This window comes from Homarus americanus, unplaced genomic scaffold (assembly GCF_018991925.1).
Source record: "Homarus americanus isolate GMGI-L3 unplaced genomic scaffold, GMGI_Hamer_2.0 scaffold40047, whole genome shotgun sequence".
Lineage (NCBI taxonomy): Eukaryota > Metazoa > Arthropoda > Malacostraca > Decapoda > Nephropidae > Homarus > Homarus americanus.
Window position 1 is genome coordinate 371,343 of NW_024741731.1, and position 144,179 is coordinate 515,521.

Here is a 144,179-nt window from a genome sequence, read left to right on the forward strand (position 1 = left end):
CCAAAATTTGATATCTTGATTATAACTTGTTCAAATGGCTTTTAGAAAGTGTTCAAATGATTTTTAGAATATTTTAATTACTTTTGCAATGCTAATTACTCGCCACTTATGGGTTTTCGAAGTCATTTCTTGGTGCTTGTGTATTATTCTGGATGTACTTAAATAGTTAGGCACATTAAATTTTAGTTCAGAGAGAAAAAGTATTTTTGGCCAAAAATCCTTTAAGGCATAAGACTTACAATTTCTGTCATTTTCGGCCAAAAAACGGATTTTGTTCAAAATTTCAGTATAGGTACTCCTGAATGTGCTGCTTAAGGATCTGTTAACCAAAATTTGATATCTTGATTATAACTTGTTCAAATGGCTTTTAGAAAGTGTTCAAATGATTTTTAGAATATTTTAATTTCTTTTGCAATGCTAATTACTCGCCACTTATGGGTTTTCGAAGTCATTTCTTGGTGCTTGTGTATTATTCTGGATGTACTTAAATAGTTAGGCACATTAAATTTTAGTTCAGAGAGAGAAAGTATTTTTGGCCAAAAATCCTTTAAGGCATAAGACTTACAATTTCTGTCATTTTCGGCCAAAAAATGGATTTTGTTCAAAATTTCAGTATAGGTACTCCTGAATGTGCTGCTTAAGGATCTGTTAACCAAAATTTGATATCTTGATTATAACTTGTTCAAATGGCTTTTAGAAAATGTTCAAATGATTTTTAGAATATTTTAATTACTATTGCAATGCTAATTACTCGCCACTTATGGCTTTTCGAGGTCATTTCTTGGTGCTTGTGTATTATTCTGCATGTACTTAAATAGATAGGCACATTAAATTTTAGTTCAGAGAGAAAAAGTATTTTGGCCAAAAATCCTTTAAGGCATAAGACTTACAATTTTTGTCAATTTCGGCCAAAAAAATAGATTTTGTTCAAAATCTCAGTATTGGTACTCCTGAATGTGCTGCTTAAGGATCTGTTAACCAAAATTTGATATCTTGATTATAACTTGTTCAAATGGCTTTTAGAAAATGTTCAAATGATTTTTAGAATATTTTAATTACTTTTGCACCACTGCCCCTGGGAGGGTTCTTGGTAGTGTCCCTTGGGGTCCATAGGAGCGCCGCCTGTCCTCGGAGGTTCCCTGGGGGTTGCTGCTGTACCCTGGGAGCGCCATTGTACCTGCGACTCCCTGGATGCGCCGCTGTCCATGGGAGGACCCTTAGGGGCTCTGCCGCTTTTAGGAGGGTCCCCTGGGGGCGCCACCTCCCCTGGGAGGGCCCTTGGGGATGCCGCCCCACCTGGGATGGCCCCTTTGGGCGCCGCCGCCCTTGGAAGGGTTCTTGGCGGCGTTGGCGCCCCTGAGAGGGTTCCTGGAGGCGCCGCCGCCCCTGGGATGGTCGCTGGGGGCGCCGCCGCCCCTAGGAGGGCTCCTGGTCGCGCCAAACCTATAGGGCCCCTGGGTGCAGTTGTTATTGCACTATGTAGAACACTGGCAGATGCAAAGTTAAATAGATACACCGTCCATCACATTTCCAGTATCATCGCATTCTGTAGAAGGTAACGGAGAATAATATGCAACAGGAAAACATAAGTTGTGGTGTTGTGTTGACTAACTGCTCATTTCTCCTATTAGCTGTAATTTGGTTGGTTAATAGAATATTCCACCAATCACAGTTCAGTAAGGGCTTGCTGGAAGTATGTAATATATATATGATGCAACGAGCAAGCATGCCATAGGTTCCCTGTGGACCCCTGGGGGCGTCATCACCCATGGGAAGCCCCCAGGGGGCGCCGCCATCTTTGTGAGGGATTCAGGGGGAATCTCCGCCCCCGAGAGGACCCCTGGGGGCGTCACAGCCGGTGGGATGGCTCCTGGAGGTGTTGTCGCCCCTGGGTGGCACCCTGGGGACGCCGCCGCCCGTGAGAGGCCCCCGAAGGGAGCCACCACCTATGGGAGGGTCCCTGGGTCACCACTGCCTCTGAGTGGGCCCCTGGGGATGTCACTACCCCTGGGAGGGCAGCTGGAGGTGCCACCAACCCTGGGAGGGCCAACTGGGCCATTACATTTTTATGTGCAGTACAATACAATAGTACTTCTGAACGAGTCTTGAATATTTCCATAGCTATGTATTACCTGTATCTAGTAAATTTGTCCTAGGAGAATGAAATACATATTGGCTTTGATATCATTTATATTAATAGAATGAAATCTTACACTTCTATGCATAAAAATGGTTAAGTAGATATGCTATGAACTGATGATTCCCATGTAACAGATTTTCCCCCTTGCATCATGTCCCTGTGGAATCACATGGGAAACCAAGATCATCATTATGATTTTATATCCCTTTGTCCCAGGATCATCAGACTGATAATCAACTAATGGACTTACTGCACTTCACAAAAGAACATTCTTGCATATATTCAGGAAATTCAGAAATACTCTTTGATGCTCAATTCCATTAGATTCTGACCTTTAAGCTGTCATTATAAAATTTAAATTGCGAATATTTATGTTCTTCAAATAAAAGTTTTAAATTCATAAAATAAATATACTGTACATATGTGTGTATGTGTGTGTTATTGAATATATATATATATATATATATATATATATATATATATATATATATATATATATATATATATATATATATATATATATATATATATATATATATATATATATATATATATATTTATTTATTTATTTTCATGCTTATTAGGGATATACACTTGATTAAACTTTATAATACTGTACCTGTAATAGAATATGGTACAAATGAAGTTTTTGCCAAAAGTTCGCTTTTCAATTTTATTGCTACAGCATGTAAGGTTAGCTAGACTAATATGATGCTACAGTATTCAGATATACATAGTCTATATTATGATTATCTATGTGATCGCCCCCTCTATAGTGTATACACCAGTTTGAAGAATTTTATCAGAAAAAATTAACTAAAAAACTGAAGTCAATCTATCTACTGAATCTACCTATATCTATTACCATAGATCTTGTTTTTTAGGGAAATCATCTGATTAAGCAATATTGTACCTGCACAGTACTGTACTGTACTACAGATTGGACTCCATTACAAAATAAGAATAACACTTTGTGGTTACAGAATCATTCTAATTCTATGAAAAATTGTGCATATACAGTATATGATAAAACCGACTTAATACATTTGAGATATTCTTTAAATATCTTAACATAACTGAACTTTACCTAAATTAGGTTAGATTAAGTTAGGATAGGTCAGGGTAGCATAGCACTGATACTGTGTTCATTTTCAATTTGTATTTTGTTTATTTATATGACTTATATATTTTATACACCATTTTAAGTGATAAAATCATAAACACTATGATGCAATTACAGTACTGTATCCCTAAAAGCTAATATATATATATATATATATATATATATATATATATATATATATATATATATATATATATATATATATATATATATATATATATATATATATATATATATATATATATATAAAGTACTGTATATATATGCTGGTTTATATAGTCCTGTTTTTGTGATGGAAGTGCTTCAGTCATGGAGTGAAGTACATTGCCTTACCATGTGCATATGTGTATCTTTTCACACAAACACACATAAACATACACATGTAATGTACATTCATATGCATTAATACAAGTAAATGCACATACACTAATGTACAAACATGTACATAGGCAAATTGTACACACAAACACACACATACATTGAATACAAACAGACTTGAACATATACTGTATGAATGGATACACTGTCTGTATTAAAAATAAAATTATATAGTATGCTGAATTTTTGTAATCTTATAAAAAAAAAGAGCTTGCAAAGTTCCTCGATCAAGTACTGTATTTAAATTTACAAATGAATGACAAAGAAGCATCAAATCAATATTATGTATACTGTACCTTCCTCCACATAGCGGAGAAAATGCATCGAAGTCAGTAGGAAGGTCCTATTACTTCAAATTAATAAGAATGAAAGTACTTATGCCCCAATAACAGTGTGCAAGAATGAGGTAGTCCGTCTTGTAATCATTAACCATGAATGTGACTAACTGCTTGTAAAGGTCAGTATCTGTGGGCTTCGGCCACCGACACCCAGGAGCCTGTGCCACCAACAGGCATTACAACAAGTGTGTGTTTCTCCCTAAGAGCTTCAAGTGCAAACCTTCACACTATGTTGATGAATCTGAATTTATCTATTGTGGCAACAGTAATTTAATTATCAAACGGCTGTGATTCAATTTTTCTAGTACAAGGTCAGATAAATGTTAATTCAATTTAATTCCATTCAATTTGTAGTTTCGATTATTTTGCCTCACATCTTTTGACAAATTATCTCTTATCTTATTTTTGTGGTTTGAGATGTGTAAGTAACATAGGTAAGAACTGTTTCATTACCATTTTAATTCATGGTCAACACCAATTAGTCTAAGTCATCAGTCTTAGATTCAAAACTACTGAAGTATTATTAATATTATGTACAGTACCTTTTATATACTTTTTTGATGATCCAAGTACTGATGGCTCACCAATGATGGACCACGGTGGCTACACTGTTCAGTTAACAGGAGACAAGTACAGGTCATCCAAGATAAGTTCACTATTTCACTGTCAAATTTACAGACTCTTTAAAAAATAATTAAGATGTCAGAATTTTATTTTACAGATATTTCATACTGCAATCCATCTGATCGTCTTATGGCTCTCACATTCAAATTCTCACAAAAGTACATATTAGCAGATGTGGTAGCTTTTATTTTAGTATATCAAACTAATGTAACAGTATATTCAACAGGAGAGATAATCTTATCTTAGTTTAACCTGCACATTATGACCTGGATTCACTGAAGACTGTAGGGGGGAAAGGGGAGCTGTAAGAGAGATGGGGCCGCCATTACCAATGTCAACAACCACTATTGTTCTAATCATTGAGGCAGATTTTATAACTTGCATCTGTTATATGTGTAAATTCCCTAGTAGTTTAACTATCGTTCTAAAAAGTTCTAAGAAAATGTATAATTCATTTAATTACACTATCTGGCCAGTGATCGGGATCATCAAGTTTGCACCTAACCTGGACGAAAATCCCCAACCCCGATAACTGGTGTTTTCCCTATGTCTGATGTGATGAAGCAGCCGGGAGGAAAGTGGTTGCTGCCTCACGCGTGCCCCTGAGTATGCGGTGAATGGTTATGGCAAAAGTACAAATTGGAAAGCAGAGATGAGAGATCAACAATAAAGAGAACAACCAATGCATCAGCGCACAAACTACTCTTGTGTAAACATCATTGACACCCCTATTATGCAACACCTTAAAAAGCGTAGTTACTGAAATATATGAAATGCACCAACATTTCAGTTTCACATGTCATAGTAACATTCTAATGAACCACACAAATTCACTTTTGAGTTAATACATCATCGTACTATTGATTCATTTTAATAGTTCTTTACAAAACCTATCTTCCCCAAGCTTTCAATGTATCTAAAATAAGGCTAATTTACAATAAATGTTGGTGTTTTTGGGTGCACAGAAACCAAGGATCATACACTGCTAGATATAGTCGTTATATAAGTGGCAAATTTTCCAGACCATAGAAAATTTGCCCCTAAGTTACTTTCTTCAGCAAGTATTTAGCAAGAAATATCCAGCAATTAGAATTGTTATTTTATGATCATGGAACGTTTTGGTCAACCCAGGCACATATTGATGAGGGGGCTGCTGATGAGTTTAGTAATATAAGTAGTTATTCTTGGAGTAATAGATTAATGCAGTACAGTATTTTAATAAAGTTTACCAAACATTTGTATAACAAAATACAATTGTCTTCTTTTTTGCTTTTGTTGCTTTACTAACTGTGCTCATAGGTTCAGCTCACCCCTGTCCAGGAACTGAAAGCCATAAATGGCCTTTAAAACATTTATAATGTGCATAAGGGAATACAATTTAAATTTTGCTCTTCTTTTAAAGTGGGTGTGTATTTTGCAGAATAACTTAATTTCTAGTTAGTGTACAGTACTGCTTATAGTCCGGTGAACATGTTGGACACCCAAAAAACAGTCAACAATAACATTAACTTTAAACAATTTAGTATAAAAAATCAGGCAAAATTTTGATAATGTGTACTGTTATTGATATACAGTATAATTGTAATGAATCATACTGAGGTTTTTGAATGATAATTAATATAGAAGGAGATCTTACAGTTGAGCTTTATGTGGCCATTCAATGGAAAACCTTAGCTGTACAGCACTGCAGATGCAATAATCTCATTTACACACTATCAGATTCTCTCTAGAACTTGACAGAAGACAGTTCTGAAAATGAAACATATAAATCACTATCATCATTATTTTGATCTATAATATCACTGCCTAAGAAGCCCCCTTACATCAATTAAAGTATATGACAACCTCTACTTTCAGTCAATGAAAAGAATCCGTATCTTAATACAGAATTTCATATAACAGTTTCAACATTGTAGCAAAAACTACTTTCTCATGGGAAAAACAATATATTCTAGCTATGTACTGTACCCATATTATGCCCCTTTGCATAATACAGGGTAACTTTATGCTTGCTTGCATGTCCAGAGCCAATAGAGGCCATGGACCAGGTCAACCATACTATGGTTTATACAAAATGACCTGTTTTCTGCAATATTCAGTTTCTAACATTAATTAACCATAGTGGTATATTAACTAAACTACAACAAACTCAATGCCCTAAAATTTATAAATTTTACATTACTAAAGGTATTCAATCATTATAACTAATTTGAGTAGTCTGTGACCAACTGCCCAAGCGGCTAGTGAAGCCGACAGGTGGTGAAGATGATAAAAGTAATAAGTTTTATGCATCTAGTTTGTTTGAGGTGTGGTACATACTAACCACCTGTGTGTCATATGCTGTAAAAAATAATTTATTCAATTTACTACCTCAGATAATGATATTTAGGTACGGTGACCCGACCTTACTCCTCCTTGGAGAATTCACAGAACAGTGTTCCCTGGCAACCACAATTTCCCACCCTCCCTGTGTAGCATCTAACTTTGGTTTGGTCCCGTAAGTTCTAACATGCAGGGTGTGAAGGAGAGTAGAGGCACCAGCACTAGTCTCCCAGCCTTGCTGTCAGTCAAATTACAATTCATACAATCCAGATTAACAATGTCAGGCAGTTATATTATTTTATATACAACAGAAGGTTACCGTAGCTTATTGTGTTAGTATACCATATATTGTAAAAAGCCTGACTGAAAATAGTCTAATTTAAAAGTATAGTAATTTTACAATGTACAGTACTGTAGTTAATTAAAAACTGTCATTACCTTTTTTGGTCACAGCTTTCACCTACATGCAAAACATGGATGAAATCTTAAAAGCATTAATGAAATAATTAATTCGCTGAAATCATGTTGCGTTGATGAGGCTGCTCCAAGGTGGGAAGCGGTACAGTACTGCGCAAGACTGACCACTTGCGTGCTTCAGGGGGCAGCACCCACCCGGAAGGGCTAGGCAATCTCCAACAAGAAACTCTTTTGCAACCTCTTAGGAAAAGGAGATTAACAATGGGTGTGTATATAAGATCATATGTAGCTTCTCTACAACTTACATTTGCCATTCATCACATACTGTATTAATGTTGCAATTATACTGTACACGAAACATTTATGCAAATATCAAGCTACAAATTGAAAACATTGATTTATGTTCATTAAAATGATGTGCAAGTCAAGGAAGAAGGTGAGCTAAATTTTAGATGTTGGAGTGAAGCTTACAGTTACCAGGTAAAGGAGGCTGCCCATAGTAGGGCTGGGTTTTGCCGCCCCCTGTATGCTCGCCCAGTGCTGCTGCCAAGGTGATATCTAGAGGGAAATTAAATCTCTACGTTATGGAGAGATAATAATCAACAATGCTGTGGTGGGCTGAAGTGATGACTTCATGGCTGACATAGAAGCCCTGAAGTGCCATCACTTCTTGAGTCGGCATATTATGGATACAGTTGTACCTGGCTTATCCAAACACCTCTTCCAATGTCAAATAATATCAGTAACTTTGAGATGAGGGAGTATAGTTCAATGATTCATAAAGAAATCTCTGATGATGGAAAACACCACAAGAGATCTTTTGGATAAGCAAGGCTTCACTACAGCCATAACTTCTCCGCTCCTGACCCTATGTACACATGCGACTTACAGTATGTACTATATAGTCATATGATGACCAGACAAGGCAATATCTAAACTATATTTAGTAACTCAAACCTAGTGTCTATCAGAGACTAACAGGAAAATGTTAATTGAGTGAAAATATAGTTTGGCTACAGTGATGATAATTACAACAAGCAAATAGTTACAATAATCAATGCATTTTAACAGTTGCTTTCTTCTACAAGCTTAAGAACTTTGCATTAACCATCAATATCTCTGTAACCTCACCTTAAAAAATACTCACCAAGCACATTATACACCCCAAACTTGTTAATTTTGTTATACTGTATATAAAACATGCATAAAAATTCATCCTTAATGTATATTTGTAATTACTGGTATAATTTTATAAATGATGAGATTAATTAATAATATATCTTCAATCACATTTCAAAATTAGACAGCTTAGTGTAGAGAGGAGAGGGGGCCGGCAGGCTGAACCTGGCTCATGTGCTGCCCCTATATGTACTGTAGTTAAGAATACTGAATCTTATTTCTTAAATATTATGTTTAATTTATATTATGTTTAATTTATAATAAACCTTATCAAAATATTGTTGTGAGTGGGCTAAGCCTGCTTTCAAAGAATGTACACTCTAGCACCATTCAAGACAAGACTATTTTAATCCAATGTAACTGTAAATCTTATTTTTTTACAGTAGGAATAAAGACAAAACTGAAAATTCGTTTCTATAGAGCCTTTTCTCTTTCAGTGATAAAAATATAAGCTTTATTACTTTGCCAATTAACGCTCCAATATTTGACTATAGATGTCTGATTAATGAACAGATTTTTACTTTACTTTACGAGCAATAATCACTATGATCAGAGGCACACTTTGCCACATACCCACCCTGTACCCTACCATGTCTTCCACTATAAAGCAAAAATACAATGCCATCTGAACTAAATTCTATCACCTTATGATTTGCAATTCTACTGTAGATCTATTATGTTATTATGGACTTGCATAATGCACTGATGCTTCAATAAAATATTTCACTTACTACTATGAATCCCAAGTTGCTGCTGATGCTATACTTAAATCCTTTCTATACATTAAAAGATTGCAAGTAATAAGTGGGACGAGTACAGCACAGAACAAAAGGACTTGAAAGTCAAATGTTTGTACAAACTACAACATTAAGTTTCATACAAATATTTGGCTTCATTTTTTTGCCGACTCACCCTCAGAACACCACAAGTTGAACAATGAGACAAGATGTGGAGATTTTTGTGTCAGATGTTACATTATGAAAAAGTGTAAATATGAAAGCATCACATAACTCTACTTCCAGTTTGGTCCTTTATGGGAGAGGAAACAATAGTGCTAATATTATGTGTCAACAAGCATGCAGACAAAAGGTGCTGTAAAAGTTTTGCATTCGAAGATTCATTGTCTTCTGAACACCAAAATAAAGAAATAATGTATAATAATTATACAGTACAGGTAACACTCAAGGATCACAGTACAACGTCTGTCACACAGCGTCCACACTGGTCGAAGGACGCATTTTCAAGTGTCAAGTTTCACAATTCTGTCAGCTGAATCACTTACATGTCTGAGAAATGATTCATAAACACTGTCTAGTCACATATGTTGCCAGTCTTTCCTCAACTCACACGGTGGTAACAAGTGCCTGTCTTGTCTGTCACCTGACAGATGTTAATACCACTAACGCTGGAAGGCCACTGGGCGCGTTTGGCCAGGAGTCCCCCAAGAACATGGCGAAGATGTTGAGATGTTCTCATTGTTGTAGATGCTGGGGGCTAGACGGTGCTAGGGGTGAGTTCAGGGGAATCCGGCCCTTGGGAACTGCTATCCCCAGTGTCTGCATTCTGCCCATTATCTGGTCCACGAAGGCCCCCAATGGAGCCTGAAGATGACCCCAGGAGAGGGCGTGTTGGGGAAGGAGGTGGTGATGGGGAATGATGGGGATGGGAGGTGGGCGGAGGCTGTTGAAGGGGAACCTGGGAGGGAGCAGAAGTGGGCTGCACCAGAGCCACTTGCGCCATGGTAGCAATGGGGAAGAGTGGCTGGAGGGGGACCGTGGGACCCCCACCCACCCCCGACTGGGATAATAAGGGGGCCTTGAGGGCCGTCTCTAAGCCTACGCCATTGGGGTTCAAGGTAACAGATAGACCCATGCCCATGCCGACTGTAAGAGAGAGGGAGATAGAGTGGTGTTAGCGCTACAAACATTGCAGCCGCGCCGCCAGCATGCCACAATTGCTACATCTAAACATACATGAGCAAAATGGCTGTTAAATCAAGAGTACATCAATTTCCACCAAAACAAATACATATAATCTAAGTCTGAGAGGTGTACTGCACCCACATGCCACATCTACACTAGAAGCAATACTGTATCATGGCAGGGAGCCTTTGAAGTCACTCACTGGAGAACACTACCAGTTACAGGTACGGTATATCATTTTTGTTATACTGTACAGTATATATATATATATATATATATATATATATATATATATATATATATATATATATATATATATATATATATATATATATATATATATATATATATATATATATATATATATATATATATAATCTGCCCGTTTTTGCTGAATTATACATCTGAAACTTGTCAACAATAAAACCTTTAATCTTACACTATAAGTGATATGCTTTTTAATGACACAATCATCGTTGATCTGGTGTTATGGAAAATTTTTTTAATCATTATCTAAGTTATTGGCAGTCTTCCCTTGTTCAGTCAATATCAAATCTAACTAAGGAGATTTATTGTTGTATGGAAGTAAAAACAAAATTAGCTGGGAGAGAAGAATTTTACTTGTGTTTATTGAGTGAATGTATTAATGGATGTTTACAGTACTGTATATATACATTACCTAACTGTAATACTGTATACAGTACTTGTAATACATGATATAATTTTCTTAGTGGGTGTTTTTACTATAATAAGCTGTAACCAGCAGGGTAGAGACCTCAGTTATAAGGTACATCATGGTTTTGGATATTGATACCAACATTTTAATGACACAATGCTAAGATTTAATAAAAGTTATGTTCACTCATTCCAAGCTTCAAATTATGAGGGGTAGTTGGTTAATCTTGATTTACTGTTAACAATGACTTAAATATATGTTTGTTTAGCTAAATAGGGATAATACTGAAGTGCCATTCCAAGGTAATGGACAACAAATATGAAGACTTGGAAGACAAAATGATAAAGTGAATCCTGGTGGGGTTAATAAAGCCAGACAGTGTATCATCAGATTTAGAACACTTTACTCCACTCCCTTGATGATGCACTATGGTGTTACTGTACTGCTGCTTCATAACAGCTTCATTAATTTTAAAACCAACATCACCACTGAATTTCAGGGATCTAAATTAGGAAGCTTGGGTTCATCAATTTATCCTGTTGTGCTGTATAACTGACGGCATGAGGTGAAGAGTCTAAGTGACCAAAACGTGGAACATCAGAAATGCAAATTATATCCTTAGATAGTTTTGCCTTACACCCTAAATCCTGTAATTTTTTGGTAGGGCATTAATAAGGCTGTTTCCAGTGGAGGGGAGTTAGGGGACAGTTCATTTTGGGGACTGCTTATACACTTCCCATGGTAGTGTACTGTACTGTTTAACATTATGTCTCTGCAATAATTTCATAAATATATACTGCACAGTAAAAGGATTCCTTGGCAATGCCCCAGCAGCCACTGCCTACTGGATATTATTTATGATCTACAGTATTACAATTTTCCAATCCTTTTTATCTATTTATTTATACATTACTTTACTTGCAAGTATTGTATGCATGAACCATATATGAAATTTTCTGGGTTATTCAACAATGAATACAGTGAGTGTTAGATAATAGTTTAAGATGTTGTTCAGGAACATGTTGCATGATAATGTATACCAAGAGTCCAGTTTTGCATGTACTGTATATCCCAAAAGTCAAATCAAACCAAGAAGGTAAAGAGTTAGTACTAAAGGAATTTTAGAAATAATAAGTTGTGACTAATCCATACAAAAAAGCAATGAAACACTAAATTATCAACTGAGTTGGAGTGGAAAGTTTCCTTAAAACATCTTCCTGTGTTTCACCTGACAACACCTAATATTAGATGAACTAATTGTAATTTATATAATATACAATATCTATCTCTAGGTTGGCAGGTGTGTAAACTGTTAGTGGACTAGCATGTCTAATACATGTAAACGTATTCCCTAAGTTTCAATTCCAATACATCGAGCCACTACTACTGTACTACGAGAGTTGTAAGAAAATTCTAAAATATGCATAGTCAACCCTCATTTTACGCGGTTAATGTAACCCACAGGGTACCGCGGAAAGTGAGAAACGCGTAAAGTGAATAACATAACATATGGGATTAATTGAAATAGAGACCGGGCCGACCCCCAAACTCCACTTTTTGACGACACACAACTATGTTGTAGTAAAAATATTATCTTAACTTTATGATGGTATGCACACACAATTAATAATTAAGAGAAATATCAAGAATATTAGGTTTTTTAACACTTACATTAGTAAAAAAGATTGCTGGGCACACGGGGATGGGCGGTTGGTTCCAAGGCAGAGGGCAGATTATTGGCCCTCACCTGTATCACTTGTATCAATTGTATCACTATCCACCACAGAGGCTTGCAGGGCCTCTTTGTCAAACCCCCCAAAGTCCATACAAGTCCATATCCTCACCATAATTATCACTATCACTGACTTGGGCCGGCTGTGGTGGGTGGCGGGTGAAGAACTGGTAATGTTTTGATGACTGGGCGACCTTGTGCGCACCATGTTCTCGCCACTTACGCAACATGGCAGATGGCGGGAGGTTTGGATCCAAAAATGGCGCGGCTCGCCAGCCGCTCTCCGCGTAAAGGGGTACACGCACCGCGGAATGTGAGCATCCTGGGTTCCGGCAGGGCACCACGTAAACGTGGAAACGCGGAATGTGGGACCGCGTAAAGTGAGGGTTGACTGTACTGTACTGTACTGTACTTGTACAGTTGCAGAAATGTGTTCTTATACCCATTGTGGTAACCCATGTCTCTACACGGCAACATTGCAGTAGTAGTATAACTATTTATGAATGAATGGGTATTGGCTGTGCAACAACGGATGTGATTAGTGGATTAGGTTTGCTATAGGTCATATAGGTTGGCAGTTTGGAGACACAGGTTACCACAGGATGTGGAGGAACACATTTCTGCAACTGTACAAGTAATATTGGGAAAGACTTTATCTCTAATCTCTACATGGGAATGCTCAAATAAAAGACCAGTCCATCGATTACTACATTAATCAAATTAATAGGGTCAATACTAATGGTCACACTTGCCTGGCCAGTAGTGACCTAAATTCCACATTTCATTCCTTCTCAGTCTTATCATACTATTTTTTTTTAATTTATATTACTCAAGCAAATACAGTCCTAGTGATTATTTTTTCAACAAATTAACCTTTGCTTTTGTTCAAATTACGAAAACATTAGTGCCTTCTGTCATTGGGCTCTTCAAACATTCATACAGGAGTTTACAATAACAAAGTGACATAAAAGGGAAGACTGCCTGATTTCAGCACTACATACAGTACATTAATAACTGATCCTCAAAACATCAGTTACAGATTTCATTTGGCACTTTATAACTTGTATCTCATTTTTAGTTTGGTGCATTCCCTCTAGCTAAGGGTAGCGAGAGATACTTTTTCATGAAAACAGGTTGGTTATATTATGTGTTCCATTTAAAGCTCAAAACTCATATCATGACGTGCATAAAACAAATAAATACACAATAAAAACCTGATTTATTTACAAGGAAAAAAATTTATATACTCTGCAATTGTGGCCATGGCAGGACAGTACTTTAATAATATGAAAGTAAATCTTCATACAATATTTCTCTTTTAGTATAAAGTGGAGAATGGTTAACATTCCCTCACAATACTGTAATTACTTCTTTTGTAATGACTTTGTACAAGATACAGTACTTAATTTGATTAAGGTACAGAGGTATTTAAAATATGGTACTGTATTGAAGAATGACATCCCATAATGAAGCCAAAGTCTGAGGTGAGATCTCAACCACTGAACACCCATGACAGCCCCTACCAGTTGTCATTGGCATGATCATGCAGGGCCTAATGCACTATTCAAAAGAATAATGCAATAGCTGCCTGTCCAACTCTTCCCCATTATTATGAATCGTTCAAAATATCCAGCAGTATTGTAATTGCCTTTCTTGCCTTATGAAGCTTGTAGGTCAGAATTAAACTCCTTAACAATTCACTACAATTTATACCCTTGGATGTTGGACCTAGATCTCCAGTCCTAGCCTTGACAGAGTTCAATCCTTGAGAGGTAGGAAGAAATCCAAGATAATTACCATGACCATAAAGTGAATTCCAAGCTTTTATTTTTCATATATGACCTACAGTTCTGGTGCGAGTGATCTGAGAGATTAAAACCAGCTCAAGATGTTAAGAGGTTTGTTGAACGTTCCCAAACAAGGAGACTGATAAATAATTCTATGTGCTATGCCTTATAAAACTATGTACAGTCCTAACACTATCTACCTCCTAGACCAATGAAGTTTGTGTTAAGAAACTTATATCTCTATGACATCTTGAAATAATGAACATCACTCTCTGCAACGCTGAAGAAAAGACAGAACCTCTATACTCATGTACTCTCTTTGAAATTACTAAAGTACAGTATTATGCTGGTAGTCATGTACAGTATTATGCTGGTAGGCATGTACAGTATTATGCTGGTAGTCATGTACAGTATTATGGTGGAAGTCATGTACAGTATTATGCTGGTAGTCATGTACAGTATTATGCTGGTAGTCATGTACATACAGTATTATGTTGGTACAATACTAGTTTTGTTTAGTATCATTCTACAGTGTAATTTACTTATAAAGAAACTACAGCACCGAAATACTTTTTATCCCATTGTATTTCACTTGTACAACACTTCCCACCTCATGCAGAGTGGTGGTAGACCAGGTGTGAACAGTGACCTGAAGAGTGTGTGTGTGTGTGATGATTTCAGCAGCAGGACTGAAGGTGTACCTCCCAGAATCCGTCAGTATAGCAATGAGGACATAAAGTGAAGTGATTTGCTAAATTCAATGCCTGACCTAAACATTTCACTAGCCAATAGGACCACGACCACATCTCTGGATACCTTAAAATGTTCCTGATGTTACTGGGTAAAGAGCCACTAAGGCAACACTGATTGTACTCTTGTAGTATGATATTTACCAGACTAAAATATGATAAGAATGTCATGTTCTTATAGCTGTAAGTTTTAAATCACAAGCAATTACATACAGGTATTATAATTTGTAGTACAGTACTGTAATGCATTTGGTTTAAGTTTGTGATTTAGATATTATAATTAACATTATTTTGCGATGCTACTTCTTCTGGAATTAAAGTTAACTCAGGTATAATTGTATTTATTTCATTTCAAAGAATAATTTTAGAATAATCTTACAAAATTTCATAGTTTCTTCTCAACCTATGTATTCTCCAATTCAAAATACTTAAAATGACACGAAAGTTTAAATTTATAGCATGAAATAGTCCAACTTAGTACCTGCCATGGTTTTTTGAGGTACAAGGAAGCTCATAAACAGTAACTAAAAATGTAAAACTTAAAATGCGTTGAAGAGAATAATGGTCTGGATGTCAAAATGCGTGGATAATCAAGTAATACAGTACAAGCATAATTGGTTTTTAAGGGGTGTATGAAAGATATATAAACTGAATTTAAATGTAAATACAATAATACAACCAGGAATATTTTTACTGAAGAAAAGTAGATAAAAAAAAAATGGCTGCATGTACAGAAGACAGAAAGGCTTCAAGATCTAAGTATTTGGACAGGAATTTTAGCAAGGATGGAAGGGTGAGACCTGAGATATGGTTAAGAGGTCAAAAAGGTATGAAAGTTACCTAAGAATTAAAAGGTAGAATGCAAGGAAGAAGTGAGCTTACAAGTGTGTACAGTAGCTACCTTTGTTATGGATAGTACAGTACAACCCTATTGAAACAACAGGCAGATGACACAGATTTTGTGAGTTACTGTATTGTGGCGTTTATTGAGGAGACAGTGAAGGAGCAATGTGTGAAATGTGTCAAGAAAACCTGCAGAAATGTGATGATATCACTGTACTGTATGTAAAGGAGCTGCTACACTGACCTACTATAAAGTGGAAGAAAATTCTAAAGATAGTGTATAGATAAACAAACAGTAATTTACTGTTAGGCCATCTACAGAGAATACTGTATTGTGTATTTTACCAAACCCTACATGGACTGCCTTCAACCTAGCAAAGTCAACCAATTACTTCAGAACATTGTAATCAGTATTTATTCCTATTTTCATCTCTGAACTGCAGGTAAAGAAGGTGAGCAACACTGATAAAAGTATCAGTAAGAAGCAATGTTAGCAGAGATGGGTTAAGCTTCAAGCTGCTGTTTTTGATATTGGTGTTTATATGAATTACCTGTATACTGTACACAACTCTTAACACCTTCACTATGGTTTTGTCACTTTCAATATTTTATTTAGCTAATGCCAAACAATTTTATTCAGCACAGAGAGGACCCCATATACAGTACTGTACTGTACAAAGAAAACTCAACAAAGGAATGACTGAATTAAATTACGTACAAAGGAAGCCAGAAATCCTAAAAATGGAATGAAGGACATTTTGGCTGTGTCTGGTCAGTGAGTATGTATTCCATTTTATTTACTTTCAATTGTGACTTTAAAGTTACTAAAATTCGTCCAACATGACTGCAAGCTTTCCATCTCCACCACACTGATTAATAGTTGGGTGAGGTTTAAATATCCTGTACAGTACTACATTTTGTAACTTTTTATAACTTTTGCTTTATATATTACAATATTACAGTACAGTATACTTGGCTTTTAATAAAAGTTTCATCACGTCTGAAATTTATTTCACTCTATTAAATAAAACCTATATTGCATCATTAGGGAAAGATTTAGACGTACGGTACAGTACTACAGTATTAACATACTGCTCTAAGTCTCAAACTACTATGAGACAACTTTTGTCGGGCAAATTATATACTGTATTACACCAAAATTTTCACTGCTGATTTGATCATGTTTTCAATTGCCATGTAGAAGATTTAAAACATTATTAAATTATTAACAAAGAAGAGTAAATATATTTCCACAATACTTTTATGATAAAATTACAGTACCTAGTACATATTCCTGATTGTTCGTCATTAGGTGTCACCAAACTTCTTATGTGCCTACATAAGTAGCTTTATTCAGTAGGCCTATTGTGTTCTGGTAACTAAACACTGTACAGTACAGTATTTCTAGAGCTTGTTTCTTGCTAACAAAAAGATAATGCAGTATAAAAATTGCTGCTTGGAAGATATTCTGTGTGAGCCAGACTCCTGTATAGCAAGAAAGAACATGAAATATAGATACCGTATATAGAAAATGGAACTTTTAATTCTTTTATGAAACAAATTTAAGAATATTATGAAAGGATATGTAAAACCTGAAAAAAATAGTGTGTAAAGGAATGTAATAATGCAAGATTATGAAGAAGTTCAGGAGAAAAAATCTGTAAATAGGTATTATTAGAAAATATAATACATGGACAACATTACACGAACAAGATTGAGAAAATATATAAAGTAATGTAATTAACAGCGAGAAAAATATATTGAAAAAATAAAATAATGGAAGGACAAATATATACATAGAACTGGAAAGTGTTAAAAAGAAACAAATAACGATAGAGAAGAAGTATACTGTATAAGAAAGTAATACAATTAGGATAAATGTATCAAAAATATAAAAATAATGACAATTACAGTACAATATGATATCAGTTTATGTAAAAACTACACAGTTATTTATGACTGACTTGAACTTAATGAGCTGTAAAGACTATATGTATGTACAAAGATTATGCCATGAAATTTATGCCTCGAGATGAATTTACTTTTCCATCAGATGTTTGCAATTACAGTACTCTTAATTTTCATGCTCAGTAATGACAACAGCCCTTTTTCTCTCTTCCTGCACAGTACAAAACATTAAATGGCAAGTGTTGAGTTGGTATTGGTCTGCCAATGGTATACTTACTTGGAAATGACAGGAAATTTTGTCAGTTGAATTGATTTATCTAAGCTGAAGACCACAAGACTTGGAACAAGGGGACGGCCATCATCAACATCACATTACAGCGCAGTATTCCAGCAAAGAGTGTTAAGCTCACTTCATGAGTACAGTACAGTACTCTTATGAATATTATAGCACTGTACTCACATGAACATCACAGTACTCACGTGAATATTACAGAACCCTCAGCAAATGATTAATTCTTACCTATGATTGCAATAATCATGTGTAAATCATAATATCCACGGGGTGGAACAGTGTAACCACGTGAACAGCACACTACTTCTGCAAGATCAAACTGTACTCCCAAATATGAGCAGAGTCCACACTACTTCCAAATGACGAGAACCCTGTACAGGTGCTTCCAAGGAGGAGCACATTGTACTGCTGATAAAGTGCACACTATACCTGTGACCAGGAGCACAGTAAAGTTGAGTACACTATAGCATTTCAGACGAGGACGACACCCAACTCAAAATGAGAGACTGTGGTGAACACGCTGTAGTGCAAATGGGGGAACAACTCTCCACAACAGGATCATATTGTACCCCATAATGAGATGCATATTATATCCATAGAAGGATCATATTGTACTCTATATAAGGAGAATATATCTACTCATATAATGCGTATATTATATGCCATACAGAGAGATGTACTATATAGGTTATTATACCCCCATACAAGGAGATTAATATACCCTAAACATATTATACCCTTTATAAGGAGAATACCATACCAAACATTAATCAGGAGCATATTATACTCCTATATAAAGAGCATGCAGTCATACCCCAATTTTCGGAAATTAATTTTACGGAAACTCACTACTCTGTATAATGGAAATTATTAATTTACGAATAAAATTTGATAAACAGAAAGCAAAACTCGCTATACTGGAAATTTTGGTTAAAAATTTGAATACATTTTAAAAGAAAATTAAAATATACAGTAGTTACGATTCCCCTCCTCCCTCCCTCCAAAAATGAAAAAAAAAACCGGTATTTGTGTGGTTGCAACAGCACTGTGCTATGTGCATGCTGTGATGTCATATCAGGAGAGGCAGCGAGAGACTCTGGACTGGCAAAGCTGTTACAGCTCACTGTCTCCACACATACAGTACATTCACTTCCCACACATACACACCCATACTCTTAATTTTTCTTAATTTGCACTTTTATATTACATTTTCCTTATTTCTAAGTCACATTAGAGTACAGCACTGAAATAATTTTTCCACAACTTTAATAGTTTCATTACATGTAACAATGGCACATGCGTAGCCATCTCACAGCTGACTGCCGATATGTTATGGTGATTTCTACAGTATTATTACTCATGCACATGCACACGCGCATGCACACACACACGCACACACACACACACACGCACACACACACATCTCTCTTCAAATAGTTTAACTGCTGCATTATTATGTTTGTTTTTGATCTGGATAGTATTAATAAATTTTGTTGCTGTGTTATTACGGTATGTGTATTCATTATATCATAGTCAAGATTTTGTTGTGTAGTAGCTATCTCCACTTATATAATAGGAGTACAGTATAGCTATGGGGGAATTGGATTCAATATACAGTACAGTGGTCCCTCGATTAACGAACGGTCCAACTAACAAAATTTCGGTTAACGAATTAGCTCCCATAAGGATTTTCAATTCCATTAACGAACAAAACTTTGATTAACAACAGGCTTACGAGAAACACTCTTTGTTGTTTCAGCTGATCGGCTAGTCCACCAATACAGTAATTAGTTCTATGTTTACATTCGTTTCCAGTGGAATAAATATCAAGAAAGTTGTGCTCTAGAATATTTTTGCATTTTTTATATTAAAATGGTACTGGTCATTCTGAAATTTAGTTTAGATATTGATAATATACAGTGCAGAAATTATTATGAAACATGAAGAAGGCATTAGAACCAATGCACTCTGTAAAGAATATGGCATGTCATCATTGACTGCCTCTACAATCAACCGTTTGATATGTAAATAAAGCTGCCGGGAATACGACATACACACCTCAAATAAGTTAAAATTCAGTATTCTACTGTTTTTTATTTATTATTGTACAGTATACTGTACAGTACATGGCCGGATTCAGGGACTGGGCAAAGTGGGCAGCTGCCCAGGGGCCTCCACAATCTGGGGGCCTCCACATGTGAGGTAGTAGCTATATCAGGGCTGGTCGACTTGAAACCACATTAATGACTCCAGTCATGTCTCACTTTTGTGTGTGTGTGTGTGTGTGTGTTGGGAATTTGTACACTATCAATAAATATACAGTTAATTAAAAATTTCTCAATGTTCTAATTTCCTCAATATAACAGCATATGGCTTCAAAATTCTCCAAAGAAGTGTTCAAATTTCAAAATTTTCCCGGGGGGCTTACAGCGCCCCCCGGAACTCCCAGATGTTTAGGCTCGTTTCACTCGCCACCCCACCCTCTTGGGTAGTTACAATGAGGGTGGCCTCCACAAAGAGGCTGCCCATGGGCCTCCACAGGTTTAAATCCAGCACTGACAGTACAGTACTGTATTTAGTTTATATTTAATGTTTTGTTAATTCTATTACCAGTATGTATACAGTACTTTGTATGTATACTTTTTCTGTGAGTTGGAACCAATTACCCAATATCCCATTGAAATAATAGATTCAGTTAACAAAATTTTCGGTTAATGAACGACTGTGGAACCAATTGTGTTCGTTAATCGAGGGACAACTGTACTGTATGGACTTTTGATTTACGGAAAGATTTAATGGAACCTAACCCTTCCATATATCGGGGGATGACTGTATTATAACCCGTACAAGAAGAGTATTGTACCCATATCAGGAACGTAGTATATGCTGTACAATGACTGTTATCTGCAATATAATGAGAATATGATACTCTATACAGTATAAGCAAAAATTACTCTATAATGAGCATAGTATACCCAATATAAGAAGCATATTATGCCCCATACAAGGAGTATGATATATTTCATATAAGAAGCATATCATACCCCTATATAAGTCACATATCATACCCATATAAGGAGCATATCATAATTTATATAAGGAGCACCTTAATCCCCAAATAAGGAGCATATTATACCCTATATAAGGTACAGATTATACCCATATAAGGAGCATGTTATACCACATAGAAGGAATATAATATGTCTCATATACAGGTTCATATCATATCCAATATGTGGTGCATATTATAATCTACATAATGAGCATATAATGCCACATATAAAGAGCATATCATACTCCTAATTCAATGCACAATGCACCCTCAGTCAAGACCACAATGTTGTATCAGTTCAGTGCACATTTTTCATGAACACCACAATGAGGTGGCAGTCACCATGTACAGCACAGCATTCCCAGGTATAAACTCCTACAGCACTTTCATCTACCAGCATTCAATTTACCATCTAAATGCACCCAGGACATAAAAAGAATACAATTAAGAGAACAGAGTTTTCTGAATCATGGGTCATCACATTCCTGATTATGAATGTGTACTCCTAATTCAGAGTAAAACATACTGCCAATTAGGAAACATTGTAATTCCAATTACAAGTACACTGAATATGTACTCCTAATTAAGAGCACATTATAATTCCAATTAAAGTATACATTGTACATCCAATTAAAAACATATTGCATTTACCATTACAAGCATAATGTACATCTACTCTCAAATACATGTAGTACTCTGTACATTATACTCCCAATTACAAGTATATACAATATACTTCCATTTACAAGCACATTACATTATACTCTAAATTAAAAGTATAATATACTCTACAGCACTCTCAATCAGCAGTTGATAATCCCAACCGAGAGCAGATGGTACTCCCTAATAAGAGCTCCCTAATTAGGAGCTCAGAATTATCCCAATTAAAAGTACAAAAAACTCCCAATTAAGACCAAATAACACTCCCAATTATGGCTACACATTATGCACAGTTTAGAGCACACACTACTTCAAATCAAGACAACCTATACAGGACTCTCAACCTTGAGTACACTGCACTTCTGGTCAGGAGTGCACTGTCCTCCCAATTAAGAGCATACCACTCTATTAAGAGCACACATAACCTCCTTACTGTGAGCACACTATACTCCCGACTGAGAGCACATCACAACAACAAACAGAGTGCAGTACTCCTACTTAGTTGAGCCGTTGACCAAGGAGAACAGTGCTCGCCAATACTAAGAACAGTACTTGCCTCACAAACACAATTCTCACAGAGTACAATACTCACATGAAAGCACAGTACTCACACACTTCTTACATTTCTCATGCAGATTACTGTACTCACACGAGGAGTACAGTATTTGTAAGACTGAGAACAATACTTACAACAGCATGGTACTCATATGAATCGTCAAGTTCTGACAAGAAAAGTAAAATACTCGAGAAGTGATTGACTGAGTGGAAAGAAAACATGACGGCGCAAGATTCATATGAATATAGCACTAACACAAGAAGTACAGTACTTACAGGAAGAAAAGTATGCAGGGGAAGAGAAAGATAGATAGAGTCCTTACAACAGATGCAGTACTCACATGATGACTACAGTACTCAGAAGGAGATTACAATACTCATAAGAATAGTCCACAAGAGTACTCATAGAAATGGTATAGTACTCTTATAAAGAGTATATACCAAGAGATGAGCGTAAAGTACTCTTATGAAGAGTACATACTAACAGACAAGTGTACAGTACTTATAAGACAAGCAATGAAATTACTAGAAAAGTGTGGGACTTCTATAGAGACTGTAGTTCATCTAAGGAGAGTAAAGCACATTGAGCCTACAGTTATTCTAGGAAAAGTACAATACTTCTAAGAAACACAATCCCTCTAGGGCGAGTACAGTACTTCTTTTAAGTACAATAACTCTGGTAGAGTCGAGTACTTTTAAAGCAAGGATAGCACATTTACAGGAATCATGGTACTTTTAGAGTAAACACAGTACTTGGTAGGGTTGTAGGTTCACGGTGGGAAACAGTGGTACGGGTATGAAGAGTTCGTCAATGAATATTACTTCCACGCTCACTTGCAAGCCACCGTTGTGAACAGACAGTGTCCTTGGATGAGCACATGGAAAGCTCTCCACAAGGGAATCTTACATAAACGAACTCAAGTCCAAGAAGGGAGTGATATGGGAAGTCTTGTGGAGTCAAAAATACAACACCATATGGTACAAAACAACCATTTACTTTCCCTTGTGAAGCCCACAACACATGACACACAGACAACAGCTGGTCATGGTGGGTTGGTGGCTGCTGGACCTCTAGAACCCAGTTATTTTGTTTGAGGGCCTGTCACTACCTTTAGATGTACCATTAGTCGTGGAATTAGGGGCATCGTTGCCTGAAAAAAGTAATATTAGTGAATGTCAGTAAAAACAGGAGAAAAAAGACAGGCTCACTTATAATCTACCAATGGCTTGGCAAGAGAAGTCTAGCTGCAATTAAAAATCCTTTATATTAGAGGATGCAGAGAGAACTCATAGCCGATTGCTTGATTAGATTACAGTGTGAGCCAGTTGACAGATGCAGATGAGTGGTCAAAGACACCCAAGAAGTCATGTGCAGGAAACAGTCCTAGATGCTCAGTGACGTTTTGTGGAGGAAGCGAGTGAGTAAGACTTGTGAACAAGTTCAGTAGAAGCAAGGAAGTTTGAGAAAACTAGAGTTTGTCTTAGGTTCTCAGGAAACAATTGTCATGCCAACATTTGATATTTTATGCTGTGAATGGTTGAGGTCTGACAGAGATAGATAGATCCTTTAATAATTTTAATAATGAATAATGATTTAATAAGTGTTGTAATTTTTATAAACTGTACTGTAAATAAAATTATACATTATTTGTTAAAATATAATGGATCTGTAATGAAATTTCTAGCATATGCCATTCTCAACACCCTCAGCAAGGCAGATATGGCCAGACTTCAAAGAACATAAAACAAACCCAAGAAGTGGTTAGTTTATAAGATTGCAAAGGATTTTAGCACAGATAAGGATGTCACTTATGGTAATAAGGACTGACTCAATTCACCAAAATTAAGTGAAGAAAAGAGTTTACTAAGTAAAAAATTAGTCACACTGTCACTTTGCTGTCCTGATGAAAGTTCTAAAAAATAATGTGACAATTAGCAGTCCTTCAGCAAGTGAAAATTCTAAAAGTAGCAAAAGTGGTTTCATCACGAGCATGTCAACATATGAATGTCAGGAGATATGAGTGTTGAAGATGAGGAGAATGTGCTAAACGTTGGAATGGACTGAGGGAAGGGGAGGAAGGTAGGAGGGCACTCACTTAGAACTGGCTGATACACATCCATACTCAAGCATGTTTAAACCAACATACACATTTTTAAAACAAATGCACACACACACATATATACTACACATACACAAAAATGCACACATACAAACACACACACAGACATACACACACAGACATACACACACAGGTAAAATATGAATACAGTATATTATATTCAGACCCCTGTACACTTAGGTAAAGGGGCCCCGTGCATACTAAGGAAAAGGAAACAAAACAATAACTTTTGATCACTTTTTGAGCTACAGTTATATCCACACAGCATTGATTGCTGTCTTAGAAATGTTGATATAGTTAAGCAGGCACTACTCTAGTGTGTGTTGGGGCTACAGCAGAATATATTGAATCATCTACTGCATGAGAGGTTATGTGGAGGGCAATGAACACAACTACTGAGTTTTAGATAGTTTTGGAAATCAGAAGAAAATAGCTGCAAATTTAGGCTGATAACTTATGTGATTCTCAATACAGTTGTATGGAAACTAGACCGCATAATCTTTAGTACTGTACAACTACAAATTTCCACAAAATACTATGCAGGTAGGTAGATTCAAATATCATCCAATACTATTTGCAAATGAAGATTAAGGAAGACATAGGATGGTGACAAAATGAGAGCAAAATACACCTTTTCACATATCCATTGAGACATTGTTACATAACTATTTGACAAATTTCATAACCGAATGACAATCTAAAATAACTGTTCGTTCATGCTAACGGAAGTGATTGACATAAGGTATGAAGTTGACAGACGTGAACAATAAACCGACAGTCTACATATAGTTTGAGAATGTAACAATTGGAGAATGACATACCACCAACAGTTATTTTAGAATGTCATTCAATATGTGTTCTGTCATTCGGTTATGAGGTTTGTCAAATAGTTATGTAACAATGTCTCAACGGATATGTGAAAAGGTGTAGTATTTAGGCTTAAGTTTGAGATTAACAACAATGATGTAAGGATGAATGAACCACATAGCCTTAAAATGGTAATAGATCGATGGGGTAAAAATGGGGAATAATGAGACAAGGATGTAAGTGACAAACGTTTGGACTTTAATGGAAGAAAGGTTGTGTGATAAAATGAAGCAAGATTCAAAATGGAAGATAGATTGGGGCAACACTGTAAGGCATTAGCATGTGGGCGCCAGGTTACCGTGCTATGTGTGTTGAGAGGACAGGAGCTGTTTGAGGTCGCTCATGGGTGTTAGTAGAGGTAGGGTTCATCTGTGTGGGGTAGGCAATTTTGGGGGGTAGCATGACCTCTGAAAATCGCCCTCGATCTATATCCTGGAAATCTGGCTTTTGTGGGACAGCTTGCAAATCTTCTACATAGGTGCAGCTTCTAATTGGAAAGCTTTCCCCAACACTGCTCTGACTGCCATGATAATGAGATGTTTGTGATACACGTACTGGGGAAGCCTGAGACCCACGTAAGGGGGATGTTTGGGATCCACGTAGTGTGATAGCTTGGGGCCCATGTAAAGAGGATACTTGGGAGCCGCTTATTGGGGGAGTGGTCCGAGGGTGTGGTGGTACCCCGATGGGTGCAGCACTGTAATTGTTGGGTAGGGCAGCGGTGGGCACCGGGAGAGTGTTGAGGGTGGTAGGGGGCGCCGTATGAATGTTGGAGCGGGCAGTTGGTTCCGCCACATAAGTGTTGGAGAGGGCGGTGGTTGGGGTTTCCACTGTAGGGGTGGGTGGTGGAGGTGGGCAGTACCCCCCACTCAATTGCAGGTGGTTGTTAAGACTCAACATGGGGATGACCTCATCACCATTGCCTACCAAACAAATGGACATTGTGAGATCACTTGGGTCTTATTCAAATTTTCTGTTGCTGATTCACTCACCTCAAGCTAACTCTTTGAAACATATGTATTGTTATCCATAATAACTACTTCAACATTCAATTCTAGCAGTAGTAAAAAAAAATGCTCACACAAACTTTAAAATGCTCACTGACAAGATAAACATGTGATTTTAGCTATTCAATAACTCTGATATAACTTTATATTACCACAATTCTCTGTAAATTATTATTAAACATGTCTTATTTTTATGATCTCCAACCCCAATAAATATGATTCACTATAACTCATCAGTGTTCAGCAGGCACAGTACTGTATTTACATTAAAACTGCCTCCAAACAAAAATTAAAGCTGAAGTAGATAATAATGGAATATGAGAGAGCATTTATTTTAATCTATTGCAAGGTTCTGTCATCCTTGTTTTACAAGAATCCACTAACAATTAATATGTGTTTGAATACAAAAATTACTTCGTTTCATATTGTCATAAAAAATCCCATCTACTGTTGTCTGAATTTTTTAGTGGTACTGATATAACTCATACTGTACTATAATATAAATTAAAGGATCAAGTACTCACTTAACATTTTTTGTCAAGTCATTTACCAGTAATGTACAGTAGAATATAACCTTCACTTGAAATATAAGGTACTACTTATTTTATTTACATTATCTACTGTATTGATATATATCCCTAACAGATTCAATTATTCCCAATATGACTTGCTGTGTATCTAATGTTAGTATACAGTACAGTACAGTACAGTACAAAATATGTTTCACAAATGCTTTTTAAAAAACTACTACTGCACTTATAATTAATAATACAGTATAGTTAATCACAAGTAAGATTCTAAACTAACACTTTACTGTATATCCCCTTTAAAACTTTTAGTTGGAGGTCTTATGTTTGAAAACACTGATGGTCACTATAATAAATTAACAGTATAAATGCAGTGTACAGTAAAGACTTGGAGCCAAGACAGTATATCTAAGTGGTTTAGGAAGAGGATCCTTTTGTCCTTTATTTCCTTTCAGTGCCAAGTAAACCAAAGGGTAACAAGTGTTATGGATTATACTCTCAAACACCATCATATCTCACTAACATTCCTATTTCCCATTTTCTAATTTCAACTAATATCTATTTTAAAATTTTTTCTCTCATCCATATGGGTACCTCATAAAGGTGCAATACTGTGAATTTAAGTTGTGAATATAAGCAGCTGGCCACTACTGCACTTTTGTGGAACTAAACTTTCAATCACTTTTGTGTGTTGAGGTGTATGATGGCTCAAACCCTCAACAATACTGCTTCAATGTTCACAAACACCCATATAACATACTTGCTTTCCACCAGCATGGTTTAAACCTATGCTCCTAGTGCCAGAGCTTAGGAGTGCTTATTGACCTGAAGGTAGCACCCCCGGCACTCGTGCTGGGGGCCTGGGTTCAAGCCTTGCTCATGGTCAAATCTTGGGTTTCAAATTTCAGCTAATTTTGTCTTTTCTATAACAATGTAATAAAACAAAATTCCTATAGAAAGTTAGCACAAAATATTTTACAACAACAAATTAACACTATCCTGTCCAGATACACTTACCGGTATACAGTACTGCTGCTTAAACATCTGGCAATATCATAAGTGTCAGCCACACCCACTCCTGCACTCACTCATCAACACACTCCAGTCTTACCATACACTCCTCTTTCACACCACCAATGGCTTGTGGTCTGGGGATATCATCATTAGTTATTTGATAGCTTAAGGAATTATGATGTGAGCAGAAAATATTCCCCCAAATGAATGTCTTGGACCCTTCTCACTCTAACTTCCCTGTAACTAATGTTGGTCAAATCAGAACAAATACCGTAAGACTTTTATCAACAGTAGTTTCAAAGTCCTCCTTATAGCACTATAATATCATCAAACTCCAGCAAAAAACTGAGAACAAACAAGTGAATAACATGCTACCTTCAAAAGGAGTTTTTAATCACTGAAAATTGATTGATGTTTTCCTGGGTCTAAAATTACTTTTGATAAAACTGATAATCTTTATTTACTCTACAAAGCACACATTTTATTTATATATATATATATAGATATATAAATGGAAGTGATGTATGTGGGAAGGACCGTTGAAGGCCTCGATTAGAAAAGTACTTCAAAATACCAATAATGCATAAATTAATTCATGACTATGATTGGCTCAAAAGTCAAGCATCCAAAGATTTGAACCAAACACAAGACTGAATAATTACAAGCAAGACTGGCCTCATATTAACAGTTGATAGGGGAAGATATGACCCAAGAAAAGGAAATTTAACAGCACCATGAACAACTGTACTGTACTGTACTGCAATATCATGAAGCTATTAGTAAAACATAAAATACTACAACAGGGTGTCATTACTGCTTTTACAAGGATTTTGCAGATCTGGCACTTTAACAGCACAATAAACACAGAGACAGGGGGAATTGAAAATGTAATCTAGAAGCTCAAGGGGCAGACAGCTAACAGCAGCTACTTTGCTAACAAATAGCCTCAGTAACAAGTTTGAGGACAGTAGAGTTAAGTGAGAGTCCAAGATCTGGGGAAACTGCAACTGAAAATACATTTAAGTAACTTTAACCAGAAAAACTAATAAGTTGAGGGGTGATTCACACCAAATTTCTGAATACTACAGAGTATTTTGTAGGTGAATGTAAGATATTTAAATGAATGAAGATAAATCAGCCAGTTCTACTAGATAAGTGGGGTTAGTGCAGGGTCACCACAAAGGTTCACACTAACTGGGGATACTGTACTGTACTATGCAGGACAAAACACCATGGTCTATGAAGGGTCATTAACAAGAGTCAATGCTAGATAGTTGTAAACGAAGATTGACAACAAGGGTCAACATACATCTGGTATAGTCAGGATAGAACAGATCTGTGTCTACGGGTCTGAGGTCTAAGAAAAGAAATGTGTTAATGATACCATCGTTATCTAGGTGCACATAGCATTGGGTGATTCAGTAAATATTATGAAGCTTTTGAAATATCGTGTGATGCTGTTTCATCTTGTATGAATCTGTACAACGTGAGATTTCTAAAGGTTCAAAGTAAGTACTGTAGTCATATTATTTAATTCACTATGTACACTTAAGTCATGTGATCTGACTTTAGGACATTTCAATGTACGTATCCTTAAAATTCAAGTAGCCTTACTGTCGAGGATAAGAACAGTATCATTAGCATCCACCCAGAGAACAACAAATGACAGCATAACATACAGTAGTGATGAGGGTGATGAAAACACAGTTATCAGCCAACACTGAGCATTCAAACCATCTTTGAGCCCACCAGAATACACTAACATATCAACACATCCCACACTAATCACACAGAAAATTTATATCATTTCCCGGACTGAGGGCCACTTGTCCTCCTGAGCTTGATGACCCTGTGCTCTGTTGGGAAGTAGGTGGTGGGATCAAGGATAGGGCAAATAGCCGGTTAACTCATGCAAGACAAGGAACAGGACTGCAAACTGTGGTGATGGTTTACAGGCAGAGAAGTGGGTGGTTACCACGCACCGAGGACAGAGCAACAAACAGAATATTGGAGTCAGACAAGGGAGACAAATAAGAAGAAAGGTGTAAGGAGTTTGGGCCATACAAACAAGCATTTGGACAGGGGGAGGAGGATGCTTGAAATGCTGGACTTGTAACTATGATGTTGTAGGAAACATCAGCAAGTTATTAGTTCATTTGTGGAAGCATAAATATGCTACTGTTAAATATCTTCATGAGCTGGTTGTGTAAAAGTTGACTCTGAAAGAGCTCCTAACTTAAAATGTGTTCTGTGGACATAACAAACAGTGAGTTGTTAATACAGTACTGTACTGTATATGTCTTCTGTGTTGTGGTAGAAATAATGTAATGAACTGTCAGTATCTAATCTGGATGTGTTAACATTTGTTCTAGGAGTGAATATTAGTATTACCTGTATTTTTCTTATAGTAGTATCAATATGTTCATAATTATGAATTTATTGTCCACATATTCACATTAATGCAATTCTTATTTTTACTACACTATCTCATTCCTTATATACGGTACTGTACTTACTGATACTGGCCATAGTTTTTTCACATTTCCCCCTAATGAGGCATGCACTATAACGAAGCATAGCATTAATACCATAATTTCCCAATGTGTGCAATACTGCCTTTAATATTTAGCTTGTAAAATACAAGTACAGTACTATTTTACTGTACTGTACTATGATTCTTTATTACTTTTCATAATAAATTGCACGAATACATTGGAAAATAAGACTTACCCCGGTGTCTACTTTTTGGTCAAGAAAAGAAAGCTCTTCAGAGATCTATTACTTAGTCAAGGATACCATAGTTTACATTATAGGTATAGTACCTGAATAAGTAATGGGCAGGTTGTTTCTCACCTGTTGTACTGTATAATTACTACATGGAATATAATGATGGTTCTTTTCTCATCCCATTTCTTTATTCATATTACAAAACCAGCCGGTTATCTCTCACTCAACAGTAGGATTCAGAATTGTAGTTTTCCTGTTTCTTTACTGTCTGTTGTTTCTTCCAGCCTTTACTGATCCTTGTCTCTTCATGCTTTACTTATTCTTCCCTGATCAATGAGGTGTGCTTCATTCTTTTCACATATTAATATCAACTAGTTTAGCCAAATGGTTATCATATCACTTGTCACAAAACACCAAGCAGAAGCTCTTGCAATATTTATTTTGTTCCTTCTAGTTTTGTTAACATGAAAAATGCCAATAAAGTGATAGGTGTTTCAAATATGAACACAGGAGACACTTTTCTAAATACAGGCCATGTACTGTACAATACCATCATTTGATTACTGGATTATATTATATTCATCATTTCACATTTATCAGCTTACTAGCCATTTGGATGATTAGTCTGTTCTTTGTTATTTTATTATGACCTTCATTGGCCAGTGTTAGTACAGAAGGAATACTGGAGTACCCAGAGAAAACCTGTAATATTTGGTAGAGTTACATTGGATAACACCTTTCTTACATCTGTCTCGGGCCTAGGATTGAATGCAGGACACAGTACCGAGAGATGTGTGTGTTACCACTGTACAGTAGACTCTTCCCATTCGTGGGTTTGCGATTCGCGATTTCGACAATTAGTGGTAAGCAGATGGTGGCTATGGTGGCTAGCTTACAAGCTTTATCCCGCAGCACAACTAGTCACCCCACGCAGCATCTCGTGTTGTGCTCTCAAAACTTTAGTGTTTCTGTGTGAAATGGCTCCTAAAAGACTGCCTAGTGTCAGTGCTAGTGATGCTAGTGGAGTGAAATGTAAAAGGCAGAAGAAAGTTGAAAGTTAAAGGAGGGGATGGGTGGTGCCGCAGCTGATTGGTTGTTTGGTATAGGTATACAGTAGTGCTCTAAGGCAGTTTAAGTTGCTATTCACGGTTTTGCCTATTCGCACCCTTCCTTGGAACCTATCCCTCATGAATAACAAGGATTTACTATACTGTACCACCACCACCCCAAGATCATTCTTTTCTATAAAGTCAATCACATTATCACACCATTAGTGCTCAATCAAGTAATTCCATCCTATATACAGTAAGTAACATTTAAATTTTACTGAATTCACTAGAAAATGACACCATAAACAAACTATGATTGACAATTGCAGTCCATAAGCACAGTGGTCACAACAGCGTTATAATCGTATGTAACAGGTGGTCACGTGGCACAAGAGTGGTGAGTGAACAAAAACTCTTCTCATGCACGTTGGTACGAGCTCAATAAGATAGACAGATCATAGCAGCGGCATGCGGGTAGTCCCTCCCTATACAGAGGACAACGAATACAGGTATGTTTCTGCACAGATGGCCATTTTGGGATGACAAATGTAGAAGCACACAGCAATTGATTGCTAAACCCCAAAAGTTCAATCGTATAGCAATTTTTTTTTAATAATTGAAATCATAAAAAAGAAGAACTGTAAATCAAAAGATGATATGTGGAGGGATGCCTGTACCAAGTTCTCCTCCTGTACTAACACTTGGACAATAAAGGTCATAAAAAAGTAACAAAGAACAGACCACCTGCCAGAATAGGCAATACTGTATGCTGATTAAGTGGTGATATGATGAGGTAGTGATCGTCTTTATTAAGTAATGGCACTAACTGTAAGCGAACCTGTAGAGTGTGGACTCACTAGCTGCAGGTGAGCTGTTTGGAGCACCGTACACTAGTAAAAATTTTCGTCCCCCTATTATTGACATACCGTACCCTTTGTTAATTTCTATCAATGGTGATATTTCTTTTACCTAGGTATTCAATGCTGATAATGAAGAAGAGTAAATATTCATTGAATGCAAAACTGTAAATTCTGTTGTGGAGGGGGAGACCCTGAGATAACAATGAATTAAAACACTTCTGATTTAGTAAGAACATGTTATTACTGTGAATATTTTTGTAAAATAAAAGTAGTTATACTGTATATATATATATATATATATATATATATATATAAATATATATATATATATATATATATATATATATATATATATATATATATATATATATATATATATATATATATATATATATATATATATATATATATATATATATATATATATATATATATATATATATATATATATATATATATATATATATATATATATATATATATACACACACTACAGTATAACTGTGTGTGTGTGTGTGTGTAATGTTAATTGTACTAGCAAGCGTGCTGATGTAACTGGGATGACTACTGGTTAACTAGGAAGGTTGTTGTTCACAAAGGAAGGTAGGGTAAGCAGGCTGAGAGCAGGATGGTATGTAAGAGGACTGATGGTGACGATGGTAATGAATGAAGATCTCGAGATGATATGACATGATCACGATAAATTTGAACTGAAATAACTTACCCATCTTGGGTCCTGGACCGCGATTCATGTCATTGGGTCCCCCTCCGCGCTTGGGTTGGGGAGCAATAGGTCCCACACGGACGTGCTCCACGGGCAGGACTCGCCGCCGTTTCTTGGGAAGTTTGGCTCGTGCTTGTGTGTGGCTGTAGTACATGGCAAAGTTGGACACGATGACAGGAACTGGCAGTGCAATCGTTAACACACCAGCCAGGGCACACAGGGCACCAACAAACATGCCCACATAAGTCTTGGGTGCCATATCTCCATAACCTACGGTGGTCATGGTGACTAACGCCCACCATAGACCAAGAGGGATACTGTTGAAATCATTGTGTGGGTTTGCTTGTATCCTCTCAGCATAGTATACTAAGGAGGCAAAGATTACAATACCCAGCACCAGGAAAAATACAAGCAAGGTCAACTCTTTCGCTGATGCTCGGAAAGTCTGTATCAGGATCTTGAGACCTGAGGAGTGTCGCGTTAATTTGAATAACCTCATGATTCGAATGATGCTAAAGAACTCAAGGATGTCTGCATTTTCCAAGTGTGATGCAAACTTCTGGAGTAGGATGTCCACATAGAAGCTTAATGTAGCAATGAAGTCTATCATGTTCACTGATGCTTTAAGAAACATGAACTTGTTGGGTGATGCAATTAACCTAATTAATATTTCAAAGGTAAACCATGTGTTACACACACACTCTATATAGAAGAATGCCTCATGAGCATTAGTAGCCTTCTTGTCAAGTGTCCAAGCTGTTGTATTCTCTGCTGTTTGCACTGTCACATTCTCTATGACTGGCACTCGCATATCTGGGTGCGTCTTCAAACAGAACGATAGGATAGACACGCAGATGAAGAACACTGAGATGACACCAATCACCTGTACCAAAATACAAAAATTAGTTCAACTCAAACGTGAAAAAAATATAAATTTTTTCAAAAGAAGATATTGTTGATACAGGAATTAATCAGGAAAACATCAGGGTAAATTATAGAAATGACTGAGGAAAATGCCAGTAACATTGTTTATATAAAATGACAGAACCAACAAACCTGTCAAAATACCGTACTCAGTATAGTATTCAAAAGCAATGATTCAAAGCTCCAGTTATCAAATACATATGTACTAGCACCTTATGATTTATCCAAACACTCACTTTGCATACAGATTAAGTTTTGTCTGTGTAGTGCCTCAATTACCAATCATTACTTCTCCCTTGATAAGTGCCTGGCATAATATTCTGAAGAACTTTGACTTTGGAACAACATTCAAACTTTAACATAATAAAGTTTCTACTCATCAGCAACATTCATAAATTATTATCAATCCATGCAGATTTCTATAATTACAGTATCATGTTGACAAGGTTATTATGTGCATTTCCTTGAGCAGTTAAGGGACATATGGGTTATGTGGTACTGTACTGTAAGTGGTTTTACTAATGAATTCTATGCAATAAAGTAATGTACAGTAAATGTACTGGAAATAATAAAATATGGTTACAAATATCAGCAAAATGTTTCAGAAATAAAAATTGGTTGCGAAGCCTAGAAAAGCTGGTACTGTACTGTACTGTAAAGGAATTAAATAAATTTGGTCACTACCATATAGATGCTTCAGTTAATAAGCTTGTAAGTATGAATATGAAATTAACAATGGAGACCAAAGTTTTGAGTATCTTTTTTTTTCAGTATGGATATGTTGCTGATGAATGATTTTCGGTTAATTCATGCAATGGATAAACCATATACTGTAGATATCCAGGGGCCTTATTGCAGCAGTAAGTGAATGAATGACAAAAAGAGGGTGTCTATGTTTGCTCGTATATCCAACCACCTTACAATGTGTACGTATAGTAGGAAAGGGCTTTGCAAGAATAAAAAAATTCCTAAAAAAAATATTTTCAAATTTATGAAATGACATTAACAGATGATACAACAGTAAATCTTCAATAAAAAATGAAAACGTATATTTCAGCATTACTTGGCCAAATAATCTACGGTGGATCCAGGGTTTTTCCACAGGGGTCTGACATGTAAGCTGCATACGTATGCATATGAACAACATCTCAGTAAATTGACAGCTCTGATCTCTTTAATGCACAGCATGAACCATATTTATGGTCTGCAGTGTTTGCATTTTCAAGCAAACATTGTATCAGTTAAAAAATAGTTATAAAATGACAATAATGTTAACCTGGTGGTTGGTAGGGACGTGATGTAATCATCATGAGGGAACCAGGCAAGCTCTCCCCTGGATGTCAGTGTAAATAAAGTACTGTATAGTACAATACTGTATACAGTACAGTACTGAACAAAAAAAAGACTACTGTTAAGACTTACTGTATCACATGTTAGGTATACAGTACCTATCAGATATACAGTAATTATATTATTCAAAAGTATTGTACACATTTATTAATACAGTACAGTACTGTACAGGTATTAAACAAATGAGAAATACATAGAGTGTCTTATACACTTAAAAGATACAATTATACAAAATTCTGCAACTATACAATTAATTCAGGTAAAGGACTGTTGACATATTTTCATTGTAGGGTGTTAAAAATGGATTTATCAACAAACCAATTACAAGTGCCAACAATATGACACTAAAGTCAGTGAAAACCTTTAGTGCAGGACCGGCACACTGGCCACATGCTGGGTGTATGAACATCATTATGAGGAACAAGCTTAGCCTAAACATTATGTTTTGTATCATACATCAAATTCTGCACATTAATTAACAGGTATAATATTCCAAGCATCAGAATTAATAAATGTAATTCATGTTGTTTTCACTAATTTATTGTACAGTACAATATCTTGATCTGAAATATGCTTAAAAGGTATAAGAAATATTAAAATATCATTCACATCATAAACATTAAAATATTAAGGTGTACTGTACTGTATACAGGTACTCTTCTTAGTCTTTATGTATGGTAGTCCAGTCAAATAAACAGGCAAGATTTATAAAGAATTATACTAAACTAAAAATAAAGCTTTTGTTGTGTTTCTCACTTTTTTTAAATTCTGAGATCTGCCTTTTTTCTATCTGGTCACTTCTGGACTACCACATGGCTGTTAAGACATTGTCACACTCATATCCTTTTTCACTTTTGTGTAAAACACATTCTTCATCAATAAATAATTCATTAGAATAAAATCTAAAACCACAGTACAGTATACATAACATCATCACACTGGGATGAAGAAACTGCACTATTTGAGACTGAATGTGAGAAGGACCGAGGTGTGTATGATGACAATGAGCTGAAGTTCTTGGTCCATTGCGAGAAGAAAGTAAATCAGGCAAATAAATTATTGGGTCTTATAAGAAGGTCGTTCAGATATCTAGACGGTCCGTCCCTCATAACGATCTTCAAGAGTGAAGTGCTTCCCCATCTGGAGTACTGTCACCCCATCTGGTCCCCAAGATATGCTAGGGACTGTCAGTTGGTTGAAAATGTTCAAAGGAGGGCCACCAAACTGGTGCCTGCACTTCGGCACCTAAACTATCCTGAGAGATTGGAGCACCTGAACTTGCCTAGCTTATATACTACAGACGGGCAAGGGGCGACCTAATTGAGGTGTATAAGCATCTCAAAGGGCACTACTCAGTCGAGAGTCCTTACTTGGAGCTGGCGGATGCTCGCCCCACAAGGGGTCACAGCTCAAGATTGAAGAAGCCGCAAGTCCAGAAAATTGTGAGGGCAAACTTTTTCGGAGTGAGAGTTGTGAACTCTTGGAACAATCTTCCAAAAAGTGTTGTGACGGCACCGGGTGTGAGCTCTTTCAAGACCATACTTGACCAACACTGGAGCAGGTTCAGGTACATTCAGGAGCCGGTGCATGCCCAGTACTTGCCAACAGTGCATAACAGAGACGTGACCGATCGCTCAAGCGGCTAACGAGCCAATCATTTGGTGAAGAGGATAAAAGAAAGAGAAAAGTAACAGAGACGTGACCGATTGCCCAAGCGGCTAACGAGCCGATCAATGGTGAAGAGGATAAAAGCAAAAAGTATTATGAAGGAGTACAGATAAACAACTCAGCAAGGTATTCAAACACTCAGACCTTATTAATAATGCTATCTAAAGTAAGTTTCCTAATACATGTACTCTATTCCCTCTTCTGACTCCATCTTCTAAACTATTTTCTTTCCACATTCTTTCTTACAGTAATTCAAACGTCATCTAGGTTTACAAGCTTCTCAACTTTCTTTAGACAAACGGTTTGCTTCTTCAATCATATTAAAAAATTTATAGTTTTTTTTCTTCCTCCTGTTACCTGCATCTTTCTAACCACAAAATGTACCCTCGCTGCATTAAGTATCTGCAAGGTGGGGTTCAATGGATGTCAAAATGAACACCGTGACTCCTGTTGTCTCGGTAGAGTTGTCAAAACCCTTTGTCCGTTGAGTCATATTGTCTCACCAAAAATGTTGCAGATACTTTTTGTAGCGAGTGTAGATGTTCAGGTACACTCTAAAGCCAATGGAGACCAGTACTTGTCAACAGTGTGTGACAGAAATGACCAACTGCCTGACCAGCTTGAGAGCCAACCTGGCAAAGTTAACAATGACATCATATGTTATATTATTAATGTACTGTGCTTCAACAACTATGGTTTATAAGTACCTCACAATGTTAGTAATTACAGTAGTCCATCAACAATAAAAATTATGAGAAAAACTCTGGAGGAAGATAAGGTGAAATATTGTGATCTACCTAAATTTAATTATTTCATGTAATGAGAATACCTGTACTGTACAATTAATATAAAATGAGAAGTAAAAATTTCACACTCTTTTTTTTCTAATTGAGAAGACTTAATTAAATTCAAATTACAGTACTGTATCGTGTTTTCTGCTCCTTTTTGCTTTAAATGTGCTCAGTTCTAAAACCTCATTAGAAACATTTCCTAGTTTTCCTAATTTCTTCATTCAGTCCTCTTAAGCTTTCAATCACAAGCAACATGTAAAACACAAACTTCTCACAATGTTTACAAGATTTTACCTTGGCAGCTTGAGAGGAATAAGGTTCATCAAAGAGCGACCATAATTTAGGTTTCAGCTTCTGCCACCATGAGAGGTTCCCAGAAAAGTAGTCATCCTCGAAACCAAACTTTCTGGCGAGCTCCTCCTCACTGGGCTTGTCTGTGTCCAGATCAAGGCGGTCTAACACAGCCAATGTTTCTTGTGTGTCTCGATGCTGTGGACACAACAAACAATCAATATACTGTAAAGGTATCAGATCCTTAAAAATTAATTTCATATTCTGAAACATCTCAAATAAAATAAACACTTTTCTGAAGACATGACTGTATTGCCTTCAATTGGCTATCTCCCACTCATTTCATCATATTTTAAGAAAATCTTGAATATAGCAAGTGGTCAAAAGCGCCCCCAAAAATATTTGGTATCCCAAGTGTGAGATACCTAGATGGTAACCAACTATATACTGTATACAGTACTGTACTGTACATACTGTGCCAGAACAGGAAGATGCAGGGGTTAATGTATGGTTTATAATAACAGATTCTTTCAATCTTCATCAACAATAAATCACCAATTTAAACAATATTAAGACACTTGAATGTTTGGCAGATGAAACAAGATTGAATATTAAGCCATGATACTTTTATAGTACAGTACAAGGATAGTGTAATACTGCACAGTACTGTATACTGCACAGACAAAAACAATTTAAATGAACCCCTTATCACATAAAACATTAAAAAAAAAAACATTGCTGGACAAATACCACAAAATATTTAACCTAGGGGATACAGCTCCAGTTTGAAGAAGCTGCAAGTTTGGAAAATTGTCGGGGCAAACTTGCTTGCAGTGAGAATTGTAAACTCTTGGAACAATCTGCCAAACAGTGTTGTGACAGCACCGAGCATGGGCGCTTTCAAGACCAGACTTAATCAACACTGGAGCCGGTATAAATACATTCTGGTGCCAGTGCATGCCCAGTACTTACCAACTGTGTGTAACAGAGATGTGACTGACCACCCAAGCGGGTAACAAGCCGATAAGTGGCAAAGAGGATAAAAGTAAAGTAAAACTCTTATAGGCCTGTATCCAAGGCATGTAAATTGGGAGGGGGGGGGAGGGATGAGGGTACAATGTTGAACAAAATTCTAGGGGACCCATCCATTCATAGAAATATATTAGTCATATAACGTTTAATTAGTGTAGAAAACATATACTGTACTGTACATATACAGTAGTATGTAATTAGGCTATACCTTTAATTGGTTCTGCATCCTGAGGTAGTTTTGTCACCCTCATGCATAATATAAGATTTTTCTAGAGAGTGGCTAAGGGCAAACTATAATATTATATAGCACAACTACTAAACAACTGAAAGCAAAAGTAGCAGTTGAAAAAGAATGCAAGTACGTACGGTACTAACTGATGGGAGCTACGAAGGTTGGCCGAGTGGACACTTCATAACTTTATGTACCCATCACCAACTTTACTCCGTTTTCTTTTTCTACAGTTATGCGAAGTGGCAAACCTCCAACAGTCCACCCTTCAGCGTCCTTCCCATTGCCATTTCGATATCAACCATCTCCTTGCCTCCCGCATTTTTCCCATAATTTGTATTATCATTTCCTTCTGTGCCTTCTGTGTCAGTACAACCATGGATGATTTTATTGTGATTATTAAGTTAGATGGATGACTCACGATGATGGTGTCCTATATAGATTGCCAGGATCAACAACAAACTACTATAGCAGCCACTCAAGGATAACTTTTGAGCTGACACCATCCTGCTATACCTGACTCCAAACACAAGATGCTCAAAGATCTCTGATGGACCAGAGAAGTTGCACGACTAGATGCTTTTGAGGTCTTCATCAAGCTGCTTTCATCCATGGCACACTGCTTCAAGATTATCACAGAAAAGGGAAACCTGTCGTGGTTAAAGGATTCCCTTACAGAGGCCAACCAATTTCTGCTTGCCATCACACAGTCTGCGTAAATCACCAACTTCACAATGACCTCCAACATCTTGTCATATATCTGGGGCATAACAGGACTTTTGTGGGTGACCGTACACATAGTCCTGAGAGTGTTCATTAATGTGAGACAACATGAATACCTACCATGATTAATGGTTCGTTGTGAGCCATATTGAGGAATCAAACCCTGAATAGCCATGAACGCTTTACATCTTTGTTGGTAGTTAGTCTGATAACCCGATTACCTGCCATTGTACAGTAAGTCTTCATTTAACGTTGCCCCCGATAATGTTGTTTCGTTATAACACCGCTACTCTTTAGATACCAATAATTTGGTTAACGTCCCAACGTTTTGTTCTCATGTTCTTATACACTGTGTGGCTAAACATTGGTTCATCATCCATGTTACACTTTTCTCAACATCCTTTTTTATACCCACTTCCAAGTCATCATTCCACTTATACATCATAATAATAGCTTTATTACAGAACATTGAAATTAGTGCATTACCATACAGTAATAATAGAATTATGGAAAAATCAATTAAAACATCTGTGAATTCAAATACTTTATGCTTTTCATCTGAATCGTGTCGGAACTTTCGATATCTCAAAATAAATTAATTCTAATATACAATAACGTACCAGCAAGTAACCTAACAACTGTGTTGGCTCTTTCTTGTACTGTACTCTATTTACTGTATCATAAAAAGAACTTAATAAATTTACAAACTCTTTACTCTTAATAAAATTGTGTAAATTCAAGCATGCAGTAATAAAATCTCTATAAAAAAATCGGCCTAAATGAAGAAAAGTACTATACAGTACATGAATATATTCGATAATAATTCTAGTTATAACAACCAATATTACCTTTTACTACCCATACTACATTTAGCCAGGCAATAACACCTACCGCAGTATACGTCATCCAGCAACAGGGCTCCACCTGATTGGAGTCAAGACCCCAGTACTCCAACTCCTCCTCAAACAGTGGACCGCAAACATCGGTCGGGTAATGTAGCTTTCCAGTGCGGTAGTAGTTCAACACCTGCAATGACATACAATATTGTTTAAGGTACCTACTTGCCATTGGGTTGTCAAGCATACCATAGATGAAGGATTGTCCCTTATTTCATTACCTTGGCACAACACTAAAGAGACGTTATGTTATTGTAAAATTGTGACAGTTCGACACAGTAATTAAACAGCCAACATAATATAAGACCGGAACAATATACTGTATATACAATATGCCGCCCCCCCCTCCCAAGTTCGCGGATTTTTACTTCGCGGTTCTCGGTTATTCGCGGATGACACCCTGGATGTACCCAAGAATGTCTGTGGTAGTTTTAAAGTTGCCGTCATTTTCGCGGCTGGGACAGGGAGCCATTCGTTTTAGAGACAGTAATTTCCTTTACCTGTATTGTAAAAATATATATGTGTGTGTGTGTAGACACACTCAAAACACACAAATAAATAATAATGAGAAACACTCTCACAAACAATCAAACAAATTTATTAAAAATGTGACAGTCTACCCTCAAGTTCGTGCTCTATTACTTTATTAATAGAGCACGAACTTGAGGGTAGACTATCACATTTTTAAGAAATTTGTTTATGATTATTTGTGAGAGGATTTTCCAATTATTATTTATTTGTATGTGTTTTGTGTGTGTGTATGTGTGTGTCTACACACACACACACACACACAAACATATTCAATACTAAAGGTAAAAGAAATAATTGTCCAAAGGGCAAATCCAACAACTTTAGTGAATCTTTTCATCCCCAATAGGTAAGTAAAATTTCTACAATGTTTCAAGAGAGTAAATCAAAAGCTAAAGAAAGTTGTGCTTAGAAAGTGAACAACAGAGAGCATGTGGGGATTTTGGGATGTTTGGTTCACACTCAGGATGGGATGGAGAAAGGAAACTCATGATGTGCTCTCATGTATACATGTTGTATTGGATGTTCAGTGCAGCTTGGTGCTGGGAAGGCAGCATGGTTACAAGCTGGTTGGTGAGGATGCTCAGAGGAGGACCAGCTTGTGGGTCGCCATGCTCGCCGGCGGGAGCGAGGACCGCCAGGCAGCGGAGGAGGAGGAGGTGTTGCTGGCTGGTTGGTGTAGGTATTAAAAGGCAGGTCACCACGAGGTCAGGTCTTAAATAGCGGGGGTAGGCGTGGCTTAGTAGTTGACCCCCGCTCCGTGATGTATGGCGGCGCTGGTTGACCTAGACCACGAGGCATACACTGGGGAATTCGTGGGGTCGGCTACGCAGCGACAAACAGCGTTTGCAGGGGAGAAATCCACTACAAGCATAACATATATCCAGAGGGAAGGACAGACGGACAAACATTTTTATCTACATCCAGGAGGGGCATAAAATTAGGGGAAAATTTTGTTCTTACTTATAACTACAAGGTTCCTAAAAATATCTTGTGAATTAAGATGGCACAATATATTTATTTCCTGACCTGAGCAAACACTCCTGGATGCCTGTCAAAGAAGTACTCGTTGAGGATGGGGTCGTAGTTCGCCAGTGCCTCCGTCAGGCGGGAGAGACGTGTTGCTGGGATCTTTTTCAAGGTCGCCTGAAAAAGATCAAACTACATTAAGACCAAACGCACTGGTGGAACAGTGTGACACCTCCCCACAAAAAGAAACGATTCTGATAAGATTTATTCTGATGTTCTAGTTACTAAGAGCAGCCAGAGTTTCTTTACAATGGTGAGTAAATTAGGATGTACAGAAATTACTCTACATTTTTGTCTACCTATTATTTGCACCACTAGTATGTCATCACTGTATCACCGACTTTAAAAAAAAAGAATAACGAGTATTAAGCCTGATTTTATTCTGCATATTTAGCGATCATTCATAAGAACATAAGAACATAAGGAGTCTGCAATAGGCCGGTTGGCCTGTGCATGGCAGCTCCTGTCGAGAGTTACTGCCACTCTCTATCATCCATGAATCTATCTAGCCTCATTTTGAAAGTTTCCAGAGTTCCCGCACTTACTACAAAGTTGCTAAGCTTGTTCCACTCGTCCACCACCCTATTTGTGAACCAGTTTCTTCCTATCTCCCTCCTAAACCTAAACTTATCCAACTTGAATCCGTTGCTCCGAGTCCTATCCTGCTCGGATATTATAAGAACTTTATCTATAGCCCCTTTATTGATTCCTTTCACCCACTTAAATACTTCTATCATATCTCCCCGCACTCTTCGTCTTTCTAGGGAATGCAAGTTAAGTTTCTTTAACCTATCCTGATATGGAAGGTTTCTAAGTCCCGGAATCATTTTTGTCATTCTTCGCTGCACCGACTCTAGTGAATTTATATCCATTCTATAATAGGGGCACCAGAACTGGACCGCATAATCGAGGTGCGGCCTGACTAGCGCAAGATATAGTTGCAATAAGACCTCTGCACTCTTGTTACTTACACTTCTAGATATAAAACCCAATACTCTGTTTGCCTTATTTCGAACATTAACGCACTGTTTTCTAGGCCGTAGGTCCGGGCTTACAAGTACCCCTAGGTCTCTTTCACAAGTCGACTTCTCTAGGTTGATGTTGTTAAGGCTGAATACATTATAAATGTATGTTCTTCCAATATTAAGTACGCTACACTTGCTGGTGTTGAATTTCATTTGCCATTTTTCAGACCACCCCTGCAGTTTATTTAGATCCTCCTGTAATGCATTTGCATCCTGCCCTGAATTAATTTGCCGCCCTATTTTGGTGTCATCCGCAAACTTGCTTATGTCACTGCTGATCCCAGTATCTAAATCGTTAATGTAGATTATGAACAAGAGTGGGCCTAGTACTGACCCCTGGGGAACCCCACTGGTTACACGGCCCCACTCAGATTTAACACCATCTACGCTGACCCTCTGCGTTCTATCGGTGAGCCATGATTTTATCCAATTTAAAACTTTCCCCTCGATACCATGAGCCTTAATTTTTCTCAGAAGCCTCTGATGCGGTACTCTGTCAAATGCTTTGCTAAAGTCTAAGTAAATAACATCGTAATTTTCGCCATTATCTACTACCTCGAAGACTTTCCTAAAAAACGTTAGCAGATTTGTTAGACAAGATTTTCCCTTTGTAAACCCATGTTGAGAGTCGTAGATTAATTTGCCTTTTCTCTAGATACGATCGGATGCTATCTGCTATAATTGATTCAAGAAATTTCCCCACTACTGACGTCAAACTGATCGGCCGGTAACTTGACCTATAGTTGTGTCAATGAATGTACTCTGACAACAACACTGAGTAGAATTTGACAGCAAAAGTGGAAAATCAAATGTAAACTCATTATGTAGAATTTTAACTGGAACTATAACAGCGTTAAATTATTAGGAAACAAATCTGTTACGGACGAGAGAAAGAAGCAAGTAAATTTGTATAATGTGACCCCTCCTCCCGAGTAATGTCAACATAATGCTTGTCTCTCTCTACTGAATAAAATCGTATGGCGTTACCCAAATAAAATATTAAACGTGTCGTCCCTGTAATGAAGGTGTTACAATACGTTTCATATGTCTTTTAGCGAAGACAGTAATGGCATTTTGCATTTTAACTGAAGTGCCACAATCACACACCTGTTGCCGCCACCATTCACGGGGCGTCAGCTTCAAGTGAGCGTCAATAAGCACTATCGTGGCAGAGATACTCACTCACCTTCAGGACGTCTCATTGATTATTCTCAAATGAGTTTGGAAATTCCGTTTGTTTTGGTTCTTTTCACCTCAAAAATTGGAACATGAGAAACAACTTGCCAACGGGGAAAAAGTTAGTAGAGAAGTTATTTTTTTTACTATTCATTTTAAACCAAGTTAAGCAGTGTATGCAAGTTGAAGTTACTAAATAGTCGAACTTTAAATATGCATATCTAAGTTCTTCAAGTTTAATAATAGTTATAAACATCCAGTAAAAACTTACTTATACCAATCATCCTAATAAACACGTCACACGAGTATCAAACTTATATCCATAACACCACACTCCTAGTTTTACATAATGCAGTGAGACAGTTGTTAGTATATTTGGTAAGCTACGGATGCCTTGCCTAAACTGTCTAACCAGTGAAAATTTCTTGTCAATATCAGGACCACATTTGATTGTGTAAAAAAAAAAAAATAACAAACTAACAATTTGGTCGACATACAAATATTATGGAGGGATTATTTACCTCGTGTATTCCCATTATTTATGGAAATCGGTTGGATAGCAGACCAAGCATGATGTTATGAGAAGCTACACCAGAAAACACATGTCCAAAACACACGAACGTCGAATACAGTCTCGTCCAAAACACACGAATGTCGAATACACACTCTCGTCCATAACACATGAACGTGGAATCAACTCTCGTCCATAACACACGAAAATCGATTACACACTCGTCCAAAACACACGAACGTCAAATACAGTCCCGTCCAAAACACACGAAAGCCGAATACACTCGTTCAATCTAGTCTCGTCCAAAGCACACGAATAGCCGAGAACACATGGCAACTGGACACAAATTAGGTGGTGCTCCAAGTCAGAGGAAATAATTCAACACAACACGGAACTCCACAGCATCCTGCGTTAGTCAACACAGGATTTAACAACACCGTGGCAGTGTGTTTATTTAGCACCTTGTATCCAGGGCCCAAGCATCGAGGAGTCCAGAACTGCTGTTGTCTCGGGGCCTGGAATGCTGAAGAGCCCGAGAGACAGGGTATAGTGGACTTTGTCTATGAGGTTGGTCAAGAACAGGGCAGGTGTCTGATGACCGCCAGGGCCCCACGTATAGGTATGTCTTATCCTGTATGTTTTATGTCTTACCTCATGTTTTATGTCTTGCCTCATTTTATGTCTTACCTTGGATGTCTCATGTTATACGGTGACTTTTGTTTCACAGCTTACCTTATATGTTTCATGTCTTATGCCGCCCACGTTGAGGACCACCCTGTTCTCGGAGTCCATGGCTGGGTGGGCGGGCCTTCGCGGTGGTCAGTAGAGACGGTGTGGGCGTGGTGGTGGCGTGGCGTGGACGTGGTGGTGGTGGAGTGGGTGTGGCGCGGGTGTAGCGAAGAGGGGGGGGAGAGGGTCAGGTGGTGGAGACCTCGCTGCTCCCCCACCGCCCGTTCCCTTCCTGCCGGGGAAACAACACACACCATTAATAGTTACCCATCGTCACGGGGAAATATGTATAGTTATGTTGATAATGTCAATAAAATTTAGTATGGATATAGAAAGGCTGGGGGGTCCTCCTAGAGAAAACACGAGTAATCATTAACAAAAGCTCTTCAAACACGACAATATTTTTCAGGCGAGTCACATGAATGGGGAAAAAATAAAAGCAAACCCATTGAGAAACACGTTCTAACTTAACAAAACCTAATCTAACTAAACCTAACTTAATCACCCACCCTCACTAAAGGTAGCGTTTCAGTGGTTAATCTTAAGAGTGAAACAAGATTGGGTGCCTACTCTTCATGTGATTTCATATCTCAAAAATAAAAATATTTTTTTTTTGCATAAGCTGCTATTTCCGTATTTTTCCACAAGTAATACACAGAAAGAGTATTCCCAGCCAGTCACTGTAACCTTCAGACACTAGTAACGCCATCGTGTACGTCTCAAGTTTCCAGTCGAAGAGCCTAGTGACTGGCGCCAACAGTTGCCTCACACTCAGGATAAATACAGTTACCTCCTGGAGCCCTCGCACAGTTGACACGGCCAAACATCCTCACACTTGACACTTGAATAATGACTGTGTGTATGTATGTGTGTGTGTATTAATTACGTTATGTGGTAGTATGCCTGTATGCAAAGTTAAGTGGATTTAAGTACAGTATAGTATAGTATATTAGGTACTGTACATTTATCTGGGGAACTAGAATTTAACCATGGCATGCATATATAGACAAGCCTGGAGCTGTGTACTGGATAACACCCGTCATACAAACAGGCGTGTGTATGTGTGTATCATCGTAAGGCCTTTCATACAGGATTTACAAACAGTACACATACACCACTATACCCACACACCAACACCAAAGCCATAACCGTGACACCGTTCTCGAAAATCAAATTACAAACGTAGTTCCAATTCTGCTTTACAGGGTTTTTAATATTTCAAACTCTGTTGACAGTATAAACTCCAGTGGCTTGTGAAAGTCAATTTAAACCAGCCTTTGTTGTAGCCTCGTCTCCTATTATGGTAGCCAGTGTGTTCCCGGCGCCGTAACAGCAAATTAAAATACTACCATACATGGCCTCCAAATATTGCCAATCACCTGAGTGAAATATTCCGGTAAAAAACACTAACACAACACAAAGTAATTGACTTGAATGGTATTACGTTCTAAATCAACGACAATATATTAACAATCTATTTTTTTTTGGGGGGTTATTGTAGAATAGTGTGTGTGTGTGTGTGTGTGTTTCTTTTAATATTGCCAATCCCTTGAATGAAATATTCCCACGAAACTGATCATCCTAAATGGTGTTATGTTCTAAACCAACGACAATACTTATTTTAGTTGATTTTATTGTAACCAAATGGCGTGTGTTCTTCTTTTAAAGGGCGAGGGACATTACGGGATAATAACAAGATAAGGAACTAAAACATGAGTGTCATGAGTGAACTGAACGCTAAAGTATTCAGTAGACGACCATAAAATACGCATCCAAATATTTCACGGACAAATATGTTAATATGTAATATTTATGTATATATGTAAATTGTAAAATTTTAAATAAAAGAAAAATCATTTCCACTCGTGATGGCGAACACATCAGTGACCTAACAAGTGTAAACAATAGCGGCAAAAAGAGCAATGCTGAAGTACAGTTTGTCTACTTTAAGCATTATTTCCCATCACGGATACCAAGTTCACGGTGGAATTAGAATATTTTAATAAGATGTTTTGTGTTTTTTAAAGGAAAATCCGTTACCCTGTCCGACCTATGCTCCCGGTGTCACTCTCATTTCTTTCTCAACCACACCTCTCATTCTTTCTGTCTCTACTTCTTGGTCTCTACAGTTCTCGGTCAGCCGCTTACTCTCTTGTTTCTCCCGAACTCTCAACCACCTCTCTCGGCGTGTTCTTTGTCTCCCGTACAACAATGGCACGCTAAGATGGTTGGCGTCGACCCGATATTCATATTTAGAAACCTGTTGATGCCACTGTAGTGAACGTCTCCCCTACAACTGCTTACAACTGCGTAGCCACAGCCACCACCTGTTACCGCATTCCGACGTGCCGTCGCCTAGCAACCAAGCGAGAGCTGTCCCCAGATGTTACCGTATCTTAGCAACGGAACTAGTGACCGGCGACTTCTCGGGTTTTCCTAACATGACTCATAGCGGCTGCTGCTGGGTATATAAGCTCTGTCTCTCCATTGAGATTCATTCTGCCCATCTTCCTGAACAAGCAACACCTCCTCCTCCGCCGCTGCCTGGCAGCCCTCGCATCTCCTCGCCTGCCTGGCGGTCCTCGCTCCCGCCAGCGAGCATGGCGACCCACCAGCTGTCCTTCTCTGAGCTTCCTCACCAACCAACTCTCATTCTGCCCATCTTCCTGAACAAGCACCTCCAGCACCAGACTGTCTATCATATAACATATATTATACAAGAAAACCACCATTAGAGTTTCCTTCCATCCTGAGTGCTAGACAACATTAATATCTCAATACCCCTACACCACCATTAAAGGTATATTGTCAAGATTACGGCCACTCATGTAGTTTTGAAATATGTCTTTTGTAAAATATTATTTGTTTTGTGACTGACTTAACATGACGTTTTTAACCTAACCTAACCTAACCTGTTTCCTCCTCACAATCCCGTCGTGAACTCCCGAGCTTGTTAAGGTGTTATCAATATCTCCGCTATAACGAGGTGCAGCATTCAGACATTTGTTGTGATTACCTTCTCCATCTACCATGATGTAAACATCTATAAAGGTGTGTGTGTGTGTGGTGTTTATTATACAAAAAAAAAAAATATTCATCAGCGTCATGGTTGTTGTTCTTGGTTAGTAAACATCAGCAGGTAAGACAGTCAACAGAGGTGGAGGGGATGGCGGGTGTTCATACAGCAAAGCACAAGAGACGCAGAGCTAAAAATAATATTTGGTTTATTCCAGCACACGGGGGGCCGCAGCAGCCTGCCTCCCGCTCTCAACACTCTCACTTCATGTAAGTTTAAATAAACTGCAGAACTTCACAGCTTGCACTAGAACGTTCAAAAATTAATTCCCGTGATATAAAAGAATGTGATTAAAATATATATACTGTATAATATAAACTCTTTCAGATACATAGACTATATTAAAAACAAGCGTAATGTGTTAGTGCCGGATAGTCGTACGTCCGGCATACTAAAAGCGTTTGAAAAATACTTGCATTGGAGGGAGTATCTACACCATAGCTGAGAAACACAGTTAGCATGTTTCTTAGCCGATTTTATTTGAATTATTAGTTACGACAGGATAACGTTACGACATCAGAACACGAACGACTTAGAACTAGAAAAAATTTCGCTGTTATTCGTATTTCAACTTTTATCACCATTTTGTTCCGATATTGTAACATTTACCACTTCGTAAAACAGGAAAACGTTTCGATATTAATGGGGATGCTTAACGTCTACAGTAATTGAAAATTAGCCTCTACCAGCTTATTTTACCTAATGATTAAGCACCCTATCGTTACCTGGAGTGGGTGGGTGGGGTAGGGTTAGGTTGGCTTGATAAGGTTAGGTTAACGTTGGGATATTTATTCATCAGGTGAAATAAGCTGGTGGGGCAAATCTATACGCGATTATTTGTTTCCTTCATCTTATTTAGTACTGCAGAACATATATTATGTCTGCCAGAGTGAAGGAAAGATAGCGAGAAAACAGAAAAAAAGCCTGCATACGCTATTCATTTCGGCTCTCTTGTTTTCATAACTGATAATAATAATAATGGCGAAACACTCGAGAAACACAAACGAATAAATACAAAAACCAGAGTATGTTACAGACGTCAAAATACAGGATGGCGAGTGTGTGTAGTGCGTGGCGGGAGACTGAGAGTGTAAGCGAACACGTCATGAAACAACACCGGAATGCCAAGAGGAGGCAGAGCGTCACTTATTGAACACTGGCACACACAGCCCGTAGATCTGTGCCACACGCCCTCCTTCATCCACTAGCATAGGAGGGGAATTGAATTTTGAATTTACCTCGAACAGCAGCTAGTATATTGTGCACCTTATACTCACACACACCCCTCCCTCCCTCACCAGGACACACACACACACCCTCTATCACCCGGTAAGTATGTATGTATGTATCAAAGCTTCTCGCCCGAGGGAGTAGTGAGTGTCTACCTAAGATTGGTGTCGTCACAGGGCTCAGTTACACATCAACCAGAAGTGATTTGCTCTGACGTGAGATGTGACAACCTTATCCAACACATCTCATTCCCGAGACTTAAAAGACTAACTGGAAAAGACACTGAACTTTGATCTTATACGTGCACCTGAAGATTAGACACCCCCCATTCTATTTTCCTTGACGATTAATCAACACCTTAATGCTAATACCTGAGTTGGGGGTAAATTAGGTTAGGTTAGATTAGCTTTAGAGTGATTAATCTTCAGGTGAAATAAGCTGGGGTGTCTAATCTTCAGGTGATCCGTTAGTTGTGACCGAAAGTTGGAGATAAGAGGCGTGTATGTGTGTGTGTGTGTGTATGTGTGTGTGTGTGTGTGTGAATTATTTATACCTGTTACCTTACTACTTTCCTCTCACATTTTTTCACTCCCCTACTCACTCTCTTCATTCGTTAACATTTCCTATACCCCCTTCTTCTATCCCACACACAAGAGAAATAAACATAAATACGTAGAAACAGACATAAAACAAAAGAAAAAAAAAAGGTTATATAATCGTGATATAAGTCAGTGAGGGACGTGTTGAGGAATTATTAAAGTCGCTGTGTTATGAATTGAGACCAGTAATCTTAGCGACCGTGTAGAGGGACTGTGTGTGTGTGTGTGTCACCGCTGCCCTCCTGTGATAACCTGAGTCGGGTTTATTGGCTGAGACGATGGACTGACTGTGACCACCAGGAACCAGCTGTCTCACAAACACATCCTACTCTTCTTTCTCCTCCTGTTCTTCCTTTTCATTCTTCTTCTTCCTCTTCTCCTCCTCCCCCTTTGTTCCTCCCCCCTTTTTCTTCTTCTCCTCCTCCTTTTACTCTTCCTTCTATTCCTCTTTCTTCTCCTTCTGTAGGTTAGGTTAGGTTAGACTAAATAAGCTTACGTTAATATTGAGGAGGTGGTGTTGGTTCATTACATATCCATACATCACGTTGCAACCTCCACATCACCCTGCACGTCACACTTCACGCTCCACATCACCCTGCACGTCACACTTCACGCTCCACATCACCCTGCACGTCACACTTCACGCTCCACATCACCCTGCACGTCACACTTCACGCTCCACATCACCCTGCACGCTCCGCATCACCCTGCACGTCACACTTCACCCTGCACGTCACACTTCACGCTCCACATCACCCTGCACATCACCTTGCGCCTTCCACAACTGGTCTTTGTCAAGGCACAAGTGGCCTCCCCGACGCTCAATGGCATTGTCTTAGGAACCGCCTTTTGTTGGTGGCACCACAATGGTTAAGTGTGGCCCTTACTCTTGTTTATGTGTGGCCCTTACTCTTGTTTACGTATGGCCCTTACTCTTGTTTGTGTGTGGCCCTTAATTTAACACCCCCAACACCACCACTATTGCTACTACCTACTGCCACCACCACTATTACTACTACTATCTATCTCCTTCTCCAACACTACTACTACTACTTCTATTACAACTACCATCTCCAACACTATTACACCTACATCTACTACCGACACCACCAACATCACCACCAATAGTAACACCACCATCACTAATAGTATAACTTTCACCATTCACACCGATATCAATGCCACTACCACCATCACCACCACTTAGAAGGAGGAGGAGAGGTGGAAGTATTACCAGTCACATGAACTAGGATTTACAAACACGTCCCTCAGCACCTCCCCGCTTAATGCTAGTTTTAGTTTGGCACTCCAAGCATCTATCTATTCACAGGTGTAGCGATCCCAGCACCTTCTCTCACAGCAGTCAAGGTTACAGAGCCTTTTGGTACATCAAACACGGCAGCCAAACCCACGATCGTTTGAAGACCAAGTCGAGGACAGAAAACTGAAGGATGCTGCACTGGCCGGGGTTAAACGATCAAGTTTCATCCTTTTCCCTCTAATTTCACTTTTTCGATCCCGCCATACGTGTCCTGTGTGTACTCGATGCACTATGCATATACTTTTGTACGTGAAATCATGGTAATGGAGGAATAAAAGCGATGTTTATTGATTACGACAAAGATGAGAAAGACTAAAGTCACACTAAAGTGGGGATCAATGATTGGTTGTCGATGCACTAACCCGGAGGGAATGTTCATTTGACAGCGACAAACATTCAGTTCATCTCCTCTTTCACAACACTCTGGGGAGTATATATTCAAAATAAGTGAGTAAATATCGACAAAAATATGGTTTACTTACTAGTTGAAACACGTAACGACTATGTTGTGTTAGTGTTAACGGTGGTGCATCTTGGGTAGTGTTGACGGGATATCCACATTACTGTTGGAGGGAAAGTCTTTCAGTTGGAAGTTGTGATACTAATCGGAGACAAGAGTATGAGCTATAAAAGTAGCTTTGAAGCGTATCTCTTAAAAAAATAAGCTTTGTGAGTAAATATGAACAACGAGTGACGATGTCGTGTATAATATCATAACATGTTATGGCGACTCGACCTGGCTAGGCTGCTGTTGCTATCACTATCGCTCTCAGGCGGAAACACTAGCGTCAAGCATTATTATAAATCGCTTCCAGTAGCGTCTTCTTGCGACGAGAAGTTGTCTCATATAATGCAGTAATCCAGCAGGTGGCCGCCCTCACCATGGCCACCCCAGTAATTACTTAAGTTACCCTACTGGAAATCTGTACTACTGGAATCGGCTTGCGAGGTTTGACATGTTTATTATTTGTTCATTTTTGGGGTAGAGACCTATAGGTGTTACTGAATCTCCTCATCTGAGTAATCTATGAATACCTGAGCTAATTCAATCCGTAAATAGCTGGCGAGTTTAACTTACTCAATATGCCTAGGCTAGAGGTGACTTACAGTTGCCTCGCGCTAAGTGACGTGACTGAACAAAATCCTCCAGCACTGCTAAATCCTGCTACTGGAGGATTTAGACCATATTATAAACTATTACTGAGGGTTAAATTCCACAACGCCCCATGATTTTCAAGTAAACAACTGTATTCTGAGATGATAAACACTTATATTCGACAGTCTTGCTTAACCTGTTATAAATGGAAAAATTTACCTAATTTTATCTATCCTAGTGCAGTGAGAGAGGGAAGAGAGACGACCAGGTTGGTGATGAAACTCTATCAGGTATAGTCTGGCTAAGGTTATGGCGTCTTGTCAGCTGCTGTACTCACTAGGGAAGTAATTTATCTATTCACTACCTTTTTTGTATAGGCCTCGTACTAGTTTACTCTAATCAGTGTAGGATGATCAGGTGATAAAGGATATATATTTTTATATCTCCGAGCGTTGTAAATAATAACAGGTTGAAACTCCTCCCGCAAAATGCACAGTAATGAGCAACACTGGTCTTGTAAAGTACTCCTGTGCGTCCAAATGACTAACTGGAGCACAAAAGAATTAAATAAAACATGAAGCCAAAACTTATATCCTGGAGTTTATATCCTGGAGTAGTTTATAATATGAGAGGGACACCACTTGTTGATGTTATGAAAACCTTACACGCAACGGAGCTGAAAATGTGAGGAAGGGCGACGTGCTGGAGGCTATCAACGGTTATATAAGAGGTGTTGGCCTTTATCTTGAGTCATTGACAGAAAGTATGTGGGTTGTAGGATGGCAACTGCGGCATTCTCGGCTACCTGAGCAAAAAATATGAGTCATTAGTGTGTGTGTGTCCCGCAGGTAAGAGGGAGATGAGGACACAGGAGGGGGTGTAGGTGGTAGAGGAAATCCAGGAAATAAATCCACTGTGATGGGTGTCAATGGATAGATAGTCGAGAGTTGGATGAGGTTTCGTCTGGCGTCCTGAATTGACCAACAACACAGATAGGTTATGGTTAAAGTTGTATAGAACAACGAGTGAAAGCCATAATGTTTTTAATAAATACATAACATATAAATAGAGAAAAGAAGTAATAAATTAACACATGATTAGTCTATTTTGGATGAATTATTCCAAGTAGCGTGTGCACTAAAGGCATTCTGAGGCATTTAAGCGGGAGTTTATGCGAGGTGTATTTAGTTGTATCAAATATCCTAATGTCATTGTCGCCGCCGCTACTGATACAAAGTCCACCACAAACTTAAAGAATCTAAGGCGAGGCAACCTAAAAAAAAAACTTTCCCTAAAGAAATTAGATGAGAAATTGAATGTTGACGAAATAACTGGACAAAAATAAAGTGAAAGTGTTGCGGTGGGATCCGAAAAATGCATTAGTGGAAGCGACCATCGAGGAGCGTGGAAATGTAAGGATCGAGGAGTGGAAAGACGCCGACAGCAGAGTAATGTTGAGTTGGAAAGCCACGCTGAGATAAAAAAAGGTCCTGGAAAACGTAAACTGGCTAAAAGTTCAACAAAATTGTGAGGAGCGAAAAGCGAAAGATATAATAACTCGAGTAAAAGGCATAAAAAAGAGAAGAAGGAAATACTGGTGACGTACAAAAGGCGAAGTTCGTAAGGAGGAGTAACCTGAGGAAGGAAGGAAGGATGGCTGGCTCAGGGATACATTTAACCTGTGCCGATCTGTAAAAGCAAGGCGTCACTCATTTACATACACTCTTCTATATTAGTTACCCGGTGACGTAGGGAGAACAACAACACGAGACTAATCGTGACAGGAATTTTCGTTGGATGAGTCGTTTGACTACCACAAGAGGCTATGGAGAGAGAGAGAGAGAGAGAGGTGAAGAGGGGGGGGGAGGACAGGAAAAGAGGGAAAAGGAGTGGGAGGAGGAGGAACCATCAACCATTCTCCTGTATTATGATTCAAGAAAACATTTATCAACAAACTGTATGGTAGCGGGCGGGGAGCGTAGTGATGGGAGAATGACAAAATGTTCCCCCGCGCCTTCCTGCCTACAGAGGGAATGAAAGGTAAACAAAAACGATGATATTTTCTACTCTGCGACCTAAATTCTTTCAACTTTCTGTAATAAACGATTTTTTTTCGCCTAACCTAACCTCACCCTACCCACTTAAGGTAGTTTAATTATCAGGTAAAAATAAGCTAGGGTGTCTAACCATCATGAGATCACCACATTTGACCAGACAGACACACGTACATACTTGTCAGATCAATGAACTGTACAGCGTTGGCAGGTGGAGAGGTGGAGAGGTGGACTAGGTGGAGTGGAGGGTTTGAGAGGTGGATGGGGTAACAAGGAGGTGAAGGAGACCGTAGGAAGGTAGAGGAGATAGTAGGGAGGTGGAGGGAAGAGGAAGGGAGAGGAAGAAAGGAAGGGGAGGGAAGGGAGGGGCGGCAAGCTAAGGTACGGATGCTAGTAGAGGAAGGCAGTGTGTGTGTGTGTGTGTGTGCCATGTTAAGTCAGGCCTCAGTGATCTCAGTGGACGTCAGCCAAGGGACAAGAGTGTTGGCGAGTCAGCTACTGTAGTGTGGGTGTCAGCTACTGTAGTGTGGGTGTCAGCTACTGCAGTGTGGGTGTCAGCTACTGCAGTGTGGGTGTCAGCTACTGTAGTGTGGGTGTCAGCTACTGTAGTGTGGGTGTCAGCTACTGCAGGGATGTAAGTGTCAGCTCCCACTGTCCTGGTCGGCATACAAACAGCTATAAGAACTCAGTTGAAATTACACATACATCAACAATGACATACTTGATATCACTTAAAAGGGAATCAACTGAAGAATAGACACCCTAGCTTATATCACCTGAAGATTAACCACCCTATCGCTATCTGGGGTGACCATTCTTTGTATGTTGTTATCTCGCCACCCCCTGAGCCACACTCAATGGTTTACCGCAAAGGAACAAACAACCGTGTCATTTTTTGTTTTTTCTTCTTCAGTGAACAAATACATAACAAAAACATACGTGAATCAATTACCATAACAATTATTATTTATCTATTGTATTTAATTATCATTAATTTAAAGGTCAAATCTAGACCCAATTATTTTTTTTCCAGTGTTATTGTTTGTAGAATTAATAAAATACCGAAGCACTTAACCTAACCTAACTTAACCTAACCTAAACACTTGAAAAACATAAGAAGAACGGATAGAGCTCTTCTTCAGTTTAAACCACTACTTCTTGAGAGACTGGGGCGAACACTGGGCATAATTAAAAAAAAAATAATAATGATAATCCAGGTGACAGTCTTTGACCTTTACCTCACAAGATTAAAAAACAGAAATCGTTAAATAACCTTAGAATAAAATTGTTTTTTATAAAGAGTGAGTGAGAAAACCCCCCACTAATTGGGCTTCAGGCGCGTGACAACCTACCGAGAGCCTTGACGTCTTATTTGGCTCAGTAAACATTGACGTCAGAAATAATTTTGAAAGTGACATCAATATAAAAATTCAACAAAAGTGAGGAAGAAATTTAGGTAGTATTTATTTATGGGTTCACGTTAAGGGTTCAAACTGTGTGTGTGAGAGAGAGAGAAATTTTCACAGTTTAGAATGGCTTACAATTGGTCCAAACCCTCGTGCCCATCGCTATTCAGGGCTAAAGTGAACATTAACGCCATCTTCAAGTCAATTTTTACTATCAACTAAACAAAGTAATTAACACACAAGCCAACAGTATGTCCGGAGTTTTTCTTAACGGCCGCTTCAGCAATTAATACCTCCTGTGACGTCATTAACCACCAGGAACACATTGGACCGCATTTATTCTTAGTTAAATTTAGTATGAGAGGTTCGTAATGTTATGATTTTACTACTCATAACAATTTAACATCAAACATTCTTTAATTCGAGTCACTTACATATCTATGGTCGTGTAAAGAAGTAAATGTGTAAATAGTATAATCCAGATAGTTCAGCAGTTAGTCAGTCCACAGTAAGATAAACTAAAGGACAATACTAAGACACTGTAAACGCCTTGTACCATACACCTCCTTATCTTATTCTGAAGGAGTTATTAACATTAAAGTAAATCCGATTGTTATCAGATTAAATCACACTGGGTTACATCATGATAGCTAGCGGTTAAGTGAGACACAACTGAACAAATAAACTCTTGGCTGAACACTGCATAGTCACCCCGAATACCTGCACCCCACCTACGGAAACTCACAATGCTTTAAGTTAGTTATGGCTGAAGTGTTCCTTTATACCAGCACAATACAAAAACCAGCCAATGTTCATATATTCACCCAACTACTTTCTTCCCAGCACAACGGAACGCCTAATTTAATGGGTTTAATTCTGACTGACTCACTTACTCACTGACTGAACTCGTTTCTATAAAAGCTCGCGAGGTTCAATGCTCCGTGAGATTTATAAAAGCATCTGGACGGCAGTGTGGTGCAGTAGGTGTGACGGTGTAAGTAGTGGTGTGGGTGTAAGTGGTGGAAGGTGCGAGTTTGTAGGTAGTGGTGTAAATAGTAGTTGTCGGGGAGTAGGTGGTGGTAGGTGTTACGGGGTGTAGGTGTACGGGGGAGAGCCAGTGTGGAATAGTGTCAAGGGTGGACCCAGGTAATCCCCCGGGGCCGACTGAAAAGAGGACCTAGTCTTAGGCACTACCTCGCCTGATTAATGTTACACCGCCGTCAGCACTGCCGTCAGGCCTGGGGGCTTCCTAGCGTCGACAACCTCCTCTAAGAAACCGTGTGTGTGTGTGTGTGTGTGCAGCAGGGCAGATAGTAAAGGCAGGAAGACAGGCGAACAGGGTCCAAACACAACCTTCGCCCTCAGCTCCTACACGACAAATTAAACTCTGACACGTTGGCGCCAGGGTACAGAAACTGGCACTGTGAATATTGTTCTCCTTGGTACAGTAGACATAAACCGAATCTTAGTGGAGAGACACATATAGGCGAAGAAGGGAGTGCTGGGGTGACGGGGGGGCTGGGGTAATGGAGATAGTAAAGTAAGGGGTGTTGTGGTAAGGAGGAGGGGTAGGGAGAGGTAAGGGGAGCTGGGGTGTAGGGAGAGGTGAGGGGTCCCGGCCTGACACAAACATGTCCTCCACCGAAACACAATTACGTGAGTTGCCTAAACTTGTGTCTGTTTCCTCCTCCTTCCAGGTGCACCATCTTGTTGTTCACGGTGCACTCTCTTTCATTACGGTGCACTTTCTTTCTGTTCACGGTACACCAACCTTGTTATTGATAGTGTACCAACCTTGTTATTCACGGTGCACTATCCTAATTGTTCACGGTGCACCAACCCTGTTATTGACGGTGCACCCTCCTCACTGTACCGTGTGTGGGTGGTGTACTAGAGGCAGGCAGGAGGTGGCAGCGGCAGTGTTGACATAGTATCCCTCAGTCCAGCGTCAATACACATCATTAGCGTTTACCAATGACAGCTTAGCAATACTGCAGCCAACCCCCCTCCGGCCGGCCACACCAACACATGCATTCCACTCTATCAGTCTCCTAACTTATCAATACTCTACACCCGATGCACGGATATACAACAATACTATTAACCGTGGGAATGATGCAGTTTTGGGGGTTGGTAATTTGTCGGCAAGAATCGCATGACTTGTTAAGACTGTGGCGTGTGAGTGAAGCTCTTTCATGTGCGGTTGATCGGGATAATCGACTCAAGTTTATTTATCGTTGTTGAATTCCAAGTTGAATGTGCTTTTGTTAATATTTCATGTAGATCCACAATGAAAACGTGGATAAGATAAATCTTGATAAAATCACACGGGAAAAGGGAAACAACGGAGCACCTTAGCTTTCGTCTTTATTCAAGACATCTCCAGAGGCAACTGGATTACATGGACAGAGAGAGGCTTAAATATACAGGGTGACCTTATAAAACATGAGGTCAGGTCATAATGATGTCATCCACTAATCCCCACACCAACACACACGTAGAGGAGCTTAAGAGAAGGGGGGTGACGTGACTAGTCAGGTCAGGTCAAAAATAAGGGCCCCACTAAATAACTATCATACATCTAGATCAAAGGTTTTCAAAGCATATTTAACCTTGGGCCACTGACAAATGAATTTATGTAACATATTATGAGTTTGGGAGATATTTTAGCTGTGTAGTGAGGAAGTTAGGCCTGGGGGTAGTCGGTCAGTGATCTCATTAGCAGAGAGGAGGAGCGGTGACGCGGGGCAGTGAGCCAGACTTACGAGACGCCATAAGGTAGTGTGTGTGTGTGTGTGTGTTTGTGTGTGTGTGTGTGTGTCGCCCATCACTAGAGTGACTGTTCCACCCAGACGTATCACCGGATTCCGTCATGTCGCCACAACGTGTAAACACTGTGATGACAATCGTGTTGACAGTAATAGCAAGAGCGACCTAATTATGACTCACAGTTGTGTTGATGTCCCCAGGCACTACTAAAGCCAGCAGCTGTGTCCGGGTAATGTTACACACTAGACTTAAGTTAAAATCTATTGCCACTTAACATCTAAAGGTTGCTGTGACCACGTAGATAACTGTCCCCTTCCCTCACCTCCCCCCCCCTCCCTCCCTTCCTTCCTTCCTTCCCCCCCTTTCCCTCCCCTCCTCCCCTCCCTCCATCACCGTCAAGTGTTGTCGCCGATCTAGTGTCAGGTCTTCATGTGGTGTCCGTCTTGTATCATATATCATCTACATGACTGGCTTGACACTATCTCCCTGTGTCATACATCACACACATGGCCAGGGCGACATTATGGCACAGTGCCTCACTTGGGTTCTTCTACATAGCACAGTGCCTCACTTGGGTTCTACATAGCACAGTGCCTCACTTGGGTTCTTCTACATAGCACAGTGCCTCACTTGGGTTCTTCTACATAGCACAGTGCCTCACTTGAGTTCTACATAGCACAGTGCCTCACTTGGGTTCTTCTACACAGCACAGTGCCTCACTTGGGTTCTTCTACATAGCACAGTGCCTCACTTGGGTTCTACATAGCACAGTGCCTCACTTGGGTTCTTCTACATAGCACAGTGCCTCACTTGGGTTCTTCTACATAGCACAGTGCCTCACTTGAGTTCTACATAGCACAGTGCCTCACTTGGGTTCTTCTACATAGCACAGTGCCTCACTCTGAGTTCTACATAGCACAGTGCCCTCACTCTGTTCTTCTACATATACAGTACCACTTGGGTTCTTCTACATAGCACAGTCCCTCACTTGTTCTTTCTACATAGCACAGTGCCTCACTCTGCCCTTCTACATAGCACAGTGCCCTCACTTTGGGTTCTTCTACACAGCACAGTGCCCTCACTCTTGAGTTCTGGTATAGCACAGTGCCTCACTTGGGTTCTTCTACATAGCACAGTGCCTCACTTGGGTTCTTTCTACATAGCACAGTGCCTCACTTGTTCTTCTACATAGCACAGTGCCTCACTTGGGTTCTTCTACATAGCACAGTGCCCCACTTGGGTTCTTCTACATAGCACAGTGCCCTCACTCTGGGTTCTTCTACATAGCACAGTGCCCTCACTCTGAGTTCTTACATAGCACAGTGCCTCACTTGGGTTCTTCTACACAGCACAGTGCCTCACTTGTTCTTCTACATAGCACAGTGCCTCACTTGGGTTCTTCTACATAGCACAGTGCCTCACTTGGTTCTTCTACATAGCACAGTGCCCTCAATTTGAGTTCTACATAGCACAGTGCCCTCACTTGCCTTCTACATAGCACAGTGCCTCACTTGGGTTCTTCTACATAGCACAGTGCCTCGGGTGGGTTCACTTGGGTTCTTCTACATAGCACAGTGCCTCACTTGGGTTCTTCTACATAGCACAGTGCCTCGGGTGGGTTCCTCTCATATACTTGAGTCTGAACGATCAAATTCTGAAGCGTCGACGAGCCGTGATGATAATGTGATCCTTCACCCAAACGACGTCGGTGTTGTTTCTCACTGCTGTTGTATGGTGGTGGTGGTGGTGGTGATAGTGGTAATGGTGGTGGTGGTGGTGATAGTGGTAATGGTGGTGGTGATAGTGGTGGTGGTGGTGGTAGAGCATTGCAATGTGATAGTGGGTAATGGTGGTGGTAAGAGTAGTAATGTAGGTGTGGGTGAGGTAATGGGTGGGTAAGGGGATATTGGTGTGTGTGATAGGTGGTAAGAGATAGGCAGGTATGGTGGGTGGTGGGTGATATTGTGGCAATGGTGGCAGATAGTGGTAATGTGTGGTGATAGGTGGTGGTAGTAAGGAGAGTGGTGGTGGTGATAGGTAATGGTGTGGTGTGGGATAGTGGTAATGGTGGTGATAGTAAAGGTGAGAGGTAAAGGGTGGTGGGTGTGTGGTGGGTGGTGGTGTGGTGGTGGGTGAGGGTAGCCGGGAAGGAGAGGGTGAGAGAGGTAATGGTGGTAGGATATGGGTAATGGTGTGGTGGTGGTAGGAGAAGTGGCAGGTGATATAAGAATGGCAAGATAGTGCAATGGTAAGGATAATGGCAATGGTGGTGGTGGGATGCAGAATGTGTGGTGGTGGTGATCGGTAATGGTAGGGTGGGCTGGTATGAGGTGTAATGGTGGTGGTGGTGGTGTGGCGGTGGTGGTGGTGATAGGTAATGGTGGTGGTGATAGTGGTGTAATGCGGTGGTGGTGGGTAGAGCGGTAATGGTGGTGGTGGGTGATAGGGTAGGTGGTAATGGTGGTGGGTAATGTAAGAATTCAGACCCCAGGCCGCCATATAATGTTGCAGCACCACAACCGTTCATAATGCCTGCTTCTGGCCCCGGGGAGGTAGAGGAGGTCAGGGGAGGGGGGGGGGGAGGAGGAGACGGTAGGAGGCAATGAGTTTATGACGGAGCTTACACCAGCTCTTTCCTCACACACACACACACACACACACTTACCTTTATAATCTTCTACTCTTATTATTATCTTTGTGTCTTATCTATCTCTATATTCGTGGTTTTATGACGTCATCAGAGGTATTATGTTAGTCTTATGACGTCAACAGATATATTATGCTAGTTTTATGACGTCATCAGAGGTATTATGCTAGTTTTATGACGTCATCAGAGGTATTATGCTAGTTTTATGACGTCATCAGAGGTATTATGCTAGTCTTATGACGTCATCAGAGGTATTATGCTAGTTTTATGACGTCATCAGAGGTATTATGCTAGTTTTATGACGTCATCAGAGGTATTATGCTAGTTTTATGACGTCATCAGAGGTATTATGCTAGTTTTATGACGTCATCAGAGGTATTATGCTAGTTTTATGACGTCATCAGAGGTATTATGCTAGTTTTATGACGTCATCACTTATTATACTAGGTTCCTTTACGATTCTTCATTTATCCACCATGGAAAATTACAGGGAAATATATTTTTATTAATATCTAGAAAATTACAATGGACAGGAAAATGAGAGGTGACGTGTGGATACTAAGCCTCAGCTACAAGGGAAGACAGTATGGGGAAGACAGTATGGGGAAGACAGTATGGACGGTACTACATTCGTCTGTCTTCACTTCCCCCAAACAGAAAAAAAAGAAGTCAGGTACCCGTTCACAGCTGGATGAACTATGTGGTGCCCCGGAAGTGAACCAGTGAACTCTCTCAGGATAGGAGTCGAGCACTGTAACCACTCAGCCACGGTCCTTCTTAAAATGGTGTGATGTTTGATTAATAACTTTGATAAAATATAATAAGTTGGTAATCTCGTTACTAATTACAAATTCATTCGATTTTTTTTTAATAATTTCTTGATTTTTGCATTTTGTTTTTTTATTATTTAGCAAAGCACAGAAATGAAGGTGATGGAAGCATATATATAAAAAATTGCCTTTTCCACATCACATCTTAAAAAAAAGGACCAAATTTAATTTTCGTCAGTGAAAATTAAAACTTTATTCATTAGTAACAAACATTTTTAGGTCAAATAACTATATTAAGCTGACGTCACTATTTACATATTCCCTGCTCATGAAAATTATAACCCATTACTTCACGCTGACCCCCAATGGTAACGAGTTTGGTAAAATTCCAATATTGGGGCAGATTTTTATGTCCAATATAAAAGATTCCTGAAAATGAAAGAAACTATTGATTTTTTTTTATATATTTGAGTGACATTTATGATTTATGTAACCCAGAAAACTCACGCCCACACCACCAAGTACACCACAGTCCGTTACTCACGCCCACACCACGTACACCGCCCATGGGTTTAACAGAGACTACGGTAGTGAGTTTAACAGCTATGCACCAATTACTATCACGGTGGAGGGTTGCAGCAGTCACGCCCAACGCTTCACTGAACACACAACAATTTTTACCAGGACGGGGAAGCGATGCATAGATAGAGAGGGAGGGAAGGGGGGGAGGGAGAGAGGATGGGATAGGAGGGGCAAGAGGGAGGTAGGAGTGGAAGGGAGGGAGGGGGGGAGTGAAATAAAGAAAGAGAGAGAGAGGTGAAGGGAATTAGGGAAAGGGAGAGAGAGAGAGAGAGAGAGAGAGACAGGCAGGCAGGGAGGGAGGGCTTTTAGCTAGTTTTATCACCCTGGACATTCACTTTACCTATGATGGCCAATACGCCAACGGGGAACATTTTTTTTTATACCGACTGCACAAAGGCATTTATAGAATTCGTGTTCCAATTTCCTCTGTTACCCTTTCCCCTCCACGAACTGGTAACGTAAACCACACAACAAATTACAAGAAATAACAAGAAAGTGATTTAGTAGGGTTTTTTTTTGTATCGTTAGGATAATTAAAATAAAGTTAATGATATAATTAACTTAATGTCTTCAAGTGTTAGTATCTGGAGGGTGAGGTGTGTGGTCGAGGTGGTACTCGAGCAGCGAAGGACGACTACCACCACTACTACTACCACCGTCAATACCACTACTATTACTACCACTATTATTATTACTACCACTACCACCACAACTACCACCGCCTCTACCACCACCACCACCACCACTACAACTATCTCAAGAAGACTGGTAGGCAGAGATAGGCGTAGTGAGAGGTAAAAGGAGGGAGGGAGGGGGGAAGAAGAAGGAAGGGAGGGAGGGGAGGGGAGGGAGGTGGAACATTCATTTTATCTACTGCTGGTCAAGTCACATTAAGGGATCATGTCAAGGGTTAAAAGTTGACACGATGCTCTTGTGTGTGTGTGTGTGTGTGTGTGTGTGTGTGTGTGTGTGTGTTCCTCCCCATCTTGTGTAGCAGTGAGGAGGATAGCGTGACCTCAACACAGCATTCCCCACCTCCCCACAACACACGTGGACAAAACTTATAGTAAGTAAATAAATAAATAAATAAATAAACAAATAAATAAATAATGGATGTAAAAATAGCTTTCGTAAATCCCCCCCATTTTTGTTTTTACCAGCTAACGCTATAGTTTGTAAAATATCACCACCCTATTGTTTAACTACACCGGTATATATAGTAGTGTGTGTCCCGAGTATGATGTGTTTACCTGTTGAAACACATCACAACAAACAACAACTTCAACAATAACAACTTCACCAATAACAACTACAACAAAAACAATAACACCAGATAATTACAAATAACAACAAAAACAACAATTGATATTACAACAATCACTAACTGCTACAATTACAAGATCAACAACAACAACTACAGCAAGAACAACAACATTGATAAGAACTAAAACCAGAAAAACAAACAAAGAACCAAACAACAAAGCCTCCCCCTGTGTGTGTGTGTGTGTGTGTGTGTGTGTGTGTGTGTGTGTGTGTGCGTGTGTGTGTGTGTGCGTGTGCGTGTAGTGGCCCTTTAACACAGAATGAATAACAAACATTAATTTATTCATTGCAAAGTAAAAAAAATAAATAAATAAAAATCAGTGTTTAATTAATTTTTGTAGGTATGATTCCTATGAGTACGATGACATGATTATTGAGTACGATAAGATGACCTCCTGAGTACGATGGGGGCGACACTCAAGTTAGTCTGGTTGTCGTTTGTTTGTCGTGTTTAAAGGTGATTGATTAACACGTGATGGTCGTTCCCTGAGATGGTCGGAGGTGGTCGTGGTTTTAGCCGTGTCTGATTAACATGTGGGTAGTTCTTCAGAGTGGTGTGGTCATAGGGTGGTGTGGTCATGGGGTGGTGTGGTCGTGCGTGGGCTGGTCGTTGCCTAGGTGTTGCTGGGTCGTGCTTCTGTGCGTCCAATATTTATAGATATGTTTGTTATGACGAGGGCTGCTGTCTCACCCCCCCCCCCCTCTGCTGTACACACGCGGTGGCTCCTCCCTGCTGTTACCTGATGCTGCGAGGGAGGTCTGTTACCTAACCTAACCTAACCAAACTTATGATGAGGAAGATGAATAAAGCGCCGACCACATTCTTAGACTACTAATACTACTACTAAGACTACGATTACGACTACTACTACTGTTACTATTACTACTACTACTACTACTACTACTACTAATAATAATAATCCAGCAATTGCTCAGGTAGGTGTGTGTGTGTGTGTAATCCCCAGGTCCATCGTCTCTCAAACTATTAAAATTAAGGGGGAAAAAAAGAGGTTGTCCATTATCCTCACATTTTTTTTTAGTTTTGGTAATTACTTTTTATTGCATTTTCCTTATTCCACTTATTCCTTTCTTTATTGATCATCTATTCCTCCCCCATCATCTATCCTTCTATTGTCTTACTCCACCATTCTATCATTCTATTCCATCATTCATCATCCATCTCTTCTCCCTTCTATCGTCCACTTCTCCACCACTCCACTATCCCTCCATCACTAGATATCCTCCCTCTATCCACCATCCCTCCACCCGTTCTTCCACTAATCCTCCATCACCCCTCCACCATCCTTACACTACCCCTCCACTATCCCTCCTTCCACCCCTCCACACACGGGTCGTTACAGGCGGAGGAAAAAAAATACGAAAAGGAAAATAAACAGTCATGTTTTTTTTTTCCCAGGAATGTTTTTCATCGTGTTGAAAATAGTATCAACAGTTTTATTACGCTACTAAATTACCCCACAAAAATGACTCACCCTCGTATCATATTGGGTGAGGGTGGTGCGTGTAGGGAGGGGAGGGGGTTGTAGGAGGGGGGAGGTGGGTGGGGTCGGAGGAGGTAGGTTAGGGGAGAGAGTAGGGGTGAAGGGGAGATAAGGACTAGGGGTGTGTGGGAGGAAGAAGGGGTGAGTTGGGAAGGGAAGAAGAGCGAGTGTAAGAGGAAGCAAGCAGGAAGGGAGTGTGGGGAGAGGAAGGAAGAGGGATGAGAGGGGGAGGAAGAGAAAATGTGATAGATGTCAGTGAGAGAGAAATGGAGTGTGGAAGGGAGTGCTGGAGGAGATGAGGGGGTGGTAGAGGAAAGGGTGAAGTGATGGAGAAGGTGTGGGAGTGGAGTGGTGGAGGAGAGGATGGAGTGCTGAAGAAGATGGGGTGCTGGAATGATGGAGAAGATGAAGTGATGGAGATGGAGTGGTGGAGGATGATCTGGCAGGTTAAGGAGAATACACAAACACATCGTGTATCTGGCAGGGGGGCGGGGCGAGGGTGTTCTGCAGGCCAAATAAACTATCGTACGTTTTATTTGCTGGACCAGTAAACACCATAACGCCTGGTAAACACACACACACACACACACACACACACAATAATAACTTACTGTTCTAGGGCAGCAGCAGGAGGAGGAGGGGGGTATTAGGAGCGAGGCAGGTCACAAGAGTACTCCTACAGGTCCTCTGGCTCACACATACCTGTAAATAAGGAGACAATGATCAGGACAACAATGAAGATAGGGAACACTCCTGTATACACGAATACATTATGTACAGTCGGCCTCAGGAATAAGTAATACACACTGTAGCTGTAAGGTCGGCACATGGTCTGGTAACACTGGAACTGCCCCTCTAGACGCACCATGAAACTCTGTTCGGTTTGAGAATTCGAAACACTGCGAGTCTCTTATGACAATTGCTTTATCCAGTTATAATTCATAAAAAAAAGGTTTAAGCCATTCACTGCCATTTGGGACTGTTCAATCAATCATAACAATGTATTAGGAGTGAGTGGGGAACTGGTGATACGGAGCGTGGAGGAGAGGGAAGTGAGACGTGATATGGTGAAGGTGTGAGTCAGGCTCTGTCGGAGTTGTGGCTGACTGACTATGAAACAACCCTCGCTGCCGGGCATGACCCATAATAAATAATTAAGGCGTCATGGTAGGGTTCAAATGCATTATGTATACGATCGTTGCATTTCCTCAGTGGAAGTGGATGAGGGAAGGAATGGAGAGTAGTGAAGGAGGGAGGGTAGGGAAAGGGGGAGAGGAGACAGAAGTGGAGAGGGGAGGGGAGAGAAAGGGGAGGGGGAAGGGAGCTTAAGACAACTACAGTCCCATTCGGCAACTTAATATCATTGGTTGTACTATATTACTTACACTATAAACACAGGCTCCGTTCAAGACAGTGTTACCTAGATATTTTTTTTCCAAACATGAACCATAGGTGTGTACTTATTCCTGTGGCCGACTGTACACACACACATACATACACACACACTGGCAGGATTCCAAAACCTACAAAGAGTGACCACAACAATAATAATCCATCATATCACATCAGCCACCATCGTCCACCAAACACCTGAGTGCGCTCTCTCTCTCTCTCTCTCTCTCTCTCTCTCTCTCTCTCTCTCTCTCTCTCTCAACACCGACAGATTTACTATATGAGGTAATGGTGTACTAAGCTTGATTTTAACCTAAAATTTTATGGGACCGAGTTTGCCAGGATTATGTTCTTGAAACTTAACCTAACCTAACCTAACCTAACCTAACCCAACCCAACCCAAACAGTCATCAGAGTTAAAGGACGGATCTGAAGCACTACTACCAATGGTAATTTCTATGTAAACACTAACACCAAGCTGCAGGAAATACTCGGGTGACAGAAGCTAATACTCGAGTCTGTCAAGTGTGAGTGTTGACTTTATTACTTGTCGTCCTGGGGAAAAAAGTTCAGGGTTAGTTGGTGAGGTTATGATTTCTGGGAAGGAGGAGATGGAGGGGAGGTAGGAAATGGAGGAAAGAGTGGAAAAGAAGGTGGAAAAGTGGGAGGAAGAGAGGGTGGAAAGGAGGGAGAAGGATAGGGGAAGGAGTTGGTGGAGGAGAGGAGGGTGAAGGAGATGGAGAAGAGGGAGAGGTAGAGGAGATGGTGGAAAAGAGAGGAGGAGGAGGATGAGAGAGGGTGAAGGGGTGATACTAAAACAAATTATAGAGAACAAGTACAAGTTGGGGCAGCCTTGGTCCCTCCCCACACCAACACAAGCTAGCAGTCGAAATATCTCCCGACCTCGACTCACTTCCCTAACTTTTACCCTCCAACCCTCTGAATCTGGGCCTCCACACATGGCCTCATTCTCTCCCCAGACACCCAACTCTTGGCCTCCACCACCCCCCCTCCCCTCCCTCCCTCCGTCTGTCAGGTGGAAGGGCAGCAGGTGAAGGTGGTGGTGGGCGGGAGGGGCAGCATCACGGGAGGAGAACATTAAGGTGAGGAAGAAATGGCAGTATGACATGTCAGGGTCACCTGGTCTGACTAACACACTTAAGACAGGTGAACTGATAGTGCCCTTGAGACCTATTTATCCCGCGCCCCCTCCCCCCACACACACGTCAAAACTGTAATAACCACAGACTTATTACTATTACTAATATATCACCAATACTTTTTTAATCAACACAAATTAACTCTCTCAGGTGACCCAGCTTACATACCACCAGGTGTGTATGTCTGGCACTGAACACCATCAAGTGCCACATAAAGAATGATTCACACCCCCATGATGGCACTCCCAACAGCCATCATCCTCCTCCTGGCTAACAAGCACAGAAAACTTTAACTACCTCGTCAATCAAGTTAATTCATATATAATATTCCTAATCCAATACAGTAAAATGATCTCGGTAATTGGTTATCTGTCGGGGGAGGTCAGTTAAGATAAGACAGATAACACTACACGAGTTTATAATTTATACAGTACAGGGTCAGTAAAAAAAATACCCACATCTGTACAGGGTCATTAAAAAAGAATATCTAAATTTTAAAAGATAATACTACATAAAAAAAATGGGCAAATTTCTTTTCAGTGACCCTGTATATAAGAGTAAATAAACCAAGAATGTTAGAGTGAGTAAATTGTGGTGTAGGTGAGGGAATGAGTGTCTCGTTCTGAGCTCACAACATAGTTCTCTCTTCTCGTTACAAGCAGGCCACCTCCCACCCTCACTATACATGCACATGAACAACGGGAAGGTGTAATATGTGTGAGCAGGTAAATATTGAACCAGGTATTATAGAAAGAACAATAATAATAATAATAATAATAATAATAATAATAATAATAATAATAATAATAATAATAATAACACACTGCACCTGGATAATCTTTGCGTCTTTAAATGTTGGTAAATCTTGCCCTTAAGGTATTACTGTGGTGTTGTCACTGTTCCTCACTCATCACGGTTGTCACTGCCACCACCACACAGTTCTCACAATAGCCACAACTCACGGTAAAATAAGACCGGGAAACCCTTTAGCCTTCTCTCGATTTAGATATCCACGACAGGACTGACAGGTGCGGTGAAGGACGTAACACTATATAGCCTACGGGTGGTGGGGAGGGGGAGTAATAAAAATGAGTGGTTGAATAAATGTTTGTGGAGAAGAAAATGCCAGAATTAGTAGGGGTGAGGGGGTCGGGGTTGGGGTGAGGGGGTTGGTAGGTAGAGGGGTAAGGGTTGGGGGGTGGGTCGGCCTCTTCCCTAGATATACTTGGTACTGGTGACGACTCTAGCTCGTCACCAGAGCCACCATGCACAAGGACCACCTCCAGTTTACGATGATGATAACAATAGCATCTGACGTCACCCATATACACTGGAGCCAGGCATGCTTACAGCTGATGTCAGATGTTCGCGTGACTTCATCTCCAACCCAAGACGAGTTTAGAACACTGAATCACGTTCTTCACAGTGGCAGATGTCTCACGGGGCAACAAACATCACCAAAAAACTTAATTTTATCTCTCACACAACCCAAACAAGTTCCCGGAAGCTGATGTCTCATGAGAACAGACGCAACTCTTCCACACCCGTCGAAAATGGTGACTCAAGCAGGAAATTTACAAAGAACACATCTCCTTCCCCCTCCCCTTCACTCAGCCTAACATGATCAGATAGTGACCTTTGACCCCTAGGAAAAGGGTTAAAAATACCTAAACTACAAAGGTGTTTATATTGTATTTTAAGTCCCGTATCAATGCATTACTGTACCAAGTCCTATATATAAATGTTTCATTACAGACTTCAAAGATCCAGGGTCGGTGTTCCGGGTTCAGGGGTTCAAGGAGCCAGGGTCGGTGTTCCGGGTTCAGGGGTTCAAGGAGCCAGGGTCGGTGTTCCGGATTCAAGGATTCAGAATTCAAGGTTCCGGAGTTTAGAGTTCAAGGTTCTAGGGGTTGAGAAGTAAATTTTCGACCAGACTAAAACGGCCTGCAGGGGATGAGACCTGCCCACCCAGACCTACACTACTTCCTAACACCAGACCATGACAACACTCCCACGGGAACCATCACTTGGCAGCGCCCTCTAGTGTAGGTATTTGTAAGCGCCAAGTTCCTGGTTTTTGTCTCAAGTGAACAATAACTGAGTGTGACAAGTGATGGCCCTCGCTGATGTCTGCTGGCGACCAATGTGATCTCTCTCTCTCTCTCTCTCTCTCTCTCTCTCTCGTGTGTGTAGCTCCGAGACGCCTCAGTAAACCATCTCCTAGCAGCAGTATAGAGGGGTAAAGGCCCAATAAACACGGCCGTAACCACAATTAATGATGAAACATAATATTCATAACAACACTATTAGTTTAAATTAACGCTCCTCCCTTGTGATGATGATTGGAAAGAGACGGTAATTATATCATTAATGAGCACCACTAATACAGATTATAACCAACGACCATGTAAACAATGAGTGGTGGCAGGGGAGAGGTGAGTGGTGGCAGAGGTGGGTGGGTGATTGGTGGTAGGAGTGGGTGAGTGGTGGTAAAGTGGGTGGAGTGGGTGAGTGAGGGTGGGTGAGTGGTGGCAGAGTGGGTGAGTGGTGGTAGGGATAGGGCGAGTGGTGAGGTGGGTGAGTGGTGGTAGGAGGGTGAGTGGTGGCAGAGATGGGTGAGTGGTGGTAGGGTGGGGTGAGTGGTGTCAGGGATGGGTGAGGTGGCAGGGGATATGGGTGGTGGTGGGGTGAGGTGGGTGGTGGCAGGGATAGGGTGGTTAGGGTGGCAGAGGTGGGTGAGTGGTGGTAGGGAGAGAGGAGTGGTGGCAGGATTGGGTGAGTGGTGGCAGGTGAGCAATAAGTGGTGTAGGGGAACAATAAGTGGTGGCAGAGGAACAAAGTGGTGGCAGGGGGAACAATAAGTGGTTGCAGAAGGAACAATAAATGGTGACAGGGGACAATAAGTGGTGGCAAGGGGGACAATAAATGGTGGCAAGGGGAAGAATAAGTGGTGGCAGAGGGAAGAATAAGTGGTGGCAGGGGGAACAATAAGTGGTGGTAGGATGAACAATAAGTGGTGGCAGGGAAACACAATGTCGGTCGCCTCATCGTCTTTTATATAATGCATTGAAAACTGGTGACCTAAAATAATATATTGATGGAGAAATGGTTGAGGTTGGTTAGGGTTGGTTGGGGGTATGTTGGGGGTTGGTCGGGGGTTAGGGTTATGAGAAGCTTAACTGGGATTGGTCGGAGTTGGTTGCGATTGAGTTGGGATTGGTTGGAGTTAGTTGGGGTTTGGTTGGGTTTTGGTTATGGGAAACTAATATATATATTTCCTCTTTCTCAGGTACGATTTCATTTCCCTAAAAGGATTTCCTAATAGTGTTGAAACCCTTATGAGGAGAATGACGGCTCAATTAATCCTCTATATAAAGAAGAAAATAATCAAGTTATATAATAAATCATGGAGGAGGAGGAGAAGGAAGAGGACGAGAAAGTGGAAGAGGTGGAGGAAGAGGAAGAGAATGTGGAGGAAGAGGAGGGGGAAGAGGAAGAGGAAAGAAAACGACTTGGAGGAAAGGGCGAGAATTGGTAAGGAAGGTGGACGGGAGATCGGAGCAGGAACCGGGAATATTGAGTGGTGGCAAGAGCGGTGGTGGTGGTGGTAGTGGTGGTGGTGGTGGTGGTGGTGGTGATGGTGGTGGTGGTGGTAGTGATGGTGGTGGTGGTGGGTGGTGGTGGTGTGGTGGTGGTTGTGGTTGTGGTTGTGTGGTGGTGGTGATGGTGGTGGTGATGATGATGGTGGTGATGATGATGATGATGGTGGTGGTAGTGATGGTGGTGGTGGTAATGGTGGTAGTGGTGAGACGGACGGACGTACAGACACTTCAGAACGGAACCATCTTGACCCCGAACACACCATCCACCCAGATCCACCTCTCACCACACCTACACCCTCATCCACACCCTCACCTCACCTACAGGAAAATCTGACCTCTTGACCTTTGACCTCTGACCTTTATCAGTCAACCATTAATACCTTAGATAACGACCACATAAACGACCTGTTGATAACCCTTTGATAATATCTTCAGTTGTTTATGAGATTTGGGCGTTAGGATCACCTGAAGATTAACCCTCCAAAGACGATTCTCACCTGATGATCAAGCATCCTAACGCTTACCTAACCTAACCTAACTTCTAGTTCTAACAAGGTCAAAGGTCAGCTCCACACAGTACATAACAGAGCCAGGCGCCTTGTAGCAGACGTCAGTTACAGCTCTCTTAAATATATCCCAAGTGTAGATTTATTTAAAGTGTTACAATAAACAGCAACACTCAGCTACTCACAGTGTCTTCAAGTAATTAAGTGACAGAATTATAAGTATCCAAAAGTACAAAGTGTTACAAGAAAATGGCCCACAACTAGGCTGTTAAAATGAAGTCATCATAACACACACACACACACACACACACACACACACACACACACACACACACACACACTAATCTTCTTCATGAAATAATATTAAGGATAATAATTACTAAGAGGCGATGACGACAGATCTATAAAGTGTGTGTGAAGCTGAGGTTGGTGAGAATTGAGGGGGGGTGAGGAGGAGAGGTGGTGTAGGGGTGGGGGGGTGAAGGGGTGGGTGGGAGTGAGAAGTGGGAGGATATAGGGAGGAGGTGGGAGGTGATGCGTCAGGAGGAAGCCAACAAAGGTTTAGACAAATGTGGTGACGCCATTCATATCTCAGGAAGAGTGGGGAGGGAGGAGGAAATCATCCCATATACCCCTCTCCACGTCTCATGAGCCGTGCCCCTTGCCCTCCCCATACCCCTCACCCTCATAAACAACCCCGCTAAGATAGCATGTTCCACTTGATTACACCAACTTCAAGAACTACAGCGCCCGGCAATATCTTGCTCTCCTCCACCACTCCCAGCCTCCACCACTCCCAGCCTCCATCACTCCCAGACTCACCACTCCCAGCCTCCACCACTCCCAGCCTTACATCACTCCCAGCCTTATCACTCCCAGACTCCTGCTCAGCCTCCACCACTTCAAGCTCCATCACTCCCAGCCCTCCACCACTCCCAGCCTCCATCACTCCCAGCCTCCACCACTCCCAGCCTCCACCACTCCCAGCCTCCACCACTCCCAGCCTCCACCACTCCCAGCCTCCACCACTCCCAGCCTCCACCACTCCCAGCCTCCACCACCCCACACCACCACCACCCGTAGCCTTTACCATCCACATCCACTCAATACCACCCCCTGCCTTCACCATACCCACATCATACCAACCCACACTATTCTCGGAGCAACACACCCATACCACTCCACCTCAACACTGCCACACCACCCCACACTACCACACCATCCCACACTACCACACCACCCCACACTACCACCATGCCATCTCAACACACCCACAACACACTATTCCCGGATTAACACACCCACTCCACAATCTGCACCACCCCCAACACTACCACCCCACATCCACTCCACCACACCCAGCTGTCACACCTCTCACCACCCACCTATTAACCATGCATCACCTTCACGACGTATTTATGACAAGCTGACGGTGTGAGACATTACCTGATGGCTGAGTCTCTGAGCTGCATCATTTGTAATACTAATATTTACAAGAAGCTTTAACTTAACAATATATCACTCTGCCCTCACCCATGCCTCACGCTCGCTCTATGAAACACTACATCTGTCAGTGTGTAGAGAAGGTCCTTGGATGGATTCGAACCCGTGCCATGAGGTGCTTCAGATCGAGAGCTTTTGTTTACTGAGTGAAATAAATACTATATCTACGTCACTATCATCACCATACAGGTAATCTGCTTAAACATTATGGATGGATAGTGACAGTGTTGAGGTGAGCTATTGATGAGTGGTGAGGTGATGGGGGTGAGGTGAGGTGGTGTCCCCTCCCTCCATCACCTCACATACTGCTGCTCTCGTCTCCACCCACACACTGGAGCTCAGAGTGGGTCGTGGGTAGGGTAGTAGCGGGGAGGTAAACCCTTTGAGACCCACCAGGTACCTCAACAAGGGTAATAAAATGGGTAGATTATCTCGAGTTGAGAATGTGACAAACCCTCTGTCCTCACCCCTCGCCTTTACACGCGTCAAGAGACCCCAGACATCATTAACGTTATTTATTGTCCATTCCTTGACGTTCATTGGCTGTTTGGGAAGTGGATGGGGATGGAGGGAGGGGAGGAAGAGGGGAGAGAGGGGAAGGGAGGAGGAGAGGGGTTGTCTTGCTGGGGTACACCACGCGCCTGTGATGACAATTAAGAGGTCTTCCTGCTAGGCTGTAGTGTTATGTCAGCCTCTTTTCTTATTTAATTTTAAGAATAACTTAATGACATTTACGTTTAAGACGTCCCGGGAGTCACACTAGATCACTGCTTTATTTACACCATTAGTGGGCGACGTGTTGGGGAGTATACCAGTAGTTCCCGGTGTTCCTGTCCTGGTATTACTGGGTTGGACCTGGAGGACGGCTTCTCTCTCCCGGTGTTACTGCGATATGAAGGATTCTCTATCCGTCTCGGCATTACCGGGAGAAGAATGAATGTCTCTCGGTATTACTGGGATTTGGAATGGAGGAGAAGGCACTTAGCGCTGACTTTCTTGCAGTGTTCGGATGAATGGACTGGCCCAGACAACGGCCAATTTTTGTCGGTGTTGCCGTGCGGGGAGACGGACGACTTGGGAGGAAAGTTTGATACTTAAAAAGAAGATGAGAAATCTTTGATCACTCTTGTAGAAGCGTCGGTACCGGCTCGACCAACTTACTTTCCCATTACGTCCAGGAGAGAGAAAATTAATCTTGTTAGTTACTTGAAGAAAAAGAAAATAACAAAACTCAGAAACGATCAGGAACAAAATAACGTCTCACTTTCCTTCCCTCCCCTCCCTACCCACCCCCCCCCCTCACCACACACAGAGGGATGAGCGGCGCCATAAGCTGCTTAAAGTAGGTAGAAATGTCCCAACACCACACACAAGGAAACATTAAGTCTCCACAGGTATTTTTTCCCCTGACGTCAGTATGTGCCGCCAGATGACCCACTCTAGTGATCAGCGTCACCGCCATCCTCGCCTTCTACAGACACGATATTCACGGCCCAATAACCTCGGTGGTATTCGTGACGTAACGAAGACGGCACACCTCACTGTCCAAGAAGGTTTATGACCCGTGAAGGTGACTCAAGCTTCTTGTGGTCTGTGGGGGTGACTCAAGGTTCTTGTGGTCAACGGAGGTGACTCAAGCTTCTTGTGGTCCGTGGGGGTGACTCAAGCTTCCTGTGGTCTGTGGGGGTGACTCAAGCTTCCTGTGGTCCGAGAAGGTGGCTCAAGCTTCCTGTGGTCCGTGGGGGTGACTCAAGCTTCCTGTGGTCCGTCAGTCGCGCCACACCAACCAGGAGCTTCAACACACACTGAAGCTCTGTACTATAAGATCTACCCTCTGTCTGTGTCTGTCTGTGTCTGTCTGTTTTTCCTTGTGTCTACATATTGTTTACAGTCTAGCACAAGAATAACGCACATGAAGGTCTTAGTTACTTCGACAATGGCCAATAGGGAGCCATTTTATGTAGGTTAGGTTAGCTTAGGTCATCGTCTACAGGGTCACTTCAGTTATACCACCACCTACCACAATTACTACCACCAACGTCATCAAACTACCACACTACATACTACTAAAATCTTTCCTTGTTGGGTGACCAACTTAACAGTCTAGCGATTACTGGTTAAAGCCCCCATGACCTTCACGTAAATGGGTCATAAAGTTTGATAAGCCGGGAAATTCATTATCGGTTTTGGCCGGATGTTGCCAGGAGAGATAAGACACGATCAGCTGTTTACTCTTAATGCTTGTTTACACGTGAGTTACACTTGGTACTGTGAGTTACATTTGGTACTGTGAGTTACACTTGGTACTGTGAGTTACACTTGGTACTGTGAGTCATACTTGGTACTGTGAGTTACACTTGGTACTGTGAGTTACACTTGGTACTGTGAGTTACACTTGGTACTGTGAGTTACACTTGGTACTGTGAGTTACACTTGGTACTGTGAGTTACACTTGGTACTGTGAGTTACACTTGGTACTGTGAGTTACACTTGGTACTGTGAGTTACACTTGGTACTGTATAATCAGATCGCCATTTTAACCGCACCGTTTAAAAGGGAAATAAAAAATACTTACTGCCTCGCTGTGTGTACGTGTGTGTGTGTGTGTGTACGTTGAGGTAAGTTCCATGTACACCAGAAGAGTTAGTAGGTCCCAGATCGACACAAGACACAGACACGAGCACACACATTATACTAAGCTGTGTACGTATCAAGGCACAACTGAGCACTGTGTACCGGTACATGAGGGAGGTGACAGCGACTCTCTCTCTCTCTCTCTCTCTCTCTCTCTTTCTCTCTCTCTCTCTCTCTCTCACACACACACGACATAATAGAGGACCAGCAGAGGTATTTGGTGAGTCGCCAGAATATGTTGAGTCGACTTGTTAAAAACCGCCTCGTCCACCTCCCCACCCCACAACACCCCCTCCCCCCCTCTTCCCCCCCTCCATCGACACCTCTTCCCCTTCCCCTACAACACTCCTTCCCCACCCTCTCATCCCCTACCAATCCTCCTCTTCATCGACACCCTCCTCCCCCCTCCTTCCCTACCCCCCTCCACCTTCCCCTTCCCTCCCGAGAAATTATTTTATGCTCAATTTAATGCTCCTCGGCTACAAATAATTACTCACTCTTTTAATCGCTTGAGCTTCACTAATTTGATTGTTTCACGACAGGACCACCGTAGAATATAAAGTAATGTCCCTTTTATAAGACTTAGGAAAACTGAGATATAAATGAATTATATAAATGTGTGTGTGTGTGTGTGTGTGTGTGTGTGTGTGTAGGAGGAGCGAAGGGAGGAAATGAGGAGGAAAAGAGTTTGAAACAAAAAATATGAGAAGGGCGAAGAGAGAGAAGGATAAGTGAGACACACACACACACACACACACACACACACACACACTGTACACACACACACACTGTATACACACACACACCACTCTCAAAATTTTACACCTCACTTTTGCCTTTAAGCACCCACTCTTTAGAATCTGCAAAAACCGATTTTTTTTCAAACCAGCCTCTCTCTCTCTCTCTCTCTCTCTCTCTCTCTCTCTCTCTCTCTCTCTCTCTCTCTCTCTCTCTCTCTCTCTCTCTCTCTCTCTCTCTCTCTCCTCTCTCTCTCTCTCTCTCTCTCTCTCTCTCTCTCTCTCCACATATTTACAAAACTACAGTTATCGTCACCTGCTACAAGATGTGTGTGTGTGTGTGTGTGTGTGTGTGGCGATACATCAGTGGCAGCAGTTACTGAACCAATTAGCCATCAAGAGTTACAGTCGATGTTATCACTCAACAACTACCTGACACCCCCTAACACTCCCTGACTCTAACGGACTCTCACTGATACTCCCTGATTCTCACTGACTCACTGATACTCTCTAACACTCCCTGACCTCCCTCCCTCACCACACCTCCCTCCTTCACTACAACTCCGTCACTATACAACCTTTCTCCCTCATCACACCTAACACTTCTTGAAGGGTCAGGTTAGGTTAGTGGCTGGGTGTTAATCATCAGGCAAACTAAGCTGAGGGGCCTAATCAGCAGGTGATCTGATGTCATTTAGGATTTCTAGTATTTCTCACTAAATGTTTTCATGTTATTTTCTATATTTGTTGATTAAAGCGGGAATGAGGAATAGCTGTTGCTGACACACCTGGCGAGCGCAATGTCAGCCCAGCGACCCTTCCTTGTGACGCCTGACACCCCTCTGACACTGTTGCCAACACCTTTACAAAACAAACAAAATCCCTCGACTCCAGAATCCCGATTAACCAGACGCGCAACTCTCTCAACGAACCTTGTAACGCCTAGCATGATGTTGCCACTAAGAGCTCTTGGTATTATGTAAGTTTAATAGCTAAGTAACAGACTGTAGTGGTTTGTTGACGTCACTTAACATAATTATTAACATCACTGTCATGAACGAAACGAAACATTATGAAAAATTGTCGAAACAAAATATTTTTTTCCACTAACGACCATTACACTTCATTTATAACTCAACAACCTCTCTTAACTACAAGATAACAATCACTACACACCAATGGTCACCTGTAGTTTGAAGTGTAATACCGTAACTACCTTAGTGTTAAAACCCCTCATTAATACCGCCTACACCACACAGGTAACTAGCATTACTACCACTACCACAACAGCTATCCAACAACTACTACCACTGCAACAATCCAACAACTATTACCACTACCAGCATAAACAACGATCCAACAACTAGCCAAGAACAACCACCACTACCACAACATCCAACAACCACCACTACCATAACTACTACCACAACATCCAACAACCACCACTACCACAATCCAATAACTACGACCACAACATCCAACAACCACCACTACCACAATCCAATAACTACGACCACAACATCCAACAACCACCACTACCACAATCCAACAACTACTACCACAATAACTATCCAACAACCACCACTACCACACTCCAACAAGCGTCTGCCATGAACGCTCCCCCACGAGGAACTAGCACGAGGTAGAGCTCTGCACTAGACTATACTGGCTACTAGTGACTTAAGTATTGATTTATCGATGTCATGGAGTAGTTTGTGTTGTGGCTACTGGTGTCATCTTCACTACGATACGTGGCTGGGTGGGTGGGTGGGTGGATATGTGGGTGGGTCACTAGACAGATGGGGGAGGGGAGTGAAAAACAAAATTATTAAAATGGAAGTTCAGGAGAGAGAGAGAATGTATGTATGTATGTATCGTTCCTACTCTGTTTGTTGACGGGAAGTGACGTCATCCCTAACCATGAAAACAAGTGCCAGTCGCTAGTAAACACAGAGGAAGATAATAGTCCTAACTGCCAGTATTAACAGCCTATGAACCAAGTCTCGTAAATCTTATAGGCCTAGCATCAAATATAAGGTAGCTGGTAACATGTTGGAGCCTAAGAACAGCCTATACGGGATTTAAGATTGATAATACAACTTCTACTTTACGGGTTAATAAATGTACTGTGCCTCCTTGTGTGTGTGTGTGTGTGTGTGTGTGTGAACCAATATCGTCAGCCACACCGTCAGCCACACCGTCAGCCTATACAGAAGGTGGAGGGTGGTTGTGTCGTCAGTTGTGTTGTAGAAGATGTCAGGTCAGGTTAGGTTAGGTTAGGTTAGGTCAGGTCAGGTTAGGTTAGGTACTAGACATACATACATACATATATACAGACATACACGTAGATGTAACTCCTTGTCTTGACTTGAACATACGGATCACCTGAATATTAGTCACACCTAACCTTATTTCACCTGATGATTAATTAACCTAACCTAACCAAACAGGGTACATGTGTGTAAGGCGGTTGATCACGGAGGAGGCGGAGGTATGGCAGAGAAGAGAAAGATGGGGGGAGATGGAAAAGGTGGAAGGAGGGAGGAAGGGAGAGAAGAAGGGAGATGGGGGAAAGACGGAAGGAGAGAGATGGGAAAGTGAACGGATGGAAGGAAAGGCTCAAGTAAGAGGATAAGGAGAAGGAGAGAAAAAAGAGTAAAGAATGATAACTAAGGAACAGAGAGAAGGGGGGGGGGGGCTGACGCAGGACGGGGTGTGGAGAAGGGGGGGGCCGTTCTGTGTACGCAATGCGGGCAATACTAGACGGTGTGTTGGGGAGGGGGAGGAAGGAGTCTTGTAGTAGAATGGTGGTGCTAAGAGGCCACCACCATTTTCCTACCACAACCACCACAAACTACAACCAGTCAATATTAACACAACCACCACAACCCACCTCCTACTACCACCATCACCACAATTCCCACTATCATTACCACTACCACCACACAAGCCTCTTACCACCACCACCACCATAACCAATCTCCTACCACCACAACCAACCTCGTACCACCACCACCACAACCATTCCTACAACTACCACCACAGACAACCTTAACCACAACCAGTCTATCACCACCACTATTCTACCACTACCACCATTACACACACACACACACCTGGTTCGTCTGTATAAGTTAATGTTTCGTTAAAAACTTTATTGTACTTTGTGGAGGAGACTAAACAAGGGAGGATAACAGAGGTGGTGGCCAGGGAGGAGGAGGGGGGGGGGAGGAGTGGGTTATAGGGATGCAGATCAACGGAGGTGGAATCCAGGGAGACAGGGAGGAAGAGGAGGAGGAGGAGGAGGACGAGGTGGGAGGAAGGGGAAGAACCAGGATGATTAGGTTTGTAACGCCTGCAAACAATTCCTTTTTTTCCGGCGAGCGACTCTGCAAAAATTGAATTCAGCTTGTTTTAAAAATGTCGTTAGGGCAGGAATGATATGTTCTAGATAGTGAAGGAATACTTAGAGGAAGGAGGAGGTAAGAGGGAGGGGGAAGGGAGGTGGTGGTGGTGGTAAGGGAAGGGGAGAAGAGATGGGAAGGCAGGGGAGAGGTAGGGAGGAGGGGGAGAGAAGGGAGTGAGGGGGAAGACGGTGGTGGGGGGGGAGAGATTAAAGGAGGAGGGTGGGTGCAGGAGAGGAACGAGGAGGCAGGGGACTGAAGGAGGAGGAGGAAGGCAGGAAGGGGAAGATGATAAGGAAGGAAGAGAGGGAAGTGAGGCGGGAAAGAAAAAACAAGAAGGGGAAGATGATAAGAAGGGAAGAGAGGGAGGGTGAGAGAGAGAGAGAGAGAGAGAGAGAGAGTTCACCGTGGTCCGCCTGGTGACAATCTCTAAAATCTAAGGTTTGGTTTCCATTTATTACGCGTCCAGGAACTACTACTCAAGAGGTCAACAACACAACACGTGGATCACTTAACGATTCCACACCCTAGTTTATTTCACCCTGAGATTAATAACCCTAATGCTAATCTAACCTAACGCTAAACTAGTCTAACACTCACCTAACCTAACCTACCCCAGCACACTCAGGTAGCGTTAGGTCGTGTGGCAGCCATTGTACTTCCAAGACAGTAAAGTTAGGTGAATACACTCGGCCGCCACACAAAGCTCGGGTATAAACATCCTCAAAGTTATCTTTATTATTTTCTTAATTCAGAGAAGCAGTGTTGACCTACCCATCAAATTCTGTTCAGAAAAAGATCTTGAAAAGTCAGTCTTCAAAAATGTTTAATTTCGTAAAATTCGAGAAAATTATATCGTAGACGAGAATGTTTACCCCGCCATCTTGCCAGACAGCCGTAGCCGTCTCCTGGTGGTAGGCTGGGGCCTCCAGTTCGCTGCAGCGAATTTGAGCAGAAACGAACCACTTAGCATTGCCAAACTTTGTCCATTCCTGATAAATCCAGACATGGTTCAGTGATAGTTTAGTTTCAATAGCCTGGGCGAGACCACGACCCACTTGCCACTGAGCTAAAGGAAAGTTTACCAAATAAATTTTCAAAAGTCAATTATTTTTAAGTTTTGCTTATTAGAATCGCCATCTCCTGGAAAAACATACACAGAATACTATAAATTCTATGAAAATTGCTGTAATAGGCAACACTGTCTTGTTAAGTGTTTTCTTCTTGGCCATTAGTTGCATTAACCAGTACTTTAGAAAACATCTCTCACACACATAACATCCATCAGTCAGATAAGATGGAAACTGGGAGAACTAAACACGGTCAAAAAATGGTGCCCCTTTACCCTGTGACCTCCAAAACCTCCCTATGGGTCAAGGTACAGTTGCCTGCAGGAGTAATGTTCCACTGCTTGATGACGTCTCCGTACACTAGACACTGTCATAGTGATAAATGAGACACGAGTTTACAACAACAATTACGACGGAGATTTACTTACAACTACTGAATGTATCTAGTGTATGGAAGTAAAGAATGGGTAAGTAATGAACATATTCAGTGTGATGGAAGGAGCGACGCACACTTGATGCTGTGGGGACTGTGGGGTGGACTCTAACCTAACCTATCCTTGGACGGGAGGAGGGACCCCACACTGGCCACAGGAGCGGGATGGGGGACACTACCTCCTCTGATAGCCTCACTCGGTATTCTCTGGTATACAGTACTCACTACCCTCACCACGCGCCAAATACAATTTTCCGGAAAAATAATTTCCCTATATCTCACCCTTCAATTCTTCCCCCCACCCCAGAATAAGGCTATATATATTCACGAGGTTTATATCACATTTCCCACGAGACGGACCCGGGCTGTGACCTCTCAGGGTCGGTGACCTCCCAGGGGCGGCGACCTCACCTAACACGCCAGGGCTGTGTAACCACCTACCACAAAATAACGTCATGTCCTCAGGTAAACTTCTGTAACACATCTTCACCTTAATTAGTTGCCAGAGAATTAATTAAGACTTAACGAGTGGCATTATTACCATCATATGAGCCACAGAAGACGTCCTGCAGGGCTCTCTGGCTGCTATGCCCGTCCAGTTACCTACGCTTACTCACCCACTCACTCACTCACTCACTCACTCAGTCATTCCTTCACTCACTCACTCACAAAATGCTTACTGTATCACGGAGGCCAGGCACTATGACACGGCGGGCCAGGTACTGTGTCACGTAAGGCCAAGCGCTGTATCAGGGAGGGCCAGGCACTATGACACGGAGGGCCAGACAGAGTGCCACAGAGGGCCAGGAACGCCAGTGACGTAACAAGTGCCATTGGGCCAATTATGACTCTAACACAAGTTTATCCAGGCCAATTACCTTGTGATGGAACGTGATCAGTGAGTGATAGAGCGGGTTACGACCTGACAACCTCCCTGGTACACTGACAGCCTCCCTGGTACACTGATAACCTCTATGAAACACTGACAGCCACCCTGGTACACTGACAGCCTCTATGAAACACTGACAGCCTTCCTGGTTACGACCTGACAGCTTTCCTGGTTCACTGACAGCCCCCTGGTACACTGACAGCCCCACTGGGTACACTGACAGCCTCCCTGGTACACTGACAGCCTCCCTGGGACACTGACAGCCTCCCTGGGACACTGACAGCCTTCATGACACACAGACAGCCTTCCCATGACACACTGACAGCCTTCCCATGACACACTGACAGCCTTCCCATGACACACTGACAGCCTTCCCATGACACACTGACAGCCTTCCAATGGCAGGTAACCAAGGCATGGTAAACACGATTACCTACTTTAAATTAACAATTACGAAAGCAATTTACAATTATCTCAGTGACAAGAAAAACACCAAACCTTTTCCCCTTTTATGATTATCCTTAAGTGTTTTCGATAGATAGATAGACGATAAATGAATAGACAGATTAACAACAGATAGATAGATTCCAGATATATAAATTGACACACACACACACACAGTAATTTTCCTGCCTAACATCTCTATTTTTTTGTACTAATTTATTCATTTTCTTTATTTCTTTTCCCAATACCTATTTACCTCTCTTACATAATTGTCTTCTGAGTTTTGTACAGGACCCAGTTTATAATTTCATTCACCCATCCCAGTCTCTACCTGCCCCTGGCCCTCGTACCCTCAACTTTGTCCATTAATATTTCTGTTATTATCCCCCATCCCTAATTATATAACCAAAGTATCTAATTTTAATTTTTTCTGGACACTTCAAGTATTTCTATTGAAGTTTTTGATAATTTTTGTACTTCTTCATTTGTTTTCCTGTGAGTGTAGCTTATTCTTAACATTCGCCTATAACGCCACATTTCAAAGGTCACCAACCTCTTTCTGGTGTCTGCTGAAAGTGTCCACGTTTCTGACCCATACACCAGTCTTGGCCGTATAAAAGCCTTTCAACAGTCCTTTTCTCAAATTGAAGTTAATGTCTCTTTTCATAAGGTCTTTTAGATTATTAAATGCTGTTTTTTGCTTGACCTATTCTTGTTTTGATTTCGTTCGCACATCTCCCATTAAGAATTCTAAATATATATTATACAATGTTGGAGACAGAACACAGCCTTGTCTTACTCCCTGTCTAACTGTGAACCAATTCGTAAGTTCATTATTTACTAACACTCCACCTTCCTACTTCTGCCCTTTCTTTCCCTTTAAACTTCACACAATGTATTTATCTTTATTTAAATCTTCATAAATTTTTCTCCTAAAACATCATCCTCACTCTCATTTGTTGGTGCATAAACCTGTATTATTCCCAAGTTCATAGGATTAGCATTAAACTTAACTAACAAAACTCTGTCTGACACTGCCCAATATCCCTGTACATTAATACCAACACCTCTCTCATGTTGTTCACCACCACTAATGCTATTTGAACCTGTCCATTTTCCTTACACTTAATCTCAGAATATCCCACTGCAATCTTTTCATTTCCCTAACAAACACTTGCAGACATAACACCCTCATATAATAGTCTCACTTCCATGTTTGTATTTTGTGTTTGTTGATTCTTAAATTTTCCCGTAGTTGTGTTTACTGTCCAGACGGGAGGCAATGCTGTTGGACCTTTAAGTAACTATAATGTAACAGTAACGCCCCAGGATCGTTTATTGTCTCTGTTCATGGATGTTCAAGGGCAAGAGATGAAATTAATGAGATTGAATGCCCCCAACCTGTTCTAATCATAAGACTAATTAATAAGGAGATAAAAAGAAGTAGTTGGTAATGAACTATGGGGTGTAGAGGCCACTCATATCTCATACTGATACAGAACCAAACCCCCATCACTCTTACATAACTCTTCTTTAAACTCTATATCCACTTACTAAAATTCACTCTCCCGTTATATAACCCTGATATTCCCAGTGTTTATCTTATATTCTTTCTGTTAACATCCTTTTTATTCACATTTTTCTTTTCCTTTGTTTTCCCCTCCTCGTCTCTCTCTCTCTACACATACACCCCTTCTACCTGCCCTTACCTGCTTCCTGCACTAAGTCCCTCAGGGTGTGCACAAGAGTGGACCAGAAGGCGGTGAATAGGTCTCTGATGTGTACCTTTACCCTCCTTCACTATCCCTCTAACACACCCACACCCCTCTTACCACCACTACCACATCTAACGAACGCCTTTACACGCAGTCCTTACCTTGGTGCTCTCTCTCTCTCTCTCTCTCTCTCTCTCTCTCTCTCTCTCTCTCTCTCTCTCTCTCACTAAAAAGAGGAGGAGGACAAGTAGTCAACGCCAACAGGAATAGGAGGAGGAAAATTTCTCAACAACTTCAACAGAAACAACAACAGGAGCAACAAGGACAACAACAACAGAGGGATGCGCGGGAAGAGATGAACTGTCCGTCCTCCCGCCAACAACTTTATCTCCTTAGTGAAGATGGCGGGTTTTTTGTGAGGTTGTTATCAGGGACAAAAGAAAGAGTGGGTGATTCAGCCAGCGTCCCGTCTACCCTTTTCTTATCTCAGTGACCCGCCACCACCGCTACCAGCCACCTACGCCACTATTAACTTACGCCACCAGGCACCTACGCCACCAGGCACCTACGCCATCAACCACCTACGCCACCAGCACCATTATCAGCCGCCACCAGCCACCGACGCCATCAACCACCACCAGCCAGCCACCCATACCATCAGCCACCTACGCCGCCACCACCCTCATAATACGCAATACTTAGCAACCTTACAAGTTATACAGCCGACTTTAAATACTTCATATATTACGAATTAGGAAAACTGAAGATTAGACACCCATGTTTATTTTACCTGAAGATTAACCATCCAAACGCTGACCTGACCTAACCTAACCTAACCTAATCCCCCAGGTAGTGTTAGGATATTTAAATCATCAGGACAAATAAGCTAAGGGGTGTTAATCTCCATATGATGCACCAAACTATTCCGTAATAACACAACAGAAGGGAGAAGAGCTAAACTATACGTACTGACATGTCATAGATAACGAAATGTACGAACTAATAAAATATACGAATTTTAGGAAGTGAAATTCCGTCAACGTTGAAGAAAATCGTGCAAGATCGAGGTGGTTCCTGAAACACGATAGCCCCTCAAACCAGGCACCTCACATCACCACCGTGCGAATGACCCGACAATATTGAATCTGCAGCGATACTTTTTTAATAATGGAAAAATTCTTCATAAGGAACTTCCTGACGAGGTTCTTGCCTGTCCTGGTGACCCCAGAGAGCAGCGGCAGCAGTATGGGAAACCCGTGACCACAACTGATTACAAGTCGTGGATGATTCCTCGACTTAGTCACCAACTTTTGTCATCTGTTCGCCCACCCCACCCCACCCCACCGCCCTCCTTACACGCGGTAGATAAGACTCTCCACTTCAGCGTCGAGTACTGGTGGGAGAGTACTGGTGGGAGAGGTCGGTGGGAGAGTACTGGTGGGAGAGTACTGGTGGGAGAGGTCGGTGGGAGAGTACTGGTGGGAGAGGTCGGTGGGAGAATACTGGTGGGAGAGGTCGGTGGGAGAATACTGGTGGGAGAGGTCGGTGGTAGAGTACTGGTGGGAGGGTGGGAGAGTACTGGTGGGAGAGTACTGGTGGGAGAGGTCGGTGGGAGAGTACTGGTGGGAGAGGTCGGTGGGAGAATACTGGTGGGAGAGGTCGGTGGGAGAATACTGGTGGGAGAGGTCGGTGGTAGAGTACTAGGCTGTGTTCAATGTCATTTTTCTTAGTGTTTGGATGTGCGCCTGATGATCTCCGCCCACTGTATGCTAAGGTTCTGGTACACAAGGAGCAAGCGTAATAAGCACTGCATTCGACTGCCTTCGTTTCCCCAAATGTAAAGTTAGGTACCCATTCACAACTGGTTGAGCTAAAGGTACCCTGGGCACGAATCCCTAAGACAGAGGCGAGCACTGTAACCACTCTGCCATTGTACACCACATATACACAGAGAGAGAGAGAGAGAGAGAGAGAGAGAGAGAGAGAGAACGGCTGGAGCTCCATCTGTTTTACCATTGAAACTGTGGCAATTCCCAAGTGTGTCTTGTTGTGTAAATGGTGAAGGTAGTGTATGGGAGGAGCAGGGTGGTGTGGCAGGGGTGATGGTGTGGTAGTGTGGCAGGGGTGATGGTGTGGTAGTGTGGCAGGGGTGATGGTGTGGCAGGGGGTGGTGCAGCAACACACAACAAGGCCCGTGTTTTCCCCCGCCGCTTCCTCCAGGAAATGATGTGGCCACGGCTGAGCAACCCAATATGGAGCCACAGTAGGCGCTGCTCACACCCTCCTCCTTCCCTCCTTCCACACCCTCCTTCCCTCCCTTTACACTCTCCTTCCTTCCCTCCACATTCTTTCTATCCTCCTCCACCCCTCTTCCTCTTCCTCCCTTCTTCAACACCTCCTCCCTCCCGCAACTTTCCTACGACTACGAAAATTCCCTATATTTTTCCCTCCTCTGTGATTCTCCCCCAAATTAACATCTCCCGCCCCTTGAATCTCCCTAACTTTTTTAAATCTTTCCTAAAACTGAGGATCTTTAGTTTACACCCTGACACCGAACCTCCTCTGATATTTGACACCTGACACTGAACCCCCCTGACACCTGACACTGAACTCCACCTGATACCTGACACTCTTGACCCACCCTGACATCTGACACTCCTGACACTAAACTTCATCTGATACTTGACACACTGATACTCCCTGAAACCTTGAACCCCAGACAATCTGACAACTGAAGTTAATTAAGTCTGAAAACCTAACCTCCACCACACGCCTCAACAAGCACCAGCACCACCACACGCCTCAACAAGCACCACCACCACCACACGCCGCAGCTTAGCCCCGGTGAGGGAATCATCGGAACTGGTTAGGTTGTGGCCCGGATATTAATAACATTTAGCTGGATATTAATATTTCTCCTTTCTTATAATTTACTCGAAACGTAGAGGGGAAACTTTCGTCATATTTCATGTAATCAACTCTCTTTTACACTACTTTCTCTTTCATAGCTTTCTCTTCCATAGCTTTCTTTTTATAGCTTTCTTTTCCACAGCTTTCTCTTCCATACATTTCTTTTTCATAGCTTTCTCTTCCACTACTTTCTTATTTTACCACGTTCTCTTCCACCACTACTCTTCCACCACTACTCTTCCACCACTACTCTTCCACCACCACTCTTCCACCACTACTCTTCCACCACTACTCTTCCAGGACTCTTTTCCAGGATTTATTTCTCCGTGTGTATGTCTATATATATATATATAAATGCGTTTCTATGTAATCAGATTTTGACTTATTTTCTACGAACCGTTTCAATAGCACGCGCACACACACACACACACACACACACACACGCACGCACGCACGCACGCACGCACTCTCTCTCTCTCTCTCTCTCTCTCTCTGAAACTGAAATTTTCATGAAGGAGGAAAATGGGAGGGAGGGAAGGGAAGGGAAGGGAAGGAAGGAAGGAAGGAAGGCAGGAGGGAGGGAGGGTGACACAGGGAGTCATCATTAAAACTTTTTCGCGCCAAAATTTACACATGAAGTAGCATTTTGCAAACGCCAAAAAATCATGGCGAAGTTTAAACGTTGGCGAGGTTAAAATATTAGCGAGGTTAATATGGTGGTATATACGTTGTCTTAGTTTCCCCTGGTCGACCCTTCTGCTCTATGCGCCTCACTCCACAATGTTCATCGCCTCTTCTCTCGAGTCTGCTTGAGCCGAACCGACCCAGTTTATCATCACCCCTGAGAGAGAGAGAGAGAGAGAGAGAGAGAGACTTATGACACACACAAAAAGAACTCAGTTAAGAAAAAGAACGAAAGGCCCCACAAAAGAGAACGCAGGTCTTAGAGAGAGGACCACCTGGGTTCACACAATAATAAAAGTGAGAGAAAAAAAACGCTGCTATTTATTTCGGATAATGGCCGCTGTTTTAATATTCCTGGGCTGTTAGGTGATGGTGGTGGGGTGTGGTAGGTGGGGTGTGGTAGGTGAGGGTGTGGTGGTAGATGGGGATGTGTGGTGGTAGGTGGGGGTGTTGTGGTAGGTGAGAGGGTGGTGGTAGATGTGTGTGGTGGTAGGTGGGGTGTGGTGGTGGTGAGGGTGGTGGTAGGTGAGGTGTGGTGGCAGGTGGGGGTGTGGTGGTAGATGGGGATGTGTAGGTGGTAGGTGGGGGTGTGTGGTGGTAGGTGGGGGTGGTAGAGGTGAGAGGGTGGTGGTGAGGGTGGGGTGTGTGTGGTGGTAGGTGGGGTGTGGTGGTAGATGGGATGTGTGGTGGGTGGGTGGTGGGGTCAAGAGTCATGGTAGGTCAAGAGTCAAGGTGGGTGGGTCATGGTGGGTCAGGAGTCAAGGTGGAACATGGTGGGTCAGGAGTCAAGGTGGGTCATGGTGGGTCAGGAGGAGGGGCTCAGCGGTGCACATTTTCGATATCTCCTGAGCCAGTAAACTCGCGGCCGATGATGATTCTGGGACACTACTGCAGTGCGACGCAACGCTCCTGCTGGTGGTCGTAGTGGTGGTAGGACGCTCCTGCTGGTGGTGATGGTGGTACCGTGGTGGTGGTGGTGGTGGTGGTGGTGGTGGTGGTGGTGGTAGTGGTATTAGTGGTAGTGGTAATAGTGGTAGTGGTAATAGTGGTAGTGGTAATAGTGGTAGTGGTAATAGTAGTAGTGGTAGTGGTAATAGTAGTAGTAGTAGTAGTAGTAGTAGTAGTAGTAGTAGTAGTAGTAGTAGTAGTAGTAGTAGTAGTAGTAGTCATGGTAGTGACAGCCATAATACATTAGACAGAAAACTGTCAAACTTTTGACGGAGACATTGACCATCTGGGAGAAGAAAGTATTGCTTTACTCACCACTGCCGCCACATTAATCCCAGCACAGAGACGCGGAAACACTGCCATCCCCACCGTGATCTGGCTCGTCTCTCAAGAGGATTCCGGCAATTTGAATAAGAATAGTTGCAGTTTTGACGGCAAGTCCAGCACTTTAAACAGAGAAATCACACACTGTTCACGGGGTATTTGGTCACTTTAAAAAGGAAATATTCGGAAATTTAGCCGGGAAATCACGGTATTTTGGACAGGAAAATCCGGCATTTTAGACGGGAAGTCGAAGCATCGTCAGCACTTTACACAAGGCCGCGGGATTTTCAAAGAGATAATCGCGAAGTCACAAAGAGACCGGGAGGGAAGACGCACTACACTCACCCCCACAGTCTACACACCCTCACAGTCAACGCACCCTCAGTCAACGCACCCACATAGTCACGCACTTACACTCAACGCACACTCACCGTACCTCCAACATCAACGCACTCACACTTAATGACGGAGGAACGCAAAACATTGATAGAAACTGAAGACTCATCCAGTCATTCCAAGAGAGAGAGAGAGAGAGAGAGAGAGAGAGAGAGAGAGAGAGAGAATGATACCAAGAAGGAGGCAGCAACGAAGAAGAGAACAGAAATTCTCAGAAGAACAGAGAGAATAAGTCAGTGCTAAGAACGACGCAGAAGGAGAAAGAGAAGAGAATTATCTCAAAGGAGAAATAAGATAAAGGAGACAATGGAGAACCTGTGAGATGTCTGCTGTCACTGCTGCGACTTAGAGAGAGAGAGAGAGAGAGAGAGAGAGAGAGAGAGAGAGAGAGAGATTGTTTATGTTTGTGATAAGAGAGAGATAAAGAGGAAAGCGGAGAGAGAGAAAACTGCTCGACGTGAGGTAGACTGGCAGGCTGAGAGGTAGCAGGCTGAGAGAGAACAGGCTGAGGTAGCAGACAGAGAGAACGGGCTGAGAGGTAGCAGACTGAGAGAGAACGGGTTGAGCGGTAGCAGACAGAGAGAACGGGCTGAGAGGTAGCAGACTGAGAGAGAACGGGCTGAGAGGTAGCAGACTCATCAGAGGTATGAGAGGTAGCAGACAGAGAGAGAACAGGCTCCACATCAGATAATAATGAAAGGTCCACGCGCTCACTGGAAACCAGGCGTGGGGGGCGTGGGGGGCTAAGCTATACGTGGTGGGTGGTGTTCGCCTTAACCCCTACCCACCCCAACCCCTACCCACCCTAACCCACCCACTGCAGCCTCTCACATTGCGTCCTAAGCGGGTCTCCAGGCAAAGCAAGATCATATCCAAGTTAGAGAGATCGTGTCCAAATTGCGAGGAGGTGCACGGATTAGCGAGGTGGTGTACGGATTAGCGAGACCGTGTCCGTATTAGCGAGGAGGTGTACGGGTTAACGAGGTCGGCGTGACAGGCAATGGTGGTTTGAGGTGGATAAAAGAACCAAGTCCAAGTGTTTGTTGTGTAAACGCTGGCGGAAGTTCACACGGTGGCTGTGGTGGAGTGTGTGGGGGCTAGTGGAGTGTGGGGGGCTGTGGTCCTGGGAGCTAGTAGAGTGTGGGGGGCTGTGGTCCTGGGAGCTAGTAGAGTGTGGGGGGCTGTGGTCCTGGGAGCTAGTAGAGTGTGGGGGCTGTGTTGTAGCTTTATTTTAAATAGTCCCCTTAATAATTAGAATAATATTTCCTCTTCATTTCCTTCTTTCCCTCAAATTTACCTCCCACTTCCTTTTCTACAGCCACCTTCCTACTCCTCCTCCTCCTCTTCCTCCTCCTCCTCTCTTCATCCTACTCCTCCTCCTCCTCTTCTTCCTCCTCATCTTCATCCTGATCCTGCTCCTCCTCCTCCAAACAAGGGATTAAAAAATTAACAACCTGGGACATTAATTACCTTACTTGTCTGTCACTCTCTGAAGGTTGTGTTTCACTAATGGGTGGAAGGATGGGTGGTTGGATGGGTGGTTGGACGGGTGGTTGGACAGGTGGTTGGACGGGTGGATGAGTGAGTGAACAAAAAGATGAAGCTACCTATCAACTTTCCTCTTCTTCTTCACTGTCTAAATTCTACTGTCAGGATAAATTTTGCTGTGTGTTCTGCTCCTGTCATTTATGTCCATTTTCTCTGTTATCCGTCGTTTCTCTTGCTCATGTCTCTCTTTATCTGTCAGGTTTTCATATCTTCTCTATCTTTTCAGTCTCTTGTGTTCCTATTATCTTTTCTTCCTTGACTCTTCTACGTGTTTCTTGTTATCTCTTTCTCCTACATCTCTCGAGTCTCTTCATTATTATCATATATCTTAGTTCTCTCTTTCAAATCACTTTCTTTTTCTCTCTTTTCTCTCGTCTGTGTTGGTTGTTTGGTTGTTTAGCTGTTATGTGAACGACGACATGACAAACTTAGCAACCAGCAGCCAATCAGCTACTACGAAGTGTGATGGTTGCTGAGGACGCTAATAAATGGGGGCGGAGCTTAGTTGGTAAACAAAACATTTCCATTATGAGACGTCTTGCACGCCTGGGTCCAGGACTGATTTACTCTCGTCAGTAATCAGTGATGTCAGCAGCCAAAGGTAAAAGAGAATCACAGTTGCCATGCCGGGCGCACTCCCTTGCCAGGTGATGTCTAAGCCTTTGATCTTGGTCGCTTGATAGATACCAGTGGGAGGCTGCGAGTGTCGTGTGCAGCTGTGTGTGTGTGTGTATGTGTGTGTGTGTGTGGGTATGTGTGTGTGTGGGTATGCACGTCTGCAGCCCTTTGTGTGTGTGTGTCACGATGTATGAACTGTACGTTTAACGTCCCGGATCGAGCTATTCTCTTCCAAGGTGAGTGAACCTTCTTGGTGTGGGTGTAATAATAATAATAATAATCATAATAATAATAATAATAATAATAATAATAATAATAATAATAATAATAATAATAATAATAATAAGAATAAGAATATTGTATTTTTGAGCATTAGTGACAAATACCACAGGTTCTCAGATCACTATGTAGAATTAAATCACCTGGATGTTAATCGATTTGCGTATGGTGTTCCGGGGTAATGGTTAGCCAGTGCAGTTGGCGAGTTGTCCGGTCTTCTCGGATTATTCCTTGACACTGGGTCATGTACTAACTCGTTCACTTAGGGTTTGGTTGTTGTGTTGGCGACAGCTTCTACACCTGAAGTAAATTCACGCTTAGGTGGCCCTTGGACCGGCCATCCTCGGATGGGAAGGTCAACCATCATTATATCCCTATACTCGTGTGCCTGCCCTAGTTGTGTACGCTAAGTGTGTATAATAAGTGTATATATCCGTGTACATGAATTTTTTTTATGTACGCCTGTGTGTGTGGCAGTGTACATGAGTGCTGTTTGTAAATGCGTGAACATGTCTATCAACGATGAAAAGTAGTTATAATAAAAATAATAATAATAACAAAAGTCCTGTATTCATTAACCAACATGTGCATCTCAGAGCCAATGCGGTATAATACTTCTTGGGATTTGTTCATATTATTTACACTAATGACGAGACATACTGTGTGTGTGTGTGTGTGTGTGTGTTGTCTGTAGGAGGAACGGGGGAATAGTGGGTCAGGGTGGGCTGGTGGGTCAGGGTGGGTGGTGGGTCAGGGAGGTGGGCCAGGGAGGGTCAGACATTACAGTCGGCGTGTGAGTTGCGGTAAATGTCACTCAGCCACTCATTATCCAGGGTAATGTTTCTCATTACCTCCAGACGGCCACTGTTATCAGGGCGTCCCAGGGTGAGGGAGGGGGGGGAGGAGAGAGAGGGAAAGGACAGGAAGGGAGGAAGGGGGGGAGGAGGGGAGGAAGAGAAAGAGGTGTAAATTAACCCAAAAATGAGAAACATTACCCTGATAATGAGCGGCTGGAGTGACATTTACTGCAACTCACACGCCGACTGTAATGTCTGACCTCCTGGCCCACCTCACTCCACCAACCCACCCACCCACTAACCCACCCTCACCCACTAACCCACCCTGACTCACCAACCCTCTCTGACCCACAAACCCACTCTGACCCACAACCCACTCTGACCCACAAACCCACTCTGGACCACCACCCACCTTGACCTACCAACCAATCCTGATCCACCAACCAACCCACCCTGACTCAATTTAATTTCCCACCCACCCTGATAGTCTGACCTACCACCCACCCTGACCCACCACCAACCCACCCTTATGACGTAACGTATCACACACTAAAAATAAAAAAAAATAAAAATAAAAATGAAGAAAAACCAAAATTAATAAACCAGCATTTTTAGTCTTACCTGTCCGTCCACCTGTCTGTCTGTCTGTCTGTCCGTCCATCTACCTACCTGTCTCTCCCTTAAATAACTCAAGAATGGATGTGAAAACTTACACTAAACTCCTTACGTATGATCAACATCTAACAAATTCCACATCATAAGCTTTAGGTACAGAGACAATTTTGGCCTTATTATTATTATTATTATTATTATTATTATTATTATTATTAGTGGTGTGTGTATGTATGTATGTATGTATGTATGTATGTATGTATGTATAAAGAAAATAAGTAAATACTCCATAGTAATAAATATTATCACCTTCCATGAGAAATACTTAATTAATTTCTAAAGATCTGGAGACATCTTGGCAAGCTTTGAGGACCACCAACATCAAGACCAACACTGGGTGACGGGTGATGGGTGGTGGGTGATGGGTGGCGGGTGATGGGTGGTGGCTGGTGGGTGGCGAGGATGGGTGGGGTGGTGGGTGATGTGGTGGCATGGTGGTGGGGGTGATGGGTGGGGTGGTGGGTGGGGGTGGTGATGGTGGTGGTGGGTGGAGGGTGATGGGTGGGTGGGCGTGGGTGTGGTATGGGTGTGGTGTGGGTGGTGGGTGGGGTGGCGGGGTGATGGGTGGGGTGGTGGGTGGCGGGTGATGGGTGGTGGCAGGTGGCGGGTGATGGGTGGTGGCGGGTGGCGAGTGGTGGTAGGTGAATGGCGGGTGGTGTGGCTGCTAGAGTGAGTGGTGTTTACTAGAGAGAGTGGTGTTAGTTGCTTGAGTGTAGCTTCTGGGTGGCGTGCGGGTGGTGGGAAGTTCCTGGAGTGGGTGTGCGATGTGGGTGACGTGAGGTTGCCCTGTGGGGGATAGCAGTGGGCGGCGAGAGGGTGGCAATGGGCAGCGTGAAAGTGGCCTGAAGGTGGCAGTGGGCGGCAATTAGAGTCATCATGTCTCTCGTGGTCGGTGGGAAAACTTATTAATATATTTATATTAGAGGATGTGCGTCAGGGTGTGGGTTTGGGTAGGAGGCGTGGGCGTAGGTAGGAGGCGTGGGCGTAGGTAGGAGGCGTGGGCGTAGGTAGGAGGCGTGGGCGTATGTAGGAGGCGTGGGTATAGATGAAGGCGTGGGGCCGCGGCTGAGGCTTGGGCACACAGGAACCATAATAAAGTTCATTAATAATAAAGCGTGGTGCAGGAAGCAGAGCGGGGAGCAGCGGGAAGCAGCACGGGGAGGGGCGGGGAGGGTTTGAGGTTGGGTGGGGAGCAGCTTGGTGGATAGTTAGGGCCGAGAGTGGGTGGGGAGGGGGGGGGAGGGGAAAGAAAGTTGCGGAAAGGAGAAGGAAGAGAATGGGGGGGGGAGAAAGGGGGGGGAAGAGTGGGTGGGGAGGGGGGGGGAGGGGAAAGAAAGTTGCGGAAAGGAGAAGGAAGAGAATGGGGGGGGGAGAAAGGGGGGGGAAGAGAAAATTGAGAGGAGGAAGGGGAATGACGGAGACTACCACCACCATCCCAAACTCCCACAACCACTATCACTACCATCAACAACAACCACCACCATCACCAACAACAAACCACTACTACTACCACCACCTCTACCACCAACCACCACCAACATCATTAGCCACTACGTATAATCCTTCAATTCACCGAGTCCTATTTTTTCTTCTTTAGTTCCCCCTCAATGCCGCCAAAGTCCCATCTGTGGCGGATGTCTAATTCTGGGAAACTAATATATCATACTATTACGATTTTTTGGCGGCCATTTCATCTACTTTAGGATAATATAGAATTAAAAAAAAAACATAGATGGAATAAACGATAAACTGGAATAGAAGGATGAGGAGGATTAGAAAATAATTATAAGATATGAGAGGATTAGTTTGGTTAGTCCTCGGGAGTGTTATGATGTTATTGCTCGCCGAGTTTGTTTACATCTTACACAGTTTACCGACTTGATGACATAATACTGATTTACAACTGTGTGTGTTTGCCTCCCTCTCACACACACGACAAACACACTCACACAAACAAACATATATAACTTCAAGGAGCTAAACTCTGAAGAAAAACATCAGTCTATTTGCATTCTGTTTACGTTAGCATCATAAGCTGTAGATATTTCACGCTCTTCCCCCAACAAACACACAGGGACGGACAGCTCTGTGCCTCCCGTGTTGTAGACCCTAAGACGGTACAAGATATTATATCAACACATGTTATTAAACTCTACTTGGCTTCATAATCCTCTGTTGGCTTCATTCTGGTACAATAAATATTACAAGTTTAGGGAGAGGTGAATGAGACCAGGTGTTTGTGTGTCTGTGTTTCGTGTAGTGTTGTATTTATGTAAGATTGTCTGTCAGTTTGGCTTCCTTTATCTCTCTGGTTTAAACTACTCCACACACACACACACACACACACACACACACACACACACACTGTACTGAGAGAGACGCTGCCAAGTTTTCCACACTCAAATTCTCTCACAATTTCTCCGTCATCAGTAAATAAGGATCAGTTGAACCTTTTTTTACTGATTCACGAGGGAAGAGAATGTCTCCCACACACGGGCTTAGGCTGGAGGCGGGGTGGAGACAGCTACTGGTAACCCCCTGACATCACCTCTGACATCACCCTTTAAGACAGCATCTGGTAACCCCCCCGACATCACCTCTGACATCACCCTTTAAGACAGCATCTGGTAACCCCCTGACATCATCTCTGACATCACCCTTTAAGACAGCATCTGGTAACCCTCCGACATCACCTCTGACATCACCCTTTAAGACAGCATCCGGTAACCCCTGACGTCACCTCTGACATCACCCCTTTGTCTGGTACCCTTACCTTTAAAACAGCCTCCGGTAACCCCCTGACAGACAGCATCTGGTAATCCCTGACATCAACCCTTTAGACAGCATCAACCCTGACATTACTTTAAGACAGCATCTGGTAACCCCCTGACATCATCTCTGACATCACCCTTTAAGACAGCATCTGGTAACCCTCCGACATCACCTCTGACATCACCCTTTAAGACAGCATCCGGTAACCCCTGACGTCACCCGATAAGACGATAATGAGTAACACAATCACTTGCCCGCTCGGTGACTGAAAATCGTTGATGCAAAAAAAAATCAGATTAGTAGGACCAAAGCAGGGAGATAATGAAGAGAAGAGAAGGGAAGAGAAGAGAACCTTTTAACTTAATTCCTTGATGGTAACGATGACTCGACACCCCTTGGGTACACCACCATCGACTTCAAGGCCATTTGGATTCAACATACTGCGGGCCTTTTGACAACTCCGATTCACCTTCAGTTTACAGATGCGTATAAACCCCCTTTACGCATTATCCCTGTATTACACTCATCATCATCATCATCATCGTGAGGTCTCAGGCCGGGATCATGACTACTGAACCTAACCTCTGACCTCATTGTAAATTATAGCCAGACCTCCAGCAACACTCAAGACTAAAGCTTTACCTGACCGCACACTCAAGACTATAGCTTTACCTACACACACACAGAGTACAGCTTTACCTTCCCACACAGAAGAGTATATTTCCCCAGGGGTCATATACATGGCTTCTTTACCTGTGATTAGGGCATTATTTTCAAGGTAATATTGCAAAGGAAGAAAGAGAGAGAGAGGAGGGAGGAAATCATGCTCCTCAACCCCCCACGTCTATTATTGTGCCCAGTTGGAGGGGAGAAAGGGAGAGGGAGAAAGAGAGAGGAGGAGGTGGAAGGGAGAGGGAGAAAGTGAGAGGAGGAGGTGGAAGGGAGAGGGAGGAAATGAACAAACTGTGTTACTCCGTTACTAAGGGCGAATTCCCTCTCAGGTGAGTCGTTAAGATGATGATTACAGGTGTGGGGTAGGATTAGTGTCATGGTGAGGGTGTGGGCTGTGGGTGTGGGGTGTGGGGTGTGGGGTAGGTTTAGTGGGGGACAGATTCAGACACATGAATGCACACCTGGAAGTATTAATTAAGCAATATTCAGTATTTTACACACCTTAATAACACTAAGTAGTACTGTATTGGTAAACATAACATACAAGAATTGAAATAAATTAGTAGTATTTTCTGCCGTAATTGAATGCCTCTTTGGTGACCATCTCAAGTCTAATAGTATTGTACTCACCAGCTGTAGTGTGTCGCCCCACCATCTGTCCCCCTCGCCTACCTGTAACACAAAGAACGCAATTACGGTACATGTAACACAAAAACTGTACCTGTAACACAACAAAAACAACCACAATCTGCCTCTTTCCCCTCTACCACCTGCCTCTTTCCCCTCTACCAGCTGCCTCTCTCCCCTCTACCAGCTGCCTCTCTCCCCTCTACCAGCTGTCTCTCTCCCCTCAGGTCATCACTCTTCCCCTCGTTCGTCACAACAGGTATAATACGCCTTGGCTGTCCACTGGCAAGGTGAAGCCACCACGTAAAATATTGGATCGCGTATTGAATAGTATCCCCTTGAATGTTGCCTAGGAGGAAGCTGGTGCCTAAGAGGATGGTGCCTAGGAGGAGAATGATGTATAGGATGACGGTGCTTAGGAAGAGGATGGTGCCTAGGAGGAGAATGTTGCCTAGGAGGAGGTGTGTGTACAGTACAAGCATAATATATACGAGTATATCAAAAACCATCAAACATCTTGCCTCATAGATTCTCGTAACCGGAGTCTCAAGGCCACCACTTAAAACTTTTGGTATCCGGCCACAGTAACTTGCTCCACCTCCGTAAACTTCATCTATTACAAAAATAAAAAGTCAAATTGTACCATTAATAGAAATTGAGGGGTCATGTAAACAGTTTAAAGACGACAAATTTGAGAAGAAGATGAAAAGTTGATGTCGTTAACCTACTTACCTTACACACACACACACACACACACACACACACACACACACACACATCCTTGTCGTGGGTTTTAAAGGAGGTTCAGCAACCCAGAAAGGCTAATGCCCTCTTGATGTTGTTAAAATTATTGTCATCACCCCCCGTTACTATGATGACAACAAAACCCAAACAAGAGACACCTTTAACATACGAACATAATTATAATATCATCGATTGATCCTAACTACCTAATTGCTCTGGCGGGTAGCGTAAATTTATGAGGGAAAACTTCAAAGATCTTCCTCAGAGGGACGAGACCGGTCGAGGTGATAGTTAGTATTTATGAAGGACACACAGGGGCCAATTATAATGACAAGAGGGAGAGTTTGAGGTGTGTATTATGTGGGTCGAGGTGGACTGATCAATAATGTATATGTGTAGTTCATAGTGTTGTGTGTAACTATAAGACTTACATTTTGGTGGTTTTGGGCCAAAAATTAAATTTGGCTGAAAATCACAGTATGGGTACTCCTGAGCTTGCTGATTATGAATATGTGGTCCACGATTCGATTGCAGAGTAATTAGTGGCCAAAATAACCCTTGAAAGATTTTCTGACTTTTTCAATGCTAATTACTCATCAACTATGGATTTCCAAGGTGTGATTTAGGGTTTGTGTGTTATTCTGAAAGTACTTAATTAGTTAAACCCCTTAAATTTCAATTCTGAGAAAAAAGTAAATTTTGGTAAAAAATTTTGTAAGGTGTAAGACTTTAGAACATAGTGTAGTGGTCAGCGTTCAGGTGGTGACCCATCTAATACAGTTGTGACTTCGTGTACAGTACTTCCTAGGATTTGGTAATTGTTGGTGGAAGCTATATTGATGATGATTATTATTATTATTATTATTATTATTATTATTATCACTATCATTGTCTCATCATCATCATTTCTATTATTATGATCACTATAATTTACTACCATTATTACCATCATGATCATTCACTGTGTCACAGGAGTGCACAGGTAATGTACCATCACACAGACACACACACACACCTGCACCACTAACACTCACACACTAAAATATCCACACAAGTAAATGCCATCCCACTGCCTGTGTTGGCCGCCCACACATACTGTCCCCCTCTGATCTCCCGCACTTCACACGGCTGCCAATTGTGACATAAACTCGTATTATTCATCTCACTTATCAATCCCGTCACTGTTTTAAATCCCAAAAGGCACAAAATAAACAGTGTTTGCTTTGAATGGATATGTTTTGATCGTGTTTGCTGACTGAATTCCTCCAAAATGGTTAAAAATGAGGCTGGGAATATCTCAGTCACCATCCAGCGCTGAGAGACGGGGTCATACTGTACACCTCTGGTCGGCCGTGTGTGTGTGTGTGTGTGTGTGTCTGAGCTCTCGGTAAACACACCTGGTTATGTCTCCCTCGTGTCTTAGTCATTACCATACTCACCTTGGCGTCACCACCCACCTGCCTCACCTGTCACCTCCATCACTCACGACCACACACACACACACACCCATCAATATTTATGGTCAACAGTGCGGAAACAATACGATCAGCGGCCACCATCTTCTGTTTACTGGACCATCTACCACTATTACCACCACTACTGCCACCATTAATACTGCTACCACCACCACCACCACCATTACTAATACCACGACTACTATCACTACCACCACTACTGATGCTACTGTTACCACCACAACCACTACTACCATCATTACTACTAACACTACCACCACCACCCAATCTTGTACAATAGTCACGATATAACAACACAGGTATGACAATCAAACACCTCATAATTAACTATTCCAGGTGTACGGGGACTTGCCGATTACCTTGTATTAATGTTACTTCATACCTGTGTTAAATAGAAATGATAACCTAACCTAACCTGACCCAACCTAACCAAACCATGCAAGAGAAACGAACGTTCTCTTTGACCCACATTTAGTGAACACTTTTTAACAGCCTTGACGTATGCAAATTTCCAGCTGAACAAAAACAAAACACAAAATAAAAACAAAAACTCGAGAAACTTTTGTTTATGTTGCTACAATGTCGATGACCTTAATATGCGAGGTCAAAGGTCGAGGTCACTACTTAGCCCTCTCTTACCTCACGCACTTAAAACTACAGAACTACTGACACCACCAACTATTGTACACCTGCTAATACCACCATATACACCTGCTAACACCACCATCTACACCTGCTGACACCACCATCTACACCTGCTGACACCACCATCTACACCTGCTGACACCACCATCTACACCTGCTGACACCACAATCTACACCTGCTGACACCACCATCTACACTGCTGACACCACCATCCACACCGCTGACAACACCATCTACACCTGCTGACACCACCATCTCACCTGCTGACACCACCATCTACACCTCTGACACCACCATCACACCTGCTGACACCACCATCTACACCTGCTGACACCACCATCTACACCTGCTGACAACACCATCTACACCTGAATACACCACACACACTACACACCACCATCTACACCTGCTGACAACACCATCTACACCTGCTGACACCACCATCTACACCTACTGACACAACTCTACACTGCTGACAAACTTCACACCTAACACACACCTGCTCCTGACCCTCCTACCTAGAATCAAGACCACTCCTCCGTCCCACACCGAAATTGCACCTGAAAGTGCAATCTACATGACGCTACACAGCCTCACACCCGCCTACACCACTGCACCCACTGCCCCGCCTACACCACACAGCACCCCCACACCACCCACACCACCACACCACCCACACCACCACACCACCACACCCACCCACACCCACCACACCCACCCACACCACACCCACTCCACACACACCCACCTACCACCCACCCACACCACTGCACCCACCCACACCACTGCACCCACCCACACCACCACTACACACCACTACACCACCTACACCACTACAACACCACCTTAACCACTTACACCACACACCCACTTGCACCACTACACCCACACCCACCCACCCACCTACACCACTACACCTACACCTAATTACCTATCTCTCAGTATTGGGATCACCTGAAGATTAGCCCCACAGCTGATTCAATCTGTTAGGTTAGGTTAGGTTTCGGACTAGTTATACTGACATCATTACCAACATTATACTGACATCATTACCAACATTATACTGACATCATTATCAACATTATACTGACATCATTACCAAATATAGTGTAGTTACACTAACCTCACTACCAACATACTGAAGAGTTACACTGACATACATAATGGCAGCGTATGATGTTAGACCAACAACTTCAGCAACAGTGTACAGTAACAGTAGCAGTAAACCAGTAGTAGTAGTAACAGAAGTAGTAAAACCAGTAACAGCATCAACAGAAGTAGCAGTAACAGTAACAAAATACAGCAGTAGACAGGGTTGAATAACCTGGTCGTCGACGATCCACTTTAACCCCAGCGAGAAGCAGACACCACGTGCCTCAGTCCCCCCACCACCTCCCTCTCTGTCTCCGTCGTACTTCCTCTTCCGCCCCTCCTCCTGCTGCACTTTCTTTCCCTCCTCCTGCTGCACCTCTTTCTGCCCTCTGCACCTCCTCTTTCTGCCGTCCCTTTCCTCTTCCTGCTGCTTTCTTTTGGCCCTTCCTCCTGCCGCACCTCCTCTTTCTGTTCCTTCTTCTGCCGCACCTCCACTTTCTGCCCTTTCTCCTCCCGCCGCACCTCCTCTTTCTGCCCCTCCTCCCCCACTGAGCATAACACACATCCCTGGGTCGTCTGGCCTTGTGGTTACTCTTCCTTCCTCATGAGTAAGAGGGCGCTGACTGTGGTCTGTGGTGAACAGGTCTGTAGTTAACTGGTCTGTGCTCTAGTGACTGGATAACAAGTCAATAAGCCATAAGATGTTTAGTCTCCTTTCAGGTTGGTGAGAGAGAGAGAGAGAGAGAGAGAGTCGACTTCCGCCACAGCACCATGACAAGTTCTCCACCACAGCTTAACAAAAAGGAGGCAGGGGCTGTTTACCGGTAGTCACTGTGTATATAAAAGGCCACGCTAGGAAGTCAAGTACAGGGAGTCACATGTAGGCCTTGAGAATACTGACGAAGGTAGAAGATTACACACAGACGGAAGGATCAACGGTGAAGCTTGTCCTGCCTGCGAGGGTATATTTGTGCTTGGAGTTTAAGAGAGGGTTTTAAACGTTACAGAGGGGGGGGGGGGAGGTAGTTTAGGTCTTTGTAATAACACTGGGCCGAGATTTAAGAGTTGAAGGTGACGATTTTTGGGACGGTGAGACAGGTGGAAGTCGAGGTTTATGGTGTGTGATAGGGGAAGGGAGGGCAAAGTGACACTAGATTTTTCTGAGTTATTTGTGTCGTCTGTATGTTTGGGATCACCTGACGACTACACCCCCCCTCCTCAGTTAATCTAACCTAACCTAATCCTAATCCTAACCTCACCTCACGTCACTTCACCTCACCACCTGGGGGGGAGGGGGGGTAGAGGTGAGGTCTGGAGGTGGAGAGGTGAGTCCTAAGATGGAATAGTGGATGATTGTCACAGCGCCACGCCATCAATCTCAGCGCCACACTATCAATCTCAGCGCCACACTATCAATCTCAGCGCCACACTATCAATCTCAGCGCCACACTATCAATCTCAGCGCCACACTATCAATCTCAGCGCCACACTATCAATCTCAGCGCCACACTATCAATCTCAGCGCCACACTATCAATCTCAGCGCCACACCATCAATCACAGCGCCACACTCAATTATGTCAATCACTGGCGTACTGTTAGTTACAGCGCCACACTGTCAATCACACCGACACAGCATCACAGCATGACAGTCACCCCAGCACAGCATAAGTCACCCCAGCACAGCATGTCAGTCACCCCAGCACAGCATGACAGTCACCCCAGCACAGCATGACAGTCACCCCAGCACAACGTGACAGTCACCCAAGTACAGCGTGACAGTCACCCCAGCACAGCGTGACAGTCACCCCAGCACAGCGTGACAGTCACCCCAGCACAGCATGACAGTCACCCAAGTACAGCGTGACAGTCACCCCAGCACAGCATGACAGTCACCCAAGTACAGCGTGACAGTCACCCCAGCACAGCATGGCAGTCACCCAAGCACAGCATGACAGGCGCCAGAGGACCCCGTGTTTACTCAGCTTCATATACACAGAAGGTGACAAAAATCGCCCTTCATAACATACAAGGCGAGAGAGAGTGTCTTAAATTAATGTTTTTTTAAGACCATCCTTCCTCCCTCCCTTCCTTTCCTACAAGACATCCCTTTCCTCCCTTCCTCTATCCCTCTCCTACAATAACTTCCCTTCCCTCTTCCCTTCCTCTCCTTTAAGACCAATCCTTCCTCCCTCCCTCTCCTACAAAACCTCCTCCAGCCCCCCTCTTCAAAGACCACCCACTAACCCCCCTCTACCCACACTCTCCCTTAATCCTCACCACCAGCTATCCTCTTCCATCCCTTTAACCCCACTACCACTTCCTCTCCCCCCCCCCCCCTACTACTATTTTCTGAAGGGTAATATTGAAAAGGTGTAGCGGTATGGGGGTGAAAGAGGCGAGAAAAGGTAGAGAGAAGAGGAATTAGAGTAGAAAAGAAAAGGAGGAAGAAAAGAAGGAAAAAGAGCTAAGAAAAGGTGAAAAAAAGGGAAAATAGGCGAGAATATGAGATGAAATAAACGAAAGAAAACACAAAATAAATCACGAACACCGAGATAAGACAATAGACACCAAACAAAACTAAACTAATAAGCAATTAATTAGCGAGACTTCCATCTCTACCCATCACTCAGATACAACTTGGATGGCCATCAAGGTAGATCACGAGATAAAACTCAAATTATATCTCCCATCCAGGTACTCCACACAGGTGCTAATGAGCTTATACCATAACTAGACGCAGGTATTGAGTCCCTGTGATCACCTGAGAGTAGAGGGAAGGTCTTAGGAGCTCTCTAAATCAATACACTTGATACTTAATGAAGGACGTGATAGATGAGATGTTGATCAGGTATTCTTATTGATTTACCTGTAGATTACACACCTCAGTTTATTTCACCTGGAGATTTTATTTAACCATCGTAATGCTTCATGGGGGGGGGAGGGGGGGGGCGGTTAGGTAAGGTTTAGTTAGGTTAGGTTAGTTTTAGGTTGGGTTAATCTTCAGGTGTATGAGAGAGAGAGAGAGACCAGAGCTGCCAACACACCACCCTCATTCCTATAGCTATAATAATACCCTCAAGTGTCCAGCTCAACACACCGGCCACGACACACAGAGACACAATGATCTATCTTAAGCTGTTACCTGAGCCTCAACGCTGTCATTATCAGTGTACGTAAAGTGTGAGTCGGTAGGTGAGGGCGGAGGGTCGTGTTACACTCTTCTGGACACACCATGACAGGTAAGGCTGACCCGCCAGCTCGGCCAAGGAGCTATTTACGATCTGCTTTTGTTAGTCACCACACAAAGAGCTATTCTCTACCTCCCTCCTCCCTCCCTCCCTCCCTCACTCTGTCTCCGTCACTGTCTCTCCCCCACTGTCTCTCTCATCCACTGTCTCACTCACCCACTGTTTCTCTCACCCACTGTCTCTCTCCCTCACTGTCTCTCTCTCACCCACTGTCTCTCTCACCTTGTCACGAGTCTCACCTGGCCACAACAACACTCCCACCTGGCAAAAATACCACCACCTGGCCACGAGTCTCACCTGGCCACTCAGGGAACCTACACCGCCTCAATGGTCATTAAATATTTAGACAGCGGCCGCTACCCTCGTCTCCTCCCGCCCTGGCCAAGGAACTCCCACCTCCTGACCTAGGACGTCACTCATCACCTCCTGCTGTTGCTTGGGAAACACTTCGACTTGCATGTTGGGTGATAAGAACGTGTAAAGGGATGGATAAGAGGGTGGGTGAGGAAGAGGGTGGATGAGGGAGGCAGTGGATGAGGGTTATTCCTCCACTTTCTAACTATCATTTATCCATATCTTCCTCTGTCTCCTCCATCCACCAGCTTTATTGTTGTTTCCTTCCCATGTCCGTTTGTAAAGTAACTCTAAAGTCAATTTTATCGATTTTTTTTTTACCCCGCCAGGACACCTTTTGACTCAAGCGACAGCGCCACCGTCAGGAGAGGTCGTCTAGGGTGTTCCTCCTTCTCCCCGTGACCCAGAGCATCGTCGTGAGAGTATAAACCACTTAAGACACACTTTCACCTATGTAATTCCCCCACTGAAACCGTCACAAGAAATAAAGAAGGTTCTTTCAGGGTTCGTTTCAGGGTTCACTTCAGGAGTTCACTTCAGGGGTTCGCTTCAGGGGTTCGATTAAGGATTCGCTTCGGGGTTCGTTTTGGGGTTCGTTTCGGGATTCGTTTCAGGAGTTTGTTTCAGGGTTCGCTTCAGGACTCGTTTCAGTGTTCATTTCAGGGGTTCAAAAGTGTCCCGATACAGCTTTCGGAACCTTTAATCATCTAGTTTTAAACCTTTACTCTGAATTTAACACAACGATTATCTGGTGATTCTGAGGATCAATATTTATCTCCGTGTTATAAGCTCAATAGTGATCAAATTTGAGTGAATTATTGGACACAAACACACACACACATACACCCCCCCACACAAACACACCCTCATGAAGGCCATAAAATCCTTCATACACAAACAAACAAACACACCATCTTAGAATCAACACTGTGCTCATTCCTCTATTAACTAATTACCTTCGACCTATTAGCTGAACTCATTTAAGAACACAGGTATAATACAGGTATAAGGTAATAGCTCAAATACCTGTCGTAGAAGAAGAAAGAAGAAAAAGAAAGAAAAAAGAAGGAAAGAAGGAAAGAAAGAAAGAGTAAAGAAGAAGAAGAAGAAAATAACAACAACAACAAAAACAGCAACACCAAATAACAACAATGACAACAAACCAAAAATATTATTCCTCAGAGATTAATTAAATTCTTAACTACTATTAAGAAATTGATCAAGGATAAATTACTGGTAAATTAACATAACGTGAAAAATCCTGGCGAAGGAAGGGAGGGTAAAGGGAGGGTGAAGGGAGGGTGAAGACCTACCAGGGAGATACTGACAGGGAGATGATGATAGGGTGTTGTACTCCCTTTGTGTTCTAGGGAGATGATAGAAATATTATGTCTTTATTTCTTCTTCTTTCATTCTTTCCTATTCCTTTTTTTTAGTTTCTCTTCTTTATTCCGTTTTTTTACCCTCTCTTCCTTCGTCTCAAAGTTATTTCCTTCCTTCCTTCCTTCCTTCCTTCCCTCTCTTTCTTTCTTCCTTCCTCCTACCGTCTCTTTCTTCTTCCTTCCTTCCATCCTGCCCTCTCTTCCTTCCTTCCTTGTGTCCTTGTCGCCTTACATACATAAACACTCGCCAGTCTCTCTCCCCCTCCACACACACACACACACACACACACACACACACACACACTTCTGTTCTCGGGGTTTAAATCAGTTTGGATTCCCACCATAACTCACATTATCTTATGCCTTTGAAGACGATGGTTTATGGTTTAACCCTTCGAGTAACATGACTTAAACCTTTGAGAATGACAGTGATACCTCCTGACAGTGGTACCTCCTGACAGTGGTACCTCCTGACAGTGATACCTCCTGGCAGTGATACCTCTTGACAGTGGTACCTCTTGACAGTGGTACCTCTTGACAGTGGTACCTCCTGACAGTGATACCTCCTGACAGTGATACCTCTTGACAGTGATACCTCTTGACATTGATACCTCTTGACAGTGGTACCTTCTGACAGTGATACCTCTTAACAGTGGTACCTCTTGACAGTGGTACCTCTTGACAGTGGTACCTCCTGACAGTGATACCTCCTGACAGTGATACCTCTTGACAGTGATACCTCTTGACAGTGGTACCTTCTGACAGTGATACCTCTTAACAGTGGTACCTCTTGACAGTGGTACCTCTTGACAGTGGTACCTCCTGACAGTGATACCTCCTGGCAGTGATACCTCTTGACAGTGGTACCTCCTGACAGTGGTACCTCTTGACAGTGGTACCTCCTGACAGTGATACCTCTTGACAGTGATACCTCTTGACAGTGATACCTCTTGACAGTGGTACCTTCTGACAGTAACTCTAAAAGTAAGACTAGATAACTGACAGCTGAGATCTGGCACTCGCCTATCTGACACGTGCCCTCTCTCTCTCTCTCTCTCTCTCTCTCTCTCTCTCTCTCTCTCTCTCTCTCTCTCTCTTTCTTTTATCTCTTCTCTCTCCCTACCCAAGTGGACGATATTATCAACGAACCAATTACAGTGTAGCATTACCGTGACGTCATAAATCACCCCTCTCCCCACCCATCGCAGTGACCAATCAACGTCCTCGATAAGACTGGCGCCTCAACTGGATATAAAAATAGCAGCAAACGGCCGTCGTCTCACTGCTAAAATTAGACGTAAAAAAATCATACTTCACGGTGGTCAGGTAAGAGTGAAGCGCCCCCCCAACACAGCTAGTAACAAGGTGATTGGAGGTAGTGGTGGTGACTACAGGTGTTGTGGAGATGGTGAAATGTGGTGATGGAGGAGGCATGTAGTGGTGGTGGTGGTGATGGTATGTGGTGACCAATTTGTGGTGCGAGGTGGAGCGCTGGTGATAATTAACGATGAGGTGACAAGGTGACGGTGAAATCAGTGACAGAGAGACCATAACAACAGTGGACACCATACTGAGAGTGTTGCCATGGTGACAGTGGTGACGTTGTGATAGTGAAATGTTATGAGTCAATACCGTAGACTTTTACACACACACACACACACCACCTTTCTGTCTCTCTTCCCTCTCTCTATCTTTTTCTCTCTTCCCCCTCTCTATCTCTCTCTTCCCCCTTCTCTCTCTCCCCTCCACCCCCCCCCCTCTCTCTCTATTCTCTCTGGAGGGTGGGGTGGGAGGGGGTGGAGTTAGTGCCAGTAATTACCTAGTTACCAATGGACCCGTCACTGTTTGGTTCCTCACTCACATACTCAAGGGTTTCAAGGCGTCTCCTGGCTGGGATTATACAGATAGATGACATTAAGAGTCCTAGTTGGGATTTTATGAGTCCTAGTTGGGATTTTATGAGTCCTAGTTGGGATTTTATGAGTCCTAGTTGGGATTTTATGAGTCCTAGTTGGGATTTTATTAGGCTGAAATTCACAAATGATATTTCAGGATTGAGGTGGGAGGAGAGTGAGGAGGGTGAGGGAAGGGAGTTAAATAGCCTGGGAATGAGGTAATATAGGATGGTTTAGGTGTGTGTGTGTGTGTGTGTGTGTGTGTGTGTATATTTGAGGCGGGGAGAGAAAGTTTGTGATGAGGCAGTTAAGTTAGCGAGGGTCGTAACCAGAGAGGTGTAGGAGAGAGTAGAGGAGGGTTGGTAGTGGAGGAGGTGGGGGTAGTGGTGGGAGTAGGAGGAGCAGTGGTGGAGGAAGATGGGTAGTGGTGGAAAGAGGGTAGTCGTGGGGAGGAGGGTGGTGAGGGTGGAGAGGTTGGGTAATGGTGGAGGAGGTGGGGGTAGTAGTGGTGGGGAGGGGGAAGGGGGACCGTAACTTGCTGTACGTGCCGTGACTGTCTGATGATAAGTGTGGGCCATATGGCAGCTCAACCACTCAGTGCCGCCTCGCCTCTATTGCTGGAGGGGGGAGGAGGGGGAGGGAAGAGGTAGGGGGGGAAGGAGAGAGAGGAGGGGGTGAGGGGAGAGGGTTGATGAGTCTGTTACTTAAGTGCCACGTATTAACTACTACTCTAGTGCCAGACAGCTCAATCAGTGCTGGTGGTGCCATGAATAACGTACTCTAGTGCCAGGACAAGTAAGGAATTTGAGTACGATGAATAGAATGCCAGTGTACGATAATTACATGTTTACTTATATGTGACGATTTAATGAGTACGATGACTACCTGAGTACGATAACTGCCTAAATTCTATGACCACCTGTGTACGATAACTACCCCGAATACGATAGCTACCCGAGTACAATAACCTCCTCAATAACTACGACGATTGACTAAGTTACCAGAGTACGATGCTTCACGAGTACCTGAATCACTCAACTAACACCTCTATACACTACAACAAACACCACAATATCCAAACACCTCAGCTCCTCTTCCGCCTTTGGACGTAAGGAAGCGACACGAATAACACCTCACGAACAGTTAAATAATTCAACACTATTAAGGACACGAACGTTAAATAAGTTAAATTACCCACTGAACCCAAACTTGACTTAACAGGAAACATCAACAAACTTCCTATGAAAGAAATTTGTTTATGTTCCCGTAATTACAGATAATAGTAATGCTAATTGCCGTTCCACCCTCGACAAACTGTTCTAAACGACGGTCATAACTCTCGATAAATGTAGCTAGTATGGATGAACAGACAGACCTAGACAGACAGACAAAGACAGACCTAGACAGACAGACAGACAAACAGACAGCAGATGAGAGTTTCCAGGACAAGAGGTTCCACTCGGAGTATTCCCCCAACCCTCAATAACACTGGTGACGACAGCGCCTCTGGTGGGATGTGTGCGCACCCATGTGTAAACAACGCCCGATCACTCCTGCTTTTGTTTTTTGTTTTGTTTTTATCAGAAAATATTGTGGTGTGTAGTTTTTTTTTATCTTCCCGGAGGCTGAAAGGAGAGTGAGAGAACACAAGCAGGTGTACATTTAGTGAGGAAAAATACACAAAAAAAACACCACGATCGCTGGCCATAGTTTGATAGTCAATTGAAAGCGTTGTACAGGCAGAGGTCATAGGTGCTTAGTAAATAATAATAATGATACCTAATTCAATCATTAACCTAAGAGTATTGACAGTGTTTATAACCAGCGTGTAGTCCCCCCCCCCCCAACCCAGGTCCCAGGTCCATCAGTGAACAGGTCCCAGGTGCATGACCCACTTGGCAATAACACTCGCCAACACACTTACACGTAATTGCGACAAAAGCTGTAATAACACGCAATTACCATAGTTCCCCCTCCAACGCCTTATACACAACTCATTTAAGTGAAGGTGGTGAAAGGGGGGGCGGGGAGCTCTTGTGCCGCGCCATCCATGTCTTCTAGGAACACATACACGCCTCCCAGCCACACATACACGCCTCCTAGCCACACACACACGCCTCCTAGCCACACATACACGCCTCCTAGCCACACACACACGCCTCCCAGCCACACTCCTAATTGCAAGAAATGAGACAATGTTAACATGCATGATAAGTAAGTGTGTGTGTGTGTGTGTGTGTGAGGGTGGGGGTGAGGAAGTCCTAACCCCTCACAAGGCACTTACGTCCTAACCCCTCACAAGGCACTTACGTCCTAACCCCTCACAAGGCACTTGCGTCCTAACCCCTCACAAGGCACTTAAGTCCTAACCCTTCATTAGGTAAAAAATATCAATTAACACTCTTTATTATTTGTAAGTGAATGAGCCATAAGTGTATTCTTCAGCCAATTCTTAACCTAATTACACTATTTGTTTATGAAGAGACAAGTGTCATTAGTATTCCCCTGACAGAGTGTTACTGCACGGTATGACAGGTCTACGTCTATTAAGGCCATGACAGTGACATTTTTACACACACACACACACACAGATCTGTCATCATTCACAACTACCAAGTCAATACCACTACCACCACTACCACACACCAACATTAACCCTACCACCACACCAACACTAAAGCCAGCACACCACCACACCTCTACATCACCACACCAGCACCACCACACGTCAACACCACCACAACACCTCAACACCACCACCACACCTCAACACCACCACCACCACACCTCAACACCACCACAACACCTCAACACCACCACCACAACACCACCATACAGTACAAGCTGCAACATTCTAATATCAGCAGTGATTTTAAGACGTGGGCGGCAGACAGTGATAACCCCCAGCAGGAGGTAGGGTCGAGGGCGGCGGGGCGGGGTGTGGGAGTGTGGTCCTTGAGGCCGGGCGTGGCGGCCCCTCACACACACGTCGCCAGCGATCATGTTAATGGCCAGAGAGACGGACACTCACGGCCATTTGCATCTGAACCGAGAGAGAACGGCTCTTACCGCAGCCCAGATGTTGTGAGGACGGCTCTTACCGCAGCCCAGATGTTGTGAGGACGGCTCTTACCGCAGCCCAGATGTTGTGAGGACGGCTCTTACCGCAGTCCAGATGTTGTGAGGACGGCTCTTACCGCAGCCCAGATGTTGTGTGGACGGCTCTACCGCAGCCCAGATGTTGTGAGGACGGCTCTACCGCAGCCCAGATGTGTGTGAGGACGGCTCTTACCGCAGCCCAGATGTTGTGAGGACGGCTCTTACCGCAGCCCAGATGTTGTGAGGACGGCTCTTACCGCAGTCCAGATGTTGTGAGGACGGCTCTTACCGCAGCCCAGATGTTGTGTGGACGGCTCTTACCGCAGCCCAGATGTTGTGAGGACGGCTCTTACCGCAGCCCAGATGCTGTGAGGACTGAGACAGATATCCTGGTGCTGTGGGGACTGAGGCAGCCGTCCTTTTGCTGTGAAGACCGAGGTGAACATCCAGTCTGGTCCGAACTTGACGCCATTCAGCTACCAGTCACCTAAGGAAAAGGTCTGGCGTGGTCGTGGGGATATTTTTAGTCTGGCGTTGGAAAGGTCAACGTCGACTCCCCAAGTGTAATATTAACACACAGGAAGTAAACAGCTGTTGTGTGTGTACCTCCTGTCTTCACTGTCATGGGGGAGGGAGGAAAGGTGGAGGAGGAGAGGAATGGGTGGGCAATGAGGAGGGAATGGGTGGGTAATGAGGAATGAATGGGGTAGAGATGAAGAGGGAATGGGTGGGTGAATGGGTGTGTGGAGGTGGGTTAGGGATGTGGGGATGGATTAGGGTGTGTGAGGGAGGGAGTTGTGTGAGAATGGGTGACGAGGAGAGGGTGTGGAGGGATGGGTTTAGGGGGGGGATTCCTGTCGGGGTGATATACTGTAGTGGTGCGTTGTGAGGACTTGGTTTAACCCTTGGAGGACGATGGTTTAACACTTGGAGGACGATGGTTTAACCCTTGGAGGACGATGGTTTAACCCTTGGAGGACCCTTGGAGGACGATGGTTTAACCCTTGGAGGACGATTGGAGGACGATGGTTTAACCTTGGAGGACGATGGTTTAACCCTTGGAGGACGATGGTTTAACCCTTGGAGGACGATGGTTTAACCCTTGGAGGACGATGGTTTAACGCTTGGAGGACGATGGTTTAACCCTTGGAGGACGTTGGTTTAACGCTTGGAGGACGATGGTTTAACGCTTGGAGGACGATGGTTTAACCCTTGGAGGACGATGGTTTAACCCTTGGAGGACGATGGTTTAACCCTTGGAGGACGATGGTTTAACGCTTGGAGGAAGAGGGGGTGGGGCAGGAGGGGAGAAAGAGTGGAAAAAGAGGGGGTGGAGGAGTGGGGAAGGGGAGGACAGACAGACAGATAAACACTGATATAGACAGAGACAGGTAGATAAAGACTGACAGGCACAGACAGAAACAGACAGTCAAACAGATACACATAGACGGACACAAAGACAGACCTTGGCACTTACTACGGTCTTCAGGTTATGGCAGGGTAATTAGAGGTTGTCAATCACCCCCCAATTCACCACTACGTCCAATACAGTCACTACCACCACCATTAATAAATAGCACCTCTCTCTCTCTCTCTCTCTCTCTCTCTCGAATCTTGTATTATAGTGAAGTTAAACATGGATGATGGTGATAGTGGTGGTGGTGATAGTGACGATGGTGGTAGTGATGATGGTGATAGTGGTGATGGTGATAGTGGTGATGGTGATAGTGGTGATGGTGATGGTGGTGACGATGGTGGTAGTGATGATGGTGATAGGGATGGTGGTTGTAGTGGCGGTGATTAAAAAGATGGATGACAAACGTAAAATAAACAAATAAATGAGAAGGTTAGTTTGATAACACCCCTCCCCCCTCCCCTCCCCTCTCTCTCTCTCCTTTCGACCCCCTCCCCCTACCCATGTCACCCACCCCTCTCCGACCCCCCCTATTTAACACCCCCCCAATATACCTATCGATGCTCCGTAAATAAACTAATCCAAGAGTTTACCTGAACAGTCAAGAATCATTGGTCACGGGTCCTTGCTCACTGTAAATATTATTGGTTACAGGTCTGCATAGTGACGGCGGCAGGAGACTAACATGGTGCGGGGTGGTATAGTGAGGGTGAGGTGGTATGGTGAGGTGGTATGGTGGGGGTGGGTATGGTGGGGTGTTAGTTCGAGAGGGGGAGGGTGGGGGGAGGAAGGTTGGTGATGTTAGTTAAGGGGTAAGGGATAAAGGGTTGGTAAGGGGAGGTAAGATGGGGTAGGTGAAGTGAGGTGATGTTAGATAGGGTGAGGTAAAGTGGGTTGAGGTGAAGGCGAGGTGAAGTGAGGTAAGGTGAAGGCAGGTAAGGTGAAGGCAGGAGGAAGTCTGGTTTGTCTCTGGGGAGAGGGCACTTAGCCAGGCGACCACTGTTTACCACTACCGAAAGCAAGCTAGCTCTCTCTCTCTCTCTCTCTCTCTCATCATGCTCAAGCTGCCTCTTCCCACTTTTATAACCACCTCCCACCCTTCGACCCGCTTCAACCCTCCCTCCCCCTCACCCCCTCCTCTCAACCCTCCCCTCACCCGAGTACGAGCTGTGAGCCATAACTCCATCAAGCTAGACGTCCTCCTGGGCCTTAATTGACTACACCTCTATTATCACCCCACCTCCTCCTCCTCACCCTCCCACTATACTTCGCCTCATACTGTACTTCCTTCCTTCACCTTCACACTACCTCATTCTTCCTAAGTTTTCCTCGACTCCTCACTACTTTTATCTCCTATTTTCTCAACTTGGCCCCTCTTCACCCCAATCACGCCCTTAATCTCCCCGAGGCCTATAATCTCCTCAATAACCTCCCCTTCAGATCCCTCTTCTCTGGTATCTCTTCTTTTTCAGCTCACCTAATCCTTCCATAAGTCAATCTAATACCCATCACCTAATCTCCCTACATACACCCTAAGCTCACTAGGACCACTAATCTCAGCCGTTCTCCTCCAGTACCTTACCTTCTCCACCACCTCTAACACCAACACCACCCCAACACCTTTACACCAACACTCCCCTCTCCACCACCACCACCTCGCTGCCAGGCCACTAACTTCTGCTGCAGGAGTTTCAAAGTCGAGAGTATATTTTGTGTCTTGGATGACGGAAGTCCTGACTAAGTTCCTTTAAAGGGAGAGAGAGAGAGAGAGAGAGAGAGAGAGAGAGAGGAGAGAGAGAGAGAGAGAGAGAGAGAGAGAGAATACTGGAACGCCCCTTACTGTTGATGGCTGATCCCTTCTCCCTGTTGGTATCTACTGTTGCCGTTATCTGTTAATGGCACTAACCGACCCTTGTACAGTCTATTGGTACTGCTATTAACGTCCTAGACAGTCATTTGGGACAGATATTATCCTGGACAGTCAACAGTCAACACCACAGGTTAATGAGCAACAACATCCTCATACCTTGATGACTCAGGTGTGTGTGTGTGTGTGTGTGCTAGCCACCCACCTCCCACACCTTTACCTTACTAATTATACCTGCTTCTTAATCACTGCCGAGTTGATGCGTCACATTAATAGTGTTGCTACCATAAGGAACTAAATAATGTCTCTCTCTACCTAACCTAACCAACTTAACATTTTCCTCTGATATTAATGAATGGAGTTTGATTCTGAATACTGACTCGGTGCTTAGTAACCCACATCAAGTTATCCACATCAAGATGTCCGCACCTGAGACAAACCAATCAAACAGCTCCACTAAACCCTCGTTCTGACCCTGTGACCTTAACTCTGGCACTGTGACCTTGACCCTGGCACTGTGACCTAGACCCTGGCACTGTGACCTTGACCTTGGCACTGTGATGGTCTACGCTATTTCCAGGTCATTTGTGTGACCCAGTGCAATCACGTTGTTCAATACTATTACCAAAAACGTATATAAAACTGCACTGACTTTAGTTTGTTTTCTCATACATACATACATACATAAATACATACATACATACATACATAAATACATACATACATAAATACATACATACATAGAGACTCAGCAAGCATAAACATTCCTGTCTTCAGCATTGTAAAAACTAACACGTCATTATCGTCATCATCATCCTCCTCATCATCATAGTCATCATCATCACCAATCACCATAGTCATCATCATCATTATGTATTCAGGTGCCTACATACAACATTATTAAAAAAATAATAAAAAGAGTTGTTATATTCTTTGTGTAAGTCGAACGTGTCCTTGGAATCAGAGACCGACAAAAACGGCGCCAACTGTCAGGCGGAAGAAAAAGGTACAAACTTTTCTCCTGGGAAATCACACTCGTCTGAGGCACCATCACCACCGTCGACATTTAAGACACAAAACGCAGCCGCCGCCCCCAGCTGCTCTCATCCACGCCAGGGAGAACAACTGCTGCCTTTACCGGACCATAAGACAACTGATGCCTGTACTGGACCATAAGACCACTGCTGCCTGTACTGGACCATAAGACCACTGCTGCCTGTACTGGACCATAAGACCACTGCTGCCTGTACTGGACCATAAGACCACTGCTGCCTGTACCGGACCATAAGACCACTCCTGCCTGTACTGGACCATAAGACAACTGCTGCCTGTACCGGACCATAAGACCACTGCTGCCTGTACCGGACCATAAGACCACTGCTACCTGCTCTAGACCATAACTACGGCTGCCTGCACTACATGAAGTGAACGGCGGAGGACCTGACGGGCAGCTGACTGAGGTTTTGGCGGGAAAGTGACTAAGGTTGTGTGAGATGTAATTTTCTGGTGTGGAATTGGAGGATTTTATTGGAAGTCTTGGAGAGGACGAGGAGGATTTTGGTGGGACTCCCAGAGAAGACGAGGAAGATTTTGGTGGCAGACAGGAAAAAAAAAAAGAGTCAGTATTCAGGGGTTCAACGGGGACGAAAAGGACATAAGGATTTTGGCGCGTCTGGCTCGGAAATATTTGGCAAGGTGACTAAAATGAATCACAAAGCGGGGGACAAGAGGGAAGTTTGGCGGGAGACTGGCTGGGAACGAGATGATTTTGGCGGGAGACTGGCTGGGAACGAGATGATTTTGGCGGGAGACTGGCTGGGAACGAGATGATTTTGGCGGGAAACTGGCTGGGAACGAGATGATTTTGGCGGGAGACTGGCTGGGAACGAGATGATTTTGGCGGGAGTCTGGCTGAAGAAAGGAGGGTTAGGTTAGGTTAAGGTAAGTTGGGTTAGACTCGGTTATGTTAGGGAGGTTCAAGATGAATTATTATTAAATCATAAGACCCATGAGCCGTTACCAGACCGTGAAAATATACGAGGAGGAAGAGGAAGCGAAGGGGGAGGAAGAGGAAGCGAAGGAGGAAGAAGAGGAAGTAAAGGAGGAGGAAGATAAGGAAGAGGTCAAGCAGAGGAGGGGAAGGTCAAACAGACAGTATGAGAATTTGGAGGTACAGTACATACGAGTCGGGGAGAGAATTTTGGCGGGAAAGTACTTGGAGACTGAGCTGATCTTGGCGGGAAAACAAGAAAGAAAAAGCGAAGCTGGATTTGGCGGGAGAAAATCGAGAGAAAGCAGCTGATTTTGGCGGGTAAAAACATCGGACACTAACCTGACTTGAGTGAGAGCGAATGACAAGAAGAAATGCAGCTGATTTTAGAGGAAAAGAAATAGCTACTTACCGCGCCAGAGTGAAGCTAAAATATATGGGATGGACAGATCTGTCTCACCCGGCAAACTAATACAAGGTCCACCTACCCTCTTCTCACCCCGCCGCCCACCCCCCACCGCCCACACCCCACATCTGCCAAAGACTCTTCTCGGCGTCCTTGTACCCTGGAATCCTCAGAATCCTATTCATGGTTCCCATTTATGGCTTCAACCCAGCCGTCTCAGCTAAAAGGAAGTGGGGAGGGAGGGATGCCAGGGTGAACCTTACCTTAGATGACCATAAACAGTACTACTCTCTCTCTCTCTCTCTCTCTCTCTCTCTCTCTCTCTCTCTCTCTCTCTCTCTCTCTCTCTACGAATGAACTATAAATACGAGATAATATAAAGTTAAAATAGACGATCACGATTAAAAATAATATTCCACGGTAATAATGACTATACACAACACACAGACACTACTGTATATAAAACAGCCTGTAACATGCTGTATCCGTCAATCATGTGTAAGTGCATCCATACATCCGTCAACCACCTGCCAGGGCGTCTATACATCCGTCAATCACCTGCCAGAGCATCCAAACATCCGTCAACTACCTGCCAGGGCGTCTATACAACCGTCAACCACTTGCCAGAGCATCCAAACATCCGTCAACCACCTGCCAGAGCATCCAAACATCCGTCAACTACCTGCCAGGGCGTCTATACATCCGTCAATCATCTGTCAAGCGTGAACTAGCATCCACTCCCTCCCCTCACCACCCACTCAGTTTCCCATCACCATTCTTTATCACCACCATTTTCTTTTTCTCCACCCATCTTCACACCCACCCACCCACTTTTTCCCCCACCCACTAGCTGGTAACTCTTAAAACCAACACCTTGAACAATAACAAAGAAGCTTCGTATGTCCTAGGTTAAAAAGACAAACGAGAACATACCCGTGTATTGAGAGGATGGTTCAGGTGAGCGTTGGGTCAGTAGTCTTACCTGGGAATAAAAGAAGATAAAAAAGTTAAAAATAATCATGTTTTCTTGTGTAAGTGTCATAGTCTGTTGTTATATATTTTTAACAATTAGAGAGAAGAACAACAAGAAGAACAAGAACAACAACAAGAAGAACAGGAACAAGAACAAGAAAATAGTTATAATCATTTGTGTTTCATTTCCCACTAGAACACTCTACACACCTGAATCTCTTTAAGGGGTGTAATTAGATGTCAATTACCTGGTGTAGAGATAATTAGGTTATGCAGGGGAACACGGCCAAGGTATGGGGAGGTGAGGGTGAGAGGTCAGGTAAGGTGAGGGTGAATGGTGAGGGGTAGGTCAGAGGAGAGGTGAGGTAAGGTGAGGGTGAGTGGAGAAAGGAGTAGGTTGGTGGTGAGGGGAGGGTGGGTGGGGTGAGGGGAGAGAAGGTGGGTGGGGTGGGAGGGGAGAGAAGGTGGGTGGGTGAGGGAGAGAAGGGGTGGGTGAGGGGAGAGAAGGTGGGTGGGTGGGAGGGGAGAGAAGGTGGGTGGGTGAGGGAGAGAAGGTGGGTGGGTGAGGGGAGAAGGTGGGTGGGTGAGGGGGAGAAGGTGGTGGGGGGGGAGGGGAGAGAAGGTGGGTGGGTGAGGGGAGAGAAGGTGGGTGGGGTGAGGGGAGAAGGTGGGTGGGTGAGGGGAGAAGGTGGGTGGGTGAGGGGAGAGAAGGTGGGTGGGTGAGGGGAGAAGGTGGGTGGGGGTGAGGGAGAGAAGGTGGGTGGGTGAGGGGAGAAGGTGGGTGGGTGAGGGGAGAGAAGGTGGGTGGAGGGGAGAGAAGGTGGGTGGGTGAGGGGAGAGAAGGTGGGTGGGTGAGGGGAGAAGGTGGTGGGTGAGGGGAGAGAAGGTGGGTGGGTGAGGGGAGAGAAGGTGGGGGGTGAGGGGAGAAGGTGGGTGGGTGAGGGGGGAGAGAGAAGATGGGGGAGGGGAGAGAAGGTGGGTGGGTGAGGGGAGAGAAGGTGGGTGGGGGAGAGGGTGGGTGGGTGAGGGGAGAGAGGGTGGGGTGAGGGAGAGAAGGTGGTGGGTGAGGGAGAGAAGGTGGTGGGTGAGGGGAGATGGGTGGGTGAGGGGGAGGGTGGTGGGTGAGGGGAGAGAAGGTGGGTGGGTGAGGGGAGAGGGGGTGGGTGGGGTGAGGGAGAGAAGGTGGGTGGGTGAGGGAGAGAAGGTGGGTGGGGTGAGGGGAGAGAAGGTGGGTGGGTGGGGGGAGAGAAGGTGGGTGGGTGGGGGGAGAGAGAGAGTGGGTGGGTGAGGGAGAGAAGGTGGGTGGGTGGGGGAGAGAAAGGTGGGTGGGTGGAGGGGAGAAGGTGGGTGGGTGGGGGAGAGAAGGTGGGTGGGTGAGGGGGAGAGAAGGTGGGTGGGTGAGGAGAAGGTGGGTGGGTGAGGGGAGAGAAGGTGGGTGGTGGGGGGAGAAAGGTGGGTGGGTGGGGGAGGGTGGGTGGGTGGGGAGAAAGGTGGGTGGGTGAGGGAGAGAAGGTGGGTGGGTGGGGGGGAGAGGTGGGTGGGTGGGGGGAGAGAAGGTGGGTGGGTGGGGGGAGAGGGGAGGTGGGTGGGTGAGGGGGAGAGAAGGTGGGTGGGTGAGGGGGAGAGGGGGTGGGTGAGGGGAGAGAAGGTGGGTGGGTGAGGGAGAGAGGGTGGGTGGGTGAGGGGGAGAGAGGTGGGTGGGTGAGGGGAAGGTGGGTGGGTGGGGGGTGGTGGGTGGGGAGAGGTGGGTGGGTGGGGGGGGGGGTGGGTGGGGGAGGGGTGGGTGGGTGGGGAGAAAGGTGGGTGGGGGTGTTCCTTCTCTCCCTCCCCTTGGATAAGATAAAGTTAGTTGGATTAGGTTGGGTTATGTTAGGGTGTGCAGGGGTGGTGTGGGCGTGCAGGGGTGGTGTGGGCGTGCAGGTGTGGTGTGGGTGTGTAAGGTGGTGTGGGCGTACAGGGGTGGTGGGCGTGCAGGGGTGGTGTGGGCGTGCAGGGGTGGTGTGGGTGTGTAGGGTGGTGTGGGTGTGTAGAGGTGGTGTGGGCGTGCAGGGGTGGTGTGAGTGTGCAGGGGTGGTGTGGGCGTGCAGGCGTGGCGTGGGCGGACCATTGATCCACCATCGACCCAGCAGCCGCGGGAGGCGTGGGGCACGACCACCATTTTTAGGGCAGTGGAGCCAGCAGCCGGCGGCGGAGCGTGTTACATCATGCTCCTGGGACTGTCCTAGCCACGTCATGCTCCTGGGACTCTCCTAGCTACGTCTTGCTCCTGGGACTATACTAACTACGTCATGTTTCAAGGAATTTCCTAGCCACGTTGTGCTCCCGAGACTGTCCTAGCTACGTCATGCTCTTGGAACTATCCTTTGTATACGTCATGCTCCTGAGACTGCCCTATCCCATCAATGCTCCTTAAAAGCTGTTCCATCCCATCAATGCTCCTTAAAATCTATCCTATCCCAACCGCACTAAAAGGCCAATATTTTTCGTACCATTATTCTCCATTAATCTGCGTCAGGTAGCCCTATGTCTGTAATTGAAGTCATTCTGGATGGCAGTCCTGAGTCGTAACTTCAGTGGGACAGGTAAATTGGTCAAAGGATAACGTTACGAGATCTGAACCTTGACGACTTGAACCAACAGACGAAATTCTATAGTTTGTCAGTCAATCTCCTACTCGAGAGGTTACATTGTCGTACTCAAGGGGTTAAGTCCTCGTACTCAAGGGTCATCGTTTTCTCTCTCTCTCCTAACCTAACAAAGCTTAACCAGGAAGCGTTAGGGTGGTTAATGACCAGGTGAAACAAACAGGGAGGGGGGGGGGCAAAGGTATTTTTCAGGTGATTCAAATTGGTTTTACATTTTACCTGACATTCAATACGTCGTAAAAATTGGTCACTAACACACCTGTAACTAACGAAAAATACCCACAACACTTACAGGTAACACACAACAACAACCTGACAGAGAACTGTTCATTGTCAACGCTAAAAGGTGCGGTGATGGAGTTGGTTATCGGTCTCGTGTGGCAGTCTATTGGTCACGGGTTCGAATCTCCATAGAGGAGGCACTGAGTGATCTATACCCAATACTATAGCCAGTACTAGTTATATTACCACACCACCACCTTGTTGATTAAACCCAACTGACTCACGTATTTATCCTGACTATAGGGAGAGAGAGACGTAATTACAGTCAATTAGTGGGGAGAGTGGCGTCATCTATGTGTCGTGAACTTAGTCTGATCATTAGGTTTAACTGTTTAAACTGTTTGAATTAAAAAAATATATAATTACCGTAAAATAATATAATAAGGAAATTCCCTAAAAGTCTTGTTGCTAATATTCTGGTAATACTGGACACGTAGCGCCTTTACGTCAGGGAATAGCCCGGCGCATGTGCAGTAACCATCACACACGCGGCGGGTTTTGCAATTCCTATAAATTTCGTTGGCGGGGATATTAGTATGCATGTCCACAGCCTAAATCTTTGCATCTATCAAAGTACAAATTATTGAAATATATACATTGACGAATAAGCTTTAACCTGTACCAGTATTGCGTCAAAGGTGAACACGCTGCCTTGAAAACATTCCCTTGTCAAATATGGTGGGAAACCAGAATTGAATATTAACAAATAAAGTTATTTTCTAGAGATTAAATATACACAAATGGGTGACAACTATATTGGGGATTCTCGGGTGATTTTACGTTATTTTTTCATCCATCTCCTCACTTAACTCACCCATCACCTCACCCGTCATCACCTACCTCACTCTTATTATATATAGGAAGTGTCGGGAATGAGTTGAATAAAAACCCCAGGTTTCGGTTACACACACACACACACACACACACACACAGTTTTATACTCCAAATCACTAATATTTACAAGCCATAAAACTGATCACGCATTATACATCAGCAAACGCCAAGTATTTTTGCTCCGTTAGCCAAATGGTATGATAACTACATTTTTAATTCCTTGTTACCAAACACCTGTCATACGATGTTTTCTTAAGAGATGTTATAGTCAAGATTTATACACCCGGTAAAGCTAATATTTTGACGTTTTCTCAACACTCAAAATGACATATTATTATACATCAACCATGACGCGCTTCTCACATTGCCAGATAAATATTATTTCTCTTTATTTAACTCGTAAGTCTTTGGTTTCCTTTAATAAATAAATCTCTTTCATTTTAAAGGTTATAGAATGTCTTGAGAATATTACCAGATACTTGATGACGTCTTAATATTTATTCAGAAGAAATAATAAATGATAAAATGTCTATAATGGTCACCTAGCGTATGGCAACACCCGGTTAGTAAACAAAACATTATGATCGGTTCGGGTGATTAGTAATGTTATTTCTTCCCTATTAACGACTACTCATCCATACCAATCCACGCCTATAACGACCACTATACCAATCCACAGTAACACGCCCCTGACACTCACTACACCAACAACTACGCCCATCAAATCCCTCTAATCCGCGCCCATGTCAGCCACATAGTGAAAAAAAAACTCCGTGTACTCCTAAACTCGCTCACACTCTCCCCCAAAACGCCACACAGCACCAAATACGCCCTCTAAACACGTGCTCCACCAAAACACCGCTCAACCACTCACCCAAACACGCCCACGCTCACCCACACTCCCCAAACACCCCAAATCGGGAACCATTCCCCGAAGCGTCCAACAACAAACCGTATAAATATTCCCTTACCTTGACGGATTTTGTAAACGAGTAATGTGAGTTGGTGAAAGGGAAGAGGTGGGGGAAGGAAAGAATGGGAGGGAGAAAGAGTGGGAGAGGGAAAGAGAGGAGTGTGGGAGGAGTGGAAGAGGGAAGAGTGGGGAGTGGAAGAAGAGGGAAGAGAGAGAGAGAGAGAGAGAACATAAGAACATGAGAGGAGGAAACTGCAGCGGGTATTGGGAAGGGAGTTCGTTTACTCCCTATGTCTATAGCATCACTTTGAAGCTATTCAGCGTATTCGAGTTAATGATGATTTTGGTACTTATTATCCTTTGACAGTGTTTACCTATTTCTAATCTAATTTTCTAATTTAAACCATTGTTACTTCCTCCTGTTGGATGTTGTACTTTGTAATGTCCTTTGTTGCTGCCTTCACTTGCCCTCTATAGTCGCTCTCTCTCTCTCGGAGTGAAATTAAGATCTTTCCTTCTCTCTGAAGGTTCTATGCCGGGATTAGTCTTGTCATTCTCCTCTGAATTTTTCCAAGGATTCTATATCCATTCTGTAATACGGTGTGAAACTGAACTGCGTAATCAGGTGTGGTCTCAAAGATGTTTAGCTTCTTGTAACTAACCTTTGAACTTTTGCTTGTTAAACATTGTTTCTTGGCTTGGTTCTACTTATCATTAATCTCTTGATGTTTCTATGACATCGTTGTTCATCTGGTATCTGGTTTCTGTTTACATCTCCTATACTGAGTACTTTACATTTGTCCACGTTGAATTTCATCTGCCTTTTTCGACCATTCGAGTCTGGGTAAAAGAGGGAAGAATGAGAGAGAGAGAGAGAGAGAGAGAGAGAGAACAGTAAACAAGACACATAGCATCATGTAGTAATTAAACACAATGAACTCTTGTCAATGTAAACAATGTCAACACACACCAACAAAATATCAGGTCATTTACAGCATCAAACAACAGAGCCATAACAGCCTTGGTTGTAAACGCCTCGTAAACACCCTTAACGACACCCATCCTAATGACATGGCTAATTACAATGGGCAAGGTGACATGATGACACCCCCTTCCCCTCTTTTCCCCCATAACTCCACAATCCCCCTTCCCCCACAATCCCCCTTCCCCCGCTTTATATACCCAGGTTAAGTTGCCCAGGTATTGGATATAATTTTTTAGATCCGTGAGGGTATGGGTACGAGCTCTATGGGTGGGTATTGATAGGCGTGTAGAGTCATGTAGGAGCTAACTCTACGTGAATATGTTACAAGGTGGTGTAGAGTCACATAGGAACTGACTCTACAGGTATTTGACAGGGTGTAGAGTCTCTATTAGCGCCATGACAAACAGGCAGTGTGGCGTGAAGAGTCAGTGACGGCATCAAGAACGACGGCCATCACTGATAAAGTCACACGGGAAGCCTTGGTTCACACGGCGGTGGGTAGGTAGGTAGGTAGGTAGGTTATGACTGGGACGACTTTGAGCTAAAAACATAAAAATCAACCACAATACGTTCACTCAGCACCAGTTAGAAGACAGTTAACGTACAGAAACTATTGAACGAGTCTGTACAGTCCCTTAACATATTCTGGTCTGGTGCTAAAGTGAATCTCCTTCTTTAATTGTAAGTGTGATTTTGACGTGTTATTGTTATTATTTTATCTTGTAGTTGCCATTAATGTTTTTTCTTCTTGTTGTTTATGTTTTGTTAGTTTGCATTTTTTTGTTGCTGTAATTTTCCCCCACTAGGCACGTAACCCCTCCCGCCCCCAGCCCTACACACGTAACATTGGTAGGTTAGTGTACAAAAATCACACCACGATCCTACATCAACACAACATCAGAAAACATTGTGTGTTTTTTAGGGAGTTCTACACATAAAAGTCCCGAGTTTCGCCTCATAATGTAAACATCTGTATATACGACTTTTTTATTTTGACGGACTTTTATTTTTGCGGATTTTTTTTTTTACAGTATTACCTTTACAAATATAGACGTGGTGTTTATATTCTAATTCCAGGGCGAACAAGAGAGAGAGAGAGAGAGAGAGAGAGAGAGAGAGAGAGAGAGAGAGACAGAGACAGAGAGATAACATGAGTCTGAATATTGTTTGTTATATATAATAAAGATGACCACTCGAGTGACCATCAAAAGTGACCTCACAACAATGGCTCTGTCGTGTTGACCTGATCTATCACCACACGCTGACAGACAGACAGACAGACAGAATGGCAGACCGAGAGACAGACAGACATATTAATCCAGCGACAAAGGTAAACCAAGATAGAAAAATTCACACACACACACACACACACACACACACACACAACCTCAGCTAAGGTCTGGTCTGATCAATGGCTCCAAAAGTCTTTTAAAGCTCTCGGTATGAACTGCCTAGTACACCTGAGATCCAATCATAATAACATAACACAAAAAGGAAGGAAACTATTGGTCGAGGGCAAGGCGAGGTAGTCTCTGTGTACACCCAATCATTATCACTCCTACATAAGCCTACAGTATATATTTGAAACTTTGAAACTTCCCACCAAAGTTCCCGCTAATGACAGGTAACTTGTTCCATTCATCTACGACTCTATTTCCGAACCCGGGTTTTCCCTATTTCCTTCCTAATCTGTGTTTACCTATAACAACACCATTGCTATACGTTCGTTCCTGAATTGATCGTTTTACTAAATTGCCTATATTACCTTTGCTTAACGCCTACATCACCTTTGTTTAACACCGTCTTCCATTTATACACTTGGGTCATATCGCCCCTCAATCACTCTCCATTTCTAAAGTCATCAAGTCCAACACAAGATTATCATCAAGTCCAAGCATTCCAGGAATCGTTGGCATCATCTTGACGCCATACCCGGAAGTTCAGCCATCTTGTTTACTCACTGCAAGTCGAGATGTTTGTGTGATGCTACGTAGCTCTCGTAAGTCAGGTCAACAGGTCGGGTCAGGTCATCAGGTCGAGTCGGGTCATCAGGTCGAGTCGGGTCATCAGGTCGAGTCGGGTCATCAGGTCGAGTCGGGTCATCAGGTCGATTCGGATCATCATCAGGTCGAGTCGGGTCATCAGGTCGAGTCGGGTCATCAGGTCGAGTCAGTTCATGAGGCCGAGTCAGTTCATGAGGCCGAGTCAGTTCATCAGGTCGAGTCAGGTCAACAGGGGGTTGGTAGGTCGTCAGGTCAAGTCAACAAGGCAGGAAAGGTTCGACTTTAAAACCAGAGAAGCTAAAGTGCATTTCCTGGTCAAGTCAACTGAGGTTAAATATAGAACCGACGGAGAAAAACTTGCCTCTTTGCAGTAGAATCTTCACCCCAGCAGGTAAAAATCTTCAATTTCAGCAGGTAGAATCTTCACCCCAGCAGGTAGAATCTCACCCCAGCAGGTAGATCTTCACCCCAGCAGGTAGATCTTCACCCCAGCAGGTAGATCTTCACCCCCAGCAGGTAGATCTTCACCCCCAGCAGGTAGATCTTTACCCCCAGCAGGTAGATCTTTACCCCCAGCAGGTAGATCTTCACCCCCAGCAGGTAGATCTTTACCCCCAGCAGGTAGATCTTCGTCCATGATTAATAAACTTCACCCAACCAATTACCTGGGCAGTTAGTCCCCCTTCAGGACCATCTGGCCAGTGACCTTTCTGGTATATTTCACTGCCTGACGTATACTGATGACCTATGATGGATGAATGACCAATTGTTCAAACGCTTCACTTTATGACCAATTCCCATGACCAATTTGTGACCCCTGTCGTTAGTAATTGATGAAGAAGCAATATTCACTCACCTGGGAGGTTATGAATGATCCTTCACTTATTTCTCGCGTATGAATAATGATCAATCGTTAGTTTTCTCGGAGATGTGAATGGGTGAAACTACAGCGGGTCGACTGGTCCATACTCGGCAGTCCTGTTTACACCCAAACCCATATTCTCTAACAAATCGTTTATCTATTTATTATTTCTATTCAAATTTATTCATTCCATTACGTATTTATTCATTCATTCATATTATATATTAGTTCTTTTTTTCGATAATTTCTCTATATTTCCTTTTATTTTATTTTTATTTCTTTAAATTCTATCAGAAGAATGTGTGTGGAGGGGAAGGCAGGTGAGGCGGTGAAGAAGACGATGAAGGAGGTCGACTTGACAGGTACTCGATGACAAGTGAGCATCGAGAATCCCAACTAACATAGGTCCTGGTGTACTTATACTTGGGATCCTTAACACATATTCAAACCAAAACCAGGAATCCCATATCATTTATACTGTGTTAGCGATATGACGTAATGTACACTATAAACACAAGTGAATAACATACTACACGGATTAAGTGGGGTAGGGAGGGAACGGGGGGAAGAACAGGGGGAGGGAACGGGAGGGGTAGGGAGGGAACGGGGGTGGAGGTATTATTGGAAGATTAGTATAATGGTAATGGAAGAGAGCAAAGATTCAGTCAATGTTTGTAAAAAAAAAAATATGTGTTTTTGTGAGGAGGAGAGACAGGCCACCCAGGGAACGTGAAACCTTCTTGCAGTATTGGAAAATCGATGCCATTCCCTCAAGCACCAATAATATTCTTCTAAAGAGAACACTATGTCCCACCCACTCCAGTCGCCTCTTAAACCTTGACACGGAATGGATTTTTAAAGCTCTTCGTAGAACAAACAACCTGGTTTATTTATCGTTCCGCGGAGGGCATTATAGAACAACTGCTGCTGCTGCTCGTTCACGTACAGTACACCCCCTCGTTCACGTACACAACCTCCCACGTACACAACCTCTCTCACGTACACTCCCTCGACTAATATACACTTCATAAACGGTGGAAGAAGGAATGTGTACATGAATTAAGCTTACCAGTTAACACACACACACACACACACTTGACAGAACTGCGTGGACTAAGTACCTCAAGTTCGCCACAAGACGCCTGGCCACAGCCTCTTGAGAATGAACTATAATGGCCACTAATTTTCTACAGGTAAAACTTTTTTTTTTTACAAATAAGCAAGAGCAGCCAACACGCGGCTGTAAACCTGGCGGCAAAGTTTTAATGAGTTGCCCGGTCCAGCAGCTTGTGTGAGGCATTTTAACACGCTACTCGGGAATACCAGCCTTATTGAGCCCTGCACCCACGCCGCCCTCAACATTCAGGATGAAGCCACGCCACCCTCAACACTCAGGCAGCCACGTGTCCTGAATGCTTAGAAAGCCAAACGCCCTATTACTGACACTATTACCACAGCAACTACTACTACTATTACTATTACCACAGCATCTACTATTACTATTACCACAGCATCTACTATTACTATTACCACAGCAACTACTACTACTATTACCACAGCAACTACTACTACGACTAATACAGTAATACTTATTCCTCACTTGGATTACGCAGTTCAGTTTTGGTCACCGTACTGCAGAATGGATATAGAATCCCTAGAAAACACACAAAGGAGAATGACAAGACTAATCCCGGGCATTAGGAACCTTGAGTACAGAGACAGGTTAAAGCATCTTAATTTACACTCCCTCGAGAGACGTAGAGTGAGGGGCGATATGATCGAGGTGTATAAATGGAAATCAGGTTTAAACAAAGGTGATATAACAAAGGTACTCAAACTATCCAACCAGGAGAGAACTCGCTTTAATTTAGACAAATTTAGATTTAGAGGCGAAATATGTAAACATTGGTTTAGAACACGCTGGATAGCTTCAAACATAGGTTGGATGGATATATGAGCGATAGGGGTTGGGTGTAAACGAGACTGCCCAGTATGGGCCAATAGTTACTGTTTCCTACAGTCTTATGTTGTTATGTATGACTGCTACTATCTACACTACTCCGGCACACAACTACTTCCACTACCTAAACTTGATACAACCCCCCCACCCCCCAAAAAGTGTGTGTGTGAGTGTGTGTGTGTGTGTGTGTGTGTGTGTGTGTGTGTGCGTAAGAGTGAAAGAAAAAGAGAGGAAATACCCAGGCCAGACTAGGTCCCTCCCAACACACACACACCATGAACCATTACAACTAACAACATTACGCTGGCCGGAGGAGGAGTGAGTGTCTTGGCAAATCCCTAATACCTGCTTCACCTCTCCTCTTCCCTTCTCCAGATTTTCACGATATTGGAAACACAAGAATCTAGAAAGAACCAGGAATGACCCAAGAGATTCTTAAACAAAAAAAAATCTGACCTTACTTGACCTGACTGAACTCCCTGATTACAGTGTCCTGGTACCGAGACGGAGTGGTCAGTTAACAAAACACCAGACACGTCATCGGGGTAGAGGAAGCCACACACGGACATGAATAAACACAGACGGAGGCTTTACTTGAGGTGATGGAGGAGGTAGAGGTCAAAGAGGTTGGAGGTCGGGGAGGCTGGAGGTCGAGGGAACGGAGGTAGAGGTCGAGGAGGCTGGAGGCCAGGCTTCACGCACCACCAGCAGGCCGCCTCCTTGTTTAAGTCTTGTTTAGCTGGTGATAACTACGCCCTCCTTACCTACCTACCTCTCCCCTTCTCTCCATTCCTCACTTCCTCGCTCTCTCCCTCCCTCCCCACCTCCCTACCCCTCCTTCTCTCCCTTCCTCCCCATCCCCCTCCCTAGCCTGCCTACCACAGCTTAAGGAGTCATCTATTTCGGAAAAAAAGGTCATCCTACCGCCCTCCTTCTTTCCTTCCCTCGCTCCTTCCTTCCTTTCCTCCCTCCTTCCCTAGCCTGCCTACCACAGCTTAAGGAGTCATCCATCTACAGTAAACGTTTTGAAGTGTTGTAGGGAGTTTGTGCCCCTCTCTCTCTCTCTCTCTCTCTCTCTCTCTCCGATATTGCCAGTCCCTCACTATCCTGTCTCACACACACACTGCAGCAGGGGAGGTGTCGTCAGGCTGGCCAACTACCACCGGGGGATTGTACTGTATGTGTGTGTGTGAGTACCTGCGAGGTCAGTCCTTCCTCCTCCTCCTCCAGGCTACCACCACCACCACCAGGACCACTCACTCCACGCAACGTAACACAACAAAGACACCAGAGTTTCAGTTCAATTCCATCACCACATTGTTTTTGTTTTGTTTTTGTCGTGTTTTTTGTCCCGTAAATTAAGGAAGGAATTATATCTACATTTAGTTGTCAATTCGATGTTACAATCCGCGAAAATCTGTCTTTATTTTTGAGTCTAGAATGCATTAAGATTTTTTCCTGGATGAAATTAATCTTCCCTCACGTCGATAACCTCCCCGCCAGGAAGGTATTATACACCAGCAGATTATTAACTCAATTATTCACGTTATTATACACAGACCGAAGAGTAAATCTTCTATTTATGAATAAAAGATTATGACACTTATCTGTTATTGATGGATTACTTCTATTCAGATGTGGATAAAAAGTTTTAAAACAAATATGTGGGTGTAGAGGTTAGTGTTGGGTTAGGTCAGGTCAGGTAATGAATGACAATCAACCATAACAAGATCTCCCTGTTCCTTCTCAGTAGACGACAGCGAGTCTTCCTCGGTCACACACACACACACACACACACACACACACACACACACACACACACACACACACGCACGCACGCACGCACACACACACACACAAAGTGATGACCTAGCTTCCTCCTCCTCCTAATTACAATCCGCTGACATGTTTACGTAGTTCCATTCAAGTGATGGTGATGGTGTTTTAATTGTCTGGCCATCGACGAGCTGAGATCATTATACCTAGGAGCTCTTGGCACGATCTGGGGTCTCTATGTCGTGTGATGATGATGTGTATAGCTGTTGATGATGTGTACAGCTGATGATGATGTGTATAGCTGTTGATGATGTGTATAGCTGATGATGTTGATGATGTGTATAGCTGTTGATGATGTGTATAGCTGTTGATGATGTGTACAGCTGTTGATGATGTGTACAGCTGATGAAGTACGAGGTATGATAACGTGTGTGGGGTGTCTAGTATGATGACGTGTGTGGGGTGTCTAGTATGATGACGTGTGTGGGGTGTCCAGTATGGTGACGTGTGTGGGGTGTCCAGTATGATGACGTGTGTGGGGTGTCTAGTATGATGACGTGTGTGGGGTGTCTAGTATGATGACGTGTGTGGGGTGTCTAGTATGATGACGTGTGTGGGGTGTCTAGTATGATGACGTGTGTGGGGTGTCTAGTATTTGTTGCCCTCAAAACACAGTCAATCAAACTTAATTTTTTCCCCGAGAGAGGAAAAAAAACCCCGGACTTTTCATCATAACAAAGAAGAGTGAACAAGCGAAGAGTTGAGCCTTTTAGTGTGAAACAGAATCCCCCATACAAGGTTGAACGATCTATTAGAGGCAGTGAAAATACACCAACCTCACTACTGAACCTTTAAGTACACAAACAGGCAGTGCAAACGACCCTCTCTCCACACACACACACACACACACACCATTACTTAGGTACCCATTTACAGCTTGGTCGACGGGGGGGTGTGCAGTGGGCTTGGACCAGGAAGTGAGTGTTTGTATCCACGGCTGAATTCTAACCTGACCTGACCTGACCTGACCTAACTCAAAACTTCACCTTGGTTATTATGACACAACACCCACAGGAGTTATGTTATGTTATGTTAAAAGCCCTACATCATTTATGATTTTTTAATATTTGATAAACAACACGATTTAAATTTTTATGGCTCTCGCTCTCTCTCTCTCTCTCTCGCTCGCTCTCTCTCCAACGATCAATATATGAACACTAAGTCGCAGGAAGGAAGGGTTGGTGTGTTAACCCAGTATGATGACGTCATTAGTGGCATGAACCAATAGAGTGGTCTGCGGGGGTGGGAGTTGTTGGAAATTTTGCTACGCCCCGCCCACTCATGACGTCACTGCGTAAACATGGGAAGTTAGTACCTCTCGTGTACCGACAGATGGCGTAAATACTCGTGTAAACATTGCGTTGGTTAAGTTAATTTTCAACATTAATATTAACATCCGGTAAAGATGCATTGTTCTTATGTTCACACCCAAGCTTAAACCTAACCTAACCAACCGTAACCTAAACTTTACCACCAAACTTCAATAATAACAATCATAAGCTAATTTGGTCGTTAACTACCAGGCCGATAACGTAATAACCAAACTTACACCGCCGAGCCGATAACGTTCCGATATCGTTACATTAACCCACATCGGATAAAGTTAATGACTTAAAAATTAACAAACTAGCAATAGAAACATTTCCTCCCTCCCCCTTACCATCTCCCTTCCCTTCCTCCCTCCCCCTTACCATCTCCCTTCCCTTCCCCCCTCCCCCTTGCCATCTCCCTTCCCTTCCTCCCTCCCCCTTACCATCTCCTTCCTCCTCCCCTTACCATCTCCTTCCCTTCCCTCCTTCATCTCCTTCCCTTCCTCCTCCCCTTACCATCCCCTTCCTTCCCCCTCCTTACCATCTCCTTCCTTCCTCCCTCCCCTACCATCTCCTTCCCTTCCTCCCTCCCCTTATCTCCTTCCCCCCTCCCCATCTCCCTTCCTTCACCCTCCCCTTACCATCTCCTTCCCTTCCCTCCCCTTACCATCTCCCTTCCTTCCTCCCTCCCCTTACCATCTCCTTTCCTTCCCCCCTCCCTTCCCACCACTTTCTCTCCCTCACCACCACCTTCCTTTCCTCCTCCGCCTCCTCTTTTACAACCTTCTCTTCCCCCTCCCCCCTCTCCTCCCACTCTGTCCTCCCGGGATTATAATTTTCAGACACCCAGATTAATCTTTTAAACTGGTAATGACGCCACCTTAATCTTCTTATCCCAAGACTTCAGGACAAGTAACACACACACACACACACACACACACACACACACACACTATATTTTCTCTCCTCTCTCTCTCTCTCTCTCTCTCTCTCTCTCTCTAAACTTATCAGGAGAATGAAGAGTCACACTATAACTACCATCCACTTTAATAACTACCATAGCTCGCCTCACCTCGCCTCCCCCAGCTTCACCTCGCCAGCCTGGGGGTAGGTGTTGTCCCCCATCCCCAGGCAGCGTCCCCAATATTTAACATTCACACTATTTACTTAGCACTTTCCAATCTTGGTTTCAGGTGTTCGAAGCCAGAATAAACTCCTGAATTAACTGAAAAAAACTATAAAGAGACTGTTTGACCTGACCTGACCTGACCACCTTCATCAGATCCTGTGTAGTTTGTAGTACTGTGCTGATAAATGACGATGAATTATAAAACCCGACTGACAACTGAGGTCTCGTGGCAGAACAGTGTTAGAACACACCTCAGTGCCCCTTATCCAGAGTGGTCAGACCAGGGGTGCCGCCTCCCAAACAACAACAAAAAATACGCCAAACTTATCCACAGAAATTTGTAAACATGAGATAACTTTTGAATTACTTATACACAGGAGAGAGGGAAAGCCCAATCACCTACATGAGAGAACACCCACTCTACTTACACAAACACGCACACAAATACTTACACAACAACGCACTCACACACACACACAAACACACAGGAGCTGGCGAAGGTAAGGGACCTCCCTGTCGTTCACTACCGCTGGTGTTGGCACTGCTGCCCAAGGACAAACAAGTGCCAGTATTAAGGAGGTGAACTCAACAGGCACTGGCACCCCCTCTCCAGCACAGTGCCACTCCTTTTCCTCCCTCCTTCAAGCCAATCACAATAATCACCCCTTAATTGGCCTCCTGCGTTGCCTTCTCTCTTCTCCTCCCCCTCCTCCCCTCCCCTCCCCCTTCCCCTTCCCTCCTCCTTCCTTCCTCCCCTCCTTCCCGTGTCCGCGTCAACTGTCTCTCGTTCCGTCAGCTGCCTGCAACGACATTAATACAGTATATTCGTGGCCCGTCTGGAGGCCACACGGCTGGGGCCACACACACACGGCTGGAGGGCCACACCGTCTGGAGGCCACACACACACGGCTGGAGGGCCACACACACGGCTGGAGGGCCACACACACACACACGTCTGGAGGGCACACACGGTGGAGGGCCACACACACCACACACACACACGGCTGGAGGCCACACACACACACGTCTGGAGAGGCACACACACACGGCTGGAGGGCCCACACACACGTACCTGAACTAAATTAGACACGATTACCCTGCATCATAATGAGGCCAAAAACCACAACGTCAGGTCTGATTACCAACACACCCCCCCCTCGTCCACACGTCTCCACAGACCTGCTGCTTCTGCCCGACCCCCACCCCCGACCCCTCTACCCGACTCACCGACAATTTCCCCGGGTCATTATAAACTGTCGGTAATTACAAGCTGTCGAACAATAAACTGTCGGCAGAGATTTTTTTTTATTTTTCGTTGGTGGTAATTCTAGAATGTGAGGTTAAAATATTAGAATAAAACAGAACAACATTGTGTGTCATGATGGTAAGTGTGTCATGTCCGTATGTGTCATGTCCGTATGTGTCATGTCAGTATGTGTCATGTCTGTATAATGTGTTCCATGATGGTATGTGTGTCAAGAAGGTATACTGACACACACACACACACACACACACACACACACACACACACACACACACACACACACACACACACACACACACACACACACACACACACCTAATTAAAACACAGGTAAACACCCCACGGTACCTGGCGGCCGGTTCACCATGAGAATCTACACGTGATGGAAACATGTCGGTCACACACGAAGGAAAAGAAGAAAATATATTGAAGGTTAGCGAAATAAAATAAAGTATCGGGACGGACGTATGACCTGGAAAAATATTATTACGTTCTATTTTTTGGGTGGTGGGGGGGTGGGGGGGAAATGATAGTAAGTATATTTGATGTTGTTGTTTTTGTTATTGTTTTTGTTGTTGTTGTTTCCGTTGCTCAAACTAACGCTTAATATTTTGATTTACTTACTGATGTATGATAATCCTGTTCTTTGTTGACGTCCAAGCTAAAAATCCTTAATTAATCTCCTAACTGAGTCTTTATAAAATATTCATTTAATACAAGACAAGAAACTTCGCCAGACACAGTGAGGAACTTCGCCAGACACAGTGAGGAACTTCTCTTGTGTAAATCTTCTTGCCGGAAAACCCCACTGTAGTTCTGTCTCGGTGTGCGCCAAAATCTATAAATTATAGCCAGTGGCGAAAAATAGCCACCTGGTAAGTAAACAAGAAAACATGTCACCACCTGGTAAGTAAACAAGAACCATCTGTCACCACCTGGTAAGTAAACAAGAACCATCTGTCACCACCTGGTAAGTAAACAAGAACCATCTGTCACCACCTGGTAAATATCTTCACCATCTGAAATCAATGAAGACAGCGAGGAAGAGTAACTAACAGGAGATGGTGGAGACAAGACCCCGAGGAGGAGGAGGAGAGGAGGTGGAGAAGGAAGGAGGTGGAAAAAAGGAGGGTGACGAGGGGGAGAAAGGAAGAAGACAACCGAAAGAGAAGGAAGAAGTGAGGAAGAGGAGGAAGAAAGAGGATGGCCCCTCAAGGATGAACTTTATATCTTCCTGGATGTAACAACCCGCTGGAGTGATCCTTCAGGTTAAAGACGCCGCCCCCCTTCACCCTCTCTCCCTCACCCTTCACCCTCCTCCTCACCATTCTCCCCCCTACCTTTCCCTTACCCTTGCCATCTCCCCTCCACCTTCCTTCCCTCCCACCATTTAACTGACCTTCTGTCCTCCTCCTCCTCCTTCTGTCCTCCTCCTCCTCCTCCTTCTGTCCTCCTCCTCCTCCTCCTCCTCCTCCTACCCTCCCCCTCCTCCTCCTCTCCTCCTCTACCCCTCCCCCTCCTCCTCCTCCCTCCTCCTCTACCCTCCCCCCTCCTCCTCCACCCTCCCCCTCCTCCTCCTCCTCTCCTCCTCTACCTCCCTACCCCCTCCTCCCTCCCCTACCCCTCCTCCTCTCCCCCACCCCTCCCTCCCTTACCCCTCCACCACCTTAATTTAAAATATGATCTGAAGTCTGACATCGACTCAACACTTAACACAGGAGGGAAAGGAAATAGACGTCCTCACTTCCTCATTGACCTCTGACCTTCTAGATTCCTCATCAATTTACTCCGCTTTGGGGAGGATATAACAAAATGTCCAGCATATTTCTCCACCAAGACCATTCACCATTGACGGGCGCTACAACCTGCCACGGGAGGAGCGGGGTGGGGCGAAGGAAAAGCGGGGCAGGGGTGGGGCGGGGTGGGGCAGAGTGGAGGGGCATGTTTGTGTTGCTCCGACCAACACCTATCTCCCAACAACAACAACAATCACAATAATAATAATAATAATAACAATAACTCTGAACCAATGCCACCCAAAAACAGAGAGAGAGAGAGAGATCACCAAGGCATCAGAATGCTCAACACACACAAATATAATCTATAAATATGAATGAAATCTTCCAGGCCTGCCAGCCACAGAAATTGAAGCGGCGGAGATTGTGAACGTCTCTTGGGGCAGGAGGGGGGGAGGGGGTGGGAGAGAGGGGTGGGGAGAAGGGGAGGCGTGGGAGGGAGTGGGGAAGGAGGAAGTGAGAGGGAGGGAGAGTGAGAGGAGAAAGAGGTGAGGGAAACGGAGGGAAGAGGAGAAGTGAGGGATAGGAGGAAGGAGAAGAAGGGTACAAAGAGATTTCCGATGATACTACTTGCGGGGTGTGTGTGTGTGTGTGTGTGTGTGTGTGTATGTGTGAGGAAAACTATGAATGGCCAAATCCTGGTCAAATAACATCAGCAATAATAATAGTAATGCTTATTTTACCGGCAATAACAATAACATTAATAACAATAAAATAACAATAATAATAATAATAATAATAATAATATAATAATAGTCAACATTAACTCTACCTTACCGCCATTGACAGTCGGAAACTTAATACTATGCAAATGAATCAGGGTGAAGCTAGCTGGTTGGGTGTTACCAGTAGTCACGGTGTACTAGAGACGTGAAATACTGTCTCCATGAAAAATCTCTCCCTTCTCTCCTCTCTCTCTCTGTCAAACCTACGCCGAGACAATATGGTAATTAGCGGGCACCCCACACAAGCATGGGAGAGCCAGTGGTGCCAGCGACTGAGAGAGCCAATATTAGCCCAGGTCTCGCAGTCAACCAGGCACCGTGCCACACTGACCCTCTCACTCGCTTACTGATGCCAAGCTAAACACCCACGTCGCCTGCCATCATCGCTGTTGTCAACCATTACCATCACCAGCCCGCTATCACGTCGTCTCTGCCACCACTGTTGTCACTACCACCACCTAGTCTCTTCACAACCCCCCCCCCCCCAGATTGTTGTTGTTGCTTTTCACCTTCAGGCGTCTGCAAAGAAATGTGTACACAGAGAAATGTATACGTGTGTGTGTGTGTGTGTGTGTGTGTGTGTGTGTGTACCCCTCTAAAAGTAAATAGGGTTATGAGGCTGTAATTAACCTAATACCCAATTACTATAAACATTAAACCATATGTAAATCTGTACTCATAAATAATACAGGCTTATATTAAGCCTCAAAACACATTAAATAACTACACATACACGTCGTTTTTTTTTCAATAAGAATAAATTAAGTTTGTGTTTATTAATGACTTTGTGGTGAGCAGAAACAGAAGAGCATCAGAAAGGCCTATTATAGCGCTTCAGGTGTGTGTGTGTGTGTGTGTGTGTGTGTGTGTAACGATAGTCTGCATGGCGGAAAAAAAACTTGTTGGGAGTAAGTTTAAGTAGAGAGAGAGAGAGAGAGAGAGAGAGAGAGAGAGAGAGAGACGCTCGAAGGTAAATAAACTAAACTACGAACAAAATCTCCAAGACAAAGCCTGCAGGAGGAAGGCACACCAGCCCTCACTCCCTCACCACTACCCTCACTGTCTCACCCTCCCTCCCTCACCATCACTGTCTCACCCACCCTCCCTCCTTCACCATCACTGTCTCACTCTCACCTTTATTCCCTCTCTCCCTTAGAAGAAGAAGAAAAGAAGAAGAATAAGAAGAGAAGGAAGAAGAAGAAGAAAGAAGAAAGAAGGCATATTGACGGCAGACAGTGAGACATGGAAGGCGTCTACGTGTCAGGTCGTGTAAGGTGAATGGCAGACGCTAGCCTTACCCGGGTCCACGTCACCAGGTACGGGACCAACACCACCACCTCCAGCAGAACCTGTGTGACGACCCTTGAAGAAAGTAATATAAAATGGATCATCCGAAGCTTAAACAACACGAGTTTATTTTATCTGATGGTAAGGTTAGGTTAGGTTAGGTAGGGACAAGACTCTCTCTCTCTCTCTCTCTCTCTCTCTCTCTCTAAACATCCACGACCGCCCCGACAAAAAAAAAACACACAAAAGGAGTAAAAAAATAAATAAATAAGTTTCCTCTCTCACACCGACGTAAAATATAGACAAAAAAAATCGTTCCTGTCCCACCATAGAAAGAAATCTGTGAGTAAAATGGGCGTTCCCCTGCACCCCCCCCCACCTAGCCACCTTCCTTCCTGTCACCCCTTCCTTCTGTTACCCCTGGCCACTCCTCTGTCTCCCCCCCCCACAGCCACCCCTACTAAAAAAAATGACGAGTGGCCCAGTTGGCGGAGAGGCGGCCGGGGGCGAGGCCACCCAATCTTCCTCCGCCATTGACCGGGTCGAATCAAGTGGCCCAGTTGACCCCAGCACCTCCCCGGGGCACGAAAGTTTATTTCTCTTGTAACCCAGGTTATCCCAGCACCTCCCTAGATGATCTCAGCACCTCCCCAGATGATCCCAACACCTCCCTAGATGATCCCAGCACCTCCCCAGATGATCCCAGCATCTCCCTAAGTTGATCCCAGTACCTCCCCCAGCTTATCCCAGCACCTCCCCACAGTTTATCCCAGTACCTACCCCAGCCAACCCTAACACCTCCCCGGGGCCAACAACATTACCCCAGCACCTCCCGGACTCGGCAAAATCACCCCATCCCTAGACTGCCCCTCATTAAGCTGAAGTCGGTCATTACTCTAAGTGATCTGGCCTCGTCCCCAAGGTCACACACGTCACCCCGGGTACCTCCACCGACCTCATAATTACCTCACACTTCTGTACTCATGCGGGTGTGATTAAGCTAACCTCTATGTACAGAACCAAACACTGATTTGAAATATTCTAACATTAGATGCCATAACATCTTCACTACTGTTATATACACAATAAACTAGCAGCTGTATGTAAGATAATCAAATAAAAATCAGGTGAAATAAATTGGTGGGTGGAGGGATGGGGTGCCTAATCTTCACGTGATCAAAATGTTTAATATATGACATAACTCTAATATCGTTAACCATTACGTCATTGTTTACATTATTACCTCGTTAACCACCACGTTAGTGTTTACATTATTTTCTCTCTTTATCAACAAAGTATTCAACGAGTGAGCTGTGACGTCTTGTGTGATTAGATACTATATTAAGTTAGGTTAGGTTAGTGTTAGGTTAGTGTTAGGTTAGGGTGGTTAGTGTTAGGTTAGTGTTAGGTTAGTGTTAGGTTAGCGTTAGATTAGGTTAGTGTTAGGTTAGGTTAGTGTTAGGTTAGTGTTAGGTTAAGTTAGGTTAGGTTAGTGTTAGGTTAGTGTTAGGTTAGGGTGGTTAATTCCAAGGTGAAATATGCAACCCATGGTGGTGAGTGGTGGTGATAGTGATGAGTGGTGACGAGGGCCACAATCACCATTATCACCACCACCATCATCACCCGAGCTACAAAAACACTAATGCCGCGTCTCTTCTAATGATCGATGACCACAAATTATCAACCGATGTGTGTGTGTGTGTGTGTGTGTGTGTGTAATAATAAAATCATAAACAAACATACATATTAACGATCAAATAAAAAACAACAACACGGTACTTGACGAGACGACTGGTAAGTACTAGGCAGACTCAGATGTCATTTAATCTGAAGGAAAATGAAATGTAATTAAGGGGGAAGCAGCTGTCTATGACCCTCGCCTCTCTGGGTAATCACACACACACACACACACACGAAAATGTCCGTTTCTTCCAAGATGTGTAATTAAGGTAACATGTGACTCGCTCTTGGCTTGACATCACCACACAGCTCCCCCATTCCCCCTTCTGCTCTTCCTTCTCTCACCCTTCCTCCCCCTACTCTTCTCCTCCCCTCCCCTTTTCCCCCTCTTTCTCTTCCCTCCTCCTCCAGGTCGAGTCGGGTTTTTTTTCCCTAAGGTGAAACTTTTTACAGCAGCAAAAAAAATTAGTTTGTTGATAATTTTACTTTAACCTAACCTAACAGACTCACCTCTTACATTATATATGACCGAGCCTTACAAATACCAGTCATTGCTACTGGACGTTTCATTCATATCTTAAGTACTTTAGTATCCCCTTTATTATTAATTCGTTTTCTATAATAACTCAATAGTATTACATCCGTTTTCTATGACTATTTCTCAGTGCTGTTCCGTTTTCTGTTGTCACTTAGACGTATATTTTTTTTATTACTCAAAACACTAAAACTAGAATTGGTGGCCGACTTTGCATAAGCGAGCTGAAAATTAATTATTATTCTCAGGGCATAAAACGTTTTCTGTGGTGATAAAATAGTTTTAGTTCAGTTTCTCCTTTGTTCTAAGCTTTATTTCGTTTTCTGTGATTATTCAACAATATTAAGTCATTTTGTTTACTTTATTTAATTGTATTGTTTTGCCTTATACCCACCTGAAGATTCGCCCCCCCCCCCTTGATTTATTTCACCTTAAGTTTAACCAACCTGGACCCTATGTTAACCTAACCTAACCTAACCTTGCCTAACCTTACCTTACCTAACCTAACCTAACCTTGCCTAACCTTACCTAACCTAACCAATCATCCAGGTAGCATTAGTGTGGTTTAATCACCAGGTGTAATATGCTGAGGAAGGAGACGGAGGAGGAGGAAGAGAAGAGGCATAGTAAGAGGAAGAAGAGGAAGGGACTAATAATATCCACATGATCCATCAATGAAAAACAAACGCCCAATTATTTTTTACCCGACAGATGTGGCATTAAACGAGCTGGTTATATGACACACACACGCACACACACACACGCACACTTCATCATTATTATTATCTTATTGTTGTCAGTAAATAGCCACGTGTTTTTTTTGGGCTCAGGTGTTTGTTTTTTTTCCCATGAAACAATAATTACAGGTATACAATTACGTGGCACTACTGTTTACGGCGACAACACGGGGGTTTAAATATACTACTCATTCAATATTACAACAAGGTAGCTGGGGCCCCGTAGGTTGGGGAGTGGGGAGGGGAGATAGGGGGGAGAAGGGGAGGGGAGAGAGTGGGGAGAAGGGTGGGGTAAGGTGGAAAGAGAAGGGGCGAAGGATGATGGATAGGGTGGGAGGAGAGGAGAGGGTAGAGGAGAGAGGGGTAGAAGGGAGTGGGGAAGAGGAGGAGAAAAAGAGGGGGAGAGAAGGAGGGAGAAGAGAGGGGAGGAGAGAGAGGAAATAGGTCCCTTTTTTTATCTCAATACACAAACTCAACAGGACTCTGGTAATAAAAAACTGATAAAAATATAATGTAAATATCCCCCGTCCAGTAGACAACACAACTTAGTGTAATTAAATAATGACAATATATACAATGACCTTTCAACGAGGATAACAATTAGACCAACAAAACATTAAACACTATTATGAATCCTTCAGTTTAACTAATACCAGACAATCAGAGACAAACAAAGACAATCAAACAGGCACACAAAGACAATCAGACCCCCCTACACACAATCAGACCCACACACACAGACAGACTAGGTAAACCCCTCAAAATAAGTCAATAATAATAGTGAGGATAATGTGAGGGTGTGAGAGGGAGCCGACAACAACCCGTGTCCCTCACCTCAACTCCTGGTGTCCGACTCTCTGAAACTCGAGGTCAGACGCTGAGCAACAACGTGTCTCACCCACAAACACTTGTCTGACTCATGCAGGTGTGTGTGTGTGTGTGTGTGTGGGTGTGTGTGTGGGTGGGTGTGTGTGTGTGTGTGTGTTTTATCATTATGAGAACTGTGATGACCTGACCTGACCTGATCAAGCCTAACCTAACCAAATCTTCCCTACCTAACCTAATCTGACCCTACCCTAACCTAACCCAACCTCGACCACCACGACGACCCTCCGATGGACCAGAGACGACACAGGAGTAATATTGGTCGTTGCTAATCAGGAACAAGAGTTTAATTAAAGCGGCACACACACACCTGTATCATC

The 144,179-nt window shown here is 43.1% G+C and overlaps 1 protein-coding gene across 5 annotated transcripts; it reads right to left on the minus strand.

The window, feature by feature from the left end:
- Nucleotides 1-2,799: 2,799 nt before the first annotated feature.
- On the minus strand, nt 2,800-77,748 carry LOC121876030 (potassium voltage-gated channel protein Shaw-like). Of its 5 annotated transcripts, XM_042380898.1 has the most exons (10): nt 77,608-77,748; nt 67,481-67,571; nt 53,203-53,283; nt 46,498-46,726; nt 43,054-43,170; nt 41,492-41,626; nt 38,620-38,814; nt 33,593-34,475; nt 26,240-26,607; nt 21,084-23,848 (listed from the first exon to the last, which is right to left on the minus strand). In XM_042380898.1, the coding sequence occupies exons 4-10, from the start codon at nt 46,555-46,557 to the stop codon at nt 23,780-23,782; spliced, it is 1,827 nt and encodes a 608-aa protein (XP_042236832.1). In that variant the 5' UTR covers nt 46,558-46,726; nt 53,203-53,283; nt 67,481-67,571; nt 77,608-77,748; the 3' UTR covers nt 21,084-23,779. The 5 variants fall into 5 exon arrangements, with proteins under 5 accessions (XP_042236834.1, XP_042236832.1, XP_042236835.1 ...); XM_042380900.1 differs by lacking the exons at nt 21,084-23,848; nt 26,240-26,607 and adding an exon at nt 2,800-10,404; XM_042380901.1 differs by lacking the exon at nt 26,240-26,607.
- Nucleotides 77,749-144,179: the final 66,431 nt, after the last annotated feature.

Excerpts from the sequence above, each read along its gene's own strand:
- LOC121876030 (XM_042380897.1), bottom strand. The coding sequence starts at position 46,557 with ATGGACTCCGAGAACAGGGTGGTCCTCAACGTGGGCGGCATAAGACAT. Across the intron at positions 43,171-46,497 it reads TAAGACATGAAACATATAAG|GCGACCTTGAAAAAGATCCC; the intron begins GTAAGCTGTGAA and ends GATCTTTTTCAG. Across the intron at positions 38,815-41,491 it reads GCTGGATGACGTATACTGCG|CATCGAGACACACAAGAAAC; the intron begins GTAGGTGTTATT and ends TTGTGTCCACAG.